General features: G+C 48.9%; 1 protein-coding gene across 1 annotated transcript; it reads left to right on the forward strand.

Moving 5' to 3' along the window:
• The first annotated feature begins 20,471 nt into the window (after positions 1-20,471).
• Positions 20,472-113,041, forward strand: LOC147121723 (pre-B-cell leukemia transcription factor 1-like). Its single transcript, XM_085977991.1, has 7 exons — positions 20,472-20,616; positions 20,949-21,205; positions 55,478-55,668; positions 82,709-82,844; positions 90,843-91,002; positions 111,512-111,597; positions 112,910-113,041. The coding sequence occupies exons 1-7, from the start codon at positions 20,472-20,474 to the stop codon at positions 113,039-113,041; spliced, it is 1,107 nt and encodes a 368-aa protein (XP_085834117.1).
• The last annotated feature ends 31,138 nt before the right edge of the window (positions 113,042-144,179 follow it).

A 144,179-nucleotide genomic window follows, 5' to 3' on the forward strand; every position in this document is an offset into this window, starting at 1 on the left:
TACACGGTGCACTCTCTGTACACAGTGCCCTCTCAGTACACAATACCCTCTGTACACAGTGCCCTCAGTACATCTAGCCCCATATGTACACAGTGCCCTCACTGTACGCAATGCCCTCTGTAAACAGTGCCCTTTGTACACAGTGCCCTCACTGTACACAGTGCCCCCTCTGAACAAAGATCCCTCTGTACCCAGTGCCCCCTCTGTACACAGCGCCCTGACTGTACACAATGCCCTCTGTACACAGTGCACTCAATGGACACAGCGCCCCCTCTGAACACAGTGCCCTCTGTACGCAGTGCCCAATGTACACAGTGCCCCCTCTGTACACAGTGCCCTCTGTACACAGTGCCCTCACTGTACCCAGAGCCCCCTCTGTACACAGTGCCCCCTAAGTACACAGTGCTTTCAGTACGCAGTACCCTTACTGTATATGGTGCGCTCTTTACAGAGTTCCCCCTCTGTACACAGTGCCCCCTCTGTACACAGTCCACTCTTGGTACACAGTGCCACTTCTGTACACAGTGCCCTCTCATTACACAATGCCTTCTTTACACAGTGCCCTCTGTACACAGTGCCCTCTATGTACACAGTGCCATCTGGACACAGTACACTTACTCTATATGGTGCGCTCTTTACACAGTTGCACCTCTGTACCCAGTGCCCCCTCTGTACAAAGTACCCTCTCTGTAAACAGAGCCCCCTCTGCACACAGTGCCCTCTGTACACAGTCCTCTGTCCATACACCATGCCGCCACTTTACATACTGCCCTCTGTACACAGTGCCCCCTCTGTACACAGTGCCCTCTGTACAAAGTGGCCACTCTGTGCACAGTGCCCTCTCTGTACTCAGTGCCCTCTGTATGCAGTGACCTCACTGTACATAGTGCCCTCTGTACACAGTCCTCTGTCCCTACACCATGCCGCCTCTTTACATACTGCCCTCTGTACACAGTGCCCCCTCTGTACACAGTGCCCTCTGTACAAAGTGCCCACTCTGTGCACAGTGCCCCCTCTGTAATAAGTGCCCTCTCTACACAGTGCCCTCTCTGTACTCAATGTCCTCTCTGTACACAGTGCCCTCACTGTACACAATGCCCTTTTACACAGTGTCCACTGTACGCAGTGCCCTCACTGTACACAGTGCCCTCTTTACACAGTGCCCCCTCTACACAGTGCCCCCTCTGTACACCGTGCCCTTTCTGTACATAGTGCCCTCTGTACCCAGTGTCCCCTCTGTACCCAGTGCCCTCATTGTACACAATGCCCTCTGCACACAGTGCCCTCACTGTACACATGTCCCACTCTGTACACCGTGCCCTCACTGTACAGTCACCCCTCTGAACACAATGCTCTCTACACAGTGCCACCACTGTACACAGTGCCCTCTGTACAAAGTGCCCTCTCTGTACACCGTGCCCCCTCTGTACACAGTGCCCACTGTACACAGTGCCCTCTGTACACAGTGCCCTTACTTTACATAGTGCGCTCTTTACACAGTGCCCTCTCCGAACACAGTGCACACTATGTACACAGTGCCCTCTCAGTACACAATGCCCTCTGTACACAGTGCCCTCAGTACACATTGCCCGCTATGTACACCGTGCCCTCTCTGTACACATTGCCCTCTCTGTACACAGTGCCCTCCTTACTGAGTGCCATCTCTGTAGAAAGTGCCCTCGCTGTACACTGTGCCATCAATCTACAAAATACACTCTGTACACAATGTCCTCTGTACCCAGTTCACTCTCTGAACACAGTGCCCTCTGTACACAGTGCCCATTCTTCACAGTGCCCCCTGTGTACACAGTGCCTTCTGTACACAGTGCCCTCTGTATAGAGTGCCCTCTCTGAGCACAGTGTCCTCACTTTACACAATGCCCTCTGTGCACAGTACCAACTGTACACAGTGCCACCTCTGTACACCGTGCCCTCTCTTCAGAGTGCCCTCTCTGTATACAGTGCCCTCAATGTACACAGTGCCCCCTCTGTACACAGTGCCCTCTAAACACAGTCCTCTCTCTGTACACAGTGCCCCCGCTGTACACACTGCCCTCTGTACACAGTGCCCTCTCTGTACTCAGTGCCCTCTGTATGCAGTGCCCTCACTGTACATAGTGCTCTATGTACACACTGCGCCCTCTGTATACAGTGCCCTCTCTGAACACAGTGCCCTCTGCACACAGTGCCCGCTCTGAACACCGTGCCCTCTGTACACAGTGCCCTCTCTGTACACCGTGCCCTCTGTACATAGTGCCCTCTCTGTACACAGTGCCCTCACGGTACACAGTGCCCTCTCTGTACCCAGTGCCCCCTACGTACACAGTGCCATCTGTACACAGTACCGTTACTGTACATACTGCGCTCTTTACACAGTTCCCCTCTGTACACAGTGCCACCTCTGTACACAGTCCCCTCTTGGTACAGAGAGCCCCCTCTGTACACAGTGCCCTCTCATTACACACTGTTCTATGTACGCAGTGTCCTCTCTACAAAGTGCCCCCTCTGTAAACTGTGCCCTCGCTGTACACAGTACCCTTTATGTACAATGCCCTCTCTGTACTAAGTGCCCTCTGTATGCAGTGCCCTCACTGTACAGACTGCACTATGTACACACGGCCCATGCTGTACACTGTGCCCTCTCTGTACTCAGGGTCCCACTGTACACAGTGCCCTCTGTACACAGCCCTCTCTCCGTACACAATACCCCCTCTGTACACACTGCGCTCTGTACACAGTGCCCCCTCTGTACACAATGCCCTCTGCACACAGTGCCCTCTGTACACAGTGCCCTCTCTGTACACCGTGTCCTCTCTGTATACAGTGCCATCATTGTACACAATGCCCTCTTTAGACAGTGTCCTCTGTACACGGTGCCCTCACTGTACACAGTGCCCGCTCTGAACATCGTGCCCTCTGTTCACAGTGCCCCCTCTACACAGTGCCCCCACTGTACACTGTGCCTTCTGTATATAGTGCCCTCTGATCACAGTGACCTCACTGTACACTGTGCCCTCATTGTACCCAATGCCCTCATTACACAGTGCCCTCTGTACACAGTGCCCTCAATGTACACAGTGCCACCTCTGTACACAGTGCCCTTTCTGTATATCGTGCCCTCTCAGTGCACAGTGCCCCCTCTGTACACAGTGCTCTCTCTATACACAGTGCCCTCTGTACGCAGTGCCCTCTGTACGCAGTGCCCTCTGTTCACAGTCCTCTCCCCATACTCAGTGCCCGCTCTGTACATACTTCCCTCTGTACACAGTGCCCCTCTGTACACTGTACCCTCTGTACACAGTGGCCACTCTGTGAACAGTGCCCTCTCTGTAAACAGTAACCCCTGTACACAGTTCCCTCTGTAAACAGTGCGCTCTCTGGACACAGTGTCCTCTCTGTACATATTGCCCTCACTGTACACAATGTCCTTTTCCACAGTGCCCTCTATACACAGTTCCCCTTCTGTACACAGTTCCCTGTCTGCACTCAGTGCCCTCTCTGTACACAGTGCCCTCTGTACACAGACCCCTCTCCATAAACAGTGCCCCCTCTGTACACACTGTGCTCTGCACACAGTGCCCCCTCTGTACACAGTGCCCTCTGTACACAGTCCCATCTCTGTTAAACAATGTCCTCTCTGTACACAGTGCCCTCACTGCACACAATGCCCTCTTTAGAAAGTGCCCTCTGTGCACAGTGCCCTCACTGTACACAACGCCCGCTCTGAACACTGTGCCCTCTGTACACAGTACCCCCTGTTCACAGTACCCTCTCTGTACACCGTGCTCTCTGTAAATAGTGTCCTCTGTACACAGTGACCTCTCTGTACACAGTGCCCTCACTGTACCCAATGCCCTCTGTACACAGTGCACTCTGTACACAGTGCCCTCAATGTACACAGTGCCCCCTCTGAACACAGTACCCTCTGTACTCATTGCCCCCTGTGTACCCAGTGCCCTCACTGTACACAATGCCCTCTGTACACCGTGCCCTCAATTTACGCAGTGACGCCTGTGAACACAGTGCCCTCTGTACGCAATGCACTCTCTACACAGTGCCCCCTCTGTACACAGTGCCCTCTGTACACAGTGCCCTCTCTGTATACCGTGCCCTCTCTGTACACAGTGCCCCCTCTGTACACAATGCCCGCTCTGTACACAGTGCCCTCTGTACGCAGTGCCCTTACTTTACACAGTGCCCTCTTTACACAGTGACATCTCTATACATGGTGCCCTTTCTGTGCACAGTGCCCTGTCAGTACACAATGCCCTCTGTACACAGTGCCCTCTTTACACATTGCCCTCTCTGTATACTGTGCCCTCACTTTACACAGTGACCCCTCTGAACACAGTGCCCTCTGTACAGAATGCACCCTCAACACAGTGCCCCCTCTGTACACAGTGCCCTCTGTACACAGTCCTCTCTCCGTACACAATGCCCCCTCTGCACACAGTGCCCCCTCTGTACACAATGTCCTCTGCACACTGTGCCTCTGTACACAGTGCCCTCTCTGTACACCGTGTCCTCTCTGTATACAGTGCCCTCATTGTACACAATGCCCTCTTTAGACAGTGTCATCTGTACACGGTGCCCTCACTGTACACAGTGCCCGCTCTGAACATCGTGCCCTCTGTTCACAGTACCCCCTCTACACAGTGCCCCCTCTGTACACTGTGCCTTCTGTATATAGTGCCCTCTGTGCACAGTGACCTCACTGTACACTGTGCCCTCACTGTACCCAATGCCCTCTTTACACAGTGCCCTCTGTACACAGTGCTCTCAATGTACACAGTGCTGCCTCTGTACACAGTGCCCTTTCTGTATACCATGCCCTCTCTGTGCACAGTGCCCCCTCTGTACACAGTGCCCTCTCTGTACACAGTGCCCTCTGTACACAGTGCCCTTTCTGTACACAGTGCCCCCTCTGTACACAGTGCCTTCTCTGCACTCAGTGCCCCTTCTGTACACAGTGCCCTCTGTTCACAGTCCTCTCCCCATACTCAGTGCCCACTCTGTACATACTGCCCTCTGTACACAGTGCCCCTCTGTACACTGTACCCTCTGTACACAGTGGCCACTCTGTGCACAGTGAACTCTCTGTACGCAGTACCCCCTGTACACAGTTCCCTCTGTACACCGTGCGCTCTCTGTACACAGTGCCTTCACTGTACACAATGCCCTCTTTAGAAAGTGCCCTCTGTACACAGTGCCCTCACTGTACACAAAGCACGCTCTCTACACTGTGCCCTCTGTACACAGTACCCCCTGTACACAGTGCCCTCTCTGTACACCGTGCCTTCTGTACACCGTGCCCTCTGTACATAGTGCCCTCTGTACACAGTGCCCTCAATGTACACATTGCCCCCTCTGAACATTGTACCCTCTGTACACATTGCCCCCTGTGTACCCAGTGCCCTCACTGTACACAGTGCCCTTACTGTACACAGTGCCCCCTCTGTACACCGTGCCCTCAATTTACAAAATGACGCCTGTGAACACAGTGCCCTCTGTACACAATGCACTCTGTACACAGTGCCCCCTCTGTACACAGTGCCCTCTGTACACAGTGCCCTCTCTGTATACCGTGCCCTCTCTGTATACCATGCCCTCTCTGTACACAGTGCCCCCTCTGTACACAGTGCCCACTCTGTACACAGTGCCCTCTGTACACTGTGACCTCTCTGTGCACAGTGCCCTGTCAGTACACAATGCCCTCTGTACACAGTGCCCTCTTTACACATTGCCCTCTCTGTATACCGTGCCCTCTCTGTACACAGTGCCCCCACAGTAAATGGTGCCCTCACTGTACACAGTGACCCAACTGAACACAGTGCCCTCTGTACACAATGCACACTCAACACAATGCCCCCTCTGTACACAGTGCCCTCTGTACACAATGCCCTCTGCACACAGTGCCCCCTCTGTACACAGTGCCTTCTCTGTACTCAGTGCTCCCTCTGTACACAGTCCTCTCTCCATACTCAGTGCCCGCTCTGTACATACTGCCCGCTGTACAGAGTGCCCCTCTGTACACTGTACCCTCCGTACACAGTGGCCACTCTGTTCACAGTGCCCTCACTGTACACAGTGCCTGCTCTGAACACAGTGCCCTCTGTACACAGTGCCCCCTCTACACAGTGCCCCTTCTATACACCGTGCCCTCTGTACATAGTGCCCTCTGTACACAGTGACCTCTCTGTATGCAGAGCCCTCACTGTACCAATGCCTTCTGTACACAGTGCCCTCTGTACACATTGCCCTCACTGTATACAGTGCCCCTCTGTAAACCGTGCCCTCACTGTACACAGTGAACCCTCTTAACACAGTGCCCTCTGTACACAAGGCACTCTCTACACAGTGCCCCCTCTGTACACAGTGCCCTCTGTACACAGTGCCCTCTGTACGCAGTGCCTTCTCTGTACACAGTGCCCCCTCTGTACACAGTGCCCACTCTGTACACAGTGCCCTCTTTACACAGTGCCCTTACTTTACATTCTGCCCTCTTTACACAGTGCCCTCTCTGTACATATTGCACTCTCTGTGCACAGTGCCCTCTCAGTACACAATGCCCTCTGTACACAGTGCCTTCAGTACACATTGCCCCCTTAGTACACAGTGCCCTCTCTGTACACAGTGCCCTCTCTGTACATGGTGCACTCTCTGTACACAGTGCCCTCGCTGTACATAATGCTGTCTGTAAACAGTGCCCCTGTACACAGTGCCCTCTGAACACAGTTCCCTCTGTACCCAGTGCCTGCTCTGTACACAGTACCCTCATGTTACACAATGCCCGCTGTACAGAGTGTCCACTTTACAGAGTACCCCCTCTGTACACAGTGCCCTCTGTAAACAGTGCCCTCTCTGTACACAGTGCCCTCAATGTACACAGTGCCCCCTCCGTTCACTATGCCCTCTCTGTACACAGTGCCCTCTGTACACAATGCCCTCTCAGTACACAATGCCCTCTGTACACAGTGCCCTCTGTACACAGTGCCCCCTCTGTACACAGTGCCCTCTCTGTACTCAGTGCCCACTGTACACAGTTCCCTCACTGTACATACTGCCCTGTGTACACAATGCCCCCTCTGTACACAGTGCCCTCACTGCACTCAGTGTGCCCTCTGAACACAGTGCCCTCTGTACACAGTGACCCCTCTGCAAACAATGCCTACACTGTACACAAAGCCCTCTGTAATCAGTGCCATCTTTACACAGTGCCCTCACTGTACACAGTGCCCCCTCTGAACAAAATTCCCTCTTTACCCAGTACCCCCTCTGTACACAGTGCCCTCACTGTACACAATGCCCTCTTTACACTGTGCCCCCCCTGTACATAGCACCCCCTCTGAAAACAGTGCCCACTGTACGCAGTGCCCACTGTACACAGTGCCCCCTCTGTACACTGTGCCCTCTGTGCACAGTGCCCTCTCTGTACACAGTGCCCTCACTGCACACAGTGACCCCTCTGTTCACAGTGCCCCCTATGTACACAGTGCCATATGTACGCAGTACCCCTGCTGTACATACTGCGCTATTTACACAGTTCTCCCTCTGTACACAGTGCCCCCTCTGTACACAGTGCCCTCTCGGTACACGGTGTCCCCTCTGTACACAGTGCCCCCTCATTACTCAATGCCCTCAGTACGCAGTGCCCTCTGTACACCGTGCCCCCTCTGTAAACAGGGCCCTCTCCATACAGAGGGCTCTTACTGTACATTTGCGCTCTTTACACAGCGCCCTCTCTGTACACTGCACCCCTCTGAACACAGTGCCCTCTCTGTACTCAGTGCCCTCTGTATGCAGTGCCCTCACTGTACATAGTGCCCTCTGTACACAGTGCCCCCTCAGTACACAGTGCCCTCTCTGGAGTCAGTGTCTCCCCTGTACACGGTGCCCTCTATACACATTTCCCCTTCTGTACACAGTGCCCTAGCTGTACTCAGTGCCCTCTCTGAACACAGTGCCCTCTGTACACAGTCCTCTCTCTGTACACAGTGCCCACTCTGTACACACTGCCCTCTGTACACAGTGCCCCCTCTGTACACAGTGCCCTATGTACACAGTGGCCACTCTATGCACAGTGCCCTCTCTGTATACAGTGCCCTCTGTAAACAGTGCCCTCTGTACACAGTGCCCTCTCTGTACTCAGTGCCCCCTCTGAACACAGTGCCCCCTGTACACAGTCCTCTCTCCATACAGAGTGACCCCTCTGTACACACTGCCCTCTGTACACAGTGCCCCCTACGTACACAGTGCCCTCTGTACACAGTGGCCACCCTGTACACAGTGCCCTCTCTGTACACAGTGCCCTCTGAACAGTGTGCCCTCTGTAAACAGTGCCTTCTCTGTGCACAGTGCCCTCACTGTACACAATGCCCTCTGTACACAGTGCACTCACGATTATCAGCACCCCCTCTGAACACACTGCCCTCTGTACGTAGTGCCCACTGTACTCCGTGCCTGCTCTGTACACAGTGCCCTCTGTACACAGTGCCCTCTCTGTACACAGTGCCCTCACTGTACACAGTGCCCCCTCTATAGACTGTGCCCTCTCTGTACACAGTGCTCTCTGTACACAGTGCCCTTACTGTACATAGTGCCCTCTTTACACAGTGCCCTCTCTGTACACGGTGCCCTCTATGTACAGAGTGCCCTCTCAGTACACAATGCCCTCTGTAAACAGTGCCCTCCGTACAAAGTGCCCCCTCTGTACACAATGCGGTCTCTGTACACAGTGCCCTCTGTACGCGGCGTCCTCACTGTACACAGTGCCCTTTCTGTAAATAGTGCCCTCTCTCTACACAGTGCCCTCTTTCAACGGTGCCCTCTGTACACAGTGCCCTCACTTTACACATTTCCCCCTCTGAACACAGTGCCCTCTGTATATAGTGCCCTCTGTACATAGTGCCCTCTGCACACAGTGAACTCTCTGTACTCAGTGTCCTCACTGTGCACAATGCCCTCTGTACAAGGTGCCCTCTGTACCCAGTGCCCTCTCTGTACCCAGTGACCTCACTGTACACAATGCCCTCTGTAAACAGTGCCCTCACTGGACACAGTGCGCCCTCTGTATGCCGTGCCCTCATTGTACACAGTAACCCCTCTGAACACATTGCCCTCTGTACACAATGCCCTCTCTACTCAGTGCTCTCTCTGTACACAGTGCCCCCTCTGTACACAGTGCCATCTCTGTACACAGTGCCTTCTATACACAGTGCCCTTTTTACTCAGTGTCCTCTGTACACAGTGACCCCTCTGTAAACAGTGCCCTCTGCACACAGTGCCCCCTCTGTACACAATGCCCTCTGTACACAGTGCCCTCTATAACACGGTGCCCTCACTGTACACAGAGCCCCCACTGAACACAGTTCCCTCTGTACCCAGTGCCCACTCTGTACACAGTGCCCTCACTGTACACAATGACCTCTGTACACAGTGCACTCACTATACTCAGCGCCCCTCTGAACACACTGCCCTCTGTACATAGTGCCCACTATACACAGTGCCCCCTCTGTACACAGTGCCCTCTGTACACAGTGCCCTCTCTGTACACAGTGCCCTCACTGTACACAGTGCTCCCTCTATACACTGTGCCCTCTCTATACACAGTGCCCTCTCTGTACACGGTGCCCTCTCTGTACAGAGTGCCCTCTCAGTATACAATGCCCTCTGTACAAAGTTCCCCCTCTGTACAAAATGCCTTCTCTGTACACAGTGCCCTCTATTTGCACAGTGCCCTCACTGTACACAGTGCCCTCTGTACGCAGCGACCTCACTGTACATAGTGCCCTTACTGTAAATATTGCGCTCTCTGTACACAGTGCCCTCTGTATGCAGCGCCCTCGCAATACACAGTGCCCTTACTGTACATAGTGCCCTCCCTGTATATAGTGCCCTCTTTACACAGTTTCCCCCTCTGTACACAGTGCCCCCTCTGTACACAGTCAACTCTCCGTACACAGTGCCCACTTTGTACACAGTTCCCTCGCTGTGTTCAGTGCCCTCTGTACACAGTGCCCTCTCTGTACTCGGTGTGCCCTCTGAACACAGTACCCTCTGTACACAGTGACCCCTCTGTACACAGTGCCCTCACTGTACACAATGCCCTCTGTAAACTGTGCCCTCTGTTCACAGTGCCCTCACTGTACACAGTGCCTCTGTACACAGTGCACTCACTTTACACAGCGCCCTCTCTGAACACAGTGCCCTCTTTATGCAGTGCCCACTCTACACACTGCCCCCTCTGTACACAGTGTCCTCTGTACACATTGCCCTCTCTGTACACAGTGCCCTCACTGTGCACAGTGCCCTCTGTACGCAGTAACCTTATTGTATATTGTGTCCTCTTTACACAGTTCCCCCTCTGTACACAGTGCCCCCTCTGTTCACAATGCCCTCTGTACACACTGCACTCACTGTGCACAGCGCCCCCCCTGAACACAGTGCCCTATGTACGCAGTGCCCAATCTACACAGTGCCCTCTGTACAGAGTGCCCTCTCTGTACTCAGTGCACTAACTGTACACAGTGCCCACTCTGTACACAGTGCCCTCTCTGTACACAGTGCCCCCTCTGTACACAGTGCCCTCTCTGTACACAGTGCCCTCTCTGTACACAGGGCCCTCACTGTACACTGTGCCCTATCTGTACACAGTGCCCTCTCTGTACACAGTGCCCCCTCTGAACACAGTGCCCTCTCTGTACTCAGTGCCCTCTGTATGCAGTGCCCTCACTGTACATAGTGCCCTCTGTACACAGTGCCCCCTCAGTACACAGTGCCCTCTCTGGAGTCAGTGTCTCCCCTGTACACGGTGCCCTCTATACACATTTCCCCTTCTGTACACAGTGCCCTAGCTGTACTCAGTGCCCTCTCTGAACACAGTGCCCTCTGTACACAGTCCTCTCTCTGTACACAGTGCCCACTCTGTACACACTGCCCTCTGTACACAGTGCCCCCTCTGTACACAGTGCCCTATGTACACAGTGGCCACTCTATGCACAGTGCCCTCTCTGTATACAGTGCCCTCTGTACACAGTGCCCTCTCTGTACTCAGTGCCCTCTCTGTACTCAGTGCCCCCTCTGAACACAGTGCCCCCTGTACACAATCCTCTCTCCATACAGAGTGACCCCTCTGTACACACTGCCCTCTGTACACAGTGCCCCCTACGTACACAGTGCCCTCTGTACACAGTGGCCACCCTGAACACAGTGCCCTCTCTGTACACAGTGCCCTCTGAACAGTGTGCCCTCTGTAAACAGTGCCTTCTCTGTACACAGTGCCCTCACTGTACACAATGCCCTCTGTACACAGTGCACTCACGATTATCAGCACCCCCTCTGAACACACTGCCCTCTGTACATAGTGCCCACTGTACTCCGTGCCCGCTCTGTACACAGTGACTCTGTACACAGTGCCCTCTCTGTACACAGTGCCCTCACTGTACACAGTGCCCCCTCTATAGACTGTGCCCTCTCTGTACACAGTGCACTCTGTACACAGTGCCCTTACTGTACATAGTGCCCTCTTTACACAGTGCCCTCTCTGTACACGGTGCCCTCTATGTACAGAGTGCCCTCTCAGTACACAATGCCCTCTGTAAACAGTGCCCTCCGTACAAAGTGCCCCCTCTGTACACAATGCGGTCTCTGTACACAGTGCCCTCTGTACGCGGCGTCCTCACTGTACACAGTGCCCTTTCTGTAAATAGTGCCCTCTCTCTACACAGTGCCCTCTTTCAACGGTGCCCTCTGTACACAGTGCCCTCACTTTACACATTTCCCCCTCTGAACACAGTGCCCTCTGAATATAGTGCCCTCTGTACATAGTGCCCTCTGCACACAGTGAACTCTCTGTACACAGTGTCCTCACTGTGCACAATGCCCTCTGTACAAGGTGCCCTCTGTACCCAGTGCCCTCTCTGTACCCAGTGACCTCACTGTACACAATGCCCTCTGTACACACTGCACTCACTGTGCACAGCGCCCCCCCTGAACACAGTGCCCTCTGTACGCAGTGCCCAATCTACACAGTGCCCTCTGTACAGAGTGCCCTCTCTGTACTCAGTGCACTAACTGTAAACAGTGCCCACTCTGTACACAGTGCCCTCTCTGTACACATTGCCCCCTCTGTACACAGTGCCCTCTCTGTACACAGGGCCCTCACTGTACACTGTGCCCTATCTGTACACAGTGCCCTCTCTGTACACAGTGCCCCCTCTGTACACAGTGCCCTCTCTGTACTCAGTGTGCCCTCTGAACATAGTGCCCTCTGAACACAGTGCCCTCTCTGTACTCAGTGCCCTCTCTGTACTCAGTGCCCTCTCTATACACAGTGCCCTCTCTATACAGTGCCCTCTCTGTACACCGTGCCCTCTCTGCACACAGTGCCCCCTCTGTACACAGTGCCCTCTCTGTAAACTGTGCCCACTGTACACAGTGCCCTTACTGTACATAGTGCCCTCTTTACACAGTGACTTCTCTGTACACAGTGCCCTCTCTGTACAAAGTGCCCTCTCAGTACGCAATGCCCTCTGTACACAGTGCCCCCTCTACACAGTGCCCCCTCTGTAAACTGTGCCCACTGTACACAGTGCCCTTAATGTATATAGTGCCCTCTTTACACAGTGGCTTCTCTGTAAACTGTGCCCTCTCTGTACAAAGTGCCCTCTCAGTACACAACGCCCTCTCTACACAGTGCCCTCTGTACACAGTGCCCCCTATGTACGCAGTGCACCTTCTGTACACAGTGCCCTCTGCACACTGTGCCCTCTCTGTACACAGTGCCCTCTCTGTACACGGTGCCCTCTCTGTACAGAGTGCCCTCTCAGTATACAATGCCCTCTGTACAAAGTTCCCCCTCTGTACAAAATGCCTTCTCTGTACACAGTGCCCTCTATTTGCACAGTGCCCTCACTGTACACAGTGCCCTCTGTACGCAGCGACCTCACTGTACATAGTGCCCTTACTGTAAATATTGCGCTCTCTGTACACAGTGCCCTCTGTATGCAGCGCCCTCGCAATACACAGTGCCCTTACTGTACATAGTGCCCTCCCTGTATATAGTGCCCTCTTTACACAGTTTCCCCCTCTGTACACAGTGCCCCCTCTGTACACAGTCAACTCTCCGTACACAGTGCCCACTTTGTACACAGTTCCCTCGCTGTGTTCAGTGCCCTCTGTACACAGTGCCCTCTCTGTACTCGGTGTGCCCTCTGAACACAGTACCCTCTGTACACAGTGACCCCTCTGTACACAGTGCCCTCACTGTACACAATGCCCTCTGTAAACTGTGCCCTCTGTACACAGTGCCCTCACTGTACACAGTGCCTCTGTACACAGTGCACTCACTTTACACAGCGCCCTCTCTGAACACAGTGCCCTCTTTATGCAGTGCCCACTCTACACACTGCCCCCTCTGTACACAGTGTCCTCTGTACACATTGCCCTCTCTGTACACAGTGCCCTCACTGTGCACAGTGCCCTCTGTACGCAGTAACCTTATTGTATATTGTGTCCTCTTTACACAGTTCCCCCTCTGTACACAGTGCCCCCTCTGTTCACAATGCCCTCTGTACACACTGCACTCACTGTGCACAGCGCCCCCCCTGAACACAGTGCCCTCTGTACGCAGTGCCCAATCTACACAGTGCCCTCTGTACAGAGTGCCCTCTCTGTACTCAGTGCACTAACTGTACACAGTGCCCACTCTGTACACAGTGCCCTCTCTGTACACAGTGCCCCCTCTGTACACAGTGCCCTCTCTGTACACAGTGCCCTCTCTGTACACAGGGCCCTCACTGTACACTGTGCCCTATCTGTACACAGTGCCCTCTCTGTACACAGTGCCCCCTCTGTACACAGTGCCCTCTCTGTACTCAGTGTGCCCTCTGAACACAGTGCCCTCTGAACACAGTGCCCTCTCTGTACTCAGTGCCCTCTGTATGCAGTGCCCTCACTGTACATAGTGCCCTCTGTACACAGTGCCCCCTCAGTACACAGTGCCCTCTCTGGAGTCAGTGTCTCCCCTGTACACGGTGCCCTCTATACACATTTCCCCTTCTGTACACAGTGCCCTAGCTGTACTCAGTGCCCTCTCTGAACACAGTGCCCTCTGTACACAGTCCTCTCTCTGTACACAGTGCCCACTCTGTACACACTGCCCTCTGTACACAGTGCCCCCTCTGTACACAGTGCCCTATGTACACAGTGGCCACTCTATGCACAGTGCCCTCTCTGTATACAGTGCCCTCTGTACACAGTGCCCTCTCTGTACTCAGTGCCCTCTCTGTACTCAGTGCCCCCTCTGAACACAGTGCCCCCTGTACACAATCCTCTCTCCATACAGAGTGACCCCTCTGTACACACTGCCCTCTGTACACAGTGCCCCCTACGTACACAGTGCCCTCTGTACACAGTGGCCACCCTGAACACAGTGCCCTCTCTGTACACAGTGCCCTCTGAACAGTGTGCCCTCTGTAAACAGTGCCTTCTCTGTACACAGTGCCCTCACTGTACACAATGCCCTCTGTACACAGTGCACTCACGATTATCAGCACCCCCTCTGAACACACTGCCCTCTGTACATAGTGCCCACTGTACTCCGTGCCCGCTCTGTACACAGTGACTCTGTACACAGTGTCCTCTCTGTACACAGTGCCCTCACTGTACACAGTGCCCCCTCTATAGACTGTGCCCTCTCTGTACACAGTGCACTCTGTACACAGTGCCCTTACTGTACATAGTGCCCTCTTTACACAGTGCCCTCTCTGTACACGGTGCCCTCTATGTACAGAGTGCCCTCTCAGTACACAATGCCCTCTGTAAACAGTGCCCTCCGTACAAAGTGCCCCCTCTGTACACAATGCGGTCTCTGTACACAGTGCCCTCTGTACGCGGCGTCCTCACTGTACACAGTGCCCTTTCTGTAAATAGTGCCCTCTCTCTACACAGTGCCCTCTTTCAACGGTGCCCTCTGTACACAGTGCCCTCACTTTACACATTTCCCCCTCTGAACACAGTGCCCTCTGTATATAGTGCCCTCTGTACATAGTGCCCTCTGCACACAGTGAACTCTCTGTACACAGTGTCCTCACTGTGCACAATGCCCTCTGTACAAGGTGCCCTCTGTACCCAGTGCCCTCTCTGTACCCAGTGACCTCACTGTACACAATGCCCTCTGTACACACTGCACTCACTGTGCACAGCGCCCCCCCTGAACACAGTGCCCTCTGTACGCAGTGCCCAATCTACACAGTGCCCTCTGTACAGAGTGCCCTCTCTGTACTCAGTGCACTAACTGTACACAGTGCCCACTCTGTACACAGTGCCCTCTCTGTACCCAGTGACCTCACTGTACACAATGCCCTCTGTACACACTGCACTCACTGTGCACAGCGCCCCCCCTGAACACAGTGCCCTCTGTACGCAGTGCCCAATCTACACAGTGCCCTCTGTACAGAGTGCCCTCTCTGTACTCAGTGCACTAACTGTACACAGTGCCCACTCTGTACACAGTGCCCTCGCTGTACACATTGCCCCCTCTGTACACAGTGCCCTCTCTGTACACAGGGCCCTCACTGTACACTGTGCCCTATCTGTACACAGTGCCCTCTCTGTACACAGTGCCCCCTCTGTACACAGTGCCCTCTCTGTACTCAGTGTGCCCTCTGAACACAGTGCCCTCTGAACACAGTGCCCTCTCTGTACTCAGTGCCCTCTCTGTACTCAGTGCCCTCTCTATACACAGTGCCCTCTCTATACAGTGCCCTCTCTGTACACCGTGCCCTCTCTGCACACAGTGCCCCCTCTGTACACAGTGCCCTCTCTGTAAACTGTGCCCACTGTACACAGTGCCCTTACTGTACATAGTGCCCTCTTTGCACAGTGACTTCTCTGTACACAGTGCCCTCTCTGTACAAAGTGCCCTCTCAGTACGCAATGCCCTCTGTACACAGTGCCCCCTCTACACAGTGCCCTCTCTGTAAACTGTGCCCACTGTACACAGTGCCCTTACTGTACATAGTGCCCTCTTTACACAGTGACTTCTCTGTACACAGTGCCCTCTCTGTACAAAGTGCCCTCTCAGTACGCAATGCCCTCTGTACACAGTGCCCCCTCTACACAGTGCCCCCTCTGTAAACTGTGCCCACTGTACACAGTGCCCTTAATGTACATAGTGCCCTCTTTACACAGTGGCTTCTCTGTAAACTGTGCCCTCTCTGTACAAAGTGCCCTCTCAGTACACAACGCCCTCTCTACACAGTGCCCTCTGTACACAGTGCCCCCTATGTACGCAGTGCACCTTCTGTACACAGTGCCCTCTGCACACTGTGCCCTCTCTGTACACAGTGCGCTCTCTGTACACAGTGCCTTCTTTACACAGTGCCCTCTTTACACAGTGCCCTCTCTGTAAACAGTGCCTTCTCTGTACACAGTGCCCTCTCTGTACACAATGCCCCCTCTGAACACAGTTCCCTCCGTGCACAGTGCCCTCTGAATACAGTGCCCCCTGTACACTGTGCTCTTCTGTACACATTGCCTCCATTGTACATAAGAACATAAACATATAAGAACATACATGTGAACATAAGATGTAGGAGCAGGAGTAGGTCATTTGGCCCCTCGAGCCTGCTTCGCCATTCAATAAGATCATGGCTGATCTGAACTTGGCCTCAACTCCACTTCCCTGCCCGCTCCCCATAACCCTTGACTCCCTTACCTTTCAAAAATCTGTCTGTGTCCACCTTAAATATACTCAATGACCCAGCCTCCACAGCTCTCTGCGGAAGAGAATTCCAAAGATTCACAACCCTCTGAGATAAGAAATTCCTCCTATTTCTGATTTAAATGGGTGCCTCCTTATTCTGAAATGATGCACCCAAGTTCTATATTCCCCCACGGGGGGAAACATCCTCTCTGCATCTACACTGTCAAGCCCCTTCAGAATCTTATGGGGGAGAAATTCAGTATCGCTGTGTTTGAGGCGCAATTATCGGCCGGGCGCAAAGTTTAGCGCCTGGCGCTAATTGTCACCTCCGACAGCAAACTTGGCTTTTATCGCCCCTGGAGGTGATTGGGGTGCTAAATCTGGTGCTACACACCTCTCTTAAGACGCTAACACCGAGGAGCGAGGTGCTACCTCAGAGCACTGACGAAGCTCATGTGATGTCAGTCAGCAATGGAACACAGACACACTGGTGCCGGCCAGTTCTTAAAGGGAAGGGTCGATCTTGCTCTCCATCCACATCCTGTTCATTGCAGCCTTGAATCTCGGCCTGGAGAGACCTGTACATCCAATCTGCTGGAAAGAACAATGGACAGGCCCATGGTAGGAACTCAGGGTGCAGCCCCCATAGTCCCTTCTAAATCAATGCAAGTCAGATCAAATCAAAATGAACCTGCAAAGTGCTGCTCAGTACCCAAAACTCCTCAACACAGTGTTGAATCTCTCCAGAAGTCTCTCTCTCTCTCTCTCAGAAAGCGTGGTGCAAAAATGTCGCCGACAAAAAAAGGCAGGAAGCTGTCGCCTTTAAATAGCGCTCCCCCCGTCCCTTCCTGACTGCAAAACAATCCCCTTAACCTGTCGTTGCTAGCAGCAGGAGGTAAGGCAGCGGGCACCACTCAATATCTGGTCCGGGGCTTTGCACGCTCGACTGACGTCACGATCTGCGGGCGCAGGAGATCGTGGCGGTAGTGTTTTGCTCCGCCGCAAAATGTCTGGTCAATTTTGCGAGCGGTGCAAACATCGCCGCACCCGGGTGCTCGTTGCTTTGCGCCCCATTATCGCCCTCTTAAGGCGCTAATGGGAGGCACAAACCAACCAAATTTTTCCCCCTATATGTTTGAATAAATCCCCTCTCATTCTTCTAAACTCCAATGAGTATAGGCCCAACCTGCTCAACCTTTCTTCATAAGACAACCCCTTCCTCTCCGGAATCAACCTCGTGAACCTTCACTGAACTGCCTCCAATGCAAGTATATCTTTCCTTAAATAAGGAGACCAAAACTGTACGCAGTACTCCAGGTGTGGTCTCACCAACGCCCTGTACAGTTGTAACAAGACTTCCCTGCTTTTATACTCCAGCCCCCTTGCAATAAAGGCCAACTTTCCATTTGCCTTCCTAATTACTTGCTGTACCTGCGTGCTAACTTTTTGTGATTCATGTACAAGGACCCCCAGATCCCTCTGTACCACAGCATTTTGTAATCTCTCCACATTTAAATAATAATTTGCTTTATTATTTTTCGTACCAAAGTGGATAACCTCACATTTTCCCACATTAAACTCCATCTGCCAGGTTTTTGCCCACTCGCTTAGCCTGTCTACATCCCTTTGGAGCTTCTTTGTGTACTCTAAACAATTTGCTTTTCCACCTATCTTTTGTATCATCAGCAAATTTGGTTACATTACATTCAGTCCCTTCATCCAAGTCATCAATATAGATTGTAAGTATTTGAGGCCCCAGCACTGATCCCTGCGGCACCCACTAGTTACACTTTGCCAACCTGAAAATGACCGATTTATCCCAACTCTCTATTTCCTGTTAGTTAGCCAATCCTCTATCCATGCTAATATATTACCCCCAACCCAGTGAGCTCTTATCTTGTGTTGTAACCTTCTATGTGGCACATTATCGAATGTCTTCTGGAAATCCAAATACACGACATCTACTGGTTCCCCTTTATCCACCCTGCTCGTTACATCCTAAAAAGAACTCCAGCAAATTTGTCAAACATGATTTCCCTTTTATAAAACCATGCTGACTCTGCTTGACTATATTATGATTTTCTAAATATTCTGCTACCACTTCCTTAATGATGGACTCCAGCATTTTCCCCAATCACAGACATTAGGCTAACTGGTCGATAGTTGCCTGCTTTCTGTCTCCCTCCTTTCTTAAATAGGGGCGTTACATTTGCGGTTTTCCAGTCCGCTGGGACCTCTCCAGAATCCAGGGAATTTTGGTAGATTACAACCAATGCATCCACTATCTCTGCAGCCACCTCTTTTAAGTCTCTAGGATGCAGGCCATCGGGTGCAGGGGACTTGTCCACCTTTAGGCCCATTAGTTTGCCTGGTACTTTCTCTCCAGTGATAGTGATTGTTTTAAGTTCCACCCCCACCCCAAGAGCCCCTTGATTATCCATTATTGGGATGCTTTTAGTGTCTTCTACCGTGAAGACCGATACAAAATATTTGTTCAAAGTCTCCGCCATTTCCGTTTCCTATTATTAGTTCTACAGACTCATCCTCTAGAGGACCAACGTTTACTTTAGCTACCCTCTTCCTTTTCATATACCTGTAGAAGCTCTTACTGCCTGTTTTTATATTTCTTGCTAGCTTACTCTCATAAACTATCTTCTCTCTCTTTATCATTTTTTTAGTCGTCCTTTGCTGGTTTAAAAATTTTTCCCAATCCTCTGCTCTTTCACTATTCTTTGCAACATTGTATGCATTTGTTTTCAATTTGATACCATCCTTTAATTCCTTAGTTAGCCACAGATGGTTCATCCTTCTCTTAGAGTCTTTCTTTCTCAATGGAATATATCTTTGCCCACAGTACATAGTGCCCACTGTACACAATACCCTCTGTACACAGTAACCTCTGTACACAGTGCCCTCTGTACACAGAGCCCCCACTGTACACATTGTCCTCTCTGTACACATTGTCCTCGCTGTACACAGTGCCCTCTCTGTACACAGTGCGCCCTCTGTACACAGTGCCCTCTCTGTACACAGTGCGCCCTCTGTACACAGTGCCCTCTCTGTACACAGTGCCCTCTCTGTACACAGTGCGACCTCTGTACATAGTGCCCTCTCTGTACACAGTGCCCCCTCTGTACACCATGCCCTCTCTGTACACAGTGCGCCCTCTGTACACAGTGCCCTCTCTGTACACAGTGCGCCCTCTGTACACAATGCCCTCTCTGTACACAGTGCCCTCTCTGTACACAGTGCACCCTCTGTACACAGTGCGCCCTCTGTACACAGTGCCCTCTCTGTACCCAGTGCCCTCTCTGTACACAGTGCCCTCTCTGTACACAGTTTCCCCTCTGTACAGTGCCCTCGGTACATAATTGAAGATAGCAAAATTCACACTATGACAAGATAGCTCACAGATGAGGAAGGCCATTTGAGCAATCTGGGCTCATCTATTCAGACAGACCCAACTACCACCAAGCCATTTCTTTCCAATGATCACAATATTTCGCTGCACTACCCTAGCCTACCCATGTGTTGGTCACTCTTTGTGTTTCCTGACTTCAGTCCTAGGTTTGCCTGTGCCTCTTTGTCCCATTGCCATGCTTTACTTTGAAGTTGCGTTCCAGATGTTGACTGCATTAGCTACCTCTCAATATGTCTCCTGAAAGTTGGGAGGTCCCCTCATAACTCAGTGCTCTGCCACGAGGAGTCAGTGCTGCTCCCTGCACCGCCTCCGACATTTGAACCAAGGTGCCATGTAAGAAGAGCAATGTACAGTTTAGGCATTACCGCCTCCAACTGGTACTCTGCTGCGCTGACTGTGTACCTGCTTGCAGCTCCACAGCCATCGGACAGGTTCCGGGTAATTCTGACACTGCTCTCCCGGTGGGGAGCCAAGTTGGTAGGGAGTGCAAGCCAGTGAGTCAGCAGTACAAGTTGCACCCAGATCTCCGACACACACTCCTTGCAAGTGCAGCTCTGTGCGGTGAGCTCGGCCTTGTAAAATGACCCGCCCGTCGAGCTTCAATTCTGCTAAAAAAAAACACAGTTGGTCTCTTCAACGTCACCCTGGACCATTTCAAACTGTTAACGGAGCCTCAGCGTTAGCAATTTGTCCTCTCTCTCTCTTTCTCTCTCTCTCTCTCGCAGCCTCCTCATGGGCTGCCGGTACTGCGCTAGGCGTTAAGTGTGGGCGAGCTCTGGTGCTTGGCCATCACGTTCTAACGGGCGTCCTCTTCTCTTGCAGTGTTGAGTATCCGAGGGGCGCAGGAAGAGGAGCCTCCAGACCCCCAGCTCCAGCGACTGGACAACATGCTGCTGGCAGAGGGTGTGGCGGGGCCAGAGAAAGGTGGCGGGTCTGCCTCGGCTGCGGCCGCTGCTGCCGCCGCCGCTGCCGCCTCTGGAGGGGCGGCGACCGACAACTCGGCCGAGCACTCGGACTACAGGGCCAAGCTCACCCAAATCCGGCAGATCTACCACACCGAGCTGGAGAAGTATGAACAGGTAAATTACGCCGGGCCCGCCAGGGTAGAGCTCGACTGTTGCCATGCCGACCGGGGAGGGGGATCCCAGATTTGATCCCAGAATGAGCCGGTCCCAGTTAGGGCAGCACTGAGTGTCCCTTGCTGAGGAAGGGGGGGAAAGGGAGATGGGGAGTTTGGGGTGGGAAACAACCAGGGTTCCCGTTCCTGCCCAGCTGTTTATTCTATGTGTCCACACACCAAGTGAAGGAAGCATTGAACTCGGTCATGATGCTCATCAGACTTTCACACTGAGATCAGCATTTAGGGCCATCCTCAACATGTCATTGTTTGCTGACAACACTCGGTGCATTCTAGGCACCTCTCCCCGCCCATGCCCACTCTCCCCTCTATACACAATTAGAAGATTCTCCTTGCCATTGTCAGTAGCTAGAAATATGAGCACATTTATTCATAGTGTTATCACTGAACTTGCAACGTATCTGACATGGGAGAGATGGACAATGTTGGAGTTCCCTCCTTCCTCCCTTGAGAGAGATAGACAATGACAATCTCCTCCTCGCTCCAATGGGAGAGATGGACGGTGAGAAACTCCTCATTCCTCCAATGGGAGAGATGGACGATGAGAATCTCCTTGTTCCTTCCATGGGAGAGATGGACAATGTGAATCTCCTCCTCACTCCCATGGGAGAGATGGACAATGAAAACCTCCTCCTCACTCCTATGGGAGAGATGGACAATGAGAATCTCCTCCTCACTCCCATGGGAGAGATGGACGATGAGAATCTCCTTGTTCCTCCAATGGGAGAGATGGATGATGAGAATCTCCTCCTCATTCCCTCCTGCTTGAAATAATTACCCATGGGGTGCCTCCATTACTTGGCAGTAGCCTGTCCTAGCAGAGATAATGCAGCTTATAGATAGGGCTTTTAGCAAGGACAAGGAGCCAGGCCAGGGACGACGTGAAAGATTAAGACTGCAGGGCTAAGAAAAGCATTCCGTGCTTGCATGACTAACAACACATTCAGTGAAACTAACTAAACCCCCTGGCAGGGTGGCTAGGAGTCCCAAGGAAGAGTGTACAGTGTAACCTTGGAGAATATGGGACATTGGAAAGTAAAACAGATCTGGTGCAGATACTAAGGCAGAGTTGAATGCAAAGAGAATCTCTCTTACAGCTGACCTTGAATGGGTTATTTTCACACTATGTCCACCTCCAGTTTATAGCCAATATAGCACCAGAACCAAAGCCAACCCTGAAGTGGGCCTGACTTGGGCCAATACCAATTGAGCGTGCATCATCTGGCCAAAATCCATTGTCAGAAGGCGATCGGAAAATTGCCTTTCTTAGATCCAACCTGACATCTGTTTGATAAGGTGGCAGGGGGTGTGGGAGCGTATTACAGCAGAATTGGGTTCTTGTGTGAATTGGAGTCCATCTTGACGTCTTGACTTCCACTGTCCTAACCTCCAGCTTCAATACTGGCGTGTCGTGTGTCACACACACATCTGTACACTAAGATCGCTGGGAGTCACAGTAATGCTGTGCGTGTTCCATGTTTGGTGTGGTGCTTTGATTGCTCGCTCTATAGCACTATCTCAGGAGCTGGTCAGGAGCTTTCTAAATTTACTTCCAATATGAGGGCTAACTGTGGGTGGGCTTTCATTCCAATTCACACTCCGTCCACCACCTTTTCACCGCACCTGCCTCAGCTTCTGAAGCGCATGTCTGTGACTAAGTGTTTCGGTGTACAAATGATTATACCACCCCCCTAAGTGAAAGTGCAGTTTGGTTTCATTGCGTTCATTCTTAGTCATGCATTGCTTTCAGTTTTTCTCAACTATCTTTCAAACCTCCTCTGCTTGCTGACAATTAGGTTTAAGCTTTTCACACTTGCTGTGTAGCCTGTCACGGTGGCACGAATCCACTGCAGTCAATCTCCAGCTCCGTTTCTGCCTTCTATTTATACCAAGTTCCCTTCTTTCTGCTCTTGTGCATACCATCACAATTATCACAGGAGGTCACATAGATCCTTACTTGGAAGAAAGCCTTTTGTAATTAAGCTCATTGAGGATTTCGTCTAGTCTGGATTCTTTCTCATACACAGTTCCTCCAATATCTTCATCTAAGTTTTACACAGTCTGTGTTGGATACCTAGACAATTGTCACAATCTGTGGTTGTTTTGGGTTTAAAACACTCCTCAGTATATTTGTTAATAACCATCAGTTTGTGCATTTTATATGTAGGATAGTTTCTTTGTTCACCAACAGCTTTCTATGGAACTTTCTTTTTTCCTCTCTTGAAGGCAATGATACACTGGGGGCAGTGTTGGGTACCTCATCTAAAGGCAATGATACACTGGGGGCAGTGTTGGGTACCTCATCTAAAGGCAATGATACACTGGGGGCAGTGTTGGGTACCTCATCTAAAGGCAATGATACATTGGGGGCAGTGTTGGGTACCTCATCTAAAGGCAATGATACACTGGGGGCAGTGCTGGGTACCTCATCTAAAGGCAATGATACACTGGGGGCAGTGTTGGGTACTTCATCTAAAGGCAATGATACACTGGGGGCAGTGTTGGGTACCTCATCTAAAGGCAATGATACACTGGGGGCAGTGTTGGGTACCTCATCTAAAGGCAATGATACACTGGGGGCAGTGTTGGGTACCTCATCTAAAGGCAATGATACACTGGGGGCAGTGTTGGGTACCTCATCTAAAGGCAATGATACACTGGGGGCAGTGTTGGGTACCTCATCTAAAGGCAATGATACACTGGGGGCAGTGTTGGGTACCTCATCTAAAGGCAATGATACACTGGGGGCAGTGTTGGGTACCTCATCTAAAGGCAATGATACACTGGGGGCAGTGTTGGGTATCTCCATAGGGAATGCATGTGGTCTTGGCCACTCAGGTGGTGTGGGGCGCTGCTGGTCGCCCCCCCCCCCGCCCCCCACCCACCCCGCAGCATGCACAGCCAGCCCAATTTCTGATTTCTGCTGGCACGGGATAGCGTGGAATTTCAGGGCCTGTGTTGCAGTGAAGTGCCATTATTGGTTTTCCATTTCTCCCTCTTTTTCTCACTTATGTTTGAGTTGCAAGAGAAAGCAGTGCATATCTTAACCAATATCCAGTGCGCAGACTGCAGGAGACAGTCAATACCCAAACGCCCCAGTCAGACTTACCGTACTGCAAGTTATCCAATGTCAACTCTTAAAATTATGCTTTTGCTAATCTACTCTTTCCTTCAGGTCTTATTTTTGTTTTTACAGCACAGAAACAGGCCATTCAGCCCAATGGTCCCTGCCGGTGTTCATGTTGCACACGAGCCTCCTCCCACCCTAATTCATCTCACCGTATCAGCATATCCGTCTATTCCTTTTCTCTCATGTACTTATCTAACTTTCCCTTACATGCATCTATACTATTTGCCTCAACCACTCCCTGTGGTAGCGAGTTCCACATTCTCACCACTCTCTGGGTAATGAAGTTTCTCCTGAATTCCCTATTGGATTAATTAGTGACTATCATATATTTGTGGCCCCTAACTTTTGGATTCCTCACAAGTGGAAACATCTTCTCTACGTCTATTGTATCAAACCTTTTCATAATTTTAACGACCTCTATCTGGTCACCCCTCAGTCTTCTCATTTTGAGAGAAAACAGCCCCAGCCTGTTCAGCCTTTCCTGATGGGTATAACCACCCAGTCCTGATATCATCCTCAGAAATCTTTTTTGCACTTTCTCCCGTGCCTTTAGATCTTTTTTTAAAATTTGTATATTCCTTGTTTATTTCTGGTGGGGAGTGGAGAGGCATTCAGTTTAAGCTCAGAGCCCTTAATGAGCTCACGTGGCTTTCCTCAGCCAATTATTTTAATGGGGGAAATAACTCAGTTAAAATGGGTGGCTTCCATTAAAATACTGGGCCAAAGGAATGTCATGCCAACCCATGACAGTATTTGTCCACCATTATCATCAACTGTGATTTCTAGCATCAAAAGAGAACGTGACACTGCCTCAAATAGCCCAACTTGGCAGGACCCAGCAGTCCGGGTACACTCCAGTGACTAATTCGCTTCATATCTGTTCAGTGCTACAATTCAAAAGTACTTCATTGGCTGTAAAGCGCTTTGGCATGAACTGAGATCATGAAAGGTGCTATATAAATGCAAACCCTTCTTTCTTTCTTGTGGCATTCATGAAGAAGATAAGGCAACCAAGCTCATTTCTTCAGCAATCCAATATCATAGACAACACAACACCAACACCAACTTGCCTTTATATATCTCCTTCAACATAGTAAAACATCCGAAGGCACGTCACAGGTGTGTAATCAGACAAATTTTGACACCGAGCCAAAGGTAACAAAAAGCTTGATCAAAGAGGTAGGATTTTAAGGAGGGTCTTAAAGGAGGAGCGAGAAATAGAGAGGCGGAGTGGTTTGAGGAGTGAATTCCAGAGCTCAGGTCCCAGACAGCTGAAGGCACGGCCACCAATATTGGGGTGAAGGAAATCAGGGATGCTCAAGAGGACAGAATTAGAGGAGCACAGAGTTCTCGGAGGGTTATAGGGCTGGAGGAGGTTTCAGAGATAGGGAGGGGTGAGGCCATGGAGGGATTGGAACGCAAGGATGACTTCAGCCTCAGACAGTGGCCAGGGAGGGGGATGGAATTGGTGGCTGGGCATATAAACATGTTTTTAATCAGTTTTAGTTTTGAGGTATAAAGAGAGTGAGCTGGTAACTTTGGCATATGGATGAGTTTTATTATTGTTTAAAAGAAAAGAAAGAGTTTCATGACGTCGGGACACCCCAAAGCGCTTTACAGCCAATGAAGTACTTTTGAAATGTAGTCACTGTTGTGATGTAGGAAATGCGGCAGCCAATTTGGGCACAGCAGGATCCCACAAACAGCAATGTGATGATGACCAGATAACCTGTTTTAGTGATTGAGGGATAAATATTGCCTCGAACGATGCAACTCTTCTTCAAAATGAGCCGATGGCTACAACCTTCTGACCCAGAGGCGAGAGTGTTACCAACTTAGTCAAGACTGATACCTTGCATATCAAAAAAGAAAAGAACAAACTTTTATATATATTGCATCTTTCATGACCTCAGGAGGCTCCAAAGTGTTTTACATATAGTTTGGTGATGACCATTGGTGACCATTATGTGTCTGAAATGTTTATAAGCATCTACAATTCTAAATTTCAGATGCAGCCAGCATGTAATGACTTACTTCAAAGAATAGCTGGGCTAAATAGCCCCCATAGGAATGTATATACATACACTCATATAGAAAACAACAACTTGCATTTATATAGCTTCTTTAACGTAGTAAAAAGTCCCAACACACTTGCATATATATGTATTATATATGTTCCTTTACAGTATTTGCATATTGGTTTAATCCAGACACCGAGACAAAAGAATTATTTTCAGTGTGCAGCTAACAGAGGTTCATTTTAAATTCACAATATACATTGTCCTATTTAAAATTTTGTATGAAAAAGGAATAATAGGGATTTTGCAGTTTGAAGCAAGACAGGGCTCTGCTTCCATCCCAGTGACAACATGCACAAATGACACAATGGTGCATCTCAATGAGATTCACCCCAATGTGTCATATGTCTGGGAATAGATGAGAAGAGATTTGCCAAACACCTTTTTGATGAATGCAATTAAAAGCGAACGGACTTGCATTTATACCATGCCTTATCAGGCCTCACAGCAATGCCTCAAAGTGCTTCACATCCAATACATTGCTCCGTAGGTCAGGGGCTTGTCATGTGGGTGATGTGGCAGCCATTTTGTACACAGCAAAATCCCACAAATAGCTGTGAGGCGAATGACTTGTTAATCTGTTTTTTGACAGTGTTATTTGGCGGTGGGGGGGGGGATATTGGCCAGGACACTGGGAGGACTCCCTACTCTTCTATTGCAAATGGGAGTGAGGGGGCGGAGGGGTGGGGCAGAGAGCAAAGAGGGGGAGAGGGTCCGGCAATGCTAAATAATGTACACTGACCTCCTAAATATTTCTTGATCAACCGCCAATAATATGTTGCCCAAGTCATTGCACACCGATGTGTAATTAGAAGTGTGCAGTGATGCATTTTGGAAGAAGAATGAGGAGATGCAATATAAACAAAATGGTACAATTTTAAAGGGGATGCAAGAACAGAGAGATTTGGGGGTTCACAGACACAAATTTTTGAAGGTGGCAGCACAAGTTGATAAAACTGTTAAAAAGGCATAAGGGATCCTGGGCTTTATAAATAGAGGCATACAATACATAAGCAAGGACATTATGGTGATTGTTTATAAATCTCTGGTTACACCTCAGCAGGAGTATTGGGGGCAATTTTAACCCCCAAAGACGGGTGGGTTGGAGGCGAGTGGGAAGGTAAAAAACGTTTAAATCTCAACCCTGACGCCCAAACCCGCTCGCTTCCAGATTTAACAGAGGCATGTCAGGAGGGTGGGTGACCAATCCACTTTCAGGAGGCGGGTCAGAGGGGAGCGGGCGACCAATCCACTCTCAGGAGGCAGGTCGAGGGGCGAGCGACCAATCCGCTCTCAGGAGCTGGTTTGGGGGTGAGCGTGCGACCAATCTGCTCTCAGGAGGCAGGTCGGGGGAGTGGGTGACCAATCCACTCTAAGGTGGCAGGTCAGGGGTGCGGGTGACAAATCTGCTCTCAGGAGGCGGGTCGGGGGCGAGCAACCAATCTGATCTCAAGAGGCGGGTCGGGGGAGCGGGTGACCAATCCGCTCTAAGGAGGCGGATCGGGGGAGTGGGTGACCAAACCACTCCCAGGTGGCAGGTCGGGGGAGCAGGTGACCAATCCACTCCCAGGTGGCAGGTCAGGGAAGTGGGTGACCAATCCACTCCCAGGGGACGGGTCGGGGGAGCGGGTGACCAATCCACTCCCAGGGGATGAGTCGGGGGAGCGGGTGACCAATCCGCTCTCAGGGGCTGGGTCAGGGGAGTGGGCGACCAATCCACTCCCAGGTGACAGGTCGGGGGAGAGGGTGACCAATCCACTCTCAGGGGATGGGTCAGGGGAGTGGGCGACCAATCCACTCCCAGGTGGCAGGTCGGGGGAGCGGGTGACCAATCCACTCTCGGCGGACGGGTCGGGGGAGCGGGTGACCAATCCGCTCTCAGGGGATGGGTCGGGGGAGTGGGTGACCAATCCGCCTTCAGGGGACGGGTCGGGGCAGTGGGTGACCAATCTGCTCTCGGGACGGGTCGGGGGAGCGGGTGACCAATCCGCTCTCAGGAGGCATCGGGGAAGCAAGCGACCAATCCACTCCCAGGGGATGGGTCAGGGGACCTAGTGACCAATCCACTCCCAGGGGACGGGTCGGGGGAGCGAGTGACCAATCCACTCCCAAGGAACGGGTCGGGGGAGCGGGTGACCAATCCGCTCTCAGGTCGCAGGTCGGTGGAGCGGGTGACCAATCCACTCTCAGGGGACGGGTCAGGGGAGCGGGTGACCAATCCACTCTCAGGGGGCGGGTCGGGGGAGCGGGTGACCAATCCAATCCCAGGGGACGGGTCGGGGGAGCAAGTGACCAATCCGCTCCCAGGAGGCTGGTCGGGGGAGTGGGTGACCAATCTGCCCTCAGGGGACGGGTCGCGGGAGCGAGTGACCAATCCACTCCCAAGGAACGGGTCGGGGGAGCGGGTGACCAATCCGCTCTCAGGTCGCAGGTCGGGGGAGCGGGTGACCAATCCACTTTCAGGGGGCGGGTCGGGGGAGCGGGTGACCAATCCACTCTGAGGGGACGGGTCGGGGGAGCGGGTGACCAATCCACTCTCAGGGGACGGGTCGGGGGAGCAAGTGACCAATCCGCTCCCAGGAGGCTGGTCGGGGGAGTGGGTGACCAATCCACTCCCAGGGGACGGGTCGGGGGAGCAAGTGACCAATCCACTCTCAGGGGACGGGTCGGGGGAGCGGGTGACCAATCCACTCTGAGGGGACGGGTCGGGGGAGCGGGTGACCAATCCACTCTCAGGGGGCGGGTCGGGGGAGCGGGTGACCAATCCACTCTGAGGGGGCGGGTCGGGGGAGCGGGTGACCAATCCACTCTCAGGGGACGGGTTGGTGGAGCGAGTGACCAATCCACTCCCAAGGAATGGGTCGGGGGAGCGGGTGACCAATCCGCTCTCAGGTCGCAGGTCGAGGAAGCGGGTGACCAATCCACTCCCAGGGGATGGATCGAGGGAGCGGGTGACCAATCCACTCTCAGGGGACGGGTCGGGGGAGCGGGTGACCAATCCACTCTCAGGGGACGGGTCGGGGGAGCGGGTGACCAATCCACTCTCAGGGGACGGGTCGGGGGAGCGGGTGACCAATCCACTCTCAGGGGACGGGTCGGGGGAGCGGGTGACCAATCCACTCCCAGGTGGCAGGTCGGGGGAGCAAGTGACCAATCCACTGTCAGGGGACGGGTCGGGGGAGCAGGTGACCAATCCACTCTCAGGGGACGGGTCGGGGGAGCGGGTGACCAATCCACTCCCAGGTGGCAGGTCGGGGGAGCAAGTGACCAATCCACTCTCAGGGGATGGGTCGGGGGAGCGGGTGACCAATCCACTCCCAGGGGATGGGTCGGGGGAGCGGGTGACCAAACCACTCTCAGGGGACGGGTCGGGGGAGCGGGTGACCAATCCGCTCTCAGGACCCGGGTCGGGGGAGCGGGTGACCAATCCACTCTCAGGGGACGGGTCGGGGGAGCGGGTGACCAATCCGCTTTCAGGAGGCGGGTCAGAGGGGAGCGGGCGACCAATCCACTCTCAGGAGGCAGGTCGAGGGGCGAGCGACCAATCCGCTCTCAGGAGCTGGTTTGGGGGTGAGCGTGCGACCAATCAGCTCTCAGGAGGCAGGTCGGGGGAGTGGGCGACAAATCCACTCTAAGGTGGCAGGTCAGGGGAGCGGGTGACCAATCCACTCTCAGGGGACGGATCGGGGGAGCGGGTGACCAATCCTCTCTCGGGACAGGTCGGGGGAGCGGGTGACCAATCCGCTCTCAGGGCTCGGGTCTGGGGAGCGGGTCACCAATCCACTCTCAGGCGACGGGTCGGGGGAGCGGGTGACCAATCCGCTCTCAGGTCGCAGGTCAGGGGAGCGGGTGACCAATCCAATCCCAGGGGACGGGTCGGGGGAGCAAGTGACCAATCCGCTCCCAGGAGGCTGGTCGGGGGAGTGGGTTACCAATCTGCCCTCAGGGGACGGGTCGCGGGAGCGAGTGACCAATCCACTCCCAAGGAACGGGTCGGGGGAGCGGGTGACCAATCCACTCTCAGGGGGCGGGTCGGGGGAGCGGGTGACCAATCCACTCTGAGGGGACGGGTCGGGGGAGCGGGTGACCAATCCACTCTCAGGGGACGGGTCGGGGGAGCAAGTGACCAATCCGCTCCCAGGAGGCTGGTCGGGGTAGTGGGTGACCAATCCACTCCCAGGGGACGGGTCGGGGGAGCAAGTGACCAATCCACTCTCAGGGGACGGGTCGGGGGAGCGGGTGACCAATCCACTCTGAGGGGACGGGTCGGGGGAGCGGGTGACCAATCCATTCTCAGGGGGCGGGTCGGGGGAGCGGTTGACCAATCCACTCTGAGGGGACGGGTCGGGGGAGCGGGTGACCAATCCACTCTCAGGGGACGGGTCGGGGGAGCGAGTGACCAATCCACTCCCAAGGAATGGGTTGGGGGAGCGGGTGACCATTCCGCTCTCAGGTCGCAGGTCGGGGAAGCGGGTGACCAATCCACTCCCAGGGGATGGGTCGAGGGAGCGGGTGACCAATCCACTCTCAGGGGACGGGTCGGGGGAGCGGGTGACCAATCCACTCTCAGGGGACGGGTCGGGGGAGCGGGTGACCAATCCACTCTCAGGGGATGGGTCGGGGGAGCGGGTGACCAATCCACTCTCAGGGGACGGGTCGGGGGAGCGGGTGACCAATCCACTCCCAGGTGGCAGGTCGGGGGAGCAAGTGACCAATCCACTCTCAGGGGACGGGTCGGGGGAGCGGGTGACCAATCCACTCTCAGGGGATGGGTCGGGGGAGCGGGTGACCAATCCACTCCCAGGTGGCAGGTCGGGGGAGCAAGTGACCAATCCACTCTCAGGGGATGGGTCGGGGGAGCGGGTGACCAATCCACTCCCAGGGAATGGGTCGGGGGAGCGGGTGACCAATCCACTCTCAGGGGACGGGTCGGGGGAGCGGGTGACCAATCCGCTCTCAGGACCCGGGTCGGGGGAGCGGGTGACCAATCCACTCTCAGGGGACGGGTCGGGGGAGCGAGTGACTAATCCGCTTTCAGGAGGCGGGTCACAGGGGAGCGGACGACCAATCCACTCTCAGGAGGCAGATCGAGGGGCGAGCGACCAATCCGCTCTCAGGAGCTGGTTTGGGGGTGAGCGTGCGACCAATCAGCTCTCAGGAGGCAGGTCGGGGGAGTGGGCGACCAATCCACTCTAAGGTGGCAGGTCAGGGGTGCGGGAGACAAATCTGCTCTCAGGAGGCGAATCGGGGGCGAGCAACCAATCTGATCTCAAGAGGCGGGTCGGGGGAGCGGGTGACCAATCCACTCTAAGGAGGCGGATTGGGGGAGTGGGTGACCAATCCACTCCCAGGTGGCAGGTCGGGGGAGCGGGCGACCAATCCACTCCCAGGGGACGAGTCGGGGGAGCGGGTGACCAATCCGCTCTCAGGGGATGGGTCAGGGGAGTGGGCGACCAATCCACTCCTAGGTGGCAGGTCGGGGGAGCGGGTGACCAATCCACTCTCGGCGGACAGGTCGGGGGAGCGGGTGACCAATCCGCCCTCAGGGGACGGGTCGGGGGAGCGGGTGACCAATCCACTCCCAGGTGGCAGGTCGGGGGAGCGGGTGACCAATCCACTCCCAGGTGGCAGGTCAGGGGAGCGGGTGACCAATCCACTCTCAGGGGATGGATCGGGGGAGCAGGTGACCAATCCTCTCTCGGGACAGGTCGGGGGAGCGGGTGACCAATCCGCTCTCAGGGCCCGGGTCTGGGGTGCGGGTCACCAATCCACTCTCAGGCGACGGGTCGGGGGAGCGGGTCACCAACCCACTCTCGGGGGAAGGGTCGAGGGAGCGGGTGACCAATCCACTCTCAGGGGACGGGTCGGGGGAGCGGGTGACCAATCCACTCTCAGGGGACGGGTCGGGGGAGCGGGTAACCAATCCACTCCCAGGGGCGGGTCGGGGGAACGGGTTACCAATCCACTCTCGGGACGGGTCGGGGGATCAGGTGACCAATCCACTCCCAGGTGGCAGGTCGGGGGAGCGCGTGACCAATCCACTCTCGGGGGACGGGTCGGGGGAGTGGGCGACCAATCCACTCTCAGGAGACGGCTCGGGGGAGCGGGTGACCAATCCACTCTCAGGGGACTTGTCGGGGGAGCGGGTGACCAATCTGCTCTAAGGAGACAGGTCGGGGGAGCGGGTGACCAATCCACTCCCAGGGGACGGGTCGGGGGAGCGGGTGACCAATCCACTCCCAGGGGACGGGTCGGGGGAGCGGGTGACCAATTCACTCTCAGGGGACGGGTCAGGGGAGCGGGTGACCAATTCACCCTCAGCGGACGGGTCGGGGGTGCGGCTGTCCAATCCACTCTCAGGGGACGGGTCGGGGGAGCAGGTGACCAATCCACTCTCAGGGGACGGGTCGGGGGAATGGGTGACCAATCCACTCTCGGGATGGGTCGGGGGAGCGGGCGACCAAGCCACTCTCAGGGGACGGGTCGGGGGAGCGGGTGACCAATCCACTCTCAGGGGACGGGTCGGGGGAACAGGTGACCAATCCACTCTCAGGGGACTGGTCGGGGGAACGGGTGACCAATCCAGTCTCAGGGGACACGTCGGGGGAGCGGGTGACCAATCCACTCTCAGGGGACGGGTCGGGGGAATGGGCGACCAATCCACTCTCAGGAGACAGGTTGGGGGAGCAGGTGACCAATCCACTCCCAGGTGGCAGGTCGGGGGAGCGGGTGACCAATCCACTCCCAGGGGACGGGTCGGGGGAGAGGGTGACCAATCCACTCCCAGGGGACGGGTCAGGGGAGCGGGTGACCAATCCATTCCCAGGTGGTAGGTCGGGGGAGCGGGTGACCAATCCACTCCCAAGGGACGGGTCGGGGGAGCAGGTGACCAATCCACTCTCAGGGTACGGTTCGGGGGAGCGGATGACCAATCCACTCCCAGGGGACGGGTCGGGGGAGCGGGTGACCAATCCACTCCCAGGGGACAGGTCGTGGGTGCAGGTGACCAATCCACTCTGAGGAGGCATGTTACATTGTTATCGCATCACATCGTTAATTGGGCTACTTTGATATGGAACTACTTTGGTATGGCGTAGTTATATTGCTATGTGGCACACTGTGCACGGGCAGTGCACAGTGCAGCGTCCGACATCTTGTATCACTCCGCACCATTCAGCAGCACTGTAACAAAGCAAAAATACAGCTAAGTAAAAAGCACTAACTGAAATGAACTAAAGTGTCTGTAATATTATCATATAAGATCACAGGGAGACACAACATGGTGGCAGCGGTATAAGTGAGTACAAAATTGTGCTACACGAACTACGAATAAGACGAAAAGTGATTTTATGAGCTGATTGTGAGTGCCGGTGTCTGCGGTGATTGAATGCTGTGCAAATGCAAACCCTCATGAACTGGGAAGCCGACGATATAGTTGAAGCATTCCGCAAGTTCAAACAGAAACGTGAGCTTACATTCATAAGCTTCCTGAAGGGTACTACCAACGCGGAAAAGGTTAGTTACATTCTGTTGTGGACAGGAGAAAAAGGTCTAGATTTGTATAATAGCTGGAGTTTGACTGAAGAGGAAAAGGAAAACCCTGCGACAATTTTTGATAAGTTCAGCAACCATCTAGAGCCTAAATCCAATCACCGTATACACAGATACAAATTCCAGAGTCTAAGACAGGAACCCGGTGAAACAGCTGACAATTTCCTGACAAGGCTGAGAAATGAAGCCAGCAAGTGTAAATTTAAGGAAATGGAGGAAAGGCTTGTGGACCAGCTAATATGGGGGTCAGCGCATGTAGAGGTACAAAAAGCCCTGATAGGAAAAGAAAAGCTCAGAATAACAAAGGCTATAGATGCTGACGAGGCAAAAATATCTTCAATCCGCGGAAGTTGCCATTGTACGGTGTGAAGGACCGGGTTCACTGTTACCTCAGAGTCCCCACAGATGCGAACCTTCCTTGGTTCCCCAAACGTGCTGCTCAACGACTTTTTCATCACAGGGACGATGGGTGTAGCCCACTCGCTCCAGTCTACCTTGGACAGTACACCTGAACGTTCCAGACTCTCCAGCTCTGCTTCGACGGCTGGGCGGATCGCATAAGGTACCGGTCTGGCCTTAAAAAATTTTGGGCTTGCGTTTTCTTCAATTTTAATCATCGCTGTCATGCCTTTTAGTGTTCCGAGTCCTTGCTGGAACACTTCTTTCGCATCAGTTAGGATCTTTGACAGTCACCCAGGTGTGACGTCGTCATCCTTTTTGTCAGCCACAGTCAGTGCCTGTATGGAATGCCAATCCAGTTGTATTTTCCGGATCCATTCACGTCCCAGTAATGGTGGTCCTCCATCTTGCAATACATACAGGTCTAGTTTTGGTGTTTCCTTACTGTTATATATAACGGTCACCCTTATTTTTCCTTTGGGGTAGACTTTTTGCCCCATGTACGTCTTCAAAATAATTTTTGTGTCTCTCAAGGGTATGTGTGAGAATAGCCGCTCGTAGTCCCGTCTGTTTATGACTGTTAGGGCTGATCCTGTGTCCAATTCCATCTTTACCTGGACTCCTGCTATCTTGAGAGTGACCCAAATGGTTCGGTGATCCTCCGTTGTGATCACATTATGTAGTTTCAGACAACTCAGTTTCCTGCTTTCGGAGTCGTTATCACTCTTTTGTTCGTCTGAACTATTCTCCGTCATCTTATGTACCTTCTTGTACGTTTCTTTGGTAGGTTTCTTATTGCTGGTTTTCTTTCCCGACCTGCAGACTCGTGCTATGTGTCCTACTTTTCCACACTGTCTGCACACTTTGTCTTTGAACCAGCAATCATTCTGGTCATGTGTTGTTCTGCCGCAGCGATAGCACTTCTCTGTTCTATATGACATTTCGTTTGTAGCATATTCTTATGGTCTCTGTTGTATCTCTGCAGCGCCCCGTGCTGCTGCTTCATATGATACCGTAATGCTGAAAGCCTTTTCCAGCGTAAGGTCCTTTTCAGAAAAAAGCCGTTTCTGGGTTCCTTCACTTTGAAGCCCACACACAAACTTGTCCCTTAAGGTATCTGCCAGTCCCGCTCCAAACTGGCAGTGTTTCGATAGTTTGCGCAGTTCTGTTAAATAATCAGCATTGCTTTCATCCTTATGCTGGTTCCGTTTGTGAAACTTGAATCTTTCTCCTATCAGCAATGGTGTGGGGTTTAAATGTTCCTGTAGTATCGTTACTATGTCTTCAAAACTCTTTTCCATTGGCTTCGTTGGGGTTACTAGATTTCGTAATAAACCATACGTCTTTGCACCCATTAAATTTAACAATACCGACGCTTTCTTGTCATCTGACACCTCATTTGCCTTGCAGTATACTTCTATTCATTCGACATATGTAGTCCAATCTTCGACTTCATTGTCAAATGCGGTGAAGCTGCCACTCTTCGGCATTTTGGGTGTGGTTTAAAATGGCATCTCCCAATGGCTTAAAATGGCGTCTCCCACGCTTTCCTTCCTCCCCCGCTGCTGCCAACGCCGCTCCCAGCAATTCTCGTGGCAATGGCGGCGCCCTGTAGGTTTTGTGCGCATCTCCTGTGCTGCTGCCAACGCCGCTCTCTGAGGTCCTCGTGGCAATGGCGGTGCCTCGTGGGTTTCTGTGCGTCTCTCTCTCCCTCTCTTTGATGCTGCTCAGCCCCTGAACCCCGGCTGCGCCCTGTGCGCTCTGCCCTCTCTCTCTCTCCCCCGTCGACGCTTCTCGGCCCTTTGCTGTGCCGCTCGGTCGGGCTCTAGCCTGCCGCTGTCCGGGAAGGGTCTGCGCACTACCTGTTGCCAGCCCGTTTCACTGGACCACCTCAACTGGAAAGCCAAGCCTGGCTCTCGACAGCCTCCCCCGCAATTCTCGAGTCTCTGCTGGATGACTGGGCGGTTGCCCGTGGTTGACGCCCGAGTCTCTGGCCTTGACCTCCAATCCACTGATCACCAGGAACGAATCCCCGGGAGGTGATGTAGAGTTGCAGGTAGGTTCGAACTTGCCTTGTTGCCAATGTTGTGTCTGTGTATAATAAGACACAGACTGCAGGAGAATGGTACAACAGGTGTTTACTCAACGTGGCTCACACTGGAACTGATCTGTACAGATTACTACTCGGTGCTATATACAGGTGTGGTCACTGCCAGTACTGCAGTATACATGAGCTGTAAAAGATAGTTCCCCCCTTAAAGGTATATACATAACAACATGTATCCAGAATCTTTCGTTGATACAGTGGGATGTTTCGGAGATTTCCAATACCACATCACCATCGATCCAGAGGTAAAGCCCGTTATCCATGCTCCACGAAAAGTATCCATCGAGCTGAAGACAAAGCTTGAAAGAGAGCTAAAGGAGATGGAAGAAAAGGGAGTGATCGTAAAGGTCACTGAACCCACAGACTGGGTAAACTCAATTGTGGTACGAGAAAAGCCGAACAGGCATCTCAAAATATGTTTGGACCCCAAAGATCTAAACCAGGCGATAAAGAGGGACCACTATCCCACCCCAACGCTAGAGGAGATTACGCCATCACTGGCAGGAGCCAAAGTTTTCTCAAAACTAGATGCCAGAATTGGATATTGGAACGTGAAGTCGGATGAGGAATCAACAACACTGACAACATTCAACACACCATTTGGGCATTACAAATTCCTGCGGCTACCATTCGGGCTAAAGGCCAGTCAAGATATCTTTCAACAGAAAATAGACGAGACATACAGAGGCTGTGAAGGAGCTATAGGAATAGCTGATGATATTCAGATCTAGGGAGCAGATGAAAGAGACCATGACATGCACCTACATGAGGCCATGGAGAGTACCAGGAAGTTAAATGCAGATAAGTGCATAGTTAAAGTCAAGGAATGCCAATTCTTCAGTATGATTTATACACCAGAGGGAGTCAAGCCAAATCCAGAGAAGATTGCGGCGATTGCTGAAATGAAACCACCCAAAGACAAGAAAGAGCTGAGGAGTTACCTCGGCTTGGTCCAATACATGAGTTCTTTCATCCCACACATGTCGGAACATACAACAAATCTCAGAGAGCTATTGAAAGAAGACGCTGAATACCAGTGGTCTGAATCACATGAAAGGAATTTCAAACAACTTAAAGAACTGTTCTGCAAAGAAACAAGTCTGTCATATTATGACAGAAGAAAACCAGTCACTCTGCAAGTAGACGCTTCTACCAGAGGACTAGGGGCAGCTCTGGTGCAGGAAGGAAAGCCGATAGCTTTCGCATCAAAGGCCTTGATGTCAGCCGAGACGAGATACGCCAACATAGAAAGAGAACTATTAGCAGTAGTGTACGGATGCGTGAAATTCTATACATACCTATATGGCAGGCGATTTACAATAGAGAGTGACCATCGTCCACTAGAACAGATCTACAAGAAGAATCTGTGCAAAGCGCCTGCAAGACTGCAAAGACTACTTCTAAAGATCCAAAGCTATGACTTCACGCTTAACTATAAGCCAGGAAAGGAAATGGTGCTAGCAGATGCATTGTCTCGATTGTCACCATATGAGAAACACGAGGTGGAGGGCCTAACAGTAAAAATCCACCACCACAAAGCTCAGTCAAATCAGAGATGAGACTAGCAAAGATGAGGAGTTGCAACTATTCACACAACATGTAATACAGGGGTGGCCAGAGAGAATCCAGCAGGTACAGGTGACAATTCTTCAATGCTGGACGATTAAAGACGATATTGCAGTAGAAGACGGTATTCTCCTTGCTGGATCGAGGATCATCGTGCCAAAGACGATGCAGACACAACTTTTCCATCTCATACATGAAGGCCACATGGGAATGGAGAAATGCAAGCTGAGAGCCAGGATAGGCATGTACAAAAATATCGAACAGATGGTCTCTGCATGTGGTATATGCCAGAAATACAGAAATGCATAACAGAGAGAGGAGATGATACCTAGTGAAATACCGTCAAGACCATGGCACACTGTTGGGGCAGATCTCTTCATGTGCAATCAAGAATGGTATCTCATAGTGGCAGATTACTATTCCAAGTTTCCTTTTGTGAGAAGGATGAAAGACTTGAGAGCCACAACCACCACCAGGATTGCAAAGAGCTTGTTTGCTGAACAAGGAATCCCGGAAAAGGTAATCTGTGACAATGGAACCCAGTTCACATCGAGTGAATTCAGAGCTCTGGCAGAAAAGTATGGGTTCAAAATAGTAACCTCATCCCCACGTTTCCCAAGGGGACACGGGTTCATCGAAAGACCGATCCAGACTGTCAAGAGAACTCTCATCAAAAGTAGTGAGATGGGGGAAGACCAAGACCTTGCCCTCCTATCACTCAGATCAACACCACTGAAAGCAGACATGAAATCACCTGCGGAATTGCTGAATGGGAGGAAGTTTAAGACTACACTACCAGCAAAAATACATCCTCCCCAGGACCAGGAGGACTTCAGACAAAAGCTGGCAGAAGTACAAATCGTAGGAAGCAAACATTACGATAAACATGCAAAGACGCCACCAGAATTGCTGAATGGACAATCAGTGCATGTGCAAGACCCAGAGTTGAAAACCTGGAATCCAGCCAAGGTCATTGGAAAAGCTGATACTCCAAGATCCTACTTCGTAGAGACTGAACCTGGTAACCAATACAGAAGGAACAGACTCCACGTCAGACCTTCACCTGAACTGGATAAGCAGCAGACAACATCAGCAACATTGACAACACCAGCTACCACAAGCAGTACAACACCAGAAAGAAGCGCTACAAATCAAACAACCACGAGCATGCACACTCCAACTCCAAAGGCGACAGCAACAACAACAAGAAGAGCGCAACACACCAAAACCCGCAGAGAGGAATGGTCACCACCAAATCCACAAGATGGAGGGACAACATCCAACCACCTGAGCGATATCGCGAATAAAAAAAAAACTCACGATTCTTTGTAGTTGATAAGAATAGTTTAGATATAATATTTGTTAATTTAAATTGTTAAATTTCATGTTTTAGTTTTTGAGAAAGAGGGAGGTTACATTGTTATAGTTTCACATCGTTAAATGGAACTACTTTGGTATGGAACTACTTTGGTATGGTGTAGTTATATTGCTATGTGGCACACTGTGCACGGGCAGTGCACAGTGCAGCGTCGGACATCTTGTATCACTCCGCACCATGCGGCAGCACTGTAACAAAGCAAAAATACAGCTAAGTAAAAAGCACTAACTAAAATGAACTAAAGTGTCTGTAATATATATAGTATAAGAACACAAGGAGACACAAAAGGCAGGTCGGGGGAGCGGGTGACCAATCCACTCCCAGGTGGCAGGTCGGGGGAGCGGGTGACCAATCCACTCCCAGGTGGCAGGTTGGGGGAGCGGGTGACCAATCCGCTCCCAGGTGGCAGGTCAGGGGAGCGGGTGACCAATCCGCTCCCAGGTGGCAGGTCGGGGGAGTGGGTGACCAATCCACTCCCAGGTGGCAGGTCGGGGGAGCGGGTGACCAATCCACTCCCAGGTGGCAGGTCGGGGGAGCGGGTGACCAATCCACTCCCAGGTGGCAGGTCGGGGGAGCGGGTGACCAATCCACTCTCAGGGGACGGGTCGGGGGAGCGGGTGACCAATCCACTCCCAGGTGGCAGGTCGGGGGAGCGGGTGACCAATCCACTCCCAGGTGGCAGGTCGGGGGAGCGGGTGACCAATCCACTCTCAGGGGACGGGTCGGGGGAGCGGGTGACCAATCTTCTCCCAGGTGGCAGGTCGGGGGAGCCGGTGACCAATCCACTCCCAGGTGGCAGGTCGGGGGAGCGGGTGACCAATCCACTCTCAGGGGACGGGTCGGGGGAGCGGGTGACCAATCCACTCTCAGGGGACGGGTCGGGGGAGCGGGTGACCTATCCACTCCCAGGGGATGGGTCGGGGGAGCGGGTGACCAATCCACTCCCAGGTGGCAGGTCGGGGGAGCGGGTGACCGATCCACTCTCAGGGGACGGGTCGGGGGAGCGGGTGACCAATCCACTCCCAGGGGACGGGTCGGGGGAGCGGGTGACCAATCCACTCCCAGGTGGCAGGTCGGGGGAGCGGGTGACCAATCCACTCTCAGGGGACGGGTCGGGGGAGCGGGTGACCAATCCACTCCCAGGGGACGGGTCGGGGGAGCGGGTGACCAATCCACTCCCAGGTGGCAGGTCGGGGGAGCGGGTGACCAATCCACTCTCAGGGGACGGGTCGGGGGAGCGGGTGACCAATCCACTCCCAGGGGACGGGTCTGGGGAGCGGGTGACCAATCCACTCCCAGGTGGCAGGTCGGGGGAGCGGGTGACCAATCCACTCTCAGGGGACGGGTCGGGGGAGCGGGTGACCAATCCGCTCCCAGGTGGCAGGTCAGGGGAACGGGTGACCAATCCACTCTCAGGGGACGGGTCAGGGGAACGGGTGACCAATCCACTCCCAGGGGACGGGTCAGGGGAACGGGTGACCAATCTACTCTCCGGGGACGGGTCGGGGGAGCGGGTGACCAATCCGCTCTAAGGAGGCAGATCAGGGGAGCGAGTGACCAATCCACTCTCAGGGAATGGGTCGGGGGAGTGGGTGACCAATCCACTCCCAGGGGACGGGTCGGGGGAGCAAGTGACAAATCCACTCCCAGGGGACGGCTCGGGGGGCGAGCAACCTGTGATGAAATATTTCCATTCATCACTGCCTGTGACTGAGATCGGTTTCAGTGTCATTTCCCTTCCCCCAGACCTCATTGTATTGTGTACTGGAATGTGCTGTATTGTATACTGGAATGTGCTGTGTGTAGGGCTCCGCCCATACCTGGCCCCGTTTGTAAGCTAGCTTTCAGTCTAGCCCCAGTCTCCAGAAGGACGACATCTCTCTCGCTTACGTGTTTCGTTCTAAGTTAATAAAAGCCTTGTTTTGTTCTGCTACCTTCGAGTCTCGGAATTATTGAGGCACATCAATTTTATTAACTTATTTTCAACACTATGGATCAACTCCTGAAACCCGAACGTTTGGATTTGGATCAACATGCTCCGGACGCATCAGCACGCTTCGGACACTGGTTTGAGTGTATGGAATTCTTCCTGGACAATTCCGCAGCCGTCAAAGACGCTACGGACGCTGCAAGGATGAGACTCGGAATTCTGCGGAATTGGGTAAGCCACCGGGTTTACCCCCTCATCCAAGACGCCGAGACGTACCTGGCCGCCTGCGACATCTTAAAGGCGCATTACCAGCAGCCTACGAATGAGGTGTATGCTAGGCACCTGCTCGCCACCCGCGCACAGCGACCTGGGGAATCGGTGGAGGAGTTCCTAAGCACCCTGAAAATGCTTGGCAAAGACTGCAAGTGCCGAGATGTAAAAGCCGCAGTGTACACTGACGAGCTTGTTCGCGATGCCTTCATCACAGGCCTCAGCTCCACTTACATCCGGCAAAGACTGCTGGAAAAAACGGGGTTGGACCTGAAACAGGCTGCGGACACCGCGCGATCCCTGGATGTGGCCCAGAGAAACTCGGATGCCTACTCTTCAGCCCGCGCCGTCCACACCGCCACGTGTGCACCGAGGGCACCGCCATCTTGGAAGGCATCTTCCCCGCCCGACAGCCCGACACCGGCTGGGCCCCGCTCTCCCCCCAGAAGCCCTACGACAGCCGCGACGCGTCAGGGACCCAACTGCTACTTCTGCGGGCAGCCAAAGCACACCAGAAACCTGTGCCCGGCGAAAGGCACCACCTGCTTTAAGTGCGGTAAGAAGGGGCACTTCGGGAAGGTGTGCAGAGGGAACCCCGCCGGAAAACCAACCGCCGGAAAACCCGCCACCGCCGCGTGTGCGCCGTGGGAGCGGCCATCTTGGACGCCATTTTGCCCGACCTCGTGGGGTCCGCCATCTTGTGAGCAGACAGCGTGGACGCCATCTTGTATCGATCAGGGCCCTACAGTGGCATCGGTCACAGTGGACCAGACCAGGCCGCACCCGCTATCCAGATCAATGGTGGACATCGAGGTAAACGGGTGCCGGGTTAAATGCTTAATTGACAGTGGAAGCACGGAGAGCTTTATCCACCCGGAACTGGCACAACAACTCTCCCTAAAGGTGGTCCCTACTCAGGGTACCATCTCTATGGCTGACAAAACCCAAACATCGACCATTCTGGGTTACTGCACGGTGCAATTGTGCGTTAACGGAACTGTATATGATAATTTTAAAGTATTAATCATGAAGAACCTATGTGCGAGCGTGATCTTGGGCCTGGATTTCCAGTGCAACCACCAAAGCATCACGCTCAAGTACGGTGGGTCCCAGCCGCCCCTCACAGTGTGCGGTCTGGCTACCCTGAAGGTAAAGCCGCCTTCGCTATTCGCGAACCTTACCCCTAACTGCCGGCCAATAGCGACCAAAAGCAGGAGGTACAGCTGGGAGGACAGGCGGTTTATCGCGACCGAGGTAGACAGGCTCCTGAAAGAGCGCATTATTGAACGCAGCAACAGCCCGTGGCGCGCCCAAGTGGTAGTGGTAAGGGGTAGCGAGAAGAAACGGATGGTGATCAACTATAGTCAAACGATCAACAGGTACACCCTACTAGACGCCTACCCGCTACCCCGCATATCAGAAATGGTGAACCAAATCGCCCAATACCAGGTGTTCTCCACCATCGACCTCAAGTCAGCGTACCACCAGCTCCCTATCAGACCAGAGGACCGCCCGTACACCGCCTTCGAGGCGAACGGACGCCTCTACCAATTCCTCAGAGTCCCCTTTGGGGTGACGAATGGGGCCTCGGTCTTCCAGAGGGAGATGGACCGCATGGTCGATGACCACCACTTGCAGGCAACCTTCCCCTACCTCGACAACGTCACCATCTGCGGTCACAACCAGCAGGATCACGACTCGAACCTCGAGAGGTTCCTGAAAACCGCACAAAAACTCAACCTCACCTCCAACGAGGACAAGTGCGTTTATGTGGTAAACCACTGTTTGTATTCCTGTTTGTCCTGTTTGTATTCCACTGTGTACATGCCTGGACATGCCTCGGCTGACTCCTCCCACAGGTCCTAGTATAAAGGTGACTGCTCCCCAGCCCTTTGTATCCTGGACCGGTCGACCACTCGAGGCAGACCTCCATTCTGTTGTTAATAAAAGCCTTTAGTTACTCTTCTAACTCTCAGTCTTTTATGAGTAATTGATAGCGCATCAGTTTACAACACCACGCGCCTCTGCATACTAGGCAGCGTGGTGGAGAATGGGGAAATCGGACCAGCCCCCGACCGATTGCGCCCCCTACGGGAGCTGCCCCTGCCCAACACTCCCAAAGCCCTGAAAAGGTGCCTGGGGTTATTTTCTTATTATTCCCAATGGGTCCCCAACTACTCTGACAAAGCCCGCCCCCTCTTGAAAGCATCCTCTTTCCCGCTCTCTGCTGAGGCCCACGCCGCCTTCAAAAGCATTAAGCAGGATATTGAGCGGGCCACGCTACAGGCAGTGGACGAGAACACTCCATTTCAAGTGGAAAGTGATGCGTCTGATTTCGCCTTGGCGGCCACCCTCAACCAGGCGGGGCGGCCCGTAGCTTTCTTCTCGAGGACCCTCCAAGGGCCCGAGATCAGACACTCCTCCGTGGAAAAGGAGGCCCAAGCCATCGTGGAGGCAGTGCGCCACTGGCGCCACTACCTAGCCGGCAAACGCTTCACCCTACTTACCGACCAGCGGTCGGTAGCATTTATGTTCAATAATAAACAGAGGGGGAAGATTAAAAATGATAAGATTCTTAGGTGGCGGATCGAGCTCTCCACCTTCGAGTACGACATCATTTACCGGCCAGGGGCCCTTAACGAATCCCCTGACGCCTTCTCACGAGGGATGTGTGCCAGCGCCACCGGGGATCGGCTACAGACCCTCCACAACGACCTCTGCCACACAGGGGTCACGCGGCTGTTCCACTTCATAAAGTCCCGTAACTTACCCTACTCGATTGAGGAAGTTCGGTCCCTGACCAGGAACTGCCGCACTTGCGCTGAGTGCAAGCCTCGGTTCTACCGCCCAGATAGAGCCCACTTAATCAAAGCTACACGGCCCTTTGAGCGGCTCAGCTTAGATTTCAAGGGCCCCCTCCCGTCCGTCGACCGCAATGTTTACTTCCTGAACATTGTGGACGAATACTCCCGGTTCCCATTCGCCTTCCCCTGCCCAGACATGACCAGCGCCACGGTCATTAAATGCCTCAACAGCCTGTTCTGCCTGTTCGGTATGCCGAGCTACATCCATACGGATAGGGGGGCGTCCTTCATGAGTGAAGAGCTACGCCAGTACATGCTGTCCAGGGGGATCGCCACGAGCCGTACCACCAGCTACAACCCCCGGGGTGACGGCCAAGTGGAGCGAGAGAACGGGACAGTATGGAAAGCAGTCACTCTAGCTCTAAGGACCAAGGGCCTCCCTATCTCCTGCTGGCAGGAAGTCCTCTCGGATGTGCTCCATTCGATACGGTCGCTATTGTGTACGGCCACTAATACCACGCCTCATGAACGAATGTTTGTCTTTCCCCGGAAATTCACCTCAGGCGTATCCATGCCGTCATGGCTCTCCACCCCAGGTCCGGTACTCGTGCGAAGGCATGTGAGGGGCCACAAGACGGACCCTCTCGTGGAGCCAGTACACCTACTCCACGCCAACCCCCAATACGCATATGTCCGGCACGTTGACGGAAGGGAGGACACCATGTCCATAAAAGACGTCGCCCCAGCCGGCATCGACAACAACCATGGCAATAGCAGCAACGACGATCACAGCAACTCTTACCCACCCACTACTCTTTCATCACCCCCGGAAGAACACCGACCAACGGCACCCTCACCAACTACCCCTTCAGCAACCCTGGCGGCACCCCCGGCAGAGACCCAGGAGGCTACCGGGGACACCCAGCCGACACCCGCGGCACCGCAACAGCCACGTCGGTCGCAGAGGACTATCAAACCCCCGAACAGACTAAATCTATAGAAGGGGTGAATGTGATGAAATATTTCCATTCATCACTGCCTGTGACTGAGATCGGTTTCAGTGTCATTTCCCTTCCCCCAGACCTCATTGTATTGTGTACTGGAATGTGCTGTGTGTAGGCCTCCGCCCATACCTGGCCCCGTTTGTTAGCTAGCTTTCAGTCTAGCCCCAGTCTCCAGAAGGACGACATCTCTCTCGCTTACGTGTTTCGTTCTAAGTTAATAAAAGCCTTGTTTTGTTCTGCTACCTTCGAGTCTCGGAATTATTGAGGCACATCACAACCAATCCGCTCTCAGGAGGCAGGTCATGGGAGCTGGTGTCCAATCTGCTCTCAGAAGGCGGGTCGGGGGGGCGAACGATCAATCCGCTCTAAGGAGGCGGGTCGGGGGAGCGGGCGACCAGTCTGCTCTTTGAAGGCGGTTCGGGAGGGGCGAATGATCAATCCGCTCTCAGAAGGCGGGTCGGGGGGCGGGTGAATGATCAATCCGCTCTCAGAAGGCGTGTCGGGGGGCGAATGATCAATTCACTCTCAGGAGGCGGGTCGGGGGAGCGAGCGACCAGTCCGATCTCAGGAGGCAGTTCGGGGGAGTGAATGATCAATCCGCTCTCAGAAGGTGGGTCGGGAGGGGCGAATGATCAATCCGCTCCAAGGAGGCAGGTCGGGGGAGTGAATGATCAATCCGCTCTCAGACGGTGGGTCGGGAGGGGCGAATGATCAATCCGCTCTCAGAAGGCGTGTCGGGGGGGGGAATGATCAATCCGCTCTAAGGAGGCAGGTCAGGGGGGCGAATGATCAATCCACTCTCAGAAGGCGGGTCGGGAGGGGCGAATGATCAATCCACTCTAAGGAGGCAGGTCGGAGGAGCGGGCGACCAATCCGCTCTCAGAAGGCGGGTCGGGGGGGGGCGAATGATCAATCCGCTCTAAGGAGGCAGCTCGCGGGAGCGGGTGACCAATCTGCTCTCAGTAAGCGGGTCCGGCGGGTGTCGGTGGGTGGTGGGGGCGGGCAACCAATCCGCTCTAAGGAGGCAGTTTGGGGGTGCGGGTGACCAATCTGCTCTCAGGAGGCGGGCTGGGGGGGTGCGAATGATCAATCCGCTCTAAGGAGGCAGGTCAGGGGAGCGGGCGACCAATCCACTCTAAGTAAGCGGGTCCGGGGTGTGTGTGGGGGCGCGGACGACCAATCCACTCTAAGGAGGCAGGTTGGGGGGGCGAACGATCAATTCGCTCTAAGGAGGCAGTTCCAGGGTACGGTTGACCAATCAGCTCTCAGTAAGCGGGTCCAGGGGTTGTGGCGGGGGGTGGCGGGCGACCAATCCGCTCTCAGGAGGTGGTTCATGGGGGGGGGGAGCAGGCAACCAATCCACTCTCGGGAATATAATAACATCACTTCATAAACGGCATTGTTCATACCAGATGTGGGCGGGCGCATAGAGTCATAGAGTCATAGAGTTATACAGCACGGATAGAGGCCCTTTGGCCCATCGTGTCCGCACCGGCCATCAAGCCCTGTCTAATCTAATCCCATATTCCAGCATTTGGTCCGTAGCCTTGTATGCTGTGGCATTTCAAGTGCTCATCCAAATGCTTCTTAAATGTTGTGAGGGTTTCTGCCTCCACAACCCTTTCAGGCAGTGAGTTCCAGACTCCAACCACCCTCTGGGTGAAAAAGTTCTTTCTCAAATCCCCTCTAAACCTCCTGCCCTTTACCTTGAATCTATGCCCCCTAGTTATTGACCCCTCTACTAAGGGAAAAAGCTCCTCAGCATCCATCCTATCTATGCCCCTCATAATTTTGTACACCTCAATCATGTCCCCCCTCAGCCTCCTCTGCTCCAAGGAAAACAAACCCAATCTGCCCAGTCTCTCTTCATAGCTGAAGCGCTCCAGCCCTGGTAACATCCTGGTGAACCTCCTCTGCACCCTCTCCAACGCGATCACATCCTTCCTGTAGTGTGGCGACCAGAACTGCACACAGTATTCCAGCTGTGGCCTAACCAGTGTTTTATACAGCTCCATCATAACCTCCTTGCTCTTATATTCAATGCCTCGGCTAATGAAGGCAAGTATCCCATATGCCTTTTTTACCACCTTATCCACCTGTTCCGCCGCCTTCAGGGATCTGTGTACTTGCACACCCAGATCCCTCTGACCCTCCGTCTTGCCTAGGGTCTTACCATTCATTGTGTATTCCCTTGCCTTGTTAGTCCCCCCAAAGTGCATCACCTCGCACTTTTCCGGGTTAAATTCCATTTGCCACTGTTCCGCCCATCTGACCAACCCATCTATATCGTCCTGCAGACTGAGGCTACCCTCCTCGCTATTTACCACCCTACCAATTTTTGTATCATCCGCGAACTTACTGATCATACCTTTTACATTCATATCCAAGTCATTAATGTAGACCACAAACAGCAAGGGACCCAGTACCGATCCCTGTGGTACCCCACTGGCCACAGGCTTCCAGTCACAAAAACAACCTTCGACCATCACCCTCTGCCTTCTGCCACTAAGCCAGTTTTGTATCCAATGTGCCAAGGCACCCTGGATTCCATGGGCTCTTACCTTCTTGACCAGTCTCCTGTGCGGGACTTTATCGAAGGCCTTACTGAAATCCATGTATACCACATCCACTGCGTTACCCTCATCCACACACCTAGTCACCCCCTCAAAAAATTCAATCAAATTAGTCAGACATGATCTTCCCTTGACAAAGCCATGTTGACTATCCCTGATTAATCCTTGCCTCTCCAAGTGGAGACAAATTTTGTCCCTCAGAATTTTTTCCAATAATTTTCCTACCACTGATGTTAGGCTTACTGGCCTGTAGTTTGCCGGTTTTTCCCTACTTCCCTTCTTGAATAATGGTACTACATTAGCGGTTCTCCAGTCCTCTGGCACATCCCCTGTGGCCAGAGAGGTCCTGAATATATGTGTTAGAGCCCCCGCAATCTCTTCCTTTGCCTCACACAGCAGCCTGGGATACATTTCATCCGGGCCTGGGGATTTATCCATTTTTAGGCCAGCTAAAACCGTCAATACCTCCTCCCTCTCGATGTTAATATGTTCGAGCATATCACAGTCCCCCCGCCCTATTTCTATGTCTACATCGTCCTTCTCCATAGTGAAAACAGATGCAAAAAATTCATTCAGAACCCTTCCTACATCTTCCGGCTCCACACACAGATTGCCACTTTTGTCCCTAATGGGCCCTATTTTTTCCCTAGTTATCCTCTTACCCTTAATATACTTATAAAACATCTTAGGATTTTCCTTTATTTTGCTCGCCAGTGTTATTTCATGGCCCCTCCTTGATCTCCTAATTTCTTTTTTAAGTATCCCCCTGCACTTTTTGTACTCCTCTAGGGCTTCCTCCGTCTTTAGCCTTTTGTATCTGCCAAAAGCCCTCCCTTTTTTTCCTAATCCATTCTCGTATATCCCCTGACATCCAAGGTTCCCTGTGGTTTTTGGAACCACCCTTGACCTTTACGGGAACATGTTGCCATTGTATGATCTCAATCTCCCTTCTGAAAGCCTCCCATTGCTCCGATGCGGATTTTCCTACAAGTAGCTGATCCCAGTCCATTTTGGCCAGACCCTGCCTTATCCTATTAAAATCGGCCTTCCCCCAATTTAGAACCTTTATTTCCGGCCCATCCATGTCCTTTTCCATGACCACCTTAAATCTTACCATATTATGGTCACTGTCACCAAAGTGCTCACCTACTAGCACTTTTTCCACTTGGCCAGCCACATTCCCTAGAATTAGGTCCAGTACCGCCCCCTCTCTTGTAGGACTTTCTACATGCTGGCTCAAAAAGCTCTCCTGGATGCACTTTAAGAATTTTACACCCTCTGAGCCTTTCACACTCTGACTATCCCAGTTAATATTGGGGAAGTTGAAATCCCCCATTATTATTACCCTATTATTTGCACATTTCTCTGAGATTTGCCTACATATCTGTTCCTCTATCTCCCCCTGACTGTTTGGAGGCCTATAGTACACTCCCAGCAAAGTGCTTGCCCCCTTTTTGTTTTTAAGCTCCACCCATATGGCCTCATTAGAGGAACCTGCTAATATATCATCCCTCCTTACTGCAGTAATTGACTCCTTAATTAATATTGCGACACCCCCTCCTCTTACACCTCCCCCTCTGTCTCGCCTGAAGATTCAGTACCCCGGAATATTGAGCTGCCGGTCTTGCCCCTCCCTCAACCATGTCTCCGTGATAGCAACAATATCATACTCCCATGTGTTTATCAACACCTTCAGTTCATCCACCTTATTTGCAAGACTCCTTGCATTAAAATAGATGCCATCCAGCCTTGCCCTTATATGTTTGCCCTGTCTACCAAGCTGACTTGTTTTTTTCTCTCTAATTGGCAGCACATCACCCCCTATTTCAGCTCCCTTCTGTATCCCATCCCCCTGCCAAGTTAGTTTAAACCCCCCCCAACAGTGCTAGCAAACCTCTCCGCAAGGATATTTGTCCCGCTCTGGTTCAGGTGCAACCCGTCCGACTTGTACAAGTCCCACCTTTCCCAGAAGCAGGCCCAGTGATCCAGGAAAGTAAAACCCTCCCCCCTACACCAACTCCTTAGCCACGCATTCATCTGCTCTATCCTCCCATTCCTATAGTCACTAGCACGTGGCACTGGGAGTAATCCAGCGATTACAACCTTTGAGGTCCTGCTCTTTAATCTGTTACCTAGCTCCCTAAATTCTTGATGCAGGACCTCATCTCCCTTCCTTCCTATGTCGTTGGTCCCAATGTGGACCACGACCTCTGCCTGCTCACCCTCCCCCTTAAGAATGCCCTGCAGCCGCTCAGTGACATCCCTGACCCTGGCCCCAGGGAGGCAACAAACCATCTTGGAGTCACGTTTGCGGCCACAGGAACGCCTATCTGTTCCCCTTACGATAGAATCCCCTACCACCATTGCTCTCCCACTCTTTTTCCTCCCTTCCTGAGCAGCAGAAGCTTCCCTGGTGCCAGGAAGCTGGCTGCTGCTGCCTTCCCCTGGTAAGTCATCCCCCTCAACAGTATCCAACTTGGTATACTTGTTTGAAAGGGGGATGTCCGCAGGGGTTCCCTGCACTACCTGCCTGCCTTTTGTTATGTTACAAGACTGTGATCAAGTATGGAGTTTAGTAAAATTTATTATTCTGAAACACACTCCATCTCCTGTTGGTTTCTTTCCTCCTTTGTCAGCTACTGGGACCGGGAAACTAGTGGTGGGGAACATGGAGATGGCAAAGACGCTGAACAAATATTTTTATCAGTCTTTACAGTAGAGGACACTAAAAATATCCCAACACTGGACAAACAGGGGGCAATGGGGGGGGGAGGAGCTAAACATGATTAAAATCACTAAGGAGATGGTACTCAGTAAAATAATGGGACTTAAGGCGGATAAATCCCCCGGACCTGATGGCCTACATCCTAGGGTCTTGAGAGAAGTGGCGGTAGGGATTGTGGATGCATTGGTGATCATTTTCCAGAACTCCCTGGACTCAGGAAAGGACCCGGAAGTTTGGAAAACTGCTAATGTAACACCCTTATTTAAGAAGGGAAGTAGACAAAAAGCTGGAAACTATAGACCAGTCAGCCTAACATCTGTGGTTGGCAAAATGTTGGAGTCCATTATTAAGGAAACAGTAACAGAGCATTTGGATAAACATAATTTAATAGGACAGAGTCAGCATGGTTTTACGAAGGGGAAGTCATGTTTGACAAATTTGCTCGAATTCTTTGAGGATGTAACATACAGGATGGATAAAGGGGAACCAGTGGATGTGGTGTATTTGGACTTCCAAAAGGCATTTGACAAGGTTCCACACAAAAGATTACTGATCAAGATAAAAAATCACGGGATTGGGGGTAATATACTGGCATGGGTGGAAGATTGGCTATCTAACAGAAAACAAAGAGTTGGGATAAATGGTTCGTTCTCGGGCTGGCAATCAGTAACTAGTGGTGTTCCGCAGGGGTCAGTGCTGGGACCCCAACTCTTTACAATCTATATTAACGATTTGGAGGAAGGGACCGAGTGCAACATATCCAAGTTTGCAGACGATACAAAGATGGGAGGGAAAGCAGTGAGTGAGTAGGACATAAAAACCTGCAAAAGGACATAGACAGGCTAAGTGAGTGGGCAGAGATTTGGCAGATGCAATATAATGTTGGAAAGTGTGAGGTTATGCACTTTGGCAGAAAAAATCAAAGAGCAAGTTATTATCTAAATGGAGAGAAACTGCAAAGTGCGACAGTACAAAGGGATCTGGGGGTCCTGGTGCATGAAACACAAAAAATTAGTATGCAGGTGCAGCAGGTGATCAGGAAGGCCAATGGAATCTTGGCTTTTATTGCAAGGGGGATGGAGTATAAAAGCAGGGAAGTCTTGCTGCAGTTATACAGGGTATTGGTGAGGCCACACCTGGAATACTGCATGCAGTTTTGGTTTCCATATTTAAGAAAAAATATACTTGCTCTCGAGGCGGTTCAGAGAAGGTTCACTTGGTTGATTCCAGAGATGAGGGGGTTGACGTATGAGGAAAGGTTGAGTAGGTTGGGACTCTACTCATTGGAGTTCAGAAGAATGAGAGACGATCTTATCGAAACATATAAGATTGTGAGGGGGCTTGATCGGGTGGATGCGGTGAGGATGTTTCCACTGATGGGTGAGATTAGAACTAGGGGCATAATCTTAGAATAAGGGGCTGCCCTTTCAAAACTGAGATGAGGAGAAACTTCTTCACTCAGAGGGTAGTAAATCTATGGAATTTGCTACCCCAGAGAGCTGTGGAAGCTGCAACATTAAATAAATTTAAAATGGAGATAGACATTTTCCTAGCAGATAAGGGAATTAGGGGTTACGGGGAGAGGGCAGGGAAGTGGACGTGAGTCTAGATTCAGATCAGCCATGATCCTATTGAATGGCGGAGCAGGCCCGAGGGGCCGTATGGCCTACTTCTGCTCCTATTTCTTATGTTCTTATATTCTCCCTGAAGACATTAACCCCTTGTTGGCTATGGCCCAACCTGCACCAACCAAATGACCAGTATTCATACATGAACCTTGAGAGTGAGCATTTGCAGCCCATTCGACTGCAAGGGGCATCACCAGCAAACCAATCCTGTCCTCACCCAAAGCTCTGTTTCTATGGGCAGGGAGTGGGATTGGTTACACCACTCATAGGTATTAAATTTTATACTGCTCGCCGGATCAGGGAAGCTCTGGTCTCCCGGGGCGAACTAGTTTTATACGTTTTTGGTTGACTCACTGTGATGCTGAAACAAACACTAATATTACAGTAATAAACACATTAAATTGTTTTAATATAATAATCCTACATTTATCCAAAAATAAAGTATAAACAACCTGTGCTCACACTGTCATCCCTTTTTCACCATGTTCTCTCTTCTTTGCTCTCACTGTTGTATTATTGGTTCACCTTAAATCGTTTTTCTAATTGACGCATTATCTTACACATCAGAGGCCTTGATTTCTTAAAACATTTTCCCACATCGTTGCTCTCTTTTTTCGATACTGGCATCCAATTTGAAGGTGCAAGTAAATTTGAAAAGACGACCAATTTTATTGGTTACAAACTCGACCCAAATGGTCCAATGAAATGACAGCGGTCCAAAGCTTGACTTGACCGTGTCATAGAAGTTTTACTGTGCACGAACAGGAAGGGGCTGCTGCCCACCAATCAGGGTGATTGTTGGCAACCCCCAGGAGAGCAACATGTTTGTTGTAGCCCAGTATGGGTTCATTACCTCAAGGAATCAACACCTCTTCATTTTAAATAGGAATATTAGGAACAGGAGTAGGCCATTCAGCCCCTCGAGCCTGCTCCGCCATTCAATGAGCTCATGGCTGATCTGTACCTCAACCCCATTTACCTGCCTTCACTCCACATCCTTTGATACCCTTACCCAACAAAAATCTCTCGATCTGGGAGTTGTAAATTGGAAAATTCCACCTACAAGTGAATGAATCAGGAATCATCAAGGGCTCATGGTTTGATAAATGGCGTCTATTGAGAAGCTGAGTTATCAGGTCAAATGCACTTGTGGGGATATTAATTGTATTGCAGTGCCAGCCCAGACAGACCCTCTATCGGATTAGCACTGCAGACATGGACCTTGGTGTCTAGGTTGGGCATGCTGACCTTTGCCCTTGATTAGTGCCTGCCAGCACTAATCAAGGGCAAAGGTCAGCATGCCCAATCTTCAGCACCTTCATTTTGGTGGATGGGAAATCTAGTGGGTGATGCAATAGGTTGCACTAACCCCTGTGCCTGATACTCTGATTTGAGCTCCTGACACACACAGCTCCGCATCATAGAAACATAGAAACATAGAAGATAGGAGCAGGAGTAGGCCATTTGACCCCTCGAGCCTGCTCCGCCATTCAATGCGATCATGGCTGATCATCCAAATTCAGTACACTGTCCCTGCTTTCTCCCCATATCCCTTGATCCCCTTAGCCTTAAGAAATATATCTAACTCCTTCTTGAATATATTTAATGAATTGGCCTCAACTGGCTTCTGTGGTAGAGAATTCCACAGGTTCACCACTCTCTGGGTGAAGAAATTCCTCCTCATCTCAGTCCTAAATGGCTTACCCCTTACCCTTAGACTGTGACCCCTGGTTCTGGACTCCCCCGCCATCGGGAACAGCCTTCCTGCATCTAGTCTGTCGAGTCCTGTTAGAATTTTATAAGTTTCAATGAGATCCCCTCTCATTCTTCTAAACTCTAATGAATATAAGCCTAATCGACCCAATCTCTCCTCATACGTCATTCCTGCCATCCCAGGTATCAGTCTGGTGAATCTTCGCTGCACTCCCTCCATGGAAAGAACATCCTTCCTCAAATAAGGCGGCCAAAACTGCACACAATACTCAAGGTGTGGTCTCACCAAGGCCCTGTACAACTGCAGCAAGACATCCTTGCCCCTGTACTCGAATCCTCTCGCTATGAAGGCCAGCATACCATTTGCCTTCTTAACCGCCTGCTGCACCTGCATGCTTACCTTCAGCGACTGGTGCACAAGGACACCCAGGTCTCGTTGCACTTCCCCTTTTCCCAATCTTTTGCCATTCAGGTAATAATCTGCCTTCCTGTTTTTGCCACCAAAGTGGATAACCTCGCATTTATGCACATTATACTGCATCTGCCATGCATCTGCCCAATCGCCCAACCTGTCCAAATCGTACTGGAGTTTCTCTGCATCCTCCTCACAGCACACACGCCCACCCAGCTTTGTGTCATTTGCAAACTTGGAGATATTACATCTAGTTCCCTCGTCTAGATCATTAATATATATTGTGAATAACTGGGGTCCTAGCACCGATCCCTGCGGTACCCCACTAGTCACTGCCTTCCACTCGGAAAAAGACCCGTTTATTCCAACTCTTTGCTTCCTGTGTCAGTACTAATTCATCCAATCAAACTCAGGCTATAGGCCCAAGACATGTTACAATGTAATTGGATTTCTATCAATTTGTTACAACAACAACTACTTGCATTTATATAGCGCCTCTAACAGAGTGAAATGTCCCAAGGCACTTCACAGGAGTGTTTTCAATCAAAATTTGACACTGGGCCACAAAAGGAGCGATTAGGACAGGTAACCAAAAGCTTGGTCAGAGAGGTAGGTTTTAAGGAGCATCTTAATGGAGGAGAGAGAGAGAGGTAGAGAAACAGATAGGTTTAGGGAGGGAATTCTAGAGTTTAGGGCCTAGGCAACTAAATGCACTGGTTACACCACTGGTAGCCAGTCAAGTTTGGGAGTTGATTTCCATGGCAGCAGGGTGTTCAGGTACATTATCCCTCGCTATGCCACCCACGCAATAATATCACACAAGTGATGTGTTCCCAGAGTATGACCCTGGCTAGCAGCGGCAGCTCAGTCCTGCTCCGTCCAATGTTTCACACGGGCCTGTGTCTCCACCAGTTCTCTCATTGCTTCTCACCTTGTCTCTGATAGGCCTGCAATGAGTTTACCACACACGTCATGAACCTACTGCGGGAGCAGAGCCGGACGCGGCCCATCTCCCCGAAGGAAATCGAGAGGATGGTCAATATCATTCACCGGAAGTTCAACTCCATCCAGATGCAGCTCAAACAGAGCACATGTGAGGCGGTCATGATACTCCGCTCACGATTCTTGGATGCACGGTAAGTAGACTTGATGTGTATCACTTTAATGCGGTCAATTAACTTAAATGAAAGGGGAAAGGAGCTAAAGACAGGTTTCTGTAATGGGGACTCGATCAACATTGTGTTCGTCACACCACGGGGTTTATTAACCATTGCTTGGACTTAGAGAATAGAAATACAGAGCACCCATGTTACAAGGAGAGTGGAGGTCTGTGAAAGGTGAGATGCCCTCTCACCTCATGGAGTTGGGTCAAATTTGGCCAGGACACAAACAGTGGTCTAGGCAGTGACAGAAAAGTTGTAGAACAAGGGCCTCCCAGACTTGGCTTTAATCCATTGCTGAGCAATGATTGTGGCTTCCTCTCTGTTAAGATCGATTGGGATGGAGGAGATGGATAGCAGCTTTAGATCAAGCCATAGGTCTAAGTATGCAAACTGAGGCTGACATTCCAACTGGACATCATAGGAAAATTCAAAGATCTTCAAAGTGGACAACTAGTTAATTTATATCATAGAATCATACAGCATAGAAGGAGGCTATTCGGTCCAAACTGCCTGTGCTGGCTCTTTGAAAGAGCTATCCAATTAGTCCCATTCTCCCTGCTATTTTCCCATAGCCCTGCAAATTTCCCCTTTTCAAGTATATATCCAATTCTCTTTTGAAAGTTACTATTGAATCTGTTTTCACCAACCGTTCAGTCAGCGCATTCCAGATCACAGCAACTTGCTGAGTAAAAAAATTCCTCCTCATCTCCCCCCTGTTTTTTTTGCCAATTATCTTAAATGTGTGTCCTCTGGTTACCAACCCTACTGCCAATGGAAACTCCCCTTAACAATCCCAGCTTCTCCAGTCTCTCCACATAACGGAAGTCCCTCATTCCTGGCACCATTCTGGTAAGTCTCCTCTGCACCTTCTTCAAGGCCTTGACATCCTTTCTAAAGTGTGGTGCCTAGAATTGGACACAATACTCCAGCTGAGGTCTAACCAGTGATGTATAAAGGTTTACCATCACTCCCTTGCTTTTGTACTCTATGCCTCTACTTATAAAGCCCAGGAATCCCACATGCTTTTTTAACAGCTTTATCAACTTGTCTTGCCACCTTCAAAAATTTGTGTATGTGAATCCCCAGGACTCTCTGTTCTTGCACCCCCTTTAAAATTGTCCACTCCCTTTAAAAATAATAATAAATATGTAAGAACTGGTGTACTAGTCATGTTCTTAAAGAAAAAAGACTTGCAGTTATGTAGCACCTTTCACAACCTCAGGACACCCCAAAGCGCTTTACAGCTGATTGAGCTGTTTTGAAGTGGAGCCACTGTTGTCATGTTCTGGCACTAAGCTCTCACCGGCACATTCAGCAATGCCTTATAACATGGTTACAATGCAGGTGACAGACTTGAAGGGGCATTAACTGGTCAGCTTCAGTACTTTGATTCTCAATCTAATATGGGTATCTTAAAATTCAGACACAGGAACTTAAATTGACTCAAGGTTTAATTTCCACCAATAACACACTGCTCTTCGCGCTATTTAATGCATTCATTAGTTAAACTTCCTAGCTATAGAATTCCTGGCCTAACAAGGACTAGAACATTAGCCTTCACATCTCAGATCTAGCTTTGTCTCAACCCTAGACAAACATAAGGAAGTAGAGGAGGTGACTAGGTCCAAAAATGTGTTGTAACACTACCCTTTTTGCTCTCAGATCTGCAGATCTGCATTTCAGTACTTGGTGGGATGAGTTGGGAGGGGACTTCAAATAATAGCCTTCTCCTCTGTGCAGTGGCTGCGCTGATCCTATGAAAAATGCATGTTTGGGGAGTTTGCCCATAACGTAAAACTACTCTGAACCCCAGCTCAAAAGACTTCAATGTCATTCATTGTATGAAGTGGCTGCTCAACAGCTGCAGTGCCACTCTGGGTCTGGGGCTAATGACTCACTCTACATGACGTCCAACAGAACTGGTCGCTATGGTGCCATTGAAGACAAATAAGCCACTGCTTTTAAGTTCCATTCCTACAGTCAGACACACTTGCATGACTATATGGATCAACTAGAAGTGACAGAGAAAGTGGGCCTCAAAGACGGCTTGATCAGACTCCCTCTAACAGGCAGAACAGGCGGTGTATCATAGAATGGTACAGCACAGAAGGAGGCTGTTCGGCCCATCGTGCCTGTGCCAGCTCTTTGAAAGAGCTATCCAATTAGTCCTACTCCCCTGCTTGTTCCTCATAGCCCTGCAAATGTTTCCTTTTCAAGTATATATCCAATTCCCTTTTGAAAGTTACTATTGAATCTGCTTCTACCACCCTTTCAAGCAGTGCATTCCAGATCACAACAAAAGCTTAAAAAAGATTCTCCTCATCTCCCTCTGATTCTTTTGCCAATTATCTTAAATTTGCGTCCTCTGGTCGATGGAAACAGTTTCTTCTTATTTACTCTATTAAAACCCCTCATAATTTTGAACATCTCTATTAAATCTCCCCTTAACCTTCTTTGCTCTAAAGAGAACAACCCCAGCTTCTCTAGTTTCTCCACAAACTGAAGTCTCTCATCACTGGTTTCATTCTAGTAAATCTCCTCTGCACCCTCTCCAAGACCTGTTGTATGTGATACTTGTTTATAACCAGCACAATCACATACATCCAAGATACCTAGAAGCAGAAAGCGACCAATCTGTCTCCAATTAGTATGGTTTAGCTTGATTTGGTTTGGCTTTGCTTGTCATGATGTGGTTTGGCGTAGTTCAGTTTGTTTTGGCTTGACTAGGTTTTTTTTTGCCTGACTTGGCTTTGACTAGGCTTCATTTGGCTTGCCTAGGTTTGGTTTGGAGTTGTGAGAACTTTTAGCCGAAGGCTGTTTAATCTTGATTTGGTGTCTTATACCTCTGACACTGCAGTGTAGACACAGGCCCCGGGAGTGTGCCAGTCATCTGCCCATTTTTACTCTTTCCCAGCTCCTGAATGAATGAACACTTTGGCCCGGATATTAACTCGGAGACACGTTGGGGCAGGGGTTTCCAGTATCGCATGGTAAACCCGGAAGTAAGTTCAGTGCATCTGTCTGTGGCTTTTTAACAGCCAACTCATTATCATTTTACTTCCGGGTTTGACATTGATTGCACAGCAGTGGTCGTGATGAGGACCTGCATGACGGAATCTCAGCTCCAGTATTTAAAGGGCCAATCCAAAGAATGAATTTGGAGGAGTTTGGAGTCGGAAGCAAGAGAAGACAAGGTTGACAATGGATTCAGGACTCTCAAAGGCTGCGCCCAGCTTCAATGACACCTCCCTTGATGTACCGCTGGGGGCTGCGAGGAGCCGGAGAGAGATACTCTTCTCCAGCAATGGGAGGAAGAAAACTGCTGCTGCCACAGTGATGGCGTGGCTGGAGGTGGCCCAGGAGGTTGGCAGCAGGAGCATTATGCCACGCTCCTGCATTCAGAGCAGGAAGTGCTTTAATGACCTAACCAGGTCAGGGAAGGTGAGTACAGTTGCTATTTCACCTACATCCTGCTGTGTGCATCACCCCACCCCCTCACTCTGCCTTGTCAAGTCTACTCCATCACATCACTCCTCACATCCACTTATCTTGCAAGCGCACCCATCCTTCTCTTTCTATGCACTTCCTCAAATCCCCATCTATCCATCCACCATAGCCACTCACCCTGATACTTATGCAATTTCACGCCTTTCCCTGATAGTCACCCTCACCAAATGCACTGCATCCATCAGGTGAACACATGACATTACAGTCACTTATAAGTCTGTTCTTTCCCTCTTTGCAGGAGAAGAGAGCACAGAACACCAGGGAGAGGGAGAGAACTGGAGGTGGGCCGCCACAGATTTCCCAGATCACAACTGCAAAGGAGGAAGTGCTGGAGATCAGTGATGATTTGGCATCACTAGCCATCGGAGATGGGGCGATTGGGACCTATCAGCTACCTGGTGACACAATTAAATATCAGTGACCTACATGTCATACAGCGCTCAGTCATGTTAACCTGATTTCAACAGCGAGGGAAACATGATCATCTTCATAAAGATAAGTTGCAACACTCTTAGCTTGCCAGTACTAATTCATATCTTTTCTCTCTGCCGGAACCTTCACACATGCAGCAGGAGTCCATGGGCCTCGCGGACGACAAATCCTCAGAGGAGCTGATTCCTTCTGAGGCTGCACCGTCACAGGACACATGCTTACCATGCATCAGCTCAGATATTCACACTGCAGTGGGACCAGTTAGACAGATAGTTGGGTTTTCACCTGGTGACTCACACTTCACAAGTGAGCAAGAGCAGATGGTGGCAGGGACAGCTGTGGAGAGTCCGCATCAGAGGGCACAGCCCTCTCCAAGCTCTGCTCAGCTGGACACAGATGCTGTACCCCGGGGGCCATCGATGAAAAGGATAATCATTGAGCAGCAGCAGAGAATGTGTGATGCACTAATGGGCTTCCAAGCACACTGACCACGATTGCCGAGAGAATGGAGGGGTCCACCTCAAGGATGAGCGGGTTACTGTCGCTGGGCAGTTCAACAATGTCTTCTGCCATGGATAGAGTGGCCAACCCCATCGAACATCGAACGCTGCAATCAAATGAGTCCATGCACGCCTTGACCACAGCCGTGCAGACTCTGGATGCCAGCATGTATGCTGCCTTAAATAGGATGACAGACACCTTAGCCTTGGCCTTCCAGCACCCCACTGATCTGCACCAAAGTGCTCTCCAGCAGAGTGGAAGCAATGAAATGCAACTGGCCCATGAGAGGGATGATGGCGAAACGGGACATGGAAGTGGGGATTCCACTCAAAGTGATTCCACATCTCACCCGTTGCGCTCACCCCCTCAGTCAGCACCCGACAAGCTGCCTTGTGTCTCAATGGCCACATCTGCCTCTGCACAAGTGCAGGTGGAACAGTCTTTGGCAGGGCCCTCATGGGCTCCAAAACCCAGATATCATCAGCCAAGAGCATCTTAGCAGTCAGAGCAGGTCTCTGAGCAGCCTGCCTCTACCTCTGCTGAAGCCATTGGGATTGCACCAGGTAGGAATGGTAGGAAAAGGAAGAGTAAAGCTTTGTAGTGGCACAAGGGTATGTAAGGGTATGTAGATGGGTGTATGAGAAACTGTTATGCTGTGAAGTTTCCATCCTTTATTAGAATCGCAAAAAATTTATTAGTTTCCACCACTTTCCCGTCTTGCCCATTCTTGGTTGCTGGATGGCAAGTTTTAACTTGCTTGATGATGAACGGGAAGACATGAATTGACAGGGACCAATGGGGGAGGGGATGTTTAAGAGGTGGTTGGTTGTTTGCAGGACTGCTTTGTATCAGTGGCATTGGTGGGGCGGGAAGAGTGGCCGTTGCGTCTGCTTGTGACATCGGTCCACTGGTGCAACATAAGTGAACCTTGCATTAATAAGGGCATCTCTGGCATCCCAAGCAGCTGGTGCTGCATTGCCCTCATCACCTTCCTCCTCCTCGTCATCCTCCTACTCCTCCTCAGAATTGTTCGAAGAGGATCTGAACCTTGTTCCTCCTGCAGGCCCAAACCTCGCTGCTGCGCAATGTTGTGTAGAGCGCTGCACAACATGACCTTTCTGGACTCCCAGGCTGGTGTGTACTGAAGGGTGCCTCCAGATCTGTCCAGGCACCTGAAGCACATCTTCAGCATGCCGATGGCTTGTTTGATCACACATCTGGTCATCATATGGCATTCATTGTAGTGCTTTTGGGCTTCATTGGTCAGGTTTCTGATGGGTATAATCAGCCAAGTTTGAAGTGGATATGCCTTGTCTCCTTGCAGCCACCCCCTAAGTATGCTTGCAGGACCGAAGATGCCAGGGAGCTTGGACTGCTGCAGGATGAAAGCATTTATGGCAGCTCCCCAGGAATCTTGCGCACACCTGCAGAAATATCTTTTTGTGGTTGCACATCAGCTGCACTTGATGGAGCGGGAGCCCTTGTAGTTCACAAATACTCATGGGTGATCTGAGGGGGCCCGGATTGCCACATGTGTGCAGCTGATGATGCCCTACACCTGTGGGAAGCCAGCCAGAGACACAAGCCCGAGCACCCGCTCAATTTGACTTGCATCATTGCAGGCGAAGTTCACATAATTGCCGGCCCTGGCAAACAAGCCATCAGTCACCTGTCTTATGCATTTGTGTGCCACCGACTGGGAGATCCTATATACGCCTGGAGGCAAAAAAGTTGAGGGTGGTGCTCCCTTTGAGAGGCACTGGTAACGTGTGGCCACCAGGTCCAGCAGGGAGCAGGTCTTCCTGCAGGCTGCAGATGTCTGCTACCTTCTGACATGACAATCTGAGCCTCCTGAAACACTGCTGTTTCGACAAGTCAAGGAAACTCAGCCTCTGCCTGTACACCCTGTGTGGCGGGTAGTGCCTCCTGCAAGCTGCACTCCTCTGCTGCTCCTCTCGCTGCTTACTCCCTCTCTGCTGTCCAGCTGCAGATCTCTCAACAGTAATTAAGAAAGTCCTATGTTCTGGGCAAACTATGAACCCCTTGCGCTGCTGATAACCTCACTGGAAATTAGTGCAAAATGCTTCCTGCTCTCCTGGTCCCTTTGACTGATGGACAAATAGAACGCTGGTAGACTGTATCTCTCAGCCTATAATGTACGAATCTGGTAGAATTAAACAGAAGCAAGAGAAACCTCCTGACCTCATTACAGCCTTGGTCCAAACATGGACAAAAGAGCTGAACTCAAGAGGTGAGGTGAGAGTGACTGCCCTTGATATCAAGGCAGCATTTGATCGAGTGTGGCATCAAGGAGCCCTAGCAAAACTGAAGTCAATGGGAATCAAGGGGAAAACTCTCCATTGGTTGGAATCATACCTAGCACAAAGGAAGTTGGCTGTGGTTGTTGGAGGTCATTCATCTCAATCACATGACATCACTGCAGGAGTTCCTCAGGGCAGTGTCCTAGGCCCAACCATCTTCAGCTGTTTCATCAATGACCTTCCCTCCATCACAAGGTCAGAAGTGGGGATGTTCGCTGATGTTTGCACACTGTTCAGAACCATTTGAGACTCGTCAGATACTGACGCAGTCCGTGTCCATATGCAGCAAGACCTGGACAACATTCAGACTTGGGCAGACAAGTGGCAAGTAACATTCGCACCACACAAGTGCCAGGCAATGACCATCTCCAACAAGCGAGACTCTAACCATCTCCCCTTGACATTCAATGGCATTACCATCGCTGAATCCCCCACTATCAACATCCTGGGGGTTACCATTGATCAGAAACTGAACTGGATCAGCCATATAAATACTGTGGCTACAAGAGCAGGCCAGAGGCTGGGAATTCTGCGGCGAGTGTCTCACCTCCTGACTCCCCAAAGCCTTTCCACCATCTACAAGGCACAAGTCAGGAGTGTGATGGAATACCCTCCACTTGCCTGGATGAGTGCAGCTCCAACAACACTCAAGAAGCTTGACACCATACAGGATAAAGCAGCCCGCTTGATTGGCACTCCATCCACCACCTTCAACATTCACTCCCTTCACCACCGGCGCACTGTGGCTGCAGTGTGTACCATCTACAAGATGCACTGCAGCAACTCGCCAAAGCTCCTTCAACAGCACCTTCCAAACCCGCGACCTCTACCACTTTGAAGGACAAGGGCAGCAGACGCATGGGAACATCACCACCTACAAGTTCCCCTCCAAGCCACACACCAGCCTGACTTGGACCTGTATCGCCGTTCCTTCACTGTCGCTGGGCCAAAATCCTGGAACTCCCTTCCTAACAGCATTGTGGGTGTACCTACACCATATGGACTGTAGCGGTCCAAGAAGGCGGCTCACCACCATCTTCTCAAGGGCAATTAGGGATGGGCACTAAATGCAGGCCTAGCCAGCGACGCCCACATCCCATCAATGAATTAAAAAAAAAGATAATGCTTTATGTAATCCCCCAGTGTCTCCTTCAAAACAATAAAACTTAAGGACACTTTAAGAGTTCTCTGCAGTTCTTTAAACAACTTGCGGCCTTGAAGAAGCACTTCTACATGAGAGCAACCATCTCATGGAATCATCTGTTTTGACTCAAGTGGAAGTACAGCAAAAAAAGTAATTGAATTGCTTTGTCTCTTTCCGTTAATCAAGTGTTAAACAATTACATTTTATCAGGCAGAGAGTGTGAGAATGCCACCTGTTAGTCCTTTATCCCTTAACTAATTAGTCACTAGATCAAACAGACAGTGCCTGCCAATCTGACAGGGGCAGTAACTTGTGAAGGATAGACCAGAAAGCCATTTCCCCTCCCATAACCAATCTGGCCACACATTGGTTCCTCAAGTGCAGCTAAAGACATCAGAAAAGAAAAGGAACTCAAAGATACCATATTTACATAGCTATAAGTGGCAGAAGTGTATAATCCAACTCAGTCAGACCAGCAACCAAATTAAAGTGATCACAAACTCAAACTCCTATTAAAAAGGGGAGTCATCCTGTGTTCTTACACTTTGAGGTATGGATCAGGCTAATTACATTAAAGAAAACTACACTGAAGCAAGAACAACCACAACAGATTTCACTAGTTTACAATATTTAATGTAATCTTCCAGTGTCTTTATCAAAACAATGTAACTCAATAATCGTTTGAAGTTCTATTAAGACTTTGGGGTAGAGTTTCTAGCCTCGAATAACTAGGGCAGTAGAGAAGGCTTTAAACGAATGAAGTGGGGGGGCGGGAGGATTCAGGAAAGAGTAAAGTTAAAAGCAGCGAGAGAAATGTCAAGGCTCTAGAGCAGAGCAGAGTTTTGGGTAAAAATAAGCAGAGTGGGTCAGGGAGGGACAGAGAGTAACAATGGTAATAAGGCATCAGTGACAAAGGTGGCATCAGGGAAAAATAGAAAAAAGTAAAAGCTAAAGGCACTATATCTGAATGCGTGAAGTATTCGCAACAAAAAAGATGAATTAATAGCACAGATAAAAATTAATAGGTTTGATCTAATAGCCATTACGGAGGCGTGGTTGCAAAGTGGTCAAGGTTGGGAACTAATTTTCCAGGATGTTTAACTTTTAGAAGAGATAGGCAAAATGGAAAAGGAGGAGAGGTAGCACTGATAATAAAGGATGGGATAAAGACAGTAGAGAGAAAGGATCTGAGCTCCGAAAATCAAGAAGTTGAATCAGTTTGGGTGGAGCTAAGAAATAGCAAGGGGCAGAAAACATTGGGGCCTAGAAATTGAGTGGGGTTAGCGCCCAATTAGCGGCGCTGGAGGGCATTGCACTGGAATTATAGCCGTTTCTGAAATTGACTTGGGCCTTACCATCGGCGTTAGCCGGTAGCGCTGCGCCGGCACCGATGACGTCATCGGTGTGCGCAGCGTCCCGGTTGCCGTGGTAACCCGGCCCCAAGCCCAAATTCAGTTGCGCCCGCCTCGCCCGTGGCAGGCGCAACCAACGATTGTGGAAAGGGTTCTTACACGCCTTTGCGCCGGCGCATAAAGGTGGAGTGGCGGCCGGCCGCGTTCCCGGCGGCCGCCTGCCCACACCTCCCTTCCCGGACTCCTGCATCACCCCCCCCGCGGCCCTGATGTGTGTGTGCTGCAAGCCCGGCACTTCCCCGAGGTGCCGGGCTCAGATGTCGGGGGAATCCGCCGGTCAGTTGTCGGCTGCAGGCAGCTCCTCCTTAACAGAAGGAGGAAGCCTGCAGTTCCCCAGCCTGCCGCACCGCATCGGGTGCCGCAGCGGGGGATTAGCGCCGGAAAACCCAATTGAACGCCCGTTTTGAGGCGTTAAAACCCTCCTTTAGCGCCCGCCGCCGTCTGGGCCCGGCGCAACCGAATTTTCGTCGGGCGCTGCCGCATTAACGCTGGCGCAAAATTTCTGGCGCTACAGCCCTGGCGAACCCACAACCCAATTTCTAGGCCTGGTTGTTTATAGGCCCCCAAACAGTAGTTGTAATGTAGGGCAGAGTTTAAAATCAGGACATTAGAGGCGTATGTAACAAGGGTAATACAGTAATCATGGGGGACTTTAATCTACATATAGACTGGGCAAACCAAATTTGTAGTAATAGTGTAGAGGACAAATTCATGGAATGTATACAAGATAGTTTTCTAGATCAGTAAGTTGAGGAAACAACTATGGAACAGGTTACTTTAGATCTGGTATTGTGCAATGAAAAAGGGTTAATTAATAACCTTGTAGTAAAGGGCCCTTTAGGGAAGAGTGACCATAATATTATAGGATTTTATATTGAGTTTGAAAGTGATTTAGTTAAATCCGAAACTAGGTTCTTAAATCCAAATAAAGCAAACTACGTAGGTATGAGGGGCGAGTTGGCTATGGTAGATTGGGAAACGACATTAAAAGGTATGATGGTAGATAAGCACTGGCTAGCATTTAAATAATTAATACATAATTTATATCAAATATACATTACTTTAAGGCACAAAAACCCCACAGGAAAAGGTGTCCAACCGTGGCTAACGAGAAGTTAAAGATAGTATTAGATCAAAGGAAGAGGCTTATAATGTTGGCAAAAAGAGAGTAAGCCTGAAGATTGGAAGGAATTTAGAATTCAGCAAAGGAGGACCAAGAAATTGATAAAGAAAGGGAAAATAAAATATGAGCGTAAACTAGCGAGAAACATAAAACAGACCGTAAAAGCATCTATATATGTATGTATAAAGGAAAAGGTTAGTGAAAGTAAACATGGGTCCCTTGCAGGCTGAGACAGGAGAAATTATAATGGGGAATAAGGAAATGGCAGAGAAATTAAACAAATATTTTGTTTCTGTCTTCACGGAAGAAGACGCAAAAAACTTCTCAGAAATAGTGGAGAACCAAGGGTCTAGCGAGAATGAGGAACTGAAAGAAATTAATATTAGTAAAAAAGATTGTACTGTAGAAATTAATGGGACTGAAAGCCAAGAAATCCCCTGGAGCTGATGGCCCACATCCTAGGGTTTTAAAAGAGGTGGCTATAGAGATAGTGGATGCATCGGTTATCATCTTCCAAAATTCCATAGATTCTAGAACAGTTCCCATGGATTGCAAGGTAGCAAATGTAGACACACTATTTAAGAAAGGGGAGAGAAAATGGGGAACTACAGACCAGTTAGCCTTACATCAGTAGTAGGGAAAATGCTAGAATTTATTATTAAGGACATGGTAATAAGGCACTTAGAAAATAATAATAGGGTTGGGCAGAGTCAACATGGATTTATGAAAGGGAAATCATGTTTGACGAATCTTAGAGTTTTTTGAGGTTGTAACTAGCAGAATAGATAAGGGGGAACCAGTGGATGTGGTGTATTTGGATTTTCAGAAGGCATTCGATAAGGTGCCACACAAGAGGTTATTAAACAAAATTAGGGGTCATGGGATTGGGGGTAATATATTAGTATCAATTGAGGATTGGTTAACGGACAGAAAACAGAGAGTAGGAATAAACGGGTCATTTTCGGGTTGGCAGGCTGTAACTAGTGGGGTACTGCAAGGATCAGTGCTTGGGCCTCAGCTATTCACAATCTATATCAATGATTTGGATGAGGTAACCAAATGTAATATATCCAAGTTTGCTGATGATACAAAGCTAGGTGGGAATGTAAGTTGTGAGGAGGATGCAAAGAGGCTTCAAGGGGATATAGACAGGCTAAGTGAGTGGGCAAGAACATGGCAAATGGAATACAATGTGGAAAAATGTGAAGTTATCCACGTTTGTAGGAAAAATAAAAAAGCAGAGTATTTTTTAAATGGTGAGTGATTGGGAAATGTTGGTGTTCAGAAGGACCTGAGTGACCTTGTATACGAATCACTGAAAGTTAACATGCAGGTACAGCAAGCAATTAGGAAAGCAAATGGTATGTTAAACATAAGAACATGAGAAATCGGAGCAGGAGTAGGCCATTTGGCCCTTTGAGCCTGCTCCGCCATTCAATAAGATCATGGCTGATCTCTTCCTCATCTACACTTTCCTGCACTATCCCTATATCCCTTGATTCCCTTAATATTCAAAAATCTATCGATCTCTGTCTTGAATAAGCTTAACGACTGAGCCTCCACAGCCCTCTGGGGTAGAGAATTCCAAAGATTCACCACCCTCTGAGTGAAGAAATTTCTCCTATCTCAGTTCTAAATGACCGACCCCTACTGAGAGTGTGACCCCCTGGTTCTAGACTCCCCAGCCAGGGGAAACATCCTCCCAGCATCTACCCTGTCAAGCCCTGTAAGAATTTTGTTTGTTGGCCTTTATTACAAAAGGATTGGAGTATAAGAGTAAAGACGTCTTACTGCAATTATCTAGGGCCCTGGTGAGACTACACCTGGAGTACTGTGTACAGTTTTGGTCTCCTTACCTAAGGAAGGATATACTTGCCATAGAGGGAGTGCAGCAAAAGTTCATCAGACTGATTTCTGGGATGGGGGGATTGTCCTATGAGGAGAGAGTGAGTGGACTAGGCCTATATTCTCTAGAGTTTAGAGGAATGAGAGGTGATCTCATTGAAACATGCAAAATTCTTACAGGGCTTGACAAGGTAGATGCAGGGAGGATGTTTCCCCTAGCTGGAGCGTCTAGAACCAGGGGTCACAGAATAAGGGGTCGGCCATTTAGGACTGAGATTAGGAGAAATTTCTTCACACAGCGGGTGGTGAATCTTTGGAATTCTCTACCCCAGAGGACTGTGGAGGCTCAGTCGTTGAGTATATTCAAGACAGAGAGCGATAGAGAATTGGATATTAAGGGAATCAAGGGATATGGGGATAGTGCAGGAAAGTGGAGTTGAGGTCGATGATCAGCCATGATCTCACTGAATGGCAGAGCAGGCTCGAGGGGCCGAATGGCCTACTCCTGCTCCTATTTCTTATGTTCCACTTTGGGCGCAATCGGCAATCCCGGCACCAAATTCCACTAGTTTTGAGAAGTTTTGAGAAGTGTTTTTGTTTCTCAAGTTTCCGCTCAAACTTATTTGCATATTGCCAAACGTAAACTCTGCCATGAATTAATACAATTGGGCAGCATTTTAGTACATAATACATTTTTTTTAAATTTGCTTTGGAAGATATTCCTTGCTATATTTAAGAGTGGTAACTTGGTGCAGTTTGATTAATACAGCTGAATATGGGATTATCACAAAAAAATAAGCATTTTAATCAGAGTGTCCAGTCCACCACCTGTAAGTAACCTGTTTTTAAATCAATGAAAATGACTTAAAAAAAACGACAGGACCATTTGTTAGTTATATTGGGATACACAAGTCAGTTTCGTGGTAAATTTTTAAAAAATGATATTCGAAAGCTTTTAAAACATGTCCTTGCATCCAAAAGAACCAGCTTAATTTTAAGAGCATCCTCGAAGGCCTGTGAACAGATACAATTAGCAGAAACTCGCCATGGCGATTACCTCAATTGGGGGGCATGACCAGCTTTGTGGGCGGGGCTGGCTTCTAGCGCAATGATTTTTAAACTGGCGCAAAAGATCGCGGAAACTCAATTTGTACTTAAAATTTCGCCATCTCTTGCGCTGGTTTGAAAAAAAACATGCAACCTAGCAGAAGCTCCATGCACTTGTCAGCTGTGGCTCAGTTGGTAGCACTCTCGCCTCTGAGTCTGAAGGTTGTGGGTTCAAAATCCCACTCCAGAGACTTGAGCTTGAAATCCAGGCTGACACTCCAGTGCAGTACTGAGAGAGTGCTGCACTGTCTGAGGTGCCATCTCTCAGATGAGACATTAAACTGAGGCCCCATCTGCCCTCTCAGGTTGATGTAAAAGATCTCATGGCACTATTTGGAGTAGAGTATGGGAGTTATCCCGGTGTCCTGGCCAATATTTATCCCTCAACCAACATCGCTAAACAGTTTATCTTTTCATTATCATATTGCTGTTTGTGGGGGCTTGCTGTGTACAAATTGGCTACCGCGTCTCCCTACACTACAACAGTGACTACACTTCAAAAGAATTTCCTTGGCTGTAAAGCACTTTCGGACATCCTGAGATTGTGAAAGGCACTAGATAAATACAAGTCTTTCTTTCTTTCTTTTGGGTCTTGAAGAAATGGTTTTACACCAAAAAGGGCATGGATTGGAGAATCAGCGTTTCTGACCTGCACACCCATTGCCATTGGGAACACAGGACCACTGCATTTGCCAAATAGTTTCTTATGTAATAAATAACACTGGCCTCTGATCTGTCACAAATACTTTTGAAGTACTTTTATAGCTCTACCTCAGTACATCTTCTCTTGACCTCTCCACAGTCTCTAAATTGTCTGACTGCTTGTCCGGCATACAGTTCTGGATGAGCAAAAATTTTCCCCAATTAAATATTGGGATGACCGAAGCCAGTGTTTTCGGTCCCCACCACAAACTCCATTCCCTAGCCACTGACTCCAACCCTCTCCCTAACATCTGTCTGAGGCTGAACCACACTTTTCACAACCTTGGTGTCATATTTGACCCTGAAATGAGCTTCCGACCACATATCCGCAGCATAACAAAGACCACCTATTTCCACCTCTGTAACATCGCCCGTCTCCGCCCTTGCCTCAGCTCATCCATTGCTGAAACCCTCATCCATGCCTTTGTTACCTCTAGACTTGACTATTCCAACACACTCCTGGCTGGCCTCCCACATTCTGCCCTACGTAAACTTGAGGTCATCCAAAACTTGGCTTATCGTGTCCTAACTCGCACCAAGTCCCGTTCATAATCTCCCCTGGGCTCGCTGACCTACATTGGCTCCCGGTTAAGCAGCACCTCGATTTCAAAATTCTCATCCTTGTTTTCAAATCCCTCCATGGCCTCGCCCCTCCCTATCTCTGTAATCTCCTTCAGCCCCACAACACCCACTCCTCTAATTCTGCCCTCTTGAGCATCCCTGATTATAATCGCTCAACCATTGGTGGCCGTGCCTTCAGTTGCCTAGGCCCTAAGTGTTGTGTCGGTACCTTTCTACCTAGACACAATTTAGGACTCAGAACTCAGAGATTCAAACATGAAGTGCTTTATTGGAAGGAAAGGAAGTTCTGGCAAGTTCCGAACAAAGAGAGCTAAAACTTAACAGAGAACACCCAACCATTTATCTCCTATGACAGTGCCACCACAGGTGGGAGGAGAACACACAATACATAACATTTCCTCCCCTCTTAAATGGAAGGTCCACATTATTCCTCAACAGGTAAGTTACTTTCAATGCACTCAACGAACCAAGGGTAGAGGTAGACTGCCATGTTATGTTCATTAATAAATATACATTCTTATTCTGAACACAGCTAGCTTTTGCTAGACCTTTTATTGAGCACATGTGGACTAGGTACAGTATCTGTAGAGGCTTCCATCTTGACTGCTGCCTTGTGGGTAGCCTAGTGCCTCATGGGTAATGTAGTCTTACAGCTAGGTAGTGTAGTCTTATACATACAGCTATATACAGCTCTACACAGCTCTATGGCTCCACCTAATGTCCACTATAGAATGACATGTTATTGATCACTACATCCCCCTTTCTTTGAGGTTTAACAAAATCAATATCAATCAACTTTCAAGAAAACAATAAAGATAATATCAGTAACACTTTTGTTAGTGCTCTATAAACATAAACATTTTCAAAACAGTCAACACATTTTCAAAGCTTTACATTGTACTCAAATATTAAGTCTATCAGGCTTTTTTACTTCACGTGTGGATCTTCTCAACACGGGTAAGTCTGATGTGTCTTCATGAGATTGTTCTGGCGGTGAATGACAAGATGCAGTTGCGGCATTGTCATCAATCTGTTCTTGTATAGATCGAGGTCTCCTAGCGATCTTTGCTTGGAGAGGGTTTCAGTGTTTCCTTCACTCTTCATGCCATAACTCTCAATGTAGTCAATGCACTCTCGAAAAACCGCTGGCAGCTGGATCCCATCATACAGCATAGTCCTCTCAGCAGCCTCAGCTAATGGAACACCAAAGATTGGACTGAGGGAAGAAGGAGTATCCACCGGAACTGCTTCCTGCTCTGCTGCAGGCTTCTTCTTTTTCTTTTTCTCTTTCCACTGCTTAACAACATCTGCTGCGGTTATATCTTTGGACTTTTTCTCCTTGTGTTTTTTCTCTTTGTGCTTTTCTTTGACCTTAAAGTCTTTTTCTTTATTCTTGGAGAAACTAGGCTTTTTGAAGACATGGATACCCTTTGGCCTTTCCATCCTTGATGGGCTCTCTGCTTCATCACCTGAGTCATCTGGTCTGCTTATGGCACAGTTTATACGGTAGACTCTCTTGACCAGTTCTAAGTCTTCACAAGCTTTGTCACCTAGTATCGAAATCAAGTCTTTCAGCCACAACAGAAAACATGAGATGATGCACTTTGTCTTTGACTGCCACTTTGAGTCTGCATACACCTAAGCTATCTATTTTCTGTCCATTATAGTCCTTCAGTAGTACTGACTTTTTCTCTATTTTGGGCTTTTCTTTCATATTGTTAATGTCACTCATACTGATTAAGTTTGCTTTTGCCCCAGTGTCCAGACTCAATGTAACTAATGCTCCATTTATCTGCAGTGGGATCATCCATTTGTCCACTTTTACTGCATTGACTTTATGTTCAGCATTGTCCATTTCTGAGGGCTGCACATTTTCTGTATCTTTTTTGATATCGTCACTTGACACCATTCCTACAAAAAATGTCTCACTTAAATCAGTGTCCTCAATCACATTAACTTGTTTCCCTTTCGTTGTTTTTACTTTTGAAAAGCATTGTTTGGCAAAGTGATTCTTTCCATTACATTTTGAGCACATTTTTCCAAACGCTGGGCATTGTCTTAACTGGTGGTTGTAACCACAGTGTTTACAATTAAAAATTTCATCCTCCGATTGCTTTTCATTTCTGTTCTGCCCACGTTTCTTCCCCTTGTAGGACACAGCACCGACAGCAGCATTATCACTCATTACATTCGCATCATTATTGATTTCACTGAAAGTCTTCGCGTGCTTTTGAGCTAGCTCGCTGGCTTGGCATATTTTCACCGCATTTTCCAAATTTAGTTCGGTTTCTCTCAACAGACGTTCCCTGATGTTTTTATCATGAATACCAAACACAATCTGGTCATGAATCATGGATGCTTTGAGCTCAGAGAAATTATGTGGAAGCGGATACTGCACCGTGTGAAGCACCGGATTAACAGTGATCTTGAAATCACCACGGATGCGAACCTTCCCCGGTTCCCCCGGCTTGTTGCTCGATGAACGCTTCATGACTGGGACAATGGGCGTGGCCCACTCACTCCAGTCTACCTTAGACAGTACTCCTGAACGTTCTAGCCCTTCCAGCTCAGCTTCCACAGCAGGTCGTATTGCATAAGGTACCGGTCTGGCTTTAAAAAATTTCGGGTTTGCATGTTCTTCAATCTTGATGTTTGCCGTAATTCCTCTCAGTGTTCCCAGTCCTTGTTGGAACACCTCTTTAGCATCGTCCAATATTCTGGACAATCGTTTAGGTTTGACATCTTTTGTACCGGAATCTACCGTTAGTGCTTTTAAGGAATGCCAGTCCATATTTATTTTCCTAATCCACTCCCGTCCCAGTAGTGGTGGACCTCCCTCAGGTAGCACATATAAGTCCATTCCTCGGCTTTCTTTGCCCTTGTGGACCACCTTTACCTCTATCTTCCCGATGGGGTATACTCTTTGCCCCGTGTATGTTTTCAATACAATCTCCGTATCCCGTAGGGGAATATGTGGGAATAACCTTTTGTAATCTTTCTTATTCATGACCGTCAATGCCGATCCAGTGTCCAATTCCATCTTCACTTGGACTCCTGCTATCTGAAGTGTGACCCAAATTGTTTGGAGGTCTGCTTCCTTACCAACATTGTGTACTCTTAGACTACCCAGTTCATTACTGCTGGCGTCTGAATCTGACTTCTGTTCATTCGAACTGTTCTCTGTCACCTTGTGTACCTTTTTGTACTTTTCCTGCGGTGACTTTTTGTTGCTGGTCTTCTTTCCTGACCGGCATACTTTAGCTATGTGACCAAGCCTGCCACATTTTCTGCATTCCTGATTTTTGAACCAGCACTGGTTCTGATCGTGTGTTGTCTTTCCACAACGATAACATTTTACTGTACTCAAGACCATTTGATTGGTACAGAGTTCCGGTGACCGTAGCTGCATTTCCGCAGTGCCTCTTGCTGCGGCTTCTTGCGATGCTGCAATAGTGACAGCTTTGTCAAGCGTAAGATCATTCTCTTCAAGCAGTCGCTTTTGTGTTCCTTCTTTTAACAATCCACACACAAATTTATCTCTCAGCGCATCTGCTAGCCCTGTCCCAAACTGACAGTACTTCATTGGCTTACGTAGTTCAATTAAAAATTCAGCGGTGCTTTCGTCTTTCAACTGCGTTCTTTTGTAAAATTTAAATCGTTCCGCTATCATCAGCGGCGTGGGGTTTAAATGATTTTTCAGGACAGTAACAATATTCGCGAAGGTCTGATCCGCCAGTTTAATTGGTGATAGAAGGTGCTTCAATAGCCCGTATGTCTTCGCCCCATTGAGCTTAATAAGGTTAATGCTTTCTCATCATCTGGTACCTTATTTGCTTTACAATAAACTTCCATGCGTTCTACATATGTGGTCCAATCTTCGACATCACTATCAAAGGTATTAATGCTCCCATGTTTAGGCATCCTTGCAAGTTTTTAAATTTTTTTTTTTTAAATGGCGGCTTCCCGCGCTTGTCTTCTTCCCCCGCCTACTAAAATGGCGGCTTCCCGCGCTTGGCGGTCTTTCCCGCGCTCGTCTTCTTCCCCCGCCGACTACAATGGTGGATTCCCTCGTTTGACTTCTTCCCCCGCTGGCTGCAATGGCGATTGCCTTGCTGCTGCCGTTCTCACCTCCCCAGCGGTTCTCACTCCCCGACGCTGCTTTGCCTTGCAGCCCCGCTTGCAGCCCGGTCCTTTACACCGGCTGTGTTTGATTTCTCCACGGCTCTCGTGCCTTAAGCTTCTCAACTCCCCGACGCTGTTTTGCCTCGCAGCCCCGCTCGCAGCCCGCTACTGTACACCGGCTGCGTTTGAGTTCTCCGTGGCTCTCGAGCCTTAAGCTGCCCCAGTCGCTGCGCCTCTCGGCCTCGATTGCAGCCCGGGCCTTTCTACCGGCCGTGGTCGAGCTCTCCGCCCTTATTCCTCCGTTTTCCCTCCCCTACTCCACAGTCAACGCGGCCGACTTTCTGCTCGTGTCGCTGATCAGCTTACCCACCACCGTGGTAGAAGGGATGAACACTGCCTGTCGCTGATGGAGGGCTTCGTGGTCAGAATTCTTTTTCTTTGTAACCCGGGTTCTCGATGCCTCCTGTGCGATGGTGCTCAGCAGGATGATGAGGGCGGATGCCTCTTCTCGACGCCCGTTTTGAGGACGAAGCTGCCTTGGATGTAAATTTGACGCAGGGTAAGATCGGACTCGTCGCCACTGTTGAGTCTGTATGTCCCAGTTAGGTTTAGGATCAATCACTGGACACAGACAACAAGAATAACTTTTAACAGGTCTTTACTATTCGAAGGTCAGGGCTGAACTGCCCAGCAAATCCTTGCACAACACTTATATACCGGTGTGGTCACCACCGGTATTACAGTATTACAGTATACAGCAGCCAAGAGAAAGTAGTACACCTCTTAAGGTAGTTCTCTTAAGGTGGAACAGGTTACATACACCACAGAATTGTTGTTTAAAAATCCGCCAATTGTAGTCGACATTTCCCTCGAAATTCAAATGCTCTGGTGGCTTCAAATTCTCCATGTCGCTTTTCACAATTTTCAGCAGACATGGGGAACATGTTTTGGCACGGTGGCATAGTGGTTAGCACTGTTGCCTCACAGCGCCAGGGACCCGGGTTCGAATCCGGCCTCGGGTGACTGTCTGTGTGGAGTTTGCACATTCTCCCCGTGTTTGCGTGGGTTTCCTTCGGGTGCTCCGGTTTCCTCCCACAGTCCAAAGATGTGCGGGTTAGGTTGATTGGCTATGATAAATTGACCCTTAGTGTTAGGGGGATTAAATACGTGTGGCTACGGGGATAGGGTGGGATATGTGTTGGTGCAGGCTCGATGGGCTGAAATGGCCTCTATCTACACTGTGGGGTTTCTGTGATTCTGTGATTCCCATCGAGACCTGGCCACCAGAAGTAGCTTTTTGCCATTTCCTTCATCCGAACCATCCCACTGTGGCCTGTATGAAGTTGTTGCAGTATAGGTTCCCTCAGAGGTGGCGGAATGATGACACGGCATCCCCAAAGAAGACAACCTGCCTGGACGGAGAGCTCATTTCTTTTTGAAACGTAAGGTTTCAAACTAGGAGAATCTCCTATCGCTCTCCCTCGAATGACATCGTCCATTACCTCAGACAGGACTGGATCGTTGCGGGTGTACCTTCGCACCTGAACTGCAGTGACAGGTGCTCCCTCCACTTGTCTAAAGTGGAAGATGTCGATCTGACGAGGCTCTGGGGGAGTAACAGGCAAGGGTAGCCTCGAGAGACCGTCTGCGTTGCCGTGCAAGTCTAATTTGCGATATTTGAAGTCGTATGTGTGTCCTGACAACAGTAAAGCCCACCTTTGCATCCTGCTTGCAGCGAGAGACGGAATTCCGGTGTGGGGCCCGAAGATTGAAGTCAATGGACGGTGGTCCGTCAGGAGTGTGAACCTTCTCTCAAACAGGTACTAATGAAATTTTCGAATTCCAAAAACGATTCACAAGGCCTCGCGCTCGATCTGCGCATAGTTACTCTCGGCCTTGTTCAAGGTGCGTGATGCGAAGGCGATAGGTTTCTCTTCACCCGAAGGCATGATGTGGGATATGACTGCACCCACACCATATGGTGATGCATCACATGCTCGCTGCACTGGTAGCTTTGGGTCGAAGTGTGTCAGGACCTCCGAATTCAGCAATGCTTTCTTTGCTTGGGCGAAAGCTTCGTTGCACAGTTCAGTCCATTTCCATGTTTTGCCTTGACATAGCAACTGATGTAATGGCTTCAGCAATGTTGCTAAGTCTGGAATAAACTTCCCATAGTAGTTAAGTAGCCCCAGAAATGAACGTAACTGGCTCACATTCTGGGGTGCTGGGGCCTCCACGATCGCCTTGACCTTTGACGGCGCCTTATGCAGGCCAGTAGCGTCAATCACATGCCCCAGGTACTCAACTGAAGACTGAAAGAATTCACATTTGTCTTTATGAACTCTGAGTCCGTACTCTTTCAGTCGTTGTAGTGTTGCATCCAAGTTCAGAAGATGATCCTCCTCATTTGTCCCAGTGACAAGGATGTCGTCCAGGTAGCACTGGACTCCTGGCAGTCCACTCAAAATCTGATCCATTGCCCTTTGGAATAGAGCAGGGGCCGACGCAATTCCAAACGGAAGGCGGCAGTACCTGTATAGCCCCTTGTGTGTCACAATTGTCAGCAGCTCCTTTGATTTGTCATCGACATGCATTTGTAGATAAGCCTGGAATAAGTCTATTTTGCTGAACTTTTGCCCTCCGGCCAGGCCCGTAAAAGATCATCAATGAGGGGAAGAGGGTACTGTTCCACAGACAGCACCGGGTTAATAGTCACTTTAAAATCCCCACAGATTCGAACAGATCCATCCTTTTTCAGGACAGGAACAATGGGTGTGGCCCATTTGCTCACGCTCACAGGCTCCAGGACTCCATTCTCGACTAAGGCCTCCAAGTTAGCCTCAACTTTTGGCCTAATTGCATCGGGTACAGGTCGGGCTTTGTGAAACTTCGGCTTGCTGTCAGGTTTAATGTCCAGTCTCACGCTGAACTTTTCATGCTCCCAAGTTCCCCATTGAAAAGTTCTGCATGTTTGTTTAACACTGCAGTCAGACCTGACTCCCCTTTTGACATCATGCAGACTGCAGGCCAGTCTAGCGTGATTTTCTCTAGCCTCGCACGTCCCAGTAGCGATGGGTAATTTCCCTTTACCACATATAGTGGCAGTTTTGCAGTCTGTCCGTTCAATTTAACTGTCACCTCAATGATGCCTCTCATGGCCACAGGTTTGCCAGTATACGTCTTTAGCACAATGTTTGTTGGCTGAAGGGTAAGATGCTTTAGCATTTTGTTGCAGACAGTGTCTGAAACAAGGGACACAGCCGCGCCTGTGTCCACCTCCATCCGCACTGATTTTCCCTCCACCAGTGGTGACACCCAGTAGCCATTTGAACCACCTGCAACCGTCAGTATGTGCACCTCTTCCTCCTCAGAGGTGTCGCTCCCCTCTGTTTTGCTTGTTCCATCATACTGCACTGAATGAACACTCTTTTTCCTCTCTTGTCCAAATACAGACATTTTGCTTCCATGCTTCCCAGCTCTGTCTGTTCTTTTTGTACCTCTACAGGCGCGTTCAATGTGACCCTTTTTGCCACAATTTCGGCATTCCAGCTCCGTACACCAGCAGTCATTAGCGTGATGGCCCGTTTTCCCACAACGGTAACATGTGCCGTTCCGCGCACCTTTAGGCTCAGACGACACCTTGTGAACTCTCCCTGTTGAACTCAGCTGGTGAGCCTCCTTTTCCGCCTTCTCCATGGAGACACTAACTTCAATGGCCTTTTCAAGAGTAAGGTTGTCCTCAGTAAGAAGGTGCTTCTGTGTGGCTGCATTTTGCAGACCACACACCAGCCTGTCTCTAATGGTGTCATTCAGCACCTCCTTGAACTGGCAGTGTTCCGACAACCTTTTTAAAGCAGCAATAAACATCGTCACTGATTCCCCCTCCTCTTGATTCTGTTTGTGAAATCTAAATCTCTCAGCAATAACCAAAGTTTTTGGTGAAAAATGTGCTCCAAGAATTTCCACTAGTTGCTTATATGTTTTAGTTCCTGGCTTATCTGGCTGCACGAGGCTGCAAAGTAAATTGAAAGTCTTCGGCCCGATTACACTCAAAAAGGTAGGCACGACCTTTTCATTTGCCACCGCATTCGCCAATACAAAATAGTCAAAACGTTCCGTATATGCGCTCCATTGCTCCACATTTTCATCAAAATCACCGATGTTTCCTAATATAGTAGCCATCTCACGGTTCAAATTAAATTTTCTGTTTACTCACTGCACCCGTAATGTACGCAGATTCATCCGCTCCTCATTGCCACTTGTTGTGTCGGAACCTTTCTACCAAGACACAATTTAGGACTCAGAACTCAGAGATTCAAACATGAAGTGCTTTATTGGAAGGAAAGGAAGTTCTGGCAAGTTCCGAACAAAGAGAGCTAAAACTTAACAGAGAACACCCAACCATTTATCTCCTGTGACAGCGCCACCACAGGTGGGAGGAGAACACACAATACATAACACTAAGCTCTGGAATTCCCTGCCTAAACCAGTCCGCCTCGCTACCTCTCCCTCCTCCTTTAAGACGCTTCTTAATACCTACCTCTTTGACCAAGCTTTTGGTCACCTGCCCTAATTTATCCTTATGTGGCTCGGTGTCAAATTTTTTGTCTTAAAATACTCCTGTGCAGCGCCTTGGGACATTTTACTACGTTAAAGGCACTATATAAATAGAAGTTGTTGTTGTTGTACAGTGACTTGTTATGAAATTAACATCAGAAACATGCTAGAAACAGGAGCGAGGCGAATAACTGGGCGCTCTGCTATTTTGTTGGTTGAGGGAAGAATGGTGGCCAGGACACTCAGAGAGCTCTCTTGGTCTTTGAATAGTGCCAGGGAATCTCTTACGGTTTATATATTTGAATATCTTTAAGAAGGATTTAAGAAGGAGATAGATAGATAGATTTCTAGACACAAAAGGCATCAAGGGGTATGAGGAGAGAGCGGGAATAGGGTATTGAGTTAGAGGATCAGCCATGATCATATTGAATGGCGGAGCAGGCTTGAAGGGCCGAATGGCCCACTCCTGCTCCTATTTTTCTATGTTTCTATGTTTAACACCTCAGTTGAAGGACGGCCCCTCCGACAGTGCAGCGCTCCCTCGGTATTGCTCTGTGCATGTCAACCTGAATTATGGGTTCATTTGCCCGGAGTGGGGCTTGAACTCACGACCTTCTGACTTAGAGGTCAGCGTGCTGGTGGCTGAGGCATGTTGACACAAATGCAGCAGTCAGATAACCCTGGCTCAGCCCCAAGCAGGTCATAGTATCGCTTCGAACTCTGGATCGCGGCTGAACCTATATAGGGAATGCTGCAGATGCAGCGCAGGTCAATCTGCATTTTGAAAGAGATCAAAAGGCAATACTTTCCCCCTCTTTTCAGAAGCTGTTAGAATTGCCAGAGCTAATTCCACACTCCCAGCGGAGCAGGTGTGTGTGCAGGGAGTACCAGTCAGAGAAACCCCGACTGCAATATTGTAGCCCTCTCACAAAGCACAGTCCCTTCGAGCACGGAATGGTGGAATTATCCCAACACTTTCCCTTTATATTTTGCATTATTTTGACAATGAAAGCAATGAGGTCATCAGTCTCAGCTCCCCTTTCTGTCTCCCTGTGCTAATTCTACTCATTCATTGCATAGCTATCTTGCTTCTTCATTCTCCCAATACTTTGCACTCATCGGCATAACATTTGATTTGCTATTCATCTTCTTGTCATTCCATTTGCCTCACTTGCTGAACCGAGCTTGCTGAAGAATGTATTTGACTGTGGGACAGGTATCTCCCACTGCGACATCACTACAACAACTTGCATTTATATAGCACCTTTAACGTAGTAAAATGTCCCAAGGTGCATTACAGGAGGGTTATCAGGCAAAATTTGACACCGAGCCACATGAGAAGATATTAGAACAGGTCAAAGAAGTAGGTTTTAAGGTGCTTCTTAAAGGAGGAGAGAGAGGCAGAGTGGTTTAGGGAGGGAATTACAGAGCTGAGGGCCCAGGCAGCTGTAGGCACGGCCGCCAATCACAGAATCACAGAAACCCCACAGTGCAGATAGAGGCTATTTCGGCCCATCGAGCCTGCACCGACACATATCCTACCCGATCCCTGTAACCCCTACACCAACACATATCCCACCCTATCCCCCTAACGGTCAATTTATCATAGCCAATCAACCTAACCCACACATCTTTGGACTGTGGGAGGAAACCGGAGCTCCCGGAGAAAACCCACGCAAACACGGGGAGAATGTGCAAACTCCACACAGACCGTCACCCGAGGCCGGATTCGAACCCGGGTCCCTGGCTCTGTGAGGCAACAGTGCTAACCACTATGCCACCGTGCTGCCCAATGGTGGAGCAATTAAAATTGGGGATGCACAAGAGGCCAGATTTGGAGAAGCGCAGAGATCTCGGAGGGCTGTAGGACGGGAGGAGGTTACAGAGGTAGAGAGGGGCGAAGCCGTGGAGGGAATTTGAACACAAGGATGAGAATTTTAAAATCAAGTTGTTGCTGGAGCAGGTGGCAATGTAGGTCAGTGAGCACAGGGGTGAGGGGTGAACTGAACTTGGTGCGAGTTAAGATACAGGCAGCAGAGTTTTGGATGGTCAAAGTCCTATGTGCTCCCAGGAATAAGTAGGGCTACATGACACCTGACCTTCGACAATTACCTGCGACTGCACCATTTTGTGATTCCTTCTAAAAAACAAGGACATTACAACAGCGGGATTACTAAGGCTCCTATTTAACGCTGCAGCCTCCGGCCCATCCGAGCTGCCTGTCGCAGGGCTGGGCTGCCTCCGAGCCCGCAGCGCTGCCTCCAACCCTGCCCAAAGGAGCTCTCCTACCCTCCCTGAACTACCTGCAGCTCCTGCCTAAATCAGCTTCCCTATCCTCACACAGCTGCCTCCAACCCTGCCCAAAGGAGCTCTCCTACCCTCCCTGAACTGCCTCCAGCTCCTGCCAAGCTACTCCCAGCCCCACGGAGCTGCCTCAAACTCTGACTGAACATCTCCCCCACCACCCCACAACTGCCCCTTACCCCCACGGAGCTTCAACTGCCCTTCAAGTCATTTCGAAGTCTGCCAAGTCTTTGCGATAGACTATAAAAGGAAAAAGATTTTAAAAAGTGGCAAATGTAGGCAAACTTTCACTTCAGGCCAGTTCATTTAGTTGTTACTGATTTATCGTGACCATATGTGAAGGGAAAGGTTTCTGTATAACTGAGACCCAGGGGATAACAGCGTTTAAGCAAGTTCACAGCTCCATGTGCCGTCTTTCTCCTGCCGTGCACATCATCTTGGTGCAGTCACCTCACCTTCCCATGTTGGTGCCACCGGATTGGAAAAGTCCTCACACGGAGCAGCAGGGTGCTCAAGTTCAGTTCACGAAAGAGAAAACCCAACCTCACTGTAGCCCGTTGCGATGCTGGAGGTGGTGGGAGTTGGAATCGAAGCCTCAACCCCACCTGTGGTGCTGCTGACTTGCAGCACCTGGCGTGGCGCGGTTTAATCTCCAAAATGTACTGAGCTTGGGCAGCATTGAGGACCATTACAGCTGGTATCTGGGACATGGAGGGGATAGAAATAAAGTAAAATCGCCCAGGGTTCCTACTCCGTATTGTTATCCGCTGGTCCGTGCTGCGAGGTGAGTGCATGTGGGTAATTATAGAATTGGCTTGTCTGCTGTGCACTCCATGGTTGAATGGCCTGCTGACACTCACTGTTTCAGGCCACAGAGGTACTGAAATGGTGCTGGTGCCCAATAAATGTTAGCAGGAGAGGGAACAAAATTAGTACATATGAGACTTTGAGGCAGGAGCTGGAGGCAGCTGTGTTGGGGTAAGGGGCAATTCTGAGGTGGTAGGGGGAAGCTCAGTGAGAGTTTGAGGCAGCACCATGTGGGAAGGTCCTGGGGGTGGGGGAAGTCAAGTGGAGGCAGCTTGCCAGGAACTGGAGGCAGCTCTGTTGCGGTGGGGGGGGGGGGGGGTTGGCCGTAGCTTGCTGGGGGTAGGGGGATGTTCAGGAAGAGTTGGAGGCAGCTCACTGGCACCAGAGGCAGCTTGGTGGAGGTAGGGAGAGCTCCTATGTGTTGTGGGGCTGGGGGGGGTGGCGGGTAGGAGGAAGGTACTGGTGACATCAGAGATGTACAGCAGGGGAAATCAGGTGGCATTTTTTTCCCCCTTTGTTTTCTTTTTTGAAATGTTTTTACTTTCAGGAGAAAAAGACGTAACTTCAGCAAGCAAGCGACAGAGATCCTCAATGAGTATTTCTACTCTCACCTCAGCAACCCCTACCCCAGCGAAGAAGCCAAGGAAGAACTGGCAAAGAAATGTAGCATCACAGTGGCACAGGTGAGGGCAGCTTCATCAGTTAAAGGAGGCGGGGGTGCGGTAACCTCGGGCACAATTCCTCCACTGATTTTCTAAAGTAGTGCTGCAAAGGTTTAGAATGGTGTCCTTTCACCTCTGTGCGAGCCGTGGGTAGCACACTTGCCTCTGAGTCAGAAGGTTGTGGGTTCATAGCCCCACTCCAGAGACTTGAGCACAGAATCTAGGTTGGCACACCTAGCACCTGAGGGAGTGCTGCACTGTCGGAAGTGCTGCCTTATGGATGAGATGTTAAAACGAGGCCCCGTCTGCCCTTTCAGGTGGATGTAAAGGATCCCATGACACTGTTTCGAAGAAGAGTTCCCCCCGGTGTTGACCAATATTTATCCTTCAACCAACATCATTAAAACAGATGATCTGGTCATTACCACATTGCTGTTTGTGGGATCTTGCTGTGTGCAAATTAGCTGGCACGTTTCATACATTAGAACTGTGGCTATACTTCAAAAGTGCTTCATTGGCTGTAAACCCCATTTGGGACATCCTGAGGTCATGGAAAGTGCTGGTCTATCTTTCTTTTCTCTGGGGCCTGGATTCAAGTCAATTGGCAATCTCATTCATTGAGACCTTACTCATGGCTGCTGTGGGTAATGGAGATGTCACATTGGTATAGAAGGAGATCCCATTATTGGTTGGGGTGAAGGTGCATTGCTGTGGGACGGAGAACAAACTTCACACCTGGCACTGAAGTACATAGGCTGACAGGTCACTCTAAGTGAAGAAGTCTTAAGTGTTCTCCTACACTGACATTCCACCTCTTCCTGATCCTGAAAGAAAGAACTTAGCATTTGTACAGCGTCTTTCACAACTTCAAAACGTCCTAAAGCACTTTACAGCCAATTAATTGCTTTTGAAGTATCATCGCTGTTGTTTTGCAGACAAATGCGGCAGCCAATTTGCACACAGTAAGGTCCTACAAACAGAAAATGAGATAAATAACTAGTTATATCGGTTTCTCAAGGTGTTTATTGAGGGATGCATGTTGGCCAGGACACCAAGAGAACTTCCTTACTTTTTGTAGGAAATATAGTGAGGCATGTAACTGATGTGAAAGTAGGAGAGCAATTGTGAAATATCAACCACAATACAGGAAACTTTGTGATATCCGGCACTGACGGGACCGGCATGTTGCCGATCTATCAAAACTGCCAGACATACAAAGTTAATGTTGAAGCATACGGAGGTTTTCATCTCCGTATCTGACAACAAACACTGTTGCTTAGCAACAGCTTCTAAAGAGTCGGCTGCAGCTGCAAGCGTCTGTAGCTGAAGCTGTTGCTATAGCTACAGACCTTGCAGTGGCTGACTGGGAAAAAAAAGAACGAGATCTAAAAAAAACTTACAGAAAACAGTTCCTGATTTTTGCCGTTAGATCAAGTGTTCCGGACATACAACCTCCGGATAAACTAAAGTTTCCTGTACAATTAGGTTTGACATGGAAATAGAAAAGGATAATGAAGAGTCAAAGATAAGGGTGCTGTTAGGATACACCCAGTATCATGTAATCCTTTGGTGGGTCATTCATTTATGAAGGTTGGTATAGAAATAATGGCCCAGATTTTGCGGTCAGTGGCGAAGGAATGATGCTCACCATTCACCTCGCTGACAGCTGCCCACAGACATTTTGCGAGCTATAGAGCAGAGACTTGCTCTAAATCCGCCGTCTGATCCAGCGAGGTGCCCTCTACAGGTGATCTGTGGCGTCTGTGAGAAGGGAAAGCAACAGCAAGGCTCTCCAACCTATCAGGCTGAAGAATCCTCACAGAGACCCGCAGGCCGGAATTTTAATTTGGAGGTTGGTAGGGAGATAGGTGTTGGGGGCGGGGGGGGGCTGGAAAGCGGTAGAGAAACCCGGGAGAACGGTATTCCCACAGGCCCTGCCGAATTTAACGGCAGGGCCTTATTAGCATGTCAAAGCATTGATTCCTGCCTGCAGCCAGCCAGATGAAGAGGCTGGCTAGTTTTGTGGCACCAGGCCACAGAGAGGCTGGAGGGGGGCTCGGGGGTGGGGATCGGAGGCCAGAGGGGGGATTGGGGATCAGAGGCCTCGTTTGGGGGGTGCGGGGGTGGTAGGTCGGAGGTCTCGGGGCTGATCGGAGGCCACGAGGGGAGATCGGAAAGGTCGGGGGTTGTCCGATTGCAGGAGGTTGGTGAGGCAAGAAGTGGAAAGGCACTTACCTCCAGGTTCCAGCAATCCTTGCCTTCCTTTAGCTGGCGGGTGTCCCAAGGCCCGGGAAACCCGGCTACCCAGAGTTACATTTAAAATGGTGGTTCACCATGAGGCACAGAGCCTCATTATAATATTTAAAGTTCCAACATGCCATTAAAAACTCACTTACTCCTAAATATACCAGCCTTAACCTTTTCAGCCATTTTTAGTGCGGAACCAGTGGGCAAGTACCTCAAGTTCACGCCGTTGCATTCATTTCAGTACCGAGTCTATCAGTGAGGACTGCAACAGCGCACCCTGTGGAGGAGCAGGGTGTCTCTGACAGCAACGTCCGGATTTCCGCACTTAACCGCGCATGCGTGGACACCAGAAGTTGCCCTGTAATAACGGTGAGCACTGATAGCCTCACCGTTATTATTACCGCAAAACCCGTCCGTTGTGTTCTTTGCAACACCCCCGCATTCTCACCTCTTATAACAGGGTTTGGTCTTGCCGATTAGTGTGAAAGTATAACTTATCCTATTCTTAACACCTATGGCTTCACGCCTGAAGCATATAGGCAAAAGGAGAAGAAATTGGAGAAAAGCTGATTTTGAGAGGCTGAGAATAGGACTTGGGAAAATAAAATGGACAACAACATTGCCAAACAATGATGTAGAACAGCAATGGGAAAAATTTTAAATGGTGTTCAACAGAGTCCAGGAAAAATATATTCCGCTAAAAAAATGAACAAAATAAGCAATAAAGGAGCACCATGAATGAATAAAGCCATAAGGGAAAAATTGAGGGTGAGGAAAGAGGCATAGATTAAGTATATGGACCGCAGAGGAGAGCATGGACAGCACGGGAGAGCATGATAAGGGAGAATATGAAGGGATTAGGAGAGAAGTCAAAAAAAAATTAGGAAGGCAAAGAGGAACTATGAAATTAAATTATCAAGGAACATAAAACAAAATAGTAAAATATTTCATAAGGACATAAATAAAAAAAGGAAGATCGGGATGGGAATAGAGCCACTAAGGGATGGACAGGATTATACCACAGGCAACGACAGAGAGATGGCAGAAATATTAAATAATTACTTTGCTTCAGTATTTACCAGGGAGATAGAACAGGTGGACATGACATTGGATCATGAGATTAGTAATGAATTAAATGCATTTAAAAAAAAGAGGAGATATATTAAATAAACTAATCAAACTCAAAGAGGAAAAAAATCCTGGATTACATCCGTGTATTTTAAAAGAAACCAGGGAAGAGACAGCAGAGGCATTAATAATTTGTTTAAAAAAGGTGTAGTACCAGAGGACTGGTGGATAGCTGACGTAATCCCTATATTTAAGAAGGGAGAGAGAACATGTCCAGGGAACTGTAGACCAGTCAGCTTATTGTCGCTGGGTCTAAATCCTGGAACTCTCCCCCTAACAGCACTGTGGGATTACCTTCACCACATGCACTGCAGCGGTTCAAGAAGGCAGCTCACCAGCACCTTCTCGAGGGCAATTAGGGATGGGCAATAAATGCTGGCCTTGCCAGCGACGCCCACATCCCATAAATGAATTAAGAGTTAACATCAGTGGTTGGAACAATAATGGAATCCTTATAAAGGAGAAAATAGAGGAACATCTAGAAACCAAAAATATAATAATGAATAGTCAGCATGGATTTCAAAAGGGAAAGTCTTGCTTGACCAACCTCATTGAATTTTTTGAGGAGGTAACAGAGAGACTAGACAAGGGTAATGCAGTAGATGTAATTTATCTAGATTTTCAAAAGGCCTTCGATAAGGTATCACATAATAAACTAATGAGTAAGGTCAGGGAATGCGGAGTCAGGGGACAAGTAGCAGATTGGATAGCTAGCTGGCTTCAAGACTGAAAGCAGAGAGGAGGGGTAAAGGGTAGCTATTCACAGTGGCAGAAGGTGGATAGTGGTGTTCTACAAGGATCAGTGCTGGGACCACTGTTGTTCACAATTTATATTAACAATTTAGACTTTGGAATCAAAAACACAATTTCTAAATTTGCAGATGACACCAAATTGGGGGGATAGCCAATACTGAGGAGGACTGCAACAAATTGCAGGAGGACATTATTAAACTTGTAGAATGGGCATATAATTGGCAATTGAATTTTAACACAGATAAATGTGAGGTATTATATTTTGGTAGGGAGGTCACTTATTACTTGGAGGGGGTGAGTCTGGGTGGGATAGAGGAGCAAAGGCATCTCGGAGTACAAATACACAAATCACTGAAAGTAGCGACACAGGTTAACAAGTCCATAAAAAGCAAACCAAGCACTAGGGTTTATTTCTAGAGGGATAGAATTGAAAAGTAGAGAAGTTATGCTAAACCTGTATCGAACCTTGGTTAGACAACACTTGGAGTACTGCGTACAATTCTGGTCGCCATATTATAGAAAGGATATAGAGGCATTGGAGAGGGTGCAGAGAAGATTTACAAGGATGATATCAGAAATGCAAGTGTATCTCTATCAGGAAAGGATGAACAGGCTGGGTCCCTTTTCGCTTGAAAAAAAGAAGGCTGAGGGGTGACCTAATAGAGGTCTTTAAAATTATGAAAGGTTTTGATAGCGTGGATACAGAGAGAGTGTTTCCACTTTTGGGGAAGAGAATAACCAAAGGCCATCAATGTAAGATAGTCACCAACAAATCAAATAGGGAATTCAGAAGAAACTTCTTTACCCAGAGGGTGGTGAGAATGTGGAACTCGCTACCACAGGGAGTAGTTGAGGCAAATTATATAGATGCATTTAAGGGGAGGCTAGATAAGCATATGAGGGAGAAGGGAATAGAGGGTTATGCTGACAGAGTTAGATGAGGAAGGACGGGAGGGGGCTCAAATGGAGCATAAACTCTGGCATGGACTGGTTGAGCCAAATGGCCTTTTTCTGTGCTGTATATCCTATGTAATCCTATGTAATTGAGAAAAAGCTCGATACAGTATGTATGGGGAGTTAGTCATTGAGTTACAAGATCATAGAATCATAGAACGGTTACAGCACATAAGGAGGCCATTCGGCCCTTCGAGCACGTGCCAGCTCTCTGCAAGAAAGAAAGACTTGCATTTATATAGCATCTTTCACGACCACCGGACGTCTCAAAGCGCTTTACAGCCAATGAAGCACTTTTGGAGTGTAATTACTGTTGTAATGTGGGAGAGCACTTCAGCTAAACCCACTCCCCCGCCCTTTCCCCGAATACCTGCAATTTTTTTCCTTCAGGTATTTACCCAATTCCCTTTTGAAAGCCATGATTGAGTCTGCCTCCACCACCCTCTCAGGCAGTGCATTCCAGATCATAACCACTCGCTGCGTAAAAAAGTTTTTCCTCTTGTTGCCTTTGGTTCTTCTGCCAATCACGTTAAATCTGTGTCCTCTGGTTCTCGACCTTTCTGCCAATGGGAACAGTTTCTCTCTATCTACTCTGTCTATAGACACCTCGTGATTTTGAACACCTCTATCAAATCTCCTCTCAACCTTCTCTGCTCTAAGGAGAACAACCCCAGCTTCTCTAGTCTATCCACGTAACTGAAGTCTCTCATCCCTGGAACAATTCTTATAAAGCCTCTCTAAGGCTTTCACATCCTTCCTAAAGTGCGGTGCCCAGAATTGGACACAATACTCCAGTTGAGGCTGAACCAATGTTTTATAAAGGTTCATCATAACTTCCTTGCTTTTGTACTCTATGCCTCTATTTATGAAGCCCAGTATCCCGTATGCTTTTTTAACTGCTTTCTTAACCTGCCCTGCCACCTTCAACGATTTGTGCACATATACCACCAGGTCTCTCTGTTCATGCACCCCATTTAGAATTGTACCCTTTAGTTTATATTGCCTCTCCTCATTCTTCCTACGAAAATATATCACTTCGCACTTTTCTGCATTAAATTTAATCTGCCACGTGTCCGCCCATTTCACCAGCCTGTCTATGTCTTCTTGAAGTCTATTACTATCCTCCTCTCTGTTCACAATACTTCCAAGTTTTGTGTCATCTGCAAATTTTAAAATTGTGCCCTATACACCCAAGTCTATGTCATTAATATATATCAAGAAAAGCAGTGGTCCTAGAACCGACCCCTGGGGAACACCACTGTACACCTTCCTCCAGTCTGAAAAACAACCGTTTACCACTCTTCTGTTTCCTGTCACTTAGCCAATTCCGTATCCTTGCTGCCACTGTCCCTTTTATCATGGGCTTCAACTTTGCTGGCAAGCCTATTATGTGGCACTTTGTCGAACGCCTTTTAGAAATCCATGTACACCACATCAACTGCATTGCCCTCATCAACCCTCTCTGTTACCTCATCAAAAAACTCAATCAAGTTAGTTAAACACAATTTGCCTTTAACAAATCCGTGTTGGCTTTCCTTAATTAACCAAGATATTTGTAAATTTGTGGCTGGAAAGTGAAAATGTAAAATATTATAATAGTTTTTATCATGTAATGTTAATTTCTGGAGATGGTTTCAGATGAATAGGGTGGCTTGACCAGGAATGTAAAATCATGAAACAGTTACGCAACCAAACAGACCTTTGTGTGAACTCATGAGCATCGAATGTCCAAAAACTAAATGGATGGTCAGATTCCTCCTGCTGGTTGAATGTGGGATCTGACTCAAGGGGCGGAATGGCCTACTCCTATTCCTATGTTGATTTTTTGCATTGATTACACAACCCACCTTGCTATGTCTTTCCATCCCCAGGTATGGACCTGCCCAGTGAGCTTGTAACTGGCCGAAGCACCAACACACTCAGTCCCACTCAAACCCCCCGGTGTCTCTCATTGCGATCGTCCCAGTTTGTTCTGGCAGCTTTGTGCCACAGTTTATTAGATTCTTCTGTGCAAGCTCAGCCAACCTAGTTAGGACATACTTCACTCTGCTTCTGTTCCAGTCAGTGGTCTTCCCATGATTGTGATTAGCGTGAATGGACCCTACACTCAGCTGTATGGTAATTCAAATAGCGAGAAACTTGTAGATCCTTGAAGTAGATAAGAATGAAAGAAAAAAAGAAAGACTTGCATTTATATTGTGCCTTTCATGACCTCAGGACGTCCCAAAACACTTTACAGTCAATGAAGTACTTTTGAAGTCTATTTACTGTTGTAATGTAGGAAACACGGCAGCCAATTTGCGCACAAGCTCACACAAACAGCAATGAGATAATGACTAGATAATCTATTTTAGTGATGTTGGTTGAGAGATAAATATTGGCCAGAACACCAGGGGGAGCTCCTATGCTCTTCTTTGAAATAGTAAGACATGTGAGCAGTCTCATTGTATGGTAAACCGTTGGACAGCGTCAAAGCTCCGTCACAATCCCTACACATTATTCACAAACCTAACCAGTTTTATGTGGCAGTTGAGCCACTCATTTATGCAACAACCCTAAATGAGAGAAGTTGATCCACCTCATACCATCCTCAGATGAACTGGCTGGTAGAGCGGTTTTAATGACATGATGCACTTGCACACTGAGCAGAACATCAATAGAGAGGATTAAGCACTTCCATCTCAAGAGGAGCAGGGCAGTTCTCCACTCTGAGTCAGAAGGTCATGGCACCTCATTGAGGCAGTAGTGTCCCCCCCCCTCTTCCAACCCTGCCCCTATGAACCACCAAAGAGCCATCATGTATTGGAGCAAAAAGATTTGGTACAAAACCCTCAATGTTGTCTTGCCGTGTAAATCCTTTGCATTACCCTTTGTGTACAGCATGGCCCTCATCTCATCACCGCTTTTCCTTTTTGTCTTTTTATCACCCCCTGGCAGGTATCAAACTGGTTTGGTAACAAGCGAATCCGATACAAGAAAAACATAGGCAAGTTCCAGGAGGAAGCGAATCTGTACGCCGCCAAAACAGCGGTAACTGCGACAAACGCGACAGCTCAAGGAAGCCAAGCCAACTCCCCGTCCACTCCCAACTCCACTGGTGAGTGTTTATGGGCCACTTTGCACAGCCAGACACTAATCAGTTCTCCAATTCGAACAACTCTTAAAGGACATCTCCACCCCTCATTGTGATTATGGAGAAGCTGAAAGGTCAATTGTCATTGTAGGACATCTCAAATTACTTCCTGGGGCACACAGGAAATCATGTGCCAAGCAATTTCATCCCACAATAGTCTAAACATCTCAAGGTTTATAGGCAGGTAAGAATGATCGTGGTCTGTAAGACCATGACTTTTGGTCATAGTTAGTCAGTATCGGGATTATCCTCTCCGATAGATAGTAGGGCCTTGGCACAATTGCAACTTCATTTCTGAAGATGAGAAGCCAATTGCGTCTCCCAAGTCCTCAGAAATTCTAATGAATTGGCTGCGCTTTCTCATGCCAGTATGTGTTCCATTAGACACAGATAGAAAGTCACTACAATGCTAAGTGACCTTTCAGCTTGGGCACAGTTATAATTTGGTAGGAGTTGTCATTTAAATCAAATGGTACCTTGTTATGGATTAATAAGCCTTGATGATATTAGGATGGGGGTGGGGGGGTGGCAAAAGGTCATGGATCCCCCTCCACAGCTACTAAAACTTACGCTGCTTTCTCAGTCATCGGTTAGTAGTGCATGAAATTGGACCCAATAACTACAAGGTTACCCTGCTGTTCTTCTGCTCATTGAGGGTTGCCACACATCTGATAAGTTCTGTGGCGGTTGGTTGTCAACTAGGATTCATGAGTAGAGTTCTCAGCCCCTTGCGTGCTCTTGGGCCCACTTGAGATGTAGAAGAGTTTGCGATTTCTGCCGGAGTTTCACAGGACTAGAGATGATAGGCTAAGAAAAGAGAAGACACTTTTCTCTGCCTCATCCTAAGAAAAAAAGACTTGCATTGATAAAGCACCTCATCGCATCTCTCAACATGCTTTACATATTTTGAGGTCCAGTGATTTAATGGCAGCAAAAGTAACAGCCATTTTGAGCACAGCAAGACTCCACAAATAGCAATGAGATGGATAACCAGTTAATCTGCTTTTGGAAATAACAACAGAAAATGCTGGAAAAACTCAGCAGGTCAGGCAACATCCGTGGAGAGAAATTTGAGTTGACGTTTCGGGTTGGACCCTTCTTCAAAACTGGAAAGAAAAGAAACTAGATCGGAGGCAGGGCTGCGATCGGACAAAAGAATAAAAGAAACAAAAGAAGTAAAAGAGATTAGAAGCTAGGCGAGATGGTAATAGGCTGGGATTAGGTGTAAAGTGTACTGGCAGGGCAAAAGATAGCTGCCAGGTGTGAGAGAGAAACAAAAGGAAAGGGGGGGGGGGAAAGGAGTGGAACAATTACAAGAGAAAATGAAATGGGTGCCGAGCTTATGATCTGAAATTGTTGAACTCGATATTGAGTCCGGAAGGCTGCAGACTGCCTAATCGGAAGATGAGGTGCTGTTCCTCGAGTTTACGTTGAGCTTCCGTGGAACAATACAAGAGGCCAAGGACGGTGAGGTCCGAGTGGGAATGGAGCGGTGAATTAATCTGCTTTTGGTGCTTGTAGTTGAGGGAGGAATGTTGAACTCCATGTACTCTTAAAACATCAGGGGATCTTCAACATCCACCTGAGTAGCCTCAGTTCAACATCTCATGTCAAAGATGGCTCCTCAGACAATGCAAGTGTCCCGCAGTACTGCAGTGGAGTTCTCAGCCTGGATTACGTGCTCAAGTCTTCAAGCTTTACTCATCATTATTGTCTCTCCTGGAACAACCCATGACCACTCCTCACTCATGCCCAATCTGCAGTCTCAGTTGTCTCCCATCCAGTGCTTCTCCCAACAGAATTATTCCTTTGTTTACTGTCTTCCACAACCTCTGGTGCTCCTGACATGAATGTTCTTTATGTGTACAGACACACTACTGCTGTTGGTGCATGTCATATCTGCTGGAATTCTAGCTCTTTAATATATGTGTGATACCACTCCAAGGACTACAGCACAGAACTTCTGATCAACCTTGTAAGGGTTTGGGGGCTTCTTTAAACTGGTTTAAAGTAATTTTCCTGGTCTTGCAGGACCAATTCCAATAAAATCAATTTTATTACAGCGGTTACGAATTGCTACCCCTCCTTTAGTTCTGAGTGGAGGAACTTATAATTAATGATATTAAAACGGAACAAGTGGTTTGGATGAGAGAAAAAAATCAAGTTTTATTACCTAAATAAACTACAATCAAAATATCAAACTATCCCACACGCACACAGTAATTACAGTAAAACTATATAACAGGGGGTTGCAGACGGCAAAAACGAGGGATACAATGGCTACAATGTTATTTAAACAATCTTAGCAATTCCCTTAAATCACCACCCCTTAGCTCCTGCTAGGTTGCCTTGTTGAGGAGTCAGAACACCCTGCTCACCTGTGGTCCAGCGAAGTAAGAGAGAGAGAGAGATAGCTTCTCAGCCGCGATCTTTATACCTGGTGAGGTCCTGCCATTCTGCCTTGCAAGAGCTGTGTGCAAAATTCCCCACCCAAAACGTTCCAATACACAAGAGAAAGCTGTGATTGGCTAACTCAAAGTGGTTAGACTGGGTTAATGTGTCTTCCGGAGCTTCCTGGGCTGAAACAAAAGGGAGATACAACTGCTCTATTGTCCAGTGCTGGGTGATTTAAAACCCATTCAAATCTTGAACGATTCCCATTCAAGGTGCAAAAGTCTCTTCTGCCGTTTAGATGTGTCCACTCGATATACAAACAAATGCTAATAGCATTCAATTGCTTTGTAAACAAAGCATTGTCCTTTGTCTTCGGCCATGTGGTGACAGCCATTTTTATCCCTGGAAATTTAAAAGCACATCGCCCAGGGATTCTTTAATCAAAAAAATGAATCTTCAGAACTGTAAATTATTGCGAATTCTTACACCAAGTTGAGAAGTGAACATGTTCTGTACTCTGTTAAGTCTGTGAATTATTTAGTTAATTAAGACACAGACTAATGAGTAACAATAAAAACAGGTCTTTACTGGTTGGAGGTAGGGACTATACGTAGGTCTTTACTTCATGCCCACAGGCGGGAACTGAGGGGAGATCAGTACCCACAGTACTATTTATACCCCTATGGCCAGGAGTGGTACTGCGTATCACTACGCCCTACAAGTAGTGCAGTCCTGTCCATAGGTTCAAAGTAGCACACATATTACATACACAACATTCCTCCCTTCCTAGCTTTACAGTCATCTCCCCATTTAACATAACGTAATAACATATATACATATATAACTTCAGGTTTACATAACTGTGGTAAACCACGTTCACTATCGTATCACTGTTAGTAGTTAGCACTGTTCACCACTGTTCGTTATAACTGTATCACTGACCACTATTGTATCACGGTACGAGGTCGCCTCTTGCCACACTGCTATACCTGGGATGACCACTGCCGACTCCGCCTTGGCTCCACCCACCAGGCCAGGTATAAAGGTGAGCGACTGGCTGGTATTCCTCCTGCTTGGATCGGATCACCCACGAGAGTGGGCTCTGTTATTTAGTCAATAAAAACCTTTAGTCACCTTCGTAACTCTTCGCCTTTTATTGGAGGAATTGATAGGTATATCAATTTTATTGACTAAATTTAATGATGTCCGACAACGAGTCACAACCGGCGGAGGAGCCACCAGCGCAGCTCCCAGGAGCACAGCCACACCAGCCAGCTTGGCTGCGAGCCCTCAGACCGCCGTACCTGGACCTGAACCCACGAGCAGCAAACTCAGCCGCAGACTTTAAACACTGGCTGGTCTGCTTCGAATCATACCTGAGAGAATCCAGCGTCCCTCAGGCATCCAAACTAAGTGTCCTGCAGGCACAACTGAGCCCGAGAGTATACACTCTCATCGAGGACATGACTACCTACGAGACCGCCATCAACCTGCTGAAACAGAAGTACCGGACCCCGGTAAACTACATGTACGCTAGGCACCTCCTAAGATCACGGCCGCAACAGCCAGGAGAATCAGTAGCCGAATTCTCACAGGCGCTATATGCACTCGCCAGGAACTGTGAGTTTAAATCGGTGTCGGCAGCCGAAAATACTGAAGATAATATCCGCGACGCATTCCTGAAAGGCCTACGGTCCGAGTACTCACGGCAAAGACTGCTGGAAGCTAAAGACCTCAGCATGGAAAAAGCTGAAGTCCTCGCTATCTCCCTGGAAGTGGCCCACCAAGATCAGGAAGCATTCACCAGGTACTGCTCGCGACCCTGGGACTCGGGCCCGACCCCTACCACAGCACCCTTCCCAGCGCCGCCCCCGGGACCTACCTCTGCGTCGGCGTCCCGGACCCGACCGGCCCCGCCACCCCCGGCACCGGCCCCGACATCGGGCATCCGCGATCGGGCCGCCGGCTGTTTTTTTTGTGGCCAGGAGAAGCACCCGAGGTCGCGCTGCCCAGCCAAGAACTCCATATGTAAAACCTGCCTGAAGAAAGGCCACTTCTCCAAGGCCTGCAGGAGCGGATCCTCAGAGGCCAGCAGTGCCGCATGCGAACTATGGGGGCGGCCATCTTCGTTTAGGGCAACTGAGGCCAGCATCCCCACACATGAGTCATGGGGGCGGCCATCTTTGTTTAGGGCACCTGAGGCCAGCATCCCCACACATGAGTCATGGGGGCGGCCATCTTTGTTTAGGGCAACTGAGGCCAGCATCCCCACACATGAGTCATGGGGGCGGCCATCTTTGATTAAGGCAACCGACCCCAATAGTGCCTCATGGGGCCCTACCTCGTGGGAGACGCCATTTTACTCACCACGCCCGACCGCCTCGCCCGCAGATGACAACGACTCGCTCAGCTACACACTAGCTTCCGTCACCCTGGACCAAGCCCGCCCGCACCATCTGTCCAAGTCAATGATGGACATCAAAGTGAACGGCCACGCCACGACCTGCCTGTTCGACAGCGGAAGCACGGAGAGCTTCATCCACCCAGACACGGTGAGCCACTACTCCCTCTCTGTCCTACCAACGCGCAGCCGAATCTCGATGGCATCGAGGTCCCACGCCACGGACATCAGCGGCTACTGTGTCGTGACCCTGTCGGTTAAGGGCACGGAGTATAAAAACTTTAAACTCCTCGTCCTCCCCCATCTCTGCGCTGCCGTCCTACTAGGGCTGGACTTCCAATCCCACCTCCAAAGCGTAACCCTAGCATACGGTGGACCCCTCCCCCCACTCACAGTCAACAACCAGCAAACGTTAAACCGCCCACCGCGTAACACCTGCAGCCTCTCCACCCTCAAGGTCCCGCCACCCTCTCTGTTTGCTAACCTTACCCCTGACTGCAAACCCGTCGCTACCAAAAGCAGGCGGTATAGCGCCGGGGACAGAGCCTTCATTAGCTCTGAGGTGCGGCGCCTCCTGAAAGAGGGCATTATCGAGGGGAGCAGCAGCCCCTGGCGTGCCCAGGTCGTAGTCGTAAAGACCGGCGATAAAAACCGCCTGGTCATCGACTACAGCCAGACCATAAACAGATATACCCAGCTGGACGCATACCCCCTCCCCCGCATATCTGACATGGTCAATCAGATTGCACAGTATAAAGTATTCTCGACCATCGACCTGAAGTCGGCCTACCACCAACTCCCTATCCACCCTGAGGACCGCCAGTATACCGCCTTCGAGGCGAATGGGCGCCTATACCACTTCCTTAGGGTCCCCTTCGGTGTCACTAATGGGGTCTCGGTCTTCCAAAGGGAGATGGACCAGATGGTTGACCAGAACGAACTGCAGGCTACATTCCCCTACCTAGATAACGTCACTATCTGCGGCCGCGACCGGCAGGAACATGACGCGAATCTGGAGAAATTCCTCCGTACGGCCCAACGGCTGAACCTCACCTACAATAAGGAGAAATGCGTGTTTAACACCACGCGCCTTGCCATCCTCGGCTGCGTAGTGGAGAACGGAATCATCGGCCCCGACCCAGAAAGAATGCGCCCCCTCATGGAGCTACCCCTCCCCCACTGCCCTAAAGCACTTAGGAGAACCCTGGGGCTTTTCGCCTACTATGCCCAATGGGTACCCAATTACGCGGACAAAGCCAGACCCCTCCTGAAAGCCACTTCCTTCCCCCTCACGGAGGAGGCGTGCGCGGCCTTCTCCCTCATTAAGGGAGACATAGCCAAGGCCACGATGCACGCAGTGGACGAGTCCATCCCCTTTCAGGTGGAGAGCGACGCATCCGACTTCGCCTTAGCCGCCACCCTAAACCAGGAGGGGAGGCCAGTGGCCTTCTTCTCAAGGACCCTACAGGGCCCCGAGATCCGACATTCGTCGGTCGAGAAAGAGGCCCAGGCGATCGTGGAGGCAGTACGGCGCTGGAGGCACTACCTGGCAGGCAAACGATTTACCCTCCTCACCGACCAGCGTTCGGTGGCTTTCATGTTTAATAACAAGCTGAAGGGCAAAATCAAGAATGACAAGATTTTGAGATGGAGAATCGAGCTCTCCACCTACGATTATGAGATCTTGTACCGGCCAGGCAAGCTGAACGAATCCCCTGATGCCCTTTCACGAATGACATGCGCCAGCGCGCATATCGATAGGCTTCAGACCCTCCACGACCAGCTCTGCCACCCCGGAGTCACCAGACTCTACCATTTCATTAAGGCCCGCAACCTGACCTACTCCATCGAGGAGGTCAGGACCATGACCAGGAACTGCCAGACCTGTGCGGAGTGCAAACCGCACTTCTATAGGCCGGACCGAGCAAGCCTGATCAAGGCCACCCGCCCCTTCGAGCGCCTGAGCATCGACTTTAAGGGGCCCCTCCCGTCCTCTGACCGTAATGTGTACTTCCTCAACATCGTTGATGAGTACTCCCGTTTCCACTTTGCCTTCCCCTGCCCCGACATGACCAGTAGCACGGTCATTAAGTGCCTGAATGCCCTCTTCGCCTTGTTCGGGTTCCCGAACTATATACACAGCGACCGGGGCTCCTCCTTCATGAGCGAGGAACTCCGGCAATTCCTCCTAGAGAGAGGTATTGCAGCAAGCAGGACCACCAGCTACAACCCCAGAGGTAACGGTCAGGTGGAAAGAGAGAACGCGACGGTATGGAAGGCCGTCCTCTTAGCCTTAAAGTCTAAGGGCCTCCCAACCTCCCGCTGGCAAGAAGTCCTCCCGACAGCGCTGCACTCCATCCGGTCATTACTTTGCACGGCCACTAACACCACCCCCCATGAACGAATGTTCGTTTTCCCCAGGAAGTCGACTACGGGAACCACTCTACCAACCTGGCTGACCGCCCCGGGGCCGGTCTGGCTGCGGAAACACGTGAGGACCCATAAAACGGACCCCCTGGTCGAGAGGGTGAACCTCCTGCACGCCAACCCCCAGTACGCCTACGTGGCGTACCCAGACGGGCGGGAGGACACTGTCTCCCTACGAGACCTCGCACCCTCAGCCGATCCGGAAACACCGCCACCACCCCCCCCAACCTCAGTCCAGGTAGACGGCATGCCGGAACCCCACGAGCCCTCGCCGACCACGCAAACACCAGCATCAACACCGGATAAGGCACCAGCACCGGATAAGGCAACACCACCGCTGCGGCGATCGGAGAGGCTTACGAAGCCTCCGGACAGACTGACCTACCAGAATTGGTAGTACACTTCACCCCGCCGGACTTAATTCTAAACAAGGGGTGAATGTGGTAAACCACGTTCACTATCGTATCACTGTTAGTAGTTAGCACTGTTCACCACTGTTCGTTATAACTGTATCACTGACCACTATTGTATCACGGTACGAGGTCGCCTCTTGCCACACTGCTATACCTGGGATGACCACTGCCGACTCCGCCTTGGCTCCACCCACCAGGCCAGGTATAAAGGTGAGCGACTGGCTGGTATTCCTCCTGCTTGGATCGGATCACCCACGAGAGTGGGCTCTGTTATTTAGTCAATAAAAACCTTTAGTCACCTTCGTAACTCTTCGCCTTTTATTGGAGGAATTGATAGGTATATCAATAACAGAATAACATAGATACATAGATAACTTCATGTCAAAACAGATCACAGATTCAGTCTCTGTGGAAAACAGTTCACAGATTCAATCTCTGTGGTGTAGTCGGTTCACGTTGCTGGAGTGACTCATTCAATAGTCCTTCCATGGATTTAACAGTTTGAACTTCCGAACTGAATTGGCTCCGTTCGGAGGGACCACGTGTGTGATCTGCTAGAGGTAATAATGGTTCAGATGGGTCATCTTCTGTTTCGACTTTTCCTTTTCTGCTTCTTGGAGACTCTCTGGGCTCCACTGTCAGCTGCCAGCTGCATGCGCAGTTCCTCCTTCTCTTCCTCCTTTTTCCGTAGTAGAGCCACCTTCTCCCGATGTTCCGTAGACTTTCGGTGCTCCTCCATGCTTTCTGTATGGTGGGAGTCGAAGTTACAAGTTGGGCAGGACAGGACATAGTAAAATTCGGTGTCGTCCTGATCTAAGCCAGTGAGAGGGTCTTCTATTTCCTCCATACCCAGCTGGGCGTTAGCCAGCTTTTGTTCCAAGTCCAGACATCTTTCCTGAAGAGACTTCTTCATGCGTACCTCTTCATCCAGCTTTTTCTGGGCTTTCAGCAAGTCGTTTACTAATGACCTCATTTGAGATTTTACTACTTCAACTTCTTTTGGAGATTGATTGATCGGACTATTCAATCCCTCTACCGGAGCAGCTGTTTCAGCGGTCTGTTGTTCTACGTTGACGTGAGTCAGCGTACTTTTGGCATCCAAGGGCTGCTCTGTTGCAGTCATCTCAGTCTGTGTTGCCACCTCAGCTCTTCCAATAACCTTTGAGAGCTCCGAACCCCTTTCGTTTGAATATTGAAGTTCGTGTTCAAGTTTTTCCCATTTCAGAGTCCTGTCCTTCAGCATATGCAGGAGTTGGCTGACCGTTAACTCCTCTGACATCAGATGTTTTGTGTGCTCCTGCTCCATTTTCTCCATCAGCTGCTTCTGTTGTCTTTCCAGATTCTCCAACTCTATATCAAAGAACTCTTTCGTTGCATTCAACTCTTGCTCAAAACGGCGAAGCATTTGTTCTAATTGCTGTTGTAGTTTGAAATGGAGTTGAGTTCGAGCCCGGTGTCCCTCAGAAATGGGCACATCAGTAGACTTGCCAGACTCAGAATCCACAGTTAAACTATGTTGTTGTTGCTCAGTGGAATTCTGTGCTGAAACTTTGTCTTTTGCACCTGAGTTGGGCTTACCATCATCCGTTCCAGAGTCTGGGCCGACTATCTTCACCGAGTTCTCACTCGTTATTGTTTGTAGGAAATGCCAGTCCATATTCATTTTCCTAATCCACTCCCGTCCTAGTAGTGGAGGACCTCCTTCAGATATCACATATAAGTCCATTATTTGACTGTCTTCGCCCTTGTGGACCACTGCAACCTCTATTTTCCCGATGGGGTACACTCTTTGCCCTGTGTATGTTTTCAATATAATCCCCGTATCCTGTAGGGGAATATGTTGGAATAACTTTCCGTAATCTTTCTTATTTATGACCGTCAATGCCGATCCAGTGTCCAATTCCAGTTTTACTTGGACTCCTTCTATCTGAAGAGTGACCCAAATTATCTGGAGGTCTGCACCCTTACCAGCGTTGAGTACTCTTAAGCTAGCCAGTTCATTACTGCTAGCGTCTGAATCGGACTCCTGTTCGGTCACCTTGTGTACCTTTGCGTATTTTCCTTGCGGTGACTTCTTGTTGCTGGTCTTCTTCCCTGACCTGCATACTCTAGCTATATGTCCAAGCCTACCACAAGTTCTACATTCTTGGTTTTTAAACCAACACTGGTTCTGATCATGCGTTGTCTTTCCACAACGATAACATTTGCCAGAACTCACACCCAATTTGTGTGCACTGAGCTCCGGTGACCGTAGCTGCATTACTGCCGTGCCTCTCGCTGCGGCTTCGTGTGCTGCTGCCATAGTGACCGCCTTCTCAAGCGTCAGCTCATTCTCCTCGAGCAGTCGCTTTTGTGTATCCTGTTTAAATAAACCACACACAAATTTGTCTCGTAGTGCATCTCTCAGTCCCGTTCCAAACTGGCAATATTTCGCTAATTTACGCAATTCCAGCAAATATTCAGCATTGCTTTCATGCTGTAGCTGCCTTCTGTCATAAAATTTAAATCGTTCCACTAGCATCAGCGGCGTGGGGTTTAGATGATCTTTCAGGACAGTAACAATCTCATCGAACGTCTTATCCGCCGGTTCATCTGGTGATAACAGGTGTTTCAATTGCCCGTATGTCTTCGCACCCTATAAATTTAATAATGTTAGAGCTTTATCTTGGTCACAAATTTTATTGGCCTTACAATAATTTTTTACTCTTTCAACATATATGGCCCAATCTTCGAGGTCACTATCAAAGGTGCTAATATTCCCGTGTTTAGGCATTGTAGATTTGCAATTTCTCAGATTTTATTTTCTTTACTTGCTATCAAAAATGGCGGCTTCCCGCTCTTGCCGTTGTCCTCCGCCCACAAAATGGCGGTTTTCCCGCGCTTGGCGGTCTTCACCCGTCCCCCGATGCCGTCTCCCTTCAGCCCCCGAGTGCGGCCCTTATCTTCGCCGCGATCGCCCGAGTGCGGCCCTTATCAGCGGATGTGATCGATGGCCCGGCTGCGCCTCGCACTTGAAAGCGGCCCGGCCCTTATCAGTGCTTGCGATCGATGGCCCGGCTGCGCCCCTCACTTCAAAGCGGCCCGGCCCTTATCTGCCGATCGCTATCGCCCTGTACCTCTCTCTTCCCCAGTCCTGTCTTCTACTCCGGTTCACAAGCTGATGGAGGCTTCAGGGTCCTAATGCCTGTCGCTTCCAGTGGGTTGGTGAGTGGTGAGGTTTGAAACCTCTCTTCAACCGCCGTAGGGTAAGAACCTGACTCGTCGCCAGTGTTAAGTCTGTGAATTATTTAGTTAATTAAGACACAGACTAATGAGTAACAATAAAAACAGGTCTTTACTGGTTGGAGGTAGGGACTATACGTAGGTCTTTACTTCATGCCCACAGGCGGGAACTGAGGGGAGATCAGTACCCACAGTACTATTTATACCCCTATGGCCAGGAGTGGTACTGCGTATCACTACACCCTACAAGTAGTGCAGTCCTGTCCATAGGTTCAAAGTAGCACACATATTACATACACAACATACTCGAGCTGCATTTCTGTGTGTCCTATTTTTACTCATCATCAAAATAGTGTGCACATGAATGAGTGTGTACATTAAGTTCACTGATCAGAAGTTATACCTTCAGATGCTCTCTGCCAAGCCACCTAAAAGACACTGCAACAGTATATTGTAGCAAAGGGCAAGTTACAGAGACATGGTTCATAGAGCTTCTCTCTTCATTAGGAAACAGGTATATTGTGGGCAGATATTGCAAAGCTCTGTTGCCAGTGTGGAGCCTTGCTTGTGCGAGTGCAGGCTGCACTGTTGTAGTTCTATCTACACTAATGTCCAGCAAGGCACTAAGCCAGCAGAGGAACCTTGCAATTTCTGCCCTATTGCATTAGATCTGAGGTTATGGTATATCAGAGGGTGCTGTGAGCAGCAAATCTGGTCCTGAAATTGGCAGGAGGCGAGTTGATCTCCAGACCCACACTTATGTGTCAAGGATACCCCATTGATACAAAGTTAGGGTGTAGGGCTTCTGAGTGCCAGTCTGAGGACCACTCGCTGCTTCCACCTCGTCATGACCCTGTCTGAAATCCCAGGGACGAGGTTATCAACACATTGGGGACAGGTGCCCACACATGTAGCCATGCAAGAGGGGGCTCTGCTCGCTTCACTTATTGTGGAGCTCACATGCAGCCCAGTGTGCCACCCACACATGCTCTGAGCAGATGTAGGTGCCACTGGGCCAGTCGGAGGCATGTCTGGCGGGATTCCTCGAGTGGCCCAGGAGCAACGCTCGGACAATTTCGCAAACCGTTGCCAGGACATAAGGAAGGGCAGGCGGGCGGGGGAAACAGAATCAGCCTCTGCTGAATCTCCATCAGAATCCCAACCCCCATGAGGGAGCTGAATTTCTGGGCGAGGGACTCTTTCTGCTCCTGGTGTCACACTTTCTCTCAGCAAACTGTTTCCGTGTGGGAGTCAAAATAAATTTAGCACCTGAAGTGACCTGCATCAGCCCAATTCAGGCTATTGAACTCAGTCTTGTGGTGCCAATCAAGTGGACTACTCGGTCCCAAAAGGTCTTGAGCCTCCAGTGTGTTGCTGTGGCATTACTCATCCAGATGAGTGATAAGTATTCCATTACACTCCCGATTTGAGCCGTGTAGAAGGTGAGGAGGTTTTGAGGGGGTCAGGAGGTGAGCCAGTCATCAGTAAGAACCTAGCCTCTGCCCTGCTCTGGTAGCCACATTGTCGATATGGCTAATTCAGTTCAACTCACGGTCAATGGTGACCTCTAAGATGTTGATGGTGGGTCTAAACGATGGTGGTGCTGTTGAACATCAGGGGCAGATGGTAGGGCTATGTTGTTGTTGGAGATGATTATTACCCAGCACTTTTTTTGGTGTGAATATTACCTGACACTTGTCACCTCAAACCTGGATGTTGTCCAGTTCCTGCTGCATGCGGACACGGGCTGCTTCATTATCAGAAGAAATATGAATGGAGCTGTACCCTGTAGAATCATCAGCAAACAGCCCCACTCCTGACCTTATGCTGGAGGGAAGGTCGTTGTTAAAGGAGTTGAAGATGACTGGGCGAAGGACACGGTTCTGAGGAACTCCTGAAGCAATATCTATGGGGTCAAGCCTCCCTCTAGGACTTGAGCACATAATGTAGGCTGCCCATTCAGATACTGGGTAACATTCATCCTTCAACCAACACCATGAAAAACAGACGAATTGGTCCTTCTCCTCACTTACTGCGTGTGCAACCTTGCTGCATGAAAATTGGCTGCTCTGTTTGCCTGCATAACAATCACTATACTTCAAAAAGTAATTCATGATTTGTGAAGCACAGGATGTCCTGTGGATATCATAAAATGGCCTGGCCGACAATTTCATAAAATCATAGAATGATACAGCACTGAAGGAGGCCAGGAGGCCCATCATGCCTGTGCTGGCTCTTTGAACGAGCTATCCAATTAGTCCCACAGCCCTGCTCTTCCTCATGGCCCTGTAAATTTTTCCTGTTCAAGTATTTATCCAATTCACTTTTGAAAGTTACTATTGAATCTGTTTCCACCAGCCTTTCGGGCTGTGTATTCCAGATCATAACAACTCGCTGTGTCAAAAAAAATTCTCCTCATCAATCCTTGGTTCTTTTACCAATGATCTTAAATCTGTGTCTTCTAGTTACCAACCCTCCTGCCAGTGGAAATAGTTTCTCCCTATCTACTCTATCAAAACCCATCATAATTTTGAACACCTCTATTAAATCTCTCCTTAACGTTCTTTGGAACAATCGCCGTTTCTCAAGAATCTCGACATAACTGAAGTCCCTCATCCCTAGTACCATTCTCGCAAATCTCCTCTGCACCCTCTATAAGGCCTTGGCATCCTTCCTAAAGTGTGGTACCCAGAATTGGATGCAATACTCCAGCTGAGATCTAACCAGTGACTTATATAGCTCTTCCTCACCACTCACTGTACCATTGTAACAAATGGATGGTGACTCAGCTGTGGACATCAGGAATTGGATGTAAGCTTCTAGATTAATGGGTGTGCCAATTCTGGGAGGGGCAATAGATCCAAACCATAGCACTGAATGCTAAGAACAGAACCTTACAATCAGATACTAGGCCAACAGGATTAAATGACCTTTCAATGCATTGTCAGGAACCAGACCCACCACTTCCACTAGATTGCCAGAGATTGCATGATGTTCAGCAGTAGGGAAGATGGGTGAAAACCTGCAGTTCATCTGTTGGTCTTCTCGGCCTCAGTCTCCAGATGATCTTCAAAGGAACACCCGTGTCTCCTCCATCGCCAAGGCTGTCTTCAGGAAGCACCCTTGTCTCTTTTGTGGCAAACAACTGTCAATAGATCCTCAGGACATGAACACAACCCCGATGTCCAAGAAGGTTCTTCTAGCATCTCTCTAACACTTCTGGATGGGCTTGCTGTCTTCTCTGACCTGTTGTCTCCAACCTCTCTTTGTCTCACAACCTTTTTTGTCCCTAGTTTCTCAACAACAACTTGGATTTATTTAGCACCTTTAATGTAGTAAACTGTCCCAAGTTGCTTCACAGGAGCATTAGCAAATAAATTTTGACACCGAGCCACATAAGGAGATATTAGGACAGGTGACCAAAAGCTTGGTCAAAGAATTAGGTTCTAAGGAGCGTCGTAAAGGAAGGGCCCCATTCACCCAATCTGCAGGACGATACACCTCCACTCACTTGGTTTGCCAGCCGGCAGTGATTCACCGGATCCCAACTGACCCAAAGGATGGAATTCAGGTCTCAAAATCCTGGTCTAACTATGTGCATGGTGTAAAGTCTGTGGTTTGTATTGTAAATAATACACAGACTCCAAGATTAACAAACAAAACAGGTCTTTACTATTCAGAGGTTCAGGCGATTCTGCCCTAGTTAACGTATCACAACCCTTATATACTGGTGTGGTCACTATCGGTATTACAGTATACATGAGCCAACAAATAGTGCCACACCTAAAGTAGTGCTCTTAAAGGCGAACGGTTACATTCTATAGTTCCCTTAAAGGTAAACGGGTACATACACTACACATGGGAGTTTAAATGGACCAGGTCCCAGAATATTGGTCTAACCATGTGCATGGGAGTTTGGATGGACTTCAGGTCTCCGAATCCTAAGTTCTGTGCAGTCCTTGTGAATGTGACCCTCTAATGATGGGAATCACATTGCAGGGTACAGGACTCCCTACTTCAGAGCTCCCAGCAAAGTAATATTGCTCAACGCACACAAGTGCCTGGTTTGGATGAAGATATTATCCCCTGGAAGTGCAGTGGGCCACTCGACTTTCAGTAGAGTGTGAGGAGAGGGGTCGAGTGGGGGGGGCGGGACTCTTTCTCTCTGTCTTCAGTACCTAACCTCTGACTGTCAAAGCAGCACTGGTGTCATAGCTGTGCAGGTGAGGGGGGAGGGAGCAGGGCTGGGGGATGGTGGGGAGAGGTTCATGCTTCATTGTTGGCTTGTTTTCCCAGCTGAAGGTTTCAGTGACAACAGGGGAGAACCCAAAAGTTAACAAAAACAAAAAAGCTAAAGAATGAACGAGGTGCACACAAATTAGGCCTTAGTTTAACATCCTGTGCTTCCACTGGGTTTCTGGAGCTGTGCTTCAAGGTAAATTAAGAGTGAGCATGATGGTTGTTGCAATGATGGTCGAGGGGCAGGGGCCTGGCTGGTTTTCCTGCCGGCGTTCTAGGTCTCGATGGAATTTAAATGCTTCTTGTGCTCTTTGTGCGGTGCGTGTGCGTGTCTGTTGCTGGCTTTTAAATTGGATCATTACTGCGCGCACGTGCGTGTGCATGCACACATTGATGTCAGTGTGCATGCGTGTCTGGGCGCTAGCACGTCTGCGTGGGTGTGTTCCTGTCTCAATGGCGCCCTTAATGAGGTGCCCTCCCATGTGATCCTGTATGGTAAACGCCCATTGGCTGCCCCTTGGGTTTCCGTGGATGCGCCGGCACATGTGCATGCTTGTCAGGGAGGCGGCCATGCCATTCATACTGGTTACCCGCCACGTGCTGTGCAGCTCAGCGCGTTTCCCCGGGTGCGTGCTCCAGCACAGACAAGGAAATTTACCATGTCTAGATGTTGATCTTCCATTGCTTTTTGTCGTGCGTTTCATACACGTGGACCTTTCGGTTTCCCAGAAAAAGCAAGTCACAGAGAATGATTGCCGTGCCGGCTACAGTCAGTCAGCCTCGGCGGAACTGCCCATGGTTTTCGGGATGTGATGTTAATACTGGAGTCCTCCTGCCCCACCACCCATCACGCTCGGTGGCACCTTGCCCCGCAGAAGGTGCCACCGCCTAGGCCGACTCGGAGTCAATGTTCTTTCCCGGCCTATGTGGGCTGCGTCTCATTGTGGCCGGTTTACCACTCCAGATATGATGTGATACGGAGATGAGGGAGGAGAGTGAAAGAAATTCCAATCACAATCCGGCCCAGATTTGGGCAGTAGGCAAATCCCAATTGATCCAGAAATATCCACTCTGTGTCTGTGTCTGTGTGAGCATGTCTGTGTGTGTGTGTGGTGTGGCTGGGTGTGATTGTGCATGTGTGTGTGGCTATGTCTGTGTGAGCATTTCTGTGTGTGTGGTGTTGTGTCTGTGGCTTGGTGTGATTGTGTGTGTGTGTTTGTGTCTGTGTCAGGTTGTTGTGTGTGTGCTGAGCCTGTGTGAATGCGCACACATATGTGTGTGTGCACGTGCACATTGTAAGGGTACGTGCATGTGTATACATGGCCCTATCTCCCAACCTGGCTGTACAGAGCTGTGCGTGAATGATCTGCATTCTCATTAACAGAGAAAGGTTTTATTTTTAAAAAGTGTTGACTTTTTTCAGATAGGATTGCAAATTGCAGTGTTGCGAGCTGTCACTCTGATTCAGTGACCATGGTCAGTGATCTGCTGGATTAAGTAGTTAGCTAGACAACTCACTGCAACCCGATTGGGTGATTTGGAAGACAGTTGAAATTGAGGGCGCTGTGGGTTCTGTTAGGTTTCAGCGTTTGGTGATTATTAATAATAATAATTCAACTTTATTGTCATTGTACAATGCACAAGTACATGAACAACGAAATGTGATCTTGCAAGCTCCCATGAGTCCAGTCCAAATAACATTAACATTAAATGTAAATAGCACCGTCCTGGGAGAAGCAAAGCCGCTGCGCCTCTGCGTGCCGCCATTCCATTTCCACCATTCCTCCTGTCTGACAATCTTCAGCCCAACGCCTGTGCCTGCTCATCAGCCGCCCCTCCCGGAGCTGCTTCTGTGACCTTCTCATCAACTGCCCCTCTGTGGGGCTCCTTCTGTGACCTTCTGCAGCTGGTCATACCCTGATGGTCACCCCTCCAGGTACTAACCAGGCCTGGCCCTGCTTAGCTTCCAAGCCTTGCCAGTGACCCTGTCCCTAGTCCCAGGAACAGGGCCCAACTGTCCAGTTTTGAAATGGCAACATCTGATAAACCAGTGCCACCATGGATCAACCCTCCTGGGATATACTCCGGGTACCAGGGCAATACCATAAAAAGTTCCTGAAGTGATGCCGTGGGCAACAGTCCACAAATACGCGACACGTCTGTCCGAGATTTTACTCTCAGCGGAATTGTTACCCTCTTAAATAGAAATGTGAGAATGTTTCAACTGAACTGGCGATCAGAGGAATTTCAGGGCCAGGGTGTCTAACGGGCAAGGCCTCTGGGCACTGCCAGGAGTCCCCTGTGCACCCTGACCCCCCACCCGCCGCAACTTACTGTCCAATAGAATGCTAAAGGTGGAAATTTACCCCAGATGTAAAAAGTGCCAATTCATTCATATCCACCTTGAGACTTTGAAAGCATTGTTGCTGTGACGATGGGTTAGATTCAATTTACTGCTTGCTTATTTCATCCTCTCCTTTCATCGACATTGACCTCTGGGATTGTAATATTATATCCCACTTCCACTCCCCATTTTCTACTCTTCTCTTATTCCCCTTCTCTCTCCTTTCCTCCCACTCTTCTCCTTTTTCCTCCCCTCATCTTTCAGCTCCTTTCCTCTCCGCTTGCTTTCTACCCTTTCTCTTCTCTCCTCTCTTCTGCTGTCCTCTCCTCTCCTCTACCCTCCTCCCCCTCCCCTCTCCGCTCCTGTCCTCTCCTCTCTTTTCTTCTCCTCTCCTCTCCTCTCCTCTCCTCTCCTCCCCTCTCTGCTCCTCTCCTCTCCCTCTCCTCCCCTCTCTGCTCCTTTCCCCTCTCCGCTCCTTCCCTCTCTCGCCTCCTCTCCCTCTCCTCCCCTCTCCACTCCTCCCCCCACCTACCTTGTGAATTGCCCAAGAGGGGTTGTTAAGTGCAGGAACACAGTAGTAGTGGGGGATTGAATAGTGAGAGTAGAGGGGAGGGCCGATTCTCCTCTCCAGGCTCCACAGGGTGCAGTCAGGTGCAGCATACCAGAGGTGCACTGCGCTTATGGAGAGAGGAGCCTGGTCAAGTGTCCTGGCCTGGGTTCTTTGCAAAGGCCAGGATCTCTCCTGGCTGTCGGGGCCTTGAGGAGGGAGGCAGGAGCAGGGACCCAGCTGAAGGCCAACGGAGGGACCTGTGGCCATGCCTTGGCCAGCATTATTGGGGCCTTCTGGCTGAGACTGGAGACTGAGACAGCAACCCCGATGCTCGAAATCGTGCTGGGGTGGTCGGGGGAGGAAGTTTAATTTACCTTGAGTGGGACAATCTTCAGGCTTCCCCATGGACCCTGCAAACCCATCAAGGGTCCGAGCAGTCATTTGTTTTTGAGGGGAACATCGCTCCGTATGGGCAGTCACAGTTGTAGCAAGAGGACAATGAGGGGGCAGGAGGTTGGGAATGCTCCCCTCCTGCCTTATCTACCTGGTTACGTAGGTACTGCAGGCAAGCTACATCAATCCAGGAAACCCAAGAAATCTCAGGGCAATGTTTTTGAGGTGAAGTGGGAGGCTGATGACCTGTGATGCCAACCAACCATTTCTTCTTCGCTATACCTGCGACCTCAATTTTCACTCAGGGCAGTGAACAGGAAGGTCCACTCGAGTTATTTCCACAACTGTAGATGTGAGGCCTGAATGGTGAATTACCTTCCAGGTGTCAGGGTAAGGGACAATATGAAGCAAGTGCAGAAGCTCTTGGGATTCGGTGAGGTGCAGATCAGCCAGAAGTCATGGTTCATGTCGGGACCAATGATATTAGAGAGGAATTGGATTCAGGTCTTGCAACAACAGCTCCAGGGAACTAAGTGATGGATTAAAAACAGAAATCGCTGGAAATACTCAGCAGATCAGGCGACATCTGTGGAGAGAGAAATAAAGTTAATGTTTCAGGTCGATAACCTTTCGTCAGTACTGGAAAAAGTTAGAGATGTCACAGGTTTTAAGCAAGTGCAGGGGCAGGGAAAGAGGGGACGGGAGGAAGGAACAAAAGGGAAGCTCTGTGATAGGATGGAAGGCAGGAGAGATTAAATGACAAAAGAGATGATGGTGCAAGGTGAAAGAAGACGGTAATGGGACAAGTAAAGAAGCAAAAGATGGGTCTGGAGGAGGTGTAAATGGCAACAGCAGAATCATTAGCAGCACCTGCTGTCTGAAAAAATGGGCGCAGTGGTTATGATCTGAAGTTGTTGAAATCGATGTTGAGTCCGGAAGGCTATAAAGTGCCTAATTGATGGATGGGATGCTGTTCCTCGATCTTCTGTTGAACTTCATTGGAACAGTGTGGGAGATGGCTCAAGTGATGGATTAAGCAATAGGATCTCAAAATGGCAATCTCAGGCGTGCTACCAGTCCCGGGTGCTAGCCAGTACAGTTGGCTTGCTAACCCTCCGGGACTGTCCTGGAGTCTCCAGGAATCTCCCAATAATGCTGCAAGCAACCAGGGAGAAAAAACACAGGGACATGAAAATAAATTGTTTTTTTACCATTTCCTTTGAACACTTCTGTTTATTAGTTACCAAAATATTGGAGATGAGGAAGCAAGGCTGTTTGACTGACAGTCAAGGGTCATCCACTGGGGCAACAAAGAGCCTGTTGGTTTTGTCGAGGGAAATTGCGGTACAGCATAGATGGACGTGTTGGCGACTAATGGCGGGAGCGGGTTGGGGGGGTGGGGACGGGACAGTTGGAGGTGGGAGGTGATGTGATGAAACCTCTCGGAACACATCCAACCAGAGTTGGCCCCAGGTGCAGGAGCAGCCAGACTGAGGAAGTAAATGCATAGCTCGAGACCTGAGGGGCGGTTCAGATTCCTGGGACATTGGGACCCGTTATACCAACAGGCCAGTCTGCACCTGACCTGAGCAGAGCTGGGACAACTATTCTCAGTGGGGAGGAGAATAGTTAACTAGGGCTTTGGGGGAGCTGCTTGGGCAAAGCAGGGCGGGGCCAAGTAAGGCAGTAATGCAGGAAGGGAAAGTAAGCTGCCTAAGGTATGTTTTCCGGGGCTCTGCTGGCAGCGGCCAGAACGTCAGACTCATAACCACAGGCGTCGATTTCCCCACCGCCGCTTTGGGTTCCAAACTGAGGCCTCGCTACCAGAATGCACAGAGCATGGTCACATCGAAGAATTGTGGTCCCGCATTGGAAATCTTGATGCCAGCTGAGGGGCCGCCCACATTTCAGACATGCACAGTACGGATCCTGGGCCAAGTAGGTCTCTTAAAGGTAGGTGATGTGCAGACAAGTGCTTTTTCGTGTGTGTTTCCCAGACATTGCTGCTGCATTTTTAGTCCATTCGACACTTCATTTTGCCATTTTTTTGGGCAGTGCTTCTCTTCACTATTCTTGCTTGTTGCTGGCAGTTCCGTGGCATGGCATAAAGAAAGTGGTGAGCTCTCCTTTTGGGATTCTGAATGTTCTGGCTGCTTCAGGCAAGGATGAAGAGCTTGTGAGGGGGCCATCAAAGGCAGGCACGACCACACCTGAGGCGTTTTGTCCACACCCGTCAACTACCCCGCCAATGGGTTGATGGTCTCTTGAACACGCGTCAGGGAAAGACTTGGTCTGTGCTACCTCCACTTCGCAAGGCAACATCTGGAGCAGGAACAGGTCTTCCCATAGAAGTGAAGGGGTCACCACAGCATGAAGCTTTCCTTCTGTCGGATTCATCCAAATCAGCGTAGGGATGTGCCCCACCTCAGGTGGGCCACAGTCCAAAGACCTGTGTCAAGCGAGTGGCAGACATATTCAAGGGGAAACACCTCTGCTTCCCCCCTGCAAAAGGAGGCATTGACTAGAGTGGAGGCAGAGCTTACCCTTGAGGGCAAGGTGTGGCAGATGGAACCCACATGGGAAATGCGGGTTTGTCACAGCAACACTACGGTCCACGTGCAAAGAATGGGTTTGCACTCAGTGGATGTTCAGATGGCTCTGAGCACAGAGGCATCGTTATAGAAAGAAAGAATTTGCATTTATATAGTGGCATTCACGATTTCTAGACATCCAAAGTGCTTTGCAGCCAATTGAGTGCTTTTTTGAAGTGTAGTCACTGTTGTAATGTAGGAAATGCAGCAGCCCACTTGTGCACAGTGAGATCCCACAAACAGCAATAATGGCCAGGTAATCTGTTATGGTGATATTGGGTGAGGGATAAATAGTGGGCAGGATATTGGGGAAAACTCCCCCGCTCTTCTTCGGAATACCGTGGGATCTTTTACGTCTCATCTAAAAGACGGCACCTCCGACAGTGCAGCACTTCCTCAGTACTGCACTGAAGTATCAGCCTGGATTGTGTGCTGAAGTCCTGAAGTGGGACTTGAACCTATGACCTTCCGGTGCAGAGGCGAGAGTGCTGCCTGCTGACATGGCTAATTACACATGTCAATCCAATAAGCAGCCCTGATGTTCAGAGCAAACATCAATTCATGGTGGCTGTATATTTGGAAGGAGAAGTGGGGAGGTAGAGAAGTGGCTCAGAGGAGACAATAGCTGCTGTCTACACCAAGAAACCGCCAACAGCAGAGGAGGGGTAGTGACTGGTACCCTGAGCATCTGTTTGCTGTTCCACCTATTCCTGTGAGCAATAATTGCCACCCAGCTTTGGCAGGATGAGTGTGTACAAAGGGGCAATAGATGGGTCCGATGCTTGAAGTGGTACCTCCTACACGTCTGTGGGAGTTGACAAAGAATGTGCAAAAAGTGAGGTGCATGCTCAACTTTGCCTCCACCCTGAGACCCGGATGCCTCTTCCTCCTTTGCAGCCACTTATGAGGGAGCTGAGTGGCTACATTGACTCCATCGGCAACCACCCTGCATGTAGCTGGCAACAGTGCTTGTACCAGGCAGTGGCCTTCAGTCCCAAAGAGGCCCATCCTCCTTCCGTACACCTCTGAAGCAGGACCTCCAACTCTTCAGCACCAAAGGGAGCAAGCAGTGTGGCCCGTATGTTCCTGCTGTGCTATTGCAATCAATTTATCCAGTTTTTCTGCCGCCCCCCCCCCACCACAACTTTCCCTTTAAAGGTTAGCTGCGGCCCTTTAAAAGCTGCTGGCTCATTGAATTTTCGGATCCACCGCCACACATTCCTCTTTCTGGAAGCTTTTTCCTGTGCCTGCAACCCAGTCTAATCAGGTGGTGGGTTCCCATTGGAAAATTCAATCAGGACCCAGCCTCTGTGTCTCAGGGACTGGTGAGCCTGTGAATTTTGCCAACCAAACCCCATTTTCCTCTTTATCGGAACATTGGGACCTTGGTGTATTGGTTAAAATGGAGAAATTACCTGAGCAAGGATGCCAAACTGAAATGGATCTTTATCTATGGACAGAGTGAAGGAGACAAAACTGGGGAACAGGTTCAGTGTCTAAAATAGAAAATCCAGGTCAGGATTGGCAATTAAATACTTGGAGTTAATACTTTCAGGGAGGATAAGGGAGGAAGAAAAATGGAGGAGTGACGAATAGTGTGATTAACGAGAGACAATTTTAACCCCAAGCGGGTTTCGGGCAGGTGGGGTGGGGGCTGATTTCTTCCTTCTCCTTGTAGCTAAAGAGGAAAGCCACCCTCTACAGTCTGTAATATAGAATGGAATTATTCAGCCCTTAGGAGAAATGTGAGTTAAGATGAGCTAGAAAGGACAGAATTCTAGGCATCTGGTGCTTGACAATCCTTAATCGATGTCTTTGAAGAATAGTGACCAGAATAGATAAAGGGAATGCAGTGACACTATGTGGTTCATGTGAATTATCAAAAAGCATTGATGGGGTCTCCGAGGAGACTTATGAAAGGATAATTGCGCATGGAATTAATGGCAGTGTGATCACATGGATAGAGAGATGGTTGGGGGTCAGAAAGCAAATGCTAGGGGTAATAAAATGTTTCTCAAGCAGTGAAGATGTAATGAGTACACAGGCAAAATACTGTGGATGCTGGAAATCTGAAATATAAACATAAAATGCTCAAAATACTCAGCAGGTCAAACAGCATCTGTTCCACAGGAATCTGGGCTGGGGACTTATTTATGATATAAAATATAAATGATCCAGACTTGGAAATTGAGAGAATAATATTTGCTAATGAAGCTAAATTGGAGGGCGTGTGGCAAATTGTGAGGATTGCAAAAGACTGCAGGAGGACATAGGCAGTCTCGTAAGATGGGCAGGTAGATGGAGGATGCAGTTCAATGCAGAGAAATTTTTGGCAGATTATTCCACATTCTCACTGCCCTCTGTGTAAAGAAATATTTTTAAATTTCCCCTTATTCCTGTTTGTGATCATCTTAAATTAGTGGCCTTAACATCTCCCCAACCCATTTGGGAAATAAGAACAGGGATTGGAAATCCATCTTCGTGGTTAGAGTTGAAACACTGTAGAGGAGCAGAGGTTTGTGGGTCACTAAAGGAAGCAGTCCAAGTAGATAAGAATATAAAAAAGGCAAACAGAATCTTTGACTATGTATCTACAAGCAGAGAATACAAAAGCAAGGAAGTAATATTGAGTTCAGCCAATTCCTGAGTCAAGACCTCAGTGCAAGAGCTAAATTAGGCTGCAATTGGAGTTTTCTGCACAGTTTTGGACACCAATGATATGAAGGGTATAAATGTAATGGACAAGGTGTAGCATAGATTCACCAGGATGTCACCAGGGATGAAAAGAAAAGGAGCTTGAAAAGGTAGGTTTTTTTCTAACAGGGGCTGAGAAGGTCGAGGTCCTCCAGATTATAAAAGGTTCTGAGCAGGTAAATAGTGATCGATGGTTTCCATTGGTTGGGGAGATGTTAAGGACACCAATTTAAGATGATCACAAACAGGAATAAGGGGAAATTTAAAACATTTCTTTACACAGAGGGCAGAGAGAATGTGGAATAATCTGCCAAAAATGAATGCAGGAGAGAAGGATTAGACTAGGTGCAATATTAAAGAGAATGGGGAGTGAGCAGGAGAGGAGGATTAGACAGGGTGTGAGCAAAAGAGAATGGGGAGTGAGCAGGAGAGGAGGTTTAGACTGGGTGCGATATTAAAGAGAATGGGGAGTGAGCAAGAGAGGAGGATTAGACTGGGTGTGATATTAAAGAGAATGGGGAGTGAGCAGGAGAGGAGCATTAGACTGGGTGTGATATTAAAGAGAATGGGGAGTGAGCAGGAGAGAAGGATTAGACTGGGTGTGATATTAAAGAGAATGGGGAGTGAGCCGGAGAGGCGGATTAGACTGGGTGTGATATTAAAGAGAATGGGGAGTGAGCAGGAGAGGGTGATTAGACTGGGTGTGATATTAAAGAGAATGGGGAGTGAGCAGGAGAGGAGGGTTAGACTGGGTGTGATATTAAAGAGAGTGGGGAGTGAGCATGAGAGGAGGATTAGACTGGGTGTGATATTAAAGAGAATGGGGAGTGAGCAGGAGAGAAGGATTAGACTGGGTGTGATATTAAAGAGAATGGGGAGTGAGCAGCAGAGGAGGATTAGAATGGGTGTGATATTAAAGAGAATGTGGAGTGAGCAGGAGAGGAGGATTAGACTGGGTGTGATATTAAATAGAATGGGGAGTGCGCAGGAGAGGAGGGTTAGACTGGGTGTGATATTAATGAGAATGGGGTGTGAGCAGGAGAGGAGGATTAGACTGGGTGTGATATTAAAGAGAATGGGGAGTGCGCAGGAGAGGAGGATTAGACTGGGTGTGATATTAAAGAGAGTGGGGAGTGAGCAGGAGAGGAGGATTAGACTGGGTGTGATATTAATGAGAATGGGGTGTGAGCAGGAGAGGAGGATTAGACTGGGTGTGATATTATTGAGAATGGGGTGTGAGCATGAGAGGAGGATTAGACTGGGTGTGATATTATTGAGAATGGGGAGTGAGCAGGAGAGGAGGATTAGACTGGGTGTGATATTAAAGAGAATGGGAAGTGAGCAGGAGAGGATGATTAGACTGGGTGTGATATTATTGAGAATGGGGAGTGAGCAGGAGAGAAGGATTAGACTGGGTGTGATATTATTGAGAATGGGGTGTGAGCGGGAGAGGAGGATTAGACTGGGTGTGATATTAAAGATAATGGGGAGTGAGCAGGAGAGAAGGATTAGACTGGGTGTGATATTAAAGATATTGGGGATAGTGCAGGAGTGGAGGATTAGACTGGGTGTCATATTAAACAGAATGGGGAGTGAGCAGGAGAGGAGGATTAGACTGGGTGTGATATTAAAGAGAATGTGGAGTGAGCAGGAGAGGAGGATTAGACTGGGTGTGATATTAAAGAGAGTGGGGAGTGAGCAGGAGGAGGAGGATTAGACTGGGTGTGATATTAAAGAGAGTGGGGAGTGAGCAGGAGAGGAGGATTAGACTGGGTGTGATATTAACGAGAATGGGGAGTGAGCAGGAGAGGAGGATTAGACTGGGTGTGATATTAATGAGAATGGGGAGTGAGCAGGAGAGGAGGATTAGACTGGGTGTGATATTAATGAGAATGGGGAGTGAGCAGGAGAGGAGGATTAAACTGGGTGTGATATTAATGAGAATGGGGAGTGAGCAGGAGAGTAGGATTAGACTGGGTGTGATATTAAACAGAATGGGGAGTGAGCAGGAGAGGAGGATTAGACTGGGTGTGATATTAAAGGGAGTGGGGAGTGAGCAGGAGTGGAGGATTAGACTGGGTGTGATATTAATAAGAATGGGGAGTGCGCAGGAGAGGAGAATTAGAATGGGTGTGATATTAATGAGAATGGGGAGTGAGCAGGAGAGGAGGATTAGATTGGGTGTGATATTAATGAGAATGGGGAGTGAGCAGGAGAGGAGGATTAGACTGGGTGTGATATTAATGAGAATGGGGAGTGAGCAGGAGAGGAGGATTAGACTGGGTGTGATATTAAAGGGAATGAGGAGTGAGAAGGAGAGAAGGATTAGACTGGGTGTGATATTAAAGAGAATGAGGAGTGAGCAGGAGAGGAGGATTAGACTGGATGTGATATTAAAGGGAATGAGGAGTGAGAAGGAGAGAAGGATTAGACTGGGTGTGATATTAAAGAGAATGAGGAGTGAGCAGGAGAGGAGGATTAGACTCGGTGTGATATTCAAGAGAATGAGGAGTGAGCAGGAGAGGAGGATTAGACTGGGTGTGATATTAAAGAGAATGTGGAGTGAGCAGGAGAGGAGGGTTAGACTGGGTGTGATATTAATGAGAATGGGGTGTGAGCAGGAGAGGAGGATTAGACTGGGTGTGATATTAAAGAGAATGGGGAGTGAGCAGGAGAGGAGGGTTAGACTGGCTGTGATATTAATGAGAATGGGGTGTGAGCAGGAGAGGAGGATTAGACTGGGTGTGAAATTATTGAGAATGGGGAGTGAGCAGGAGAGGAGGATTAGACTGGGTGTGATATTAAAGAGAATGGGGAGAGAGCAGGAGAGGAGGATTAGACTGGGTGTGATATTAAAGAGAATCGGGAGTGAGCAGGAGAGAAGGATTAGACTGGGTGTGATATTAAAGAGAATGGGGAGTGAGCAGGAGAGGAGGATTAGACTCGGTGTGATATTAAAAAAAATGGGGTGGGAGCAGGAGAGGAGGATTAGACTGGGTGTGATATTAAAGAGAATGGGGAGTGAGCAGGAGAGGAGGATTAGACTGGGTGTGATATTAAAGAGAATGGGGAGTGAGCAGGAGAGGAGGATTAGACTGAGTGCAATATTAAAGAGAATGGGGAGTGAGCACGAGAGAAGGATTAGACTGGGTGTGATATTAAAGAGAGTGGGGAGTGAGCAGGAGAGGAGGATTAGACTGGGTGTGATATTAAAGAGAATGGGGAGTGAGCAGGAGAGGAGGATTAGATTGGGTGTGATATTAAAGAGAATGGAGAATGAGCAGGAGAGGAGGATTAGACTGGGTGCGATATTTAAGAGAATGGGGAGTGAGCAGGAGAGGAGGATTAGACTGGGTGTGATATTAAAGAGAATGGGGAGTGAGCAGGAGAGGAGAATTAGAATGGGTGTGTTATTAAAGAGAATGGGGAGTGAGCAGGAGAGGAGGATTAGACTGGGTGTGTTATTAAAGAGAATGGGGAGTGAGCAGGAGAGGAGGATTAGACTGGGTGTGATATTAAAGAGAATGAGGAGTGAGCAGGAGAGGAGGATTAGACTGGGTGTGATATTAAAGAGAATGGGGAGTGAGCAGGAGAGGAGGATTAGACTGGGTGTGTTATTAAAGAGAATGGGGAGTGAGCAGGAGAGGAGGATTAGACTGGGTGTGATATTAAAGAGAATGGGGAGTGAGCAGGAGAGGAGGATTAGACTGGGTGTGATATTAAAGAGAATGGGGAGTGAGCAGGAGAGGAGGATTAGACTCCGTGTGATATTAAAGTGAATGGAGAATGAGCAGGAGAGGAGGATTAGACGGGGTGTGATATTAAAGAGAATGCGGAGTGAGCAGGAGAGGAGGATTAGACTGGGTGTGATATTGAAGAGAATGGGGAGTGAGCAGGAGAGGAGGATTAGACTCCGTGTGATATTAAAGAGAATGGAGTGTGAGCAGGATAGGAGGATTAGACTGCGTGTGATATTAAAGAGAATGGGGTGTGAGCAGGAGAGGAGGATTAAACTGGGTGTAATATTAAAGAGAATGGGGAGTGAGCAGGAGAGGAGGATTAGACTCGGTATAATATTAAAGAGAATGAGGTGTGGGCAGGAGAGGAGGATTAGACTGGGTGCGATATTAAAGAGAATGGGGAGTGAGCAGGAGAGGAGGATTAGACTGGGTGTGATATTAATAAGAATGGGGAGTGCGCAGGAGAGGAGAATTAGAATGGGTGTGATATTAATGAGAATGGGGAGTGAGCAGGAGAGGAGGATTAGACTGGGTGTGATATTAATGAGAATGGGGAGTGAGCAGGAGAGGAGGATTAGACTGGGTGTGATATTAATGAGAATGGGGAGTGAGCAGGAGAGGAGGATTAGACTGGGTGTGATATTAAAGGGAATGAGGAGTGAGAAGGAGAGAAGGATTAGACTGGGTGTGATATTAAAGAGAATGAGGAGTGAGCAGGAGAGGAGGATTAGACTGGGTGTGATATTAAAGGGAATGAGGAGTGAGAAGGAGAGAAGGATTAGACTGGGTGTGATATTAAAGAGAATGAGGAGTGAGCAGGAGAGGAGGATTAGACTGGGTGTGATATTAATAAGAATGGGGAGTGCGCAGGAGAGGAGAATTAGAATGGGTGTGATATTAATGAGAATGGGGAGTGAGCAGGAGAGGAGGATTAGACTGGGTGTGATATTAATGAGAATGGGGTTTGAGCAGGAGAGGAGGATTAGACTCGGTGTGATATTCAAGAGAATGAGGAGTGAGCAGGAGAGGAGGATTAGACTGGGTGTGATATTAAAGAGAATGTGGAGTGAGCAGGAGAGGAGGGTTAGACTGGGTGTGATATTAATGAGAATGGGGTGTGAGCAGGAGAGGAGGATTAGACTGGGTGTGATATTAAAGAGAATGGGGAGTGAGCAGGAGAGGAGGGTTAGACTGGCTGTGATATTAATGAGAATGGGGTGTGAGCAGGAGAGGAGGATCAGACTGGGTGTGAAATTATTGAGAATGGGGAGTGAGCAGGAGAGGAGGATTAGACTGGGTGTGATATTAAAGAGAATGGGGAGTGAGCAGGAGAGGAGGATTAGACTGGGTGTGATATTAAAGAGAATCGGGAGTGAGCAGGAGAGAAGGATTAGACTGGGTGTGATATTAAAGAGAATGGGGAGTGAGCAGGAGAGGAGGATTAGACTCGGTGTGATATTAAAAAAAATGGGGTGGGAGCAGGAGAGGAGGATTAGACTGGGTGTGATATTAAAGAGAATGGGGAGTGAGCAGGAGAGTGGGATTAGACTGGGTGTGATATTAAAGAGAATGAGGTGTGAGCAGGAGAGGAGGATTAGACTGGGTGTGATATTAAAGAGAATGGGGTGTGAGCAGGAGAGGAGGATTAGACTGGGTGTGATATTAAAGAGAATGGGGAGTGAGCAGGAGAGGAGGATTAGACTGAGTGCAATATTAAAGAGAATGGGGAGTGAGCACGAGAGAAGGATTAGACTGGGTGTGATATTAAAGAGAGTGGGGAGTGAGCAGGAGAGGAGGATTAGACTGGGTGCGATATTAAAGAGAAAGAGGTGTGAGCAGGAGAGGAGGATTAGATTGGGTGTGATATTAAAGAGAATGGAGAATGAGCAGGAGAGGAGGATTAGACTGGGTGCGATATTTAAGAGAATGGGGAGTGAGCAGGAGAGGAGAATTAGAATGGGTGTGTTATTAAAGAGAATGGGGAGTGAGCAGGAGAGGAGGATTAGACTGGGTGTGTTATTAAAGAGAATGGGGAGTGAGCAGGAGAGGAGGATTAGACTCCGTGTGATATTAAAGTGAATGGAGAATGAGCAGGAGAGGAGGATTAGACGGGGTGTGATATTAAAGAGAATGCGGAGTGAGCAGGAGAGGAGGATTAGACTGGGTGTGATATTGAAGAGAATGGGGAGTGAGCAGGAGAGGAGGATTAGACTGGGTGTGTTATTAAAGAGAATGGGGAGTGTGCAGGAGAGGAGGATTAGACTCCGTGTGATATTAAAGAGAATGGAGTGTGAGCAGGATAGGAGGATTAGACTGCGTGTGATATTAAAGAGAATGGGGTGTGAGCAGGAGAGGAGGATTAAACTGGGTGTAATATTAAAGAGAATGGGGAGTGAGCAGGAGAGGAGGATTAGACTCGGTATAATATTAAAGAGAATGAGGTGTGGGCAGGAGAGGAGGATAAGACTGGGTGTGTCTTTAAAGAGAATGGGGTGTGAGCAGGATAGGAGGATTAGACTGGGTGTGATATTAAAGAGAATGTGGAGTGAGCAGGAGAGGAGGATTAGACTCGGTGTGATATTAAAGAGAATGAGGTGTGGGCAGGAGAGGAGGATTAGACTGGGTGCGATATTAAAGAGAATGGGGAGTGAGCAGGAGAGAAGGAATAGACTGGGTTTGATATTAAGGAGAATGGGGAGTGAGCAGGAGAGGAGGATTAGACAGGGTGTGATATTAAAGAGAATGAGGAGTGAGCAGGAGAGGCGGATTAGACTGGGTGTGATATTAAAGAGAATGGGGAGTGAGCAGGAGAGAAGGATTAGATTGGGTGTGATATTCAAGAGAATGGGGAGTGAGCAGCAGAGGAGGATTAGACTGGGTGTGATATTAAAGAGAATGTGGAGTGAGCAGGAGAGGAGGGCTAGGCTGGGTGTGATATTAAATAGAATGGGGAGTGCGCAGGAGAGTAGGGTTAGACTGGGTGTGATATTAATGAGACTGGGGAGTGAGCAGGAGAGGAGGATTAGACTGGGTGTGATATTAAAGAGAATGGGGAGAGCGCAGGAGAGGAGGGTTAGACTGGGTGTGATATTAATGAGAATGGGGTGTGAGCAGGAGAGGAGGATTAGACTGGGTGTGATATTAAAGAGAGTGGGGAGTGAGCAGGAGAGGAGGATTAGACTGGGTGTGATATTATTGAGAATGGGGAGTGAGCAGGAGAGAAGGATTAGACTGGGTGTGATATTATTGAGAATGGGGAGTGAGCAGGAGAGGAGGATTAGACTGGGTGTGATATTAAAGAGAGTGGGGAGTGTGCAGGAGAGGAGGATTAGACTGGGTGTGATATTAAAGAGAGTGGGGAGTGAGCAGGAGAGGAGGATTAGATTGGGTGTGATATTAAAGAGAATGGGCAGTGAGCAGGAAAGGAGGATTAGACTGTGTGTGATATTAAAGAGAGTGGGGATAGAGCAGGAGTGGAGGATTAGATAGGGTGTCATATTAAAGAGAATGGGGAGTGAGCAGGAGAGGAGGATTAACCTGGGTGTGATATTAAAGAGAATGGGGAGTGAGCAGGAGAGGAGGATTTGACTGGGTGTGAAATTAAAGAGAATGTGGAGTGAGCAGGAGAGGAGGATTAGACTGGGTGTGATATTAAAGAGAATGTGGAGTGAGCAGGAGAGGAGGATTAGACAGCGTGCGATATTAAAGAGAATGGGGAGTGAGCAGGAGAGGAGGATTAGACTGGGTGTGATATTAAAGAGAATGAGGTGTGAGCAGGAGAGGAGGATTAGACTGGGTGTGATATTAAAGAGAATGGGGTGTGAGCAGGAGAGGAGGATTAGACTGGGTGTGATATTAAAGAGAATGGGGAGTGAGCAGGAGAGGAGGATTAGACTGAGTGCAATATTAAAGAGAATGGGGAGTGAGCACGAGAGAAGGATTAGACTGGGTGTGATATTAAAGAGAGTGGGGAGTGAGCAGGAGAGGAGGATTAGACTGGGTGCGATATTAAAGAGAAAGAGGTGTGAGCAGGAGAGGAGGATTAGATTGGGTGTGATATTAAAGAGAATGGAGAATGAGCAGGAGAGGAGGATTAGACTGGGTGCGATATTTAAGAGAATGGGGAGTGAGCAGGAGAGGAGGATTAGACTGGGTGTGATATTAAAGAGAATGGGGAGTGAGCAGGAGAGGAGAATTAGAATGGGTGTGTTATTAAAGAGAATGGGGAGTGAGCAGGAGAGGAGGATTAGACTGGGTGTGTTATTAAAGAGAATGGGGAGTGAGCAGGAGAGGAGGATTAGACTCCGTGTGATATTAAAGTGAATGGAGAATGAGCAGGAGAGGAGGATTAGACGGGGTGTGATATTAAAGAGATTGCGGAGTGAGCAGGAGAGGAGGATTAGACTGGGTGTGATATTGAAGAGAATGGGGAGTGAGCAGGAGAGGAGGATTAGACTGGGTGTGTTATTAAAGAGAATGGGGAGTGTGCAGGAGAGGAGGATTAGACTCCGTGTGATATTAAAGAGAATGGAGTGTGAGCAGGATAGGAGGATTAGACTGCGTGTGATATTAAAGAGAATGGGGTGTGAGCAGGAGAGGAGGATTAAACTGGGTGTAATATTAAAGAGAATGGGGAGTGAGCAGGAGAGGAGGATTAGACTCGGTATAATATTAAAGAGAATGAGGTGTGGGCAGGAGAGGAGGATTAGACTGGGTGCGATATTAAAGAGAATGGGGAGTGAGCAGGAGAGGAGGAATAGACTGGGTGTGAAATTAAAGAGAATGGGGAGTGAGCAGGAGAGGAGGGTTAGACTGGGTGTGATATTAAAGAGAATGGGGAGTGAGCAGGAGAGGAGGATAAGACTGGGTGTGTCTTTAAAGAGAATGGGGTGTGAGCAGGATAGGAGGATTAGACTGGGTGTGATATTAAAGAGAATGAGGTGTGGGCAGGAGAGGAGGATTAGACTGGGTGCGATATTAAAGAGAATGGGGAGTGAGCAGGAGAGGAGGATTAGACTCCGTGTGATATTAAAGAGAATGGAGTGTGAGCAGGATAGGAGGATTAGACTGCGTGTGATATTAAAGAGAATGGGGTGTGAGCAGGAGAGGAGGATTAAACTGGGTGTAATATTAAAGAGAATGGGGAGTGAGCAGGAGAGGAGGATTAGACTCGGTATAATATTAAAGAGAATGAGGTGTGGGCAGGAGAGGAGGATTAGACTGGGTGCGATATTAAAGAGAATGGGGAGTGAGCAGGAGAGGAGGAATAGACTGGGTGTGAAATTAAAGAGAATGGGGAGTGAGCAGGAGAGGAGGGTTAGACTGGGTGTGATATTAAAGAGAATGGGGAGTGAGCAGGAGAGGAGGATAAGACTGGGTGTGTCTTTAAAGAGAATGGGGAGTGAGCAGGAGAGGAGGATTGGACTCGGTGTGATATTAAAGAGAATGAGGTGTGGGCAGGAGAGGAGGATTAGACTGGGTGCGATATTAAAGAGAATGGGGAGTGAGCAGGAGAGAAGGAATAGACTGGGTTTGATATTAAGGAGAATGGGGAGTGAGCAGGAGAGGAGGATTAGACAGGGTGTGATATTAAAGAGAATGAGGAGTGAGCAGGAGAGGCGGATTAGACTGGGTGTGATATTAAAGAGAATGGGGAGTGAGCAGGAGAGAAGGATTAGATTGGGTGTGATATTCAAGAGAATGGGGAGTGAGCAGCAGAGGAGGATTAGACTGGATGTGATATGAAAGAGAATGTGGAGTGAGCAGGAGAGGAGGGCTAGGCTGGGTGTGATATTAAATAGAATGGGGAGTGCGCAGGAGAGTAGGGTTAGACTGGGTGTGATATTAATGAGACTGGGGAGTGAGCAGGAGAGGAGGATTAGACTGGGTGTGATATTAAAGAGAGTGGGGAGTGAGCAGGAGAGGAGGATTAGACTGGGTGTGATATTATTGAGAATGGGGAGTGAGCAGGAGAGAAGGATTAGACTGGGTGTGATATTATTGAGAATGGGGAGTGAGCAGGAGAGGAGGATTAGACTGGGTGTGATATTAAAGAGAGTGGGGAGTGTGCAGGAGAGGAGGATTAGACTGGGTGTGATATTAAAGAGAGTGGGGAGTGAGCAGGAGAGGAGGATTAGATTGGGTGTGATATTAAAGAGAATGGGCAGTGAGCAGGAAAGGAGGATTAGACTGTGTGTGATATTAAAGAGAGTGGGGATAGAGCAGGAGTGGAGGATTAGATAGGGTGTCATATTAAAGAGAATGGGGAGTGAGCAGGAGAGGAGGATTAACCTGGGTGTGATATTAAAGAGAATGGGGAGTGAGCAGGAGAGGAGGATTTGACTGGGTGTGAAATTAAAGAGAATGTGGAGTGAGCAGGAGAGGAGGATTAGACTGGGTGTGATATTAAAGAGAATGTGGAGTGAGCAGGAGAGGAGGATTAGACAGCGTGCGATATTAAAGAGAATGGGGAGTGAGCAGGAGAGGAGGATTAGACTGGGTGTGATATTAATGAGAATGGGGAGTGAGCAGGAGAGGAGGATGAGACTGGGTGTGATATTAAAGAGAATGAGATGTGAGCAGGAGAGGAGGATTAGACTGGGTGTGATATTAAAGAGAATGGGGAGTGAGCAGGAGAGAAGGATTAGACTGGGTATGATATTAAAGAGAATCGGGAGTGAGCAGGAGAGAAGGATGAGACTGGGTGTGATATTAAAGAGAATGGGGAGTGAGCAGCAGAGGAGGATTAGACTGGGTGTGATATTAAAGAGAATGTGGAGTGAGCAGGAGAGGAGGATTAGACTGAGAGTGATATTAAAGAGAGTGGGGGGTGAGCAGGAGAGGAGGATTAGACTGGGTGTGACATTAAAAAGAATGGGGTGTGAGCAGGACAGGAGGATTAGACTTAGTGCGATATTAAAGAGAATGTGAAGTGAGCAGGAGAGAAGGATTAGACTGGGTGCGATATTAAAGAGAATGGGGAGTGAGCAGGAGAGGAGGATTAGACTGCGTATGATATTAAAGAGAATGGGAAGTGAGCAGGAGAGGAGGAATAGACTGGGTGTGATATTAAATAGAATGAGGTGTGAGCAGGAGAGGAGGATTAGACAGGGTGTGACATTAAAGAGAATGGGGAGTGAGCAGGAGAGAAGGATTAGACTGGGTGTGTTATTAAAGAGAATGGGGAGTGAGCAGGAGAGGAGGATTAGACTCCGTGTGATATTAAAGAGAATGGAGTGTGAGCAGGATAGTATGATTAGACTGCGTGTGATATTAAAGAGAATGGGGTGCGAGCAGGAGAGGAGGATTAAACTGGGTGTAATATTAAAGAGAATGGGGAGTGAGCAGGAGAGGAGGATTAGACTCGGTGTAATATTAAAGAGAATGAGGTGTGGGCAGGAGAGGAGGATTAGACTGGGTGCGATATTAAAGAGAATGGGGAGTGAGCAGGAGAGGAGGAATAGACTGGGTGTGATATTAAAGAGAATGGGGAGTGAGCAGGAGAGGAGTATTAGACTGGGTGTGTTATTAAAGAGAATGGGGTGTGAGCAGGATAGGAGGATTAGACTGGGTGTGATATTAAAGAGAATGTGGAGTGAGCAGGAGAGGAGGATTAGACTCGGTGTGATATTAAAGAGAATGAGGTGTGGGCAGGAGAGGAGGATTAGACTGGGTGCGATATTAAAGAGAATGGGGAGTGAGCAGCAGAGGAGGATTAGACTGGGTGTGATATTAAAGAGAATGTGGAGTGAGCAGGAGAGGAGGACTAGGCTGAGTGTGATATTAAATAGAATGGGGAGTGCGCAGGAGAGGAGGGTTAGACTGGGTGTGATACTAATGAGACTGGGGAGTGAGCAGGAGAGGAGGATTAGACTGGGTGTGATATTAAAGAGAATGGGGAGTGCGCAGGAGAGGAGGGTTAGACTGGGTGTGATATTAAAGAGAATGGGGTGTGAGCAGGAGAGGAGGATTAGACTGGGTGTGATATTAAAGAGAGTGGGGAGTGAGCAGGAGAGGAGGATTAGACTGGGTGTGATATTATTGAGAATGGGGAGTGAGCAGGAGAGAAGGATTAGACTGGATGTGATATTATTGAGAATGGGGAGTGAGCAGGAGAGGAGGATTAGACTGGGTGTGATATTAAAGAGAGTGGGGAGTGTGCAGGAGAGGAGGATTAGACTGGGTGTGATATTAAAGAGAGTGGGGAGTGAGCAGGAGAGGAGGATTAGATTGGGTGTGATATTAAAGAGAATGGGCAGTGAGCAGGAAAGGAGGATTAGACTGTGTGTGATATTAAAGAGAGTGGGGATAGAGCAGGAGTGGAGGATTAGATAGGGTGTCATATTAAAGAGAATGGGGAGTGAGCAGGAGAGGAGGATTTGACTGGGTGTGAAATTAAAGAGAATGTGGAGTGAGCAGGAGAGGAGGATTAGACTGGGTGTGATATTAAAGAGAATGTGGAGTGAGCAGGAGAGGAGGATTAGACAGCGTGCGATATTAAAGAGAATGGGGAGTGAGCAGGAGAGGAGGATGAGACTGGGTGTGATATTAAAGAGAATGAGATGTGAGCAGGAGAGGAGGATTAGACTGGGTGTGATATTAAAGAGAATGGGGAGTGAGCAGGAGAGAAGGATTAGACTGGGTGTGATATTAAAGAGAATCGGGAGTGAGCAGGAGAGAAGGATTAGACTGGGTGTGATATTAAAGAGAATGTGGAGTGAGCAGGAGAGGAGGATTAGACTGAGAGTGATATTAAAGAGAATGGGGTGTGAGCAGGAGAGGAGGATTAGACTGGGTGTGATATGAAAGAGAGTGGGGGGTGAGCAGGAGAGGAGGATTAGACTGGGTGTGACATTAAAAAGAATGGGGTGTGAGCAGGACAGGAGGATTAGACTTAGTGCGATATTAAAGAGAATGTGAAGTGAGCAGGAGAGAAGGATTAGACTGGGTGCGATATTAAAGAGAATGGGGAGTGAACAGGAGAGGAGGATTAGACTGCGTATGATATTAAAGAGAATGGGAAGTGAGCAGGAGAGGAGGAATAGACTGGGTGTGATATTAAATAGAATGTGGTGTGAGCAGGAGAGGAGGATTAGACAGGGTGTGACATTAAAGAGAATGGGGAGTGAGCAGGAGAGAAGGATTAGACTGGGTGTGTTATTAAAGAGAATGGGGAGTGAGCAGGAGAGGAGGATTAGACTGGGTGTGTTATTAAAGAGAATGGGGAGTGAGCAGGAGAGGAGGATTAGACTCCGTGTGATATTAAAGAGAATGGAGTGTGAGCAGGATAGGAGGATTAGACTGCGTGTGATATTAAAGAGAATGGGGTGTGAGCAGGAGAGGAGGATTAAACTGGGTGTAATATTAAAGAGAATGGGGAGTGAGCAGGAGAGGAGGATTAGACTCGGTGTAATATTAAAGAGAATGAGGTGTGGGCAGGAGAGGAGGATTAGACTGGGTGCGATATTAAAGAGAATGGGGAGTGAGCAGGAGAGGAGGAATAGACTGGGTGTGATATTAAAGAGAATGGGGAGTGAGCAGGAGAGGAGGATTAGACTGGGTGTGTTATTAAAGAGAATGGGGTGTGAGCAGGATAGGAGGATTAGACTGGGTGTGATATTAAAGAGAATGTGGAGTGAGCAGGATAGGAGGATTAGACTCGGTGTGATATTAAAGAGAATGAGGTGTGGGCAGGAGAGGAGGATTAGACTGGGTGCGATATTAAAGAGAATGGGGAGTGAGCAGCAGAGGAGGATTAGACTGGGTGTGATATTAAAGAGAATGTGGAGTGAGCAGGAGAGGAGGACTAGGCTGGGTGTGATATTAAATAGAATGGGGAGTGCGCAGGAGAGGAGGGTTAGACTGGGTGTGATATTAATGAGACTGGGGAGTGAGCAGGAGAGGAGGATTAGACTGGGTGTGATATTAAAGAGAATGGGGAGTGCGCAGGAGAGGAGGGTTAGACTGGGTGTGATATTAATGAGAATGGGGTGTGAGCAGGAGAGGAGGATTAGACTGGGTGTGATATTAAAGAGAGTGGGGAGTGAGCAGGAGAGGAGGATTAGACTGGGTGTGATATTATTGAGAATGGGGAGTGAGCAGGAGAGAAGGATTAGACTGGGTGTGATATTATTGAGAATGGGGAGTGAGCAGGAGAGGAGGATTAGACTGGGTGTGATATTAAAGAGAGTGGGGAGTGTGCAGGAGAGGAGGATTAGACTGGGTGTGATATTAAAGAGAGTGGGGAGTGAGCAGGAGAGGAGGATTAGATTGGGTGTGAAATTAAAGGGAATGGGCAGTGAGCAGGAAAGGAGGATTAGACTGTGTGTGATATTAAAGAGAGTGGGGATAGAGCAGGAGTGGAGGATTAGATAGAGTGTCATATTAAAGAGAATGGGGAGTGAGCAGGAGAGGAGGATTAACCTGGGTGTGATATTAAAGAGAAAGGGGAGTGAGCAGGAGAGGAGGATTTGACTGGGTGTGAAATTAAAGAGAATGTGGAGTGAGCAGGATAGGAGGATTAGACTGGGTGTGATATTAAAGAGAATGTGGAGTGAGCAGGAGAGGAGGATTAGACAGCGTGCGATATTAAAGAGAATGGGGAGTGAGCAGGAGAGGAGGATTAGACTGGGTGTGATATTAATGAGAATGGGGAGTGAGCAGGAGAGGAGGATGAGACTGGGTGTGATATTAAAGAGAATGAGATGTGAGCAGGAGAGGAGGATTAGACTGGGTGTGATATTAAAGAGAATGGGGAGTGAGCAGGAGAGAAGGATTAGACTGGGTGTGATATTAAAGAGAATCGGGAGTGAGCAGGAGAGAAGGATGAGACTGGGTGTGATATTAAAGAGAATGGGGAGTGAGCAGCAGAGGAGGATTAGACTGGGTGTGATATTAAAGAGAATGTGGAGTGAGCAGGAGAGGAGGATTAGACTGAGTGTGATATTAAAGAGAATGGGAAGTGAGCAGGAGAGGAGGAATAGACTGGATGTGATATGAAAGAGAGTGGGGGGTGAGCAGGAGAGGAGGATTAGACTGGGTGCGACATTAAAAAGAATGGGGTGTGAGCAGGACAGGAGGATTAGACTTAGTGCGATATTAAAGAGAATGTGAAGTGAGCAGGAGAGAAGGATTAGACTGGGTGCGATATTAAAGAGAATGGGGAGTGAGCAGGAGAGGAGGATTAGACTGCGTATGATATTAAAGAGAATGGGAAGTGAGCAGGAGAGGAGGAATAGACTGGGTGTGATATTAAATAGAATGAGGTGTGAGCAGGAGAGGAGGATTAGACTGGGTGTGACATTAAAGAGAATGGGGAGTGAGCAGGAGAGAAGGATTAGACTGGGTGTGTTATTAAAGAGAATGGGGAGTGAGCAGGAGAGGAGGATTAGACTCCGTGTGATATTAAAGAGAATGGAGTGTGAGCAGGATAGGAGGATTAGACTGCGTGTGATATTAAAGAGAATGGGGTGTGAGCAGGAGAGGAGGATTAAACTGGGTGTAATATTAAAGAGAATGGGGAGTGAGCAGGAGAGGAGGATTAGACTCGGTGTAATATTAAAGAGAATGAGGTGTGGGCAGGAGAGGAGGATTAGACTGGGTGCGATATTAAAGAGAATAGGGAGTGAGCAGGAGAGGAGGAATAGACTGGGTGTGATATTAAAGAGAATGGGGAGTGAGCAGGAGAGGAGGGTTAGACTGGGTGTGATATTAAAGAGAATGGGGAGTGAGCAGGAGAGGAGGATTAGACTGGGTGTGTTATTAAAGAGAATGGGGTGTGAGCAGGATAGGAGGATTAGATTGGGTGTGATATTAAAGAGAATGTGGAGTGAGCAGGAGAGGAGGATTAGACTCGGTGTGATATTAAAGAGAATGAGGTATGGGCAGGAGAGGAGGATTAGACTGGGTGCGATATTAAAGAGAATGGGGAGTGAGCAGGAGAGGAGGAATAGACTGGGTGTGATATTAAAGAGAATGGGGAGTGAGCAGGAGAGGAGGATTAGACAGGGTGTGATATTAAAGAGAATGAGGAGTGAGCAGGAGAGGCGGATTAGACTGGGTGTGATATTAAAGAGAATGGGGAGTGAGCAGGAGAGAAGGATTAGATTGGGTGTGATATTCAAGAGACTGGGGAGTGAGCAGGAGAGGAGGATTAGACTGGGTGTGATATTAAAGAGAATGGGGAGTGCGCAGGAGAGGAGGGTTAGACTGGGTGTGATATTAATGAGAATGGGGTGTGAGCAGGAGAAGAGGATTAGACTGGGTGTGATATTAAAGAGAGTGGGGAGTGAGCAGGAGAGGAGGATTAGACTGGGTGTGATATTATTGAGAATGGGGAGTGAGCAGGAGAGAAGGATTAGACTGGGTGTGATATTATTGAGAATGGGGAGTGAGCAGGAGAGGAGGATTAGACTGGGTGTGATATTAAAGAGAGTGGGGAGTGTGCAGGAGAGGAGGATTAGACTGGGTGTGATATTAAAGAGAGTGGGGAGTGAGCAGGAGAGGAGGATTAGATTGGGTGTGATATTAAAGAGAATGGGCAGTGAGCAGGAAAGGAGGATTAGACTGTGTGTGATATTAAAGAGACTGGGGATAGAGCAGGAGTGGAGGATTAGATAGGGTGTCATATTAAAGAGAATGGGGAGTGAGCAGGAGAGGAGGATTAACCTGGGTGTGATATTAAAGAGAACGGGGAGTGAGCAGCAGAGGAGGATTTGACTGGGTGTGAAATTAAAGAGAATGTGGAGTGAGCAGGAGAGGAGGATTAGACTGGGTGTGATATTAAAGAGAATGTGGAGGGAGCAGGAGAGGAGGATTAGACAGCGTGCGACATTAAAGAGAATGGGGAGTGAGCAGGAGAGGAGGATTAGACTGGGTGTGATATTAATGAGAATGGGGAGTGAGCAGGAGAGGAGGATGAGACTGGGTGTGATATTAAAGAGAATGAGGTGTGAGCAGGAGAGGAGGATTAGACTGGGTGTGATATTAAAGAGAATGGGGAGTGAGCAGGAGAGAAGGATTAGACTGGGTGTGATATTAAAGAGAATCGGGAGTGAGCAGGAGAGAAGGATGAGACTGGGTGTGATATTAAAGAGAATGGGGAGTGAGCAGCAGAGGAGGATTAGACTGGGTGTGATATTAAAGAGAATGTGGAGTGAGCAGGAGAGGAGGATTAGACTGAGTGTGATATTAAAGAGAATGGGGTGTGAGCAGGAGAGGAGGATTAGACTGGGTGTGATATGAAAGAGAGTGGGGTGTGAGCAGGAGAGGAGGATTAGACTGGGTGTGACATTAAAAAGAATGGGGTGTGAGCAGGACAGGAGGATTAGACTTAGTGCGATATTAAAGAGAATGTGAAGTGAGCAGGAGAGAAGGATTAGACTGGGTGCGATATTAAAGAGAATGGGGAGTGAGCAGGAGAGGAGGATTAGACTGCGTATGATATTAAAGAGAATGGGAAGTGAGCAGGAGAGGAGGAATAGACTGGGTGTGATATTAAATAGAATGAGGTGTGAGCAGGAGAGGAGGATTAGACTGGGTGTGACATTAAAGAGAATGGGGAGTGAGCAGGAGAGAAGGATTAGACTGGGTGTGATATTAAAGAGAATGGGGAGTGAGCAGGAGAGAAGGATAAGACTGGGTGTGATATTAAAGAGAATGGGGAGAGAGCAGGAGAGGAGGATTCGACTGGGTGTGATATTAAAGAGAATGGGGAGTGAGCAGGAGAGGAGGATTAGATTGGGTGTGATATTAAAGAGAATGGGCAGTGAGCAGGAAAGGAGGATTAGACTGTGTGTGATATTAAAGAGAGTGGGGATAGAGCAGGAGTGGAGGATTAGATAGGGTGTCATATTAAAGAGAATGGGGAGTGAGCAGGAGAGGAGGATTAGACTCGGTGTAATATTAAAGAGAATGAGGTGTGGGCAGGAGAGGAGGATTAGACTGGGTGCGATATTAAAGAGAATGGGGAGTGAGCAGGAGAGGAGGAATAGACTGGGTGTGATATTAAAGAGAATGGGGAGTGAGCAGGAGAGGAGGGTTAGACTGGGTGTGATATTAAAGAGAATGGGGAGTGAGCAGGAGAGGAGGATTAGACTGGGTGTGTTATTAAAGAGAATGGGGTGTGAGCAGGATAGGAGGATTAGACTGGGTGTGATATTAAAGAGAATGTGGAGTGAGCAGGAGAGGAGGATTAGACTCGGTGTGATATTAAAGAGAATGAGGTGTGGGCAGGAGAGGAGGATTAGACTGGGTGCGATATTAAAGAGAATGGGGAGTGAGCAGGAGAGGAGGAATAGACTGGGTGTGATATTAAAGAGAATGGGGAGTGAGCAGGAGAGGAGGATTAGACAGGGTGTGATATTAAAGAGAATGGGGAGTGAGCAGGAGAGGAGGATTAGACTGGGTGTGATATTAAAGAGAATGGGGAGTGAGCAGGAGAGGAGGATTTGACTGGGTGTGAAATTAAAGAGAATGTGGAGTGAGCAGGAGAGGAGGATTAGACTGGGTGTGATATTAAAGAGAATGTGGAGTGAGCAGGAGAGGAGGATTAGACAGCGTGCGATATTAAAGAGAATGGGGAGTGAGCAGGAGAGGAGGATTAGACTGGGTGTGATATTAATGAGAATGGGGAGTGAGCAGGAGAGGAGGATGAGACTGGGTGTGATATTAAAGAGAATGAGGTGTGAGCAGGAGAGGAGGATTAGACTGGGTGTGATATTAAAGAGAATGGGGAGTGAGCAGGAGAGAAGGATTAGACTGGGTGTGATATTAAAGAGAATCGGGAGTGAGCAGGAGAGAAGGATGAGACTGGGTGTGATATTAAAGAGAATGAGGAGTGAGCAGCAGAGGAGGATTAGACTGGGTGTGATATTAAAGAGAATGTGGAGTGAGCAGGAAAGGAGGATTAGACTGAGTGTGATATTAAAGAGAATGGGGTGTGAGCAGGAGAGGAGGATTAGACTGGGTGTGATATGAAAGAGTGTGGGGTGTGAGCAGGAGAGGAGGATTAGACTGGGTGTGACATTAAAAAGAATGGGGTGTGAGCAGGACAGGAGGATTAGACTTAGTGCGATATTAAAGAGAATGTGAAGTGAGCAGGAGAGAAGGATTAGACTGGGTGCGATATTAAAGAGAATGGGGAGTGAGCAGGAGAGGAGGATTAGACTGCGTATGATATTAAAGAGAATGGGAAGATGGCAGGAGAGGAGGAATAGACTGAGTGTGATATTAAATAGAATGAGGTGTGAGCAGGAGAGGAGGATTAGACTGGGTGTGACATTAAAGAGAATGGGGAGTGAGCAGGAGAGAAGGATTAGACTGGGTGTGTTATTAAAGAGAATGGGGAGTGAGCAGGAGAGGAGGATTAGACTCCGTGTGATATTAAAGAGAATGGAGTGTGAGCAGGATAGGAGGATTAGACAGCGTGTGATATTAAAGAGAATGGGGTGTGAGCAGGAGAGGAGGATTAAACTGGGTGTAATATTAAAGAGAATGGGGAGTGAGCAGGAGAGGAGGATTAGACTCGGTGTAATATTAAAGAGAATGAGGTGTGGGCAGGAGAGGAGGATTAGACTGGGTGCGATATTAAAGAGAATGGGGAGTGAGCAGGAGAGAAGGATTAGACTGGGTGTGATATTAAAGAGAATCGGGAGTGAGCAGGAGAGAAGGATTAGACCGGGTGTGATATTAAAGAGAATCGGGAGTGAGCAGGAGAGAAGGATGAGACTGGGTGTGATATTTAAGAGAATGGGGAGTGAGCAGCAGAGGAGGATTAGACTGGGTGTGATATTAAAGAGATGTGGACTGAGCAGGAGAGGAGGATTAGACTGAGTGTGATTTTAAAGAGAATGGGGTGTGAGCAGGAGAGGAGGATTAGACTGGGTGTGATATGAAAGAGAGTGGGGTGTGAGCAGGAGAGGAGGATTAGACTGGGTGTGACATTAAAAACAATGGGGTGTGAGCAGGACAGGAGGATTAGACTTAGTGCGATATTAAAGAGAATGTGAAGTGAGCAGGAGAGAAGCATTAGACTGGGTGCGATATTAAAGAGAATGGGGAGTGAGCAGGAGAGGAGGATTAGACTGCGTATGATATTAAAGAGAATGGGAAGTGAGCAGGAGAGGAGGAATAGACTGGGTGTGATATTAAATAGAATGAGGTGTGAGCAGGAGAGGAGGATTAGACTGGGTGTGACATTAAAGAGAATGGGGAGTGAGCAGGAGAGAAGGATTAGACTGGGTGTGATATTAAAGAGAATGGGGAGTGAGCAGGAGAGAAGGATAAGACTGGGTGTGATATTAAAGAGAATGGGGAGAGAGCAGGAGAGGAGGATTCGACTGGGTGTGATATTAAAGAGAATGGGGAGTGAGCAGGAGAGGAGGATTAGATTGGGTGTGATATTAAAGAGAATGGGCAGTGAGCAGGAAAGGAGGATTAGACTGTGTGTGATATTAAAGAGAGTGGGGATAGAGCAGGAGTGGAGGATTAGATAGGGTGTCATATTAAAGAGAATGGGGAGTGAGCAGGAGAGGAGGATTAGACTCGGTGTAATATTAAAGAGAATGAGGTGTGGGCAGGAGAGGAGGATTAGACTGGGTGCGATATTAAAGAGAATGGGGAGTGAGCAGGAGAGGAGGAATAGACTGGGTGTGATATTAAAGAGAATGGGGAGTGAGCAGGAGAGGAGGGTTAGACTGGGTGTGATATTAAAGAGAATGGGGAGTGAGCAGGAGAGGAGGATTAGACTGGGTGTGTTATTAAAGAGAATGGGGTGTGAGCAGGATAGGAGGATTAGACTGGGTGTGATATTAAAGAGAATGTGGAGTGAGCAGGAGAGGAGGATTAGACTCGGTGTGATATTAAAGAGAATGAGGTGTGGGCAGGAGATGAGGATTAGACTGGGTGCGATATTAAAGAGAATGGGGAGTGAGCAGGAGAGGAGGAATAGACTGGGTGTGATATTAAAGAGAATGGGGAGTGAGCAGGAGAGGAGGATTAGACAGGGTGTGATATTAAAGAGAATGGGGAGTGAGCAGGAGAGGAGGATTAGACCGGGTGTGATATTAAAGAGAATGGGGAGTGAGCAGGAGAGGAGGATTTGACTGGGTGTGAAATTAAAGAGAATGTGGAGTGAGCAGGAGAGGAGGATTAGACTGGGTGTGATATTAAAGAGAATGTGGAGTGAGCAGGAGAGGAGGATTAGACAGCGTGCGATATTAAAGAGAATGGGGAGTGAGCAGGAGAGGAGGATTAGACTGGGTGTGATATTAATGAGAATGGGGAGTGAGCAGGAGAGGAGGATGAGACTGGGTGTGATATTAAAGAGAATGAGGTGTGAGCAGGAGAGGAGGATTAGACTGGGTGTGATATTAAAGAGAATGGGGAGTGAGCGGGAGAGAAGGATTAGACTGGGTGTGATATTAAAGAGAATCGGGAGTGAGCAGGAGAGAAGGATGAGACTGGGTGTGATATTAAAGAGAATGGGGAGTGAGCAGCAGAGGAGGATTAGACTGGGTGTGATATTAAAGAGAATGTGGAGTGAGCAGGAAAGGAGGATTAGACTGAGTGTGATATTAAAGAGAATGGGGTGTGAGCAGGAGAGGAGGATTAGACTGGGTGTGATATGAAAGAGTGTGGGGTGTGAGCAGGAGAGGAGGATTAGACTGGGTGTGACATTAAAAAGAATGGGGTGTGAGCAGGACAGGAGGATTAGACTTAGTGCGATATTAAAGAGAATGTGAAGTGAGCAGGAGAGAAGGATTAGACTGGGTGCGATATTAAAGAGAATGGGGAGTGAGCAGGAGAGGAGGATTAGACTGCGTATGATATTAAAGAGAATGGGAAGTGAGCAGGAGAGGAGGAATAGACTGGGTGTGATATTAAATAGAATGAGGTGTGAGCAGGAGAGGAGGATTAGACTGTGTGTGACATTAAAGAGAATGGGGAGTGAGCAGGAGAGAAGGATTAGACTGGGTGTGTTATTAAAGAGAATGGGGAGTGAGCAGGAGAGGAGGATTAGACTCCGTGTGATATTAAAGAGAATGGAGTGTGAGCAGGATAGGAGGATTAGACAGCGTGTGATATTAAAGAGAATGGGGTGTGAGCAGGAGAGGAGGATTAAACTGGGTGTGAAATTAAAGAGAATGGGGAGTGAGCAGGAGAGGAGGATTAGACTCGGTGTGTTATTAAAGAGAATGGGGTGTGAGCAGGATAGGAGGATTAGACTGGGTGTGATATTAAAGAGAATGTGGAGTGAGCAGGAGAGGAGGATTAGACTCGGTGTGATATTAAAGAGAATGAGGTGTGGGCAGGAGAGGAGGATTAGACTGGGTGCGATATTAAAGAGAATGGGGAGTGAGCAGGAGAGGAGGAATAGACTGGGTGTGATATTAAAGAGAATGGGGAGTGAGCAGGAGAGGAGGATTAGACAGGGTGTGATATTAAAGAGAATGAGGAGTGAGCAGGAGAGGCGGATTAGACTGGGTGTGATATTAAAGAGAATGGGGAGTGAGCAGGAGAGAAGGATTAGATTGGGTGTGATATTCAAGAGAATGGGGAGTGAGCAGCAGAGGAGGATTAGACTGGGTGTGATATTAAAGAGAATGTGGAGTGAGCAGGAGAGGAGGACTAGGCTGGGTGTGATATTAAATAGAATGGGGAGTGCGCAGGAGAGGAGGGTTAGACTGGGTGTGATATTAATGAGACTGGGGAGTGAGCAGGAGAGGAGGATTAGACTGGGTGTGATATTAAAGAGAATGGGGAGTGCGCAGGAGAGGAGGGTTAGACTGGGTGTGATATTAATGAGAATGGGGTGTGAGCAGGAGAGGAGGATTAGACTGGGTGTGATATTATTGAGAATGGGGAGTGAGCAGGAGAGGAGGATTAGACTGGGTGTGATATTAAAGAGAGTGGGGAGTTTGCAGGAGAGGAGGATTAGACTGGGTGTGATATTAAAGAGAGTGGGGAGTGAGCAGGAGAGGAGGATTAGATTGGGTGTGATATTAAAGAGAATGGGCAGTGAGCAGGAAAGGAGGATTAGACTGTGTGTGATATTAAAGAGACTGGGGATAGAGCAGGAGTGGAGGATTAGATAGGGTGTCATATTAAAGAGAATGGGGAGTGAGCAGGAGAGGAGGATTAACCTGGGTGTGATATTAAAGAGAATGGGGAGTGAGCAGGAGAGGAGGATTTGACTGGGTGTGAAATTAAAGAGAATGTGGAGTGAGCAGGAGAGGAGGATTAGACTGGGTGCGATATTAAAGAGAATGGGGAGTGAGCAGGAGAGGAGGATTAGACTGGGTGTGATATTAATGAGAATGGGGAGTGAGCAGGAGAGGAGGATGAGACTGGGTGCGATATTAAAGAGAATGAGGTGTGAGCAGGAGAGGAGGATTAGACTGGGTGTGATATTAAAGAGAATGGGGAGTGAGCAGGAGAGAAGGATTAGACTGGGTGTGATATTAAAGAGAATCGGGAGTGAGCAGGAGAGAAGGATGAGACTGGGTGTGATATTAAAGAGTATGGGGAGTGAGCAGCAGAGGAGGATTAGACTGGGTGTGATATTAAAGAGAATGTGGAGTGAGCAGGAGAGGAGGATTAGACTGAGTGTGATATTAAAGAGAATGGGGTGTGAGCAGGAGAGGAGGATTAGACTGGGTGTGATATGAAAGAGAGTGGGGTGTGAGCAGGAGAGGAGGATTAGACTGGGTGTGACATTAAAAAGAATGGGGTGTGAGCAGGACAGGAGGATTAGACTTAGTGCGATATTAAAGAGAATGTGAAGTGAGCAGGAGAGAAGGATTAGACTGGGTGCGATATTAAAGAGAATGGGGAGTGAGCAGGAGAGGAGGATTAGACTGCGTATGATATTAAAGAGAATGGGAAGTGAGCAGGAGAGGAGGAATAGACTGGGTGTGATATTAAATAGAATGAGGTGTGAGCAGGAGAGGAGGATTAGACTGGGTGTGACATTAAAGAGAATGGGGAGTGAGCAGGAGAGAAGGATTAGACTGGGTGTGATATTAAAGAGAATGGGGAGTGAGCAGGAGAGAAGGATAAGACTGGGTGTGATATTAAAGAGAATGGGGGGAGAGCAGGAGAGGAGGATTCGACTGGGTGTGATATTAAAGAGAATGGGGAGTGAGCAGGAGAGGAGGATTAGATTGGGTGTGATATTAAAGAGAATGGGCAGTGAGCAGGAAAGGAGGATTAGACTGTGTGTGATATTAAAGAGAGTGGGGATAGAGCAGTAGTGGAGGATTAGATAGGGTGTCATATTAAAGAGAATGGGGAGTGAGCAGGAGAGGAGGATTAACCTGAATGTGATATTAAGGAGAATGGGGAGTGAGCAGGAGAGGAGGATTTGACTGGGTTTGAAATTAAAGAGAATATGGAGTGAGCAGCAGAGGAGGATTAGACTGGGTGTGATATTAAAGAGAATGTGGAGTGAGCAGGAGAGGAGGATTAGACTGGGTGTGTTATTAAAGAGAATGGGGTGCGAGCAGGATAGGAGGATTAGACTGGGTGTGATATTAAAGAGAATGTGGAGTGAGCAGGAGAGGAGGATTAGACTCGGTGTGATATTAAAGAGAATGAGGTGTGGGCAGGAGAGGAGGATTAGACTGGGTGCGATATTAAAGAGAATGGGGAGTGAGCAGGAGAGGAGGAATAGACTGGGTGTGATATTAAAGAGAATGGGGAGTGAGCAGGAGAGGCGGATTAGACTGGGTGTGATATTAAAAAGAATGGGGAGTGAGCAGGAGAGAAGGATTAGATTGGGTGTGATATTCAAGAGAATGGGGAGTGAGCAGCAGAGGAGGATTAGACTGGGTGTGATATTAAAGAGAATGTGGAGTGAGCAGGAGAGGAGGAGTAGGCTGGGTGTGATATTAAATAGAATGGGGAGTGCGCAGGAGAGGAGGGTTAGACTGGGTGTGATATTAATGAGACTGGGGAGTGAGCAGGAGAGGAGGATTAGACTGGGTGTGATATTAAAGAGAATGGGGAGTGCGCAGGAGAGGAGGGTTAGACTGGGTGTGATATTAATGAGAATGGGGTGTGAGCAGGAGAGGAGGATTAGACTGGGTGTGATATTATTGAGAATGGGGAGTGAGCAGGAGAGGAGGATTAGACTGGGTGTGATATTAAAGAGAGTGGGGAGTGTGCAGGAGAGGAGGATTAGACTGGGTGTGATATTAAAGAGAGTGGGGAGTGAGCAGGAGAGGAGGATTAGATTGGGTGTGATATTAAAGAGAATGGGCAGTGAGCAGGAAAGGAGGATTAGACTGTGTGTGATATTAAAGAGACTGGGGATAGAGCAGGAGTGGAGGATTAGATAGGGTGTCATATTAAAGAGAATGGGGAGTGAGCAGGAGAGGAGGATTAACCTGGGTGTGATATTAAAGAGAATGGGGAGTGAGCAGGAGAGGAGGATTTGACTGGGTGTGAAATTAAAGAGAATGTGGAGTGAGCAGGAGAGGAGGATTAGACTGGGTGCGATATTAAAGAGAATGGGGAGTGAGCAGGAGAGGAGGATTAGACTGGGTGTGATAGTAATGAGAATGGGGTGTGAGGAGGAGAGGAGGATGAGACTGGGTGTGATATTAAAGAGAATGAGGTGTGAGCAGGAGAGGAGGATTAGACTGGGTGTGATATTAAAGAGAATGGGGAGTGAGCAGGAGAGAAGGATTAGACTGGGTGTGATATTAAAGAGAATCGGGAGTGAGCAGGAGAGAAGGATGAGACTGGGTGTGATATTAAAGAGAATGGGGAGTGAGCAGCAGAGGAGGATTAGACTGGGTGTGATATTAAAGAGAATGTGGAGTGAGCAGGAGAGGAGGATTAGACTGAGTGTGATATTAAAGAGAATGGGGTGTGAGCAGGAGAGGAGGATTAGACTGGGTGTGATATGAAAGAGAGTGGGGTGTGAGCAGGAGAGGAGGATTAGACTGGGTGTGACATTAAAAAGAATGGGGTGTGAGCAGGACAGGAGGATTAGACTTAGTGCGATATTAAAGAGAATGTGAAGTGAGCAGGAGAGAAGGATTAGACTGGGTGCGATATTAAAGAGAATGGGGAGTGAGCAGGAGAGGAGGATTAGACTGCGTATGATATTAAAGAGAATGGGAAGTGAGCAGGAGAGGAGGAATAGACTGGGTGTGATATTAAATAGAATGAGGTGTGAGCAGGAGAGGAGGATTAGACTGGGTGTGACATTGAAGAGAATGGGGAGTGAGCAGGAGAGAAGGATTAGACTGGGTGTGATATTAAAGAGAATGGGGAGTGAGCAGGAGAGAAGGATAAGACTGGGTGTGATATTAAAGAGAATGGGGAGAGAGCAGGAGAGGAGGATTCGACTGGGTGTGATATTAAAGAGAATGGGGAGTGAGCAGGAGAGGAGGATTAGATTGGGTGTGATATTAAAGAGAATGGGCAGTGAGCAGGAAAGGAGGATTAGACTGTGTGTGATATTAAAGAGAGTGGGGATAGAGCAGTAGTGGAGGATTAGATAGGGTGTCATATTAAAGAGAATGGGGAGTGAGCAGGAGAGGAGGATTAACCTGAATGTGATATTATGGAGAATGGGGAGTGAGCAGGAGAGGAGGATTTGACTGGGTTTGAAATTAAAGAGAATATGGAGTGAGCAGGAGAGGAGGATTAGACTGGGTGTGATATTAAAGAGAATGTGGAGTGAGCAGGAGAGGAGGATTAGACAGCGTGCGATATTAAAGAGAATGGGGAGTGAGCAGGAGAGGAGGATTAGACTGGGTGTGATAGTAATGAGAATGGGGAGTGAGCAGGAGAGGAGGATGAGACTGGGTGTGATATTAAAGAGAATGAGGTGTGAGCAGGAGAGGAGGATTAAACTGGGTGTGATATTAAAGAGAATGGGGAGTGAGCAGGAGAGAAGGATTAGACTGGGTGTGATATTAAAGAGAATCGGGAGTGAGCAGGAGAGAAGGATGAGACTGAGTGTGATATTAAAGAGAATGGGGAGTGAGCAGCAGAGGAGGATTAGACTGGGAGTGATATTAAAGAGAATGTGGAGTGAGCAGGAGAGGAGGATTAGACTGAGTGTGATATTAAAGAGAATGGGGTGTGAGCAGGAGAGGAGGATTAGACTGGGTGTGATATGAAAGAGAGTGGGGTGTGAGCAGGAAAGGAGGATTAGACTGGGTGTGATATTAAATAGAATGAGGTGTGAGCAGGAGAGGAGGATTAGACTGGGTGTGACATTAAAGAGAATGGGGAGTGAGCAGGAGAGAAGGATTAGACTGGGTGTGATATTAAAGAGAATGGGGAGTGAGCAGGAGAGAAGGATAAGACTGGGTGTGATATTAAAGAGAATGGGGAGAGAGCAGGAGAGGAGGATTCGACTGGGTGTGATATTAAAAAGAATGGGGAGTGAGCAGGAGGGGAGGATTAGACTGGGAGTGATATTACAGAGAATGGGGAGTGAGCAGGAGAGAAGGATTAGACTGGGTGTGATATTAAAGAGAATGGGGAGTGAGCAGGAGAGGAGAATTAGACTGGGTGTGATATTAAAGAGAATGGGGTGTGAGCAGGTGAGGAGAATTAGACTGGGTGTGATATTAAAGAGAATGGGGTGTGAGCAGGTGAGGAGGATTAGACTGGGTGTGATATTACAGAGAATGGGGAGTGAGCAGGAGAGGAGGATTAGACTGGGTGAGATATTAAAGAGAATGGGGAGTGAGCAGGAGAGAAGGATTAGACAGGGTGTGATATTAAAGAGAATGGGGTGTGAGCAGGTGAGGAGGATTAGATTCCGTGTGATATCAAAGAGAACGTGGAGTGAGCAGGAGAGGAGGATTAGACTGGGTGTGATATTAAAGAGAATGGGGAGTGAGCAGGAGAGGAGAATTAGACTGGGTGTGTTATTAAAGAGAATGGGGAGTGAGCAGGAGAGGAGGATTAGACTCCGTGTGATATTGAAGAGAATGGGGTGTGAGCAGGAGAGGAGGATTAGACTGGGTGTGATATTAAAGAGAATGGGGTGTGAGCAGGAGAGAAGGATTAGACTCCGTGTGATATTAAAGAGAATGGGGTGTGAGCAGGATAGGAGGATTAGACGGCGTGTGATATTAAAGAGAATGGGGTGTGAGCAGGAGAGGAGGATTAAACTGGGTGTAATATTAAAGAGAATGGGGAGTGAGCAGGAGAGGAGGATTAGACTCGGTGTGATATTAAAGAGAATGTGGTGTGGGCAGGAGAGGAGGATTAGACTGGGTGTGATATTAAAGAGAATGGGGAGTGAGCAGGAGAGGAGAATTAGACTGGGTGTGATATTAAAGAGAATGGGGTGTGAGCAGCTGAGGAGGATTAGACAGGGTGTGATATTAAAGAGAATGGGGTGTGAGCAGGTGAGGAGGATTAGACTGGGTGTGATATTAAAGAGAATGGGGTGTGAGCAGGAGAGGAGGATTGGAATGGGTGTGATATTGCAGAGAATGGGGAGTGAGCAGGAGAGGAGGATTAGACTGGGTGTGATATTAATGAGAATGGGGTGTGAGCAGGAGAGGAGGATTAGACTGGGTGTGATATTATTGAGAATGGGGTGTGAGCAGGAGAGGAGGATTTGACTGGGTGTGATATTATTGAGAATGGGGTGTGAGCAGGTGAGGAGGATTAGACTGGGTGTGATATGAAAGAGAATGGGGTGTGAGCAGGAGAGGAGGATTGGACTGGGTGTGATATTGCAGAGAATGGGGAGTGAGCAGGAGAGGAGGATTAGACTGGGTGTGATATTAAAGAGAATGGGGTGTGAGCAGGAGAGGAGGATTAGACTGGGTGTGATATTAAAGAGAATGGGGAGTGCGCAGGAGAGGAGGATTAGACTGGGTGTGATATTAAAGAGAGTGTGGAGTGAGCAGGAGAGGAGGATTAGACTGGGTGTGATATTAATGAGAATGGGGTGTGAGCGGGAGAGGAGGATTAGACTGGGTGTGATATTATTGAGAATGGGGTGTGAGCAGGAGAGGAGGATTAGACTGGGTGTGATATTATTGAGAATGGGGAGTGAGCAGGAGAGGAGGCTTAGACTGGGTGTGATATTAAAGTGAATCGGGAGTGTGCAGGAGAGGAGGATTAGACTGGGTGTGATATTAAAGAGAATGGGAAGTGAGCAGGAGAGGATGATTAGACTGGGTGTGATATTATTGAGAATGGGGAGTGAGCAGGAGAGAAGGATTAGACTGGGTGTGATATTATTGAGAATGGGGTGTGAGCGGGAGAGGAGGATAAGACTGGGTGTGATATTAAAGATAATGGGGAGTGAGCAGGAGAGAAGGATTAGACTGGGTGTGATATTAAAGATATTGGGGATAGTGCAGGAGTGGAGGATTAGACTGGGTGTCATATTAAACAGAATGGGGAGTGAGCAGGAGAGGAGGATTAGACTGGGTGTGATATTAAAGAGAATGTGGAGTGAGCAGGAGAGGAGGATTAGACTGGGTGTGATATTAAAGAGAGTGGGGAGTGAGCAGGAGGAGGAGGATTAGACTGGGTGTGATATTAAAGAGAGTGGGGAGTGAGCAGGAGAGGAGGATTAGACTGGGTGTGATATTAACGAGAATGGGGAGTGAGCAGGAGAGGAGGATTAGACTGGGTGTGATATTAATGAGAATGGGGAGTGAGCAGGAGAGGAGGATTAGACTGGGTGTGATATTAATGAGAATGGGGAGTGAGCAGGAGAGGAGGATTAAACTGGGTGTGAT

The sequence above is a fragment of the Somniosus microcephalus genome, chromosome 3, assembly GCF_052327205.1.
Source record: "Somniosus microcephalus isolate GS21.2 chromosome 3, FLI_Smic_1.0, whole genome shotgun sequence".
Classification (NCBI taxonomy): domain Eukaryota; kingdom Metazoa; phylum Chordata; class Chondrichthyes; order Squaliformes; family Somniosidae; genus Somniosus; species Somniosus microcephalus.

What these genes read in the sequence shown, in the direction of transcription:
- LOC147121723 (XM_085977991.1), top strand. Translation starts at nt 20,472, where the DNA reads ATGTACAGTTTAGGCATTACCGCCTCCAACTGGTACTCTGCTGCGCTG. An exon ending in AGCTGGAGAAGTATGAACAG is followed by an intron (nt 21,206 to 55,477) that starts GTAAATTACGCC and finishes TGTCTCTGATAG; the next exon opens with GCCTGCAATGAGTTTACCAC. An exon ending in GTCCACTCCCAACTCCACTG is followed by an intron (nt 91,003 to 111,511) that starts GTGAGTGTTTAT and finishes TGTTGCTGGCAG; the next exon opens with TTCCGTGGCATGGCATAAAG.